This window comes from Chaetodon auriga, chromosome 18 (assembly GCF_051107435.1).
Source record: "Chaetodon auriga isolate fChaAug3 chromosome 18, fChaAug3.hap1, whole genome shotgun sequence".
NCBI classification, from domain to species: domain Eukaryota; kingdom Metazoa; phylum Chordata; class Actinopteri; order Chaetodontiformes; family Chaetodontidae; genus Chaetodon; species Chaetodon auriga.
In genome coordinates, this window is record NC_135091.1 from 22,739,286 (window position 1) to 22,883,464 (window position 144,179).

The 144,179-nt window shown below is 41.4% G+C and overlaps 4 protein-coding genes across 7 annotated transcripts; 2 read left to right on the forward strand and 2 right to left on the reverse strand.

Annotated features, from left to right (window-relative positions):
• Positions 1-3,916: 3,916 nt before the first annotated feature.
• On the reverse strand, positions 3,917-36,548 carry cgrrf1 (cell growth regulator with ring finger domain 1). 2 transcript variants are annotated; one of them, XM_076756824.1, is made up of 6 exons: positions 36,133-36,548; positions 23,427-23,563; positions 22,472-22,649; positions 20,755-20,902; positions 20,304-20,411; positions 3,917-8,109 (listed from the first exon to the last, which is right to left on the reverse strand). In XM_076756824.1, exons 1-6 carry the CDS (start codon positions 36,234-36,236, stop codon positions 7,798-7,800), a joined length of 987 nt encoding a protein of 328 aa, XP_076612939.1. In that variant the 5' UTR covers positions 36,237-36,548; the 3' UTR covers positions 3,917-7,797. The 2 variants fall into 2 exon arrangements, with proteins under 2 accessions (XP_076612939.1, XP_076612940.1); XM_076756825.1 differs by having other exon boundaries at positions 3,933-8,109; positions 36,471-36,516.
• A 244-nt stretch (positions 36,549-36,792) lies between these two features.
• Positions 36,793-76,722, forward strand: ddhd1b (DDHD domain containing 1b). 2 transcript variants are annotated; one of them, XM_076756697.1, is made up of 14 exons: positions 36,793-37,855; positions 41,080-41,256; positions 46,859-46,987; positions 49,853-50,000; positions 50,096-50,205; positions 50,685-50,791; positions 51,127-51,383; positions 52,318-52,393; positions 52,990-53,139; positions 53,433-53,497; positions 53,773-53,951; positions 70,379-70,636; positions 73,371-73,583; positions 76,147-76,722. In XM_076756697.1, the coding sequence occupies exons 1-13, from the start codon at positions 37,117-37,119 to the stop codon at positions 73,553-73,555; spliced, it is 2,580 nt and encodes an 859-aa protein (XP_076612812.1). In that variant the 5' UTR covers positions 36,793-37,116; the 3' UTR covers positions 73,556-73,583; positions 76,147-76,722. The 2 variants fall into 2 exon arrangements, with proteins under 2 accessions (XP_076612812.1, XP_076612811.1); XM_076756696.1 differs by lacking the exons at positions 73,371-73,583; positions 76,147-76,722 and having other exon boundaries at positions 70,379-70,978.
• A 12,652-nt stretch (positions 76,723-89,374) lies between these two features.
• On the forward strand, positions 89,375-117,126 carry stxbp6l (syntaxin binding protein 6 (amisyn), like). Of its 2 annotated transcripts, XM_076756704.1 has the most exons (9): positions 89,375-89,515; positions 89,607-89,654; positions 90,461-90,619; positions 104,123-104,253; positions 104,545-104,872; positions 104,966-105,061; positions 106,380-106,469; positions 115,555-115,712; positions 115,874-117,126. In XM_076756704.1, exons 1-9 carry the CDS (start codon positions 89,455-89,457, stop codon positions 115,895-115,897), a joined length of 1,095 nt encoding a protein of 364 aa, XP_076612819.1. In that variant the 5' UTR covers positions 89,375-89,454; the 3' UTR covers positions 115,898-117,126. The 2 variants fall into 2 exon arrangements, with proteins under 2 accessions (XP_076612819.1, XP_076612820.1); XM_076756705.1 differs by lacking the exon at positions 106,380-106,469.
• On the reverse strand, positions 92,748-93,459 carry LOC143336623 (E3 SUMO-protein ligase KIAA1586-like). The gene is made up of 2 exons (XM_076756888.1): positions 93,310-93,459; positions 92,748-93,053 (listed from the first exon to the last, which is right to left on the reverse strand). Exons 1-2 carry the CDS (start codon positions 93,457-93,459, stop codon positions 92,748-92,750), a joined length of 456 nt encoding a protein of 151 aa, XP_076613003.1.
• Positions 117,127-144,179: the final 27,053 nt, after the last annotated feature.

Consider the following 144,179-nt stretch of genomic DNA (forward strand, 5'->3'; position numbering starts at 1 on the left):
AGTTGCGAGGTGGGGCCTCCATGGATCAGACTTGTTTATCCAGCACATCCCGTAAATGCTCGATAGGATTGAGATCTGGGGAATTTGGAGGCCATGTCAAAGCTTCAAACCTCGTTGTTGTGCTCCTCAAACAATTCAGAACATTGGCCAAAGCATCACACTGCCTCTGCCGGCTTGCCTTTTTCCCATAATGCATCCTGGTCATATGTTCCCCAGGTAAGCGACGCACACACACCCAACCATCCACAAGACGTTAAGGAGATGTGATTCATCAGACCAAGCCACCTTCTTCCTTTGCTCCGTGGTCCAGTTTTGATGCTCACATGCCCATTGTTGGTGTTTTTGGCGGTGAGCAGGGGTCAGCATGGGCACCCTGACTGGTCTGCAGCTATGCAGCCCCATACACAACAAACTGCGATGTGTTGCAGCAGTCAGAGACAGGCAGACACCAAGACTTGAGTGCAACAATTTTATTGGACGTTGGACTACTTAAGATCAACCTCAGAGCCTTGTTGCTAGTTTACTAGTCAACTGTTACAATACATCTGATTAACAGACCAGAAAAAGAAAACTTCTTCTTCTACAACTTTTTGTCCTTGGCGCTTGCCACACACTCACAAGCACCACCTTGTAATGAAGACTGCAGGGCGCCTTACCAAACTCCTGGGGCCTGTTTCACAAAGGAGGTTCAACAAACTCCGAGTCTAATCCTGAACCCTGAGTTGATCTAGCCTGAGATAGGAAACTCCGAGTTTTCGGTTTCAGAACAGGTGATTTGAGTTAGTTCAATCAACTCAGAGTAGGTTAACTCAGAGTTAAGCGCGTGCACCACGACTATAAAAAGCCAACATCAATGGAGCCCCGATTCGACGAGTCACCATGGCGACGGGGAAGAGGAGGGCTGCGTTTTTTTTTACCCCACTGGAACTCGAACTCTTAATGCGCTCATACGGCGAATTTGAGCATGTATTTAGAAAAAAGTGTAACACCGCTGCAGCTGCAAAAGAGAGGGAGGCGGCGTGGGGGAACATTGCTGCTCGGGTCAATGCGTAAGTTTAAACGTAGTCCTTTGCAATCACAATAATATTACAGGGGAAAACTGATTGAATGGTAGCTCATTAATTTATTTCATGTAGGTGCAATCCCGCGGGGGAGAAGTGCACTTGGCAGCAGCTCAAGATGAAACATAAAAACATCGTTCGAACAGGTAAGACACGGCATAATTTAATGGGGGTACCTCATTTTGATCATGTGTTATATTGTAAAGTAAATATTAAGTGGCTGTTTGACTGTGCAGTTGTTTTATCACCAACATAATGCTGCGCAAAGAAACGCAGCGCAACACACAATATCTGCTGGGATGTGAGAGCATGACTCCGGCTGGCAATGTTGCAGATGTAAAGACGGATTAGGTTGTGTATGTAGATGATGGACTGTGACGTCAATTCCCTGCGCAGTAATGCTGCACCTTCATCCACGGGATCGTTGTCAAAAAGACATGTTAGAGAAAAAAGTGCCTACTGACTGATTTTTTTTTTAAATAACAGACGGCAGAACTGTGTTATCCCAAAACTCGCCTGCAGACGAATGAATGAGGAAATCAAATACCGTGTGCGGAGAGGGCGGAGACAGAGAGAAACTCGAGGTTCATTGAGAAAAACCTGGTCCCGACCAGGTTAGGTTCATAGAGTCTGTTACTATGGTAACTGACCGAGAGCTTAAGTTACCTCTCTCTGTGAAACAGGCTAGAGTTACCCCTCTTTCTCTGGTTTGAGTTACCTCCCTTTGTGAAACGGAAAACTCAGAGTTTCCTTCATTTCAGGCTTAACAAACTCGGAGTTTTCACTAAACCTGCTTTGTGAAACGGGCCCCTGTTGACTAATTCTTGTAGTCCTGTAAAAAACATCTTGAAACAAAAAAGACAATTTCACCCTTAACAAATAAATGTTCTGAAACAAGTTACATTATCCTAAAAATAAGATTTGTTGAAAACAGTAAAAAAACAAAACAAAACACAACAACAACAACAACAACAACAACAACAACAACAACAACAACAACAACAGTGCAGTAAAAAATACTCTACAACCCAAATAACAAACATGAACAGTCCTTCAAACCATCAGTCAATCTGTCACTGATGCACTGTGTACTCTGACACCTTTCTATCAGAACCAGCATTGAGTTTTTTGGCAATATGAGCAACAGCAGCTCCCCTGTTGGATCAGACCACACGGGCCAGCCTTCGCTCCCCACATCCATGACTCTGTCACCGGTTCACCATGGATCCTTCCTTGGACCACTTTTGATAGATACTGACCACTGCAGACTGGGAACACCCCACAGGGGTGCAGTTTTGGAAATGCTCTGACCCAGTCATCTAGCCATCACAATTTGGCAATTGTCAAACTCGCTCAAATCCTTACACTCGCCCATTTTCCTGCTTCTCACACATCAACTTTGAGGACAAAATGTTCACTTGTTGCGTGCTCGAGTCGCAGCTCAGGTTGAAAATTACAGACCAGTTTCACCCCCCACTTTCCTTTCCAAGACTTTTGAGCACACAGTCTTTAATCAAGTCTCTGAATTCCTTTCTGACCCCGTCCTAGTCAATCCAGTTTAAAACACAGACATTCTACAGAAACTGCGTTCTTATCTGTAGTGGAAACACTACGATCAGCTAGAGATACTGGTCACTCCTCTGTTTTACTATTGCTCAATCGGCTGCCTTTGACGAGGTTATCCACCAAATCCTCCTCTACACACTGGCTGAGCTCAGCTTCTCAGGATCTGTTCTCCTTTGCAGTATTTTGGAGATGAGAAGTGTCTATATTCCACTGCTTGTCCACAGGGGTACCTCAAGGGTCTGTGCTTGGACCCCTTCTCTTTTCAATATACACCAGCGCACTTGGTGCAGTCATCCCCTCACATGGTTCTCATACCATTCATATGCTGACGATACCCAGCTCCTCCTTTCATTCCCCACAGACATCACTGATATCTCGGCATGGATGAAGGAACGCCACCTTCAGCTTAACCTCTCGAAGACTGAGCTCCTTGTCATCCTGGCCAGTCCCTCTATACAACAACAGATCACTATCCAGGTTCCACATAGGCTGAAGCCCAGTCAAAGTAGACTCCTCATCAAACGTTCTGTCCTCCTCTGGCTACAGTCATTGGTGCAGGCCTGCTTGGTGCTCTCACAGCCTTGGAGGGAGAGCCTGCTCAATCAGAGGTCTCTGGGGAATACTGAGTGTAGGAAAGGAATTCCCTTTCTCGCTGGTAGCCATTTTTGGATTGGATGATGTAGGACGAAGGTGGTAAAGGAGATGTCTCACTCACACTCTGTGGCATCTCTTCATCAGAACCCCAGACATTCAGGTCTGAAGGAGCAGACAGCATCCAGTTGCTTGGTTCATAGTAAGCATAAACTCCCCCTGCAAGGCTGCACAGCCCAAGGAAGAAAACCTACACTAGATGGAACAGGCCTGTCACCAAAGCTCAAGCTTGGAGTGTTGCTGTAAGAGACAGGTCCATCACCAAAGCTCAAGCTTGGAGTGTTGCTGTATGGGACAGGTCCCTCACCAAAGCTCAAGCTTGGAGCACTGTTGTAAGGGACCAGTGTCATGATTGATGACCAACTAACTTTTAAAGAGCATGTGGCCTCTGTGGCTTGGTCATGCCAATTTGCCCTGTACAACATCAGGGAGATCAGACCCAGTCCCAAGTTCCCTGTCAGCAGTTGAAATGACACTGCCCTAGTGGACCAGTCCATAGCAGTTAGCTGATGCTACCACAGACTTGTGGTCGATTTTCCAACAAAGCAGTTTGAAGGCTCCAATCCAAATCATGTTATGTACCAAATTTATGTGCACTCATTGAAAATTCCAATTCATCATAGAGGTTTCATACCTTAAGGTCACATTCCGAAAGTAAACAACTTTTATTTGTAATTCTCTGCATTTTGGCATCTTGTATAATAATTGCTTATGATACAGCCCAGATTCTTTTAAATGCATGAAAACACATTACACATTTACATTTACTTACCACCAACAATGAAAGATTATGATAAACGATGCATTGTTACATCAATACATAACTAACATACAATGGTAACTTCTGAAACTGAATGAATTATTATAGCATACAATGGGTCCTTACTACAGATGTTTGAAAATATGTTGTTTATATTTTGGCCCAGGTTCATAGAGAATTCAGATGTTCTGAAGACACAGTTATGCAGTGTATATAGGCTATATGATGGACTGGGAACCTGTCCATGGTGTTTCCCTGCTTTTTCTTTGCTGAGACTGAAACCGAATGCATTACTCACTAGCCTTAGAGGCCACAGTGTCCACAGTAAAAATGCTTTGACAGAACAAACATGCTGGTAACTATGTGTACCGCCTTACTGGTAGGAGAGCTAAAAATGTATGTTTGGGTGGTGCTACTAGAAGAAAGACCACGGGTTCATTCATATCAAATGGGTTTGGGTTTTTCCTTTAGAGAGCAGGAAAGTGCTCAACAAATTTTCCATTACATTTTGATAATTTTGAAGGTTCATGATTAGTTTCCATACCACATTTCCTTCAGTCAGGCCAGTGACTCGATGCAGTATCCAATACAAGTTGGACTAGGATCACAATTCAAAATAAACACAACATAAATACAACAGACATATTTCTGTAAGCCTTTAAAACTCCACATGGATCATCATTTCCTGATCACCTGTGTGATGGCCTTTGCAGTGAGTGGCACCCTTTACTGAATACAAGTGATTACCCATGTGCTGATGAGTCAGTATCTTTTTTTCTTGAGAGCTCACAGCTGCTGATGTTTTCTCACTCATAAAAACATGAACACATGCATGTCAAATTAACTTTCTGTCTTTTTCAATCTTCCTCAGAGTTCATAGTTATTAGTTACCATTTACAAAGAGTCAGATTAAAAATTAGGAACTGACTGGCCTGTCAATAGTGTGCTGGTCCTGTTAAAGAGGTCAAACCTTCATATTCTAAAACAAATACATCACAAAATGGAGTAATCAAAACTAATAATCTTTATGTTGTAGTATCTGTCTGTTTTGATGTAAACATAAATACAACTTCATTTCTTCCTCTATGGTCTTGAGCTAATTGCCTGTGTCATGTAGCAAATTTCACAAAGGATTAAAGTAAGAAAATCATGCAGGTTTCTCTCTTTTGCCACGACAAGCTGATAACTCTGTGTTTGGTTTAGTGCCTGGATTCAATGATGGCAGCCTCTGTGTATCATCGAGCTCATAATATACACTATATGGCCAAAAGTCAGTGGAATCCTTACCAGTTATTGAATTCAGGTGTTTCTATTCTCATTTCAAACAAGTGCATAAAATCCAGCCAATAGCCATGAAATCTCAGATAAACATTTAGAATTTAGAATGGGTTGTAAAGAGTTCAGTGATTTTTCATTTGGAAGAGATTAAGCGTATACCTGCTCTATAAGGTATAAAAGACTGGAAAAATTGTGAAATGCTAAAAGAAAACACCTGGTTGGATATCTCACAATTAATTTGGTTAACTGACAGCAGGTTAGTCACATGATTGGGTATAAAAAGAGCATCCCAGAGAGGCTGAGTCTTTCTGAAGTAAAGATGGGGAGGGGTTCACCACTCTGTGACAGACTGTGCTGGAAAATAATTACACAGTGTCCCAGCTTTTTTGAAACAGTGTTGTACAACCATATTGCATTAAATAGTTCATGTGTTTCTGTGAAATTAACCAGTGTCTGTGTTTGTGGCTACTCTGTAGCAGAGCTGTAACCATAGATGCAATGGTTACAGCTCTTATGTCTCTGCTGATGCTTTAAAACTAATTTGTGAACTGTGATGAGTTTCAAAGGAACAATGATCTGTAAGGAATGCTTTCTCCACTTAATTAAAAGCATTCAACATTTTCTGGTCCATTATGTCTGAATAAAATTTGTTATGATAAATGCCAGCTGTCAGGTTGTACATGCATGCTGCTCACTCTTTTATTGAGATCATTTTCAGGGACTTTTCCAGGACATTTTCAGTGATGATCAAGCTGGTATGGCAGACAGGGATAACACTACAAACTAATATGTTCCTCTGTGTGGAAGCCTGATTTAGCTGCTGCTGCTGCTCTCTTCTGTGCTCTATGCTTGGTAAGAGATATGTAAATAAAATGTATCATTATAATTATTAATGTCTAACCTGAATCCCTTTTTTCTTACGAATAATATTAACCATTGCTGCAAGAACATCAATAACACACACAGCAGCCTACTATGGGGCTCAGGAGGTAGAGCAGTTTTCCATTTATCAGAAGGTCCGTGGTTCGATCCTCGGCCTCAGCAGTCTCCGTGTTGAAGTATCCTTGTGCAACATACTGAAGCCCAAATTGCCCCTGTTGCTGTGCCATTGGTGTGTAAATGGTTAATGCTCATAACAACCAAGTTACCATTGTATGAATGAATAGGTGACTTCAGACTTGTGTTGTAAAAGTGCTTTGAGTGGTAGTCGGACTAGAAAAGCCTACGGAACTTTACAGAGATTCAGTTGTTTGACCACACTACACACTGGCCCCTTTAGTATTAATATCAAGTGGAGTCTTTATCCAACTCTGTCAGCAATGCCTGACAATGCCATGGGAAACCACTGCTCCTAGCCAGAGCTTAATCACAAACCTTAAACCTCTGCAAGCAAAACAAGCTAGCAAGCTCAGCACTTTCAGCAACTGTATCAAATATGCTATCCAATTTAACACTATTCAACCATTTAAAATAAGTTGGAAAGAAAGCAACGTTAATCTATAAACCTGCCAGAGTTACCAGCCAGCAGTGACAAATATTTACATCTGAAGGATAAAAGGATAACATTATTTCGACCACTTGTAACGTCATCCATCTTGCATGTGCTACCATGTGACATAACTGAGAAAATATTATTCTAAATACTCTCATCCATTAACTATCATTGAAACATTCATATGTTCCTGAACATAACGTATCTATTTTAGGTAGCTCTGAGAGATAACTTTGTAGTTCATTCTCAGCTACAGGAAATAGGATAATGTTGGAATAATTTTCCAGGACATTTTACTTTTTCTCCTATTTTTCATGTGTTTTCCATGACTGAAAAATTGTTTCCAGTTTTTCCAGGACATGTGGATACCCTGACATGGTCAATGCTGAAAACTGCGTAGCGCTCATACATCATCATATATATGTACATTATTTACCATGGGAATGAGAGCAGTTACATTCATGCTGTAAACAAACATTTTATGCTTATATTATTTTTAGATGACATTACTCATGAAAGGCCAGCAGCAAACAGTTAATGTTGAAATAATATTAATTTTAAGGCAGAAATATGGGTTAAAGTGATGCACAACACCCAGGCAGTAATCCCTGGATGTTGTGCTTCAATTGTCGCTCTGTTCTGTCACTATGCAGACTAACAAACACTTTGTATGTGTGGTAATGTTCAATATTGTTCCAAAATGAAATCACAAAGGAAATGAATGCATACTGTACACTATTAATATGTAGGTATATAGTGTATAATGTATACAGTTAGTCTGTAGAATGTATCTGGGTAACAGCATATGACTCATGTCAAAGCAAAGATTCGAAGAAGCGAAGATTGCCAGTGACCATGTGTGGACAGTCTAACAGACCAGTGAATCACATTAAATGATATCTCTGCTGTTATTACTCCCTATACCTCATTCATTAAGCAGTCTTGCTCCATATCATTTCTTAAATTACATTCACTGGTTCATTATGGGGTCATTGCTCTGTCGTTGGTCCCTGTGTAAGGGTGAAGGACTCCAGGACGAAGGCCCTGCAGATGGGGCAGTGCTGAAAGTGTGACACACAGCTGTCACACACACAGGTGTGTCTGCAGGGCAGCAACACCCTATTCACTGCTGCATTCTGACAGATCACACAATCTCTGCCCCTACCCTCTGACCAGTCCTCCTCCTCCAGCAATGGACTCTGCTCCACTCTGCTGGTCTCGTCGCTGGTTTCCAGTTGGGCACTCTGCTCTGAGTCAGGAGGCCCACACGCCCCCACACTGTCAGCTGACATGAAGAGAGGCTGCAGGAGACAGTTGGCATGTTGTTCTCACAGTAGATACTTTGAACTTGCAATATGCTTACAATGGCTCCATTCCATTTTGGCCCCCTAGTTTGTCAGAATTGGCAATAAAAGGATCCTAAATGGAATGTGAACATCATCACTAATTTTACACATCAAGATCAGTTCACGGTTCACAAGAATTACCACTCAAACATTACCATAGTACAGTCACAGTAGAAAACCTGTAAACTAACATCTAAACTGGAGGTTTGGAGTTTGAAACATGTGGCTGTTTATCAGACAGAGTCTAAAAAAAGAATCTCAGTTGTATGATTGGAAATGTAGTATCGAGGGTTGGGCAGTATGTAGACACTGTGTGAACAACGTGTTCACTGGTAGAGATTTGGCGATACCGTTTCCACAGTGGGAGCTATCCCTTAAGCCATATTTACACACTGTCAATCATAGCGTATGCACTGCTACCCTGATACACAGCGAGTGAGTGGGTGTGATGATGAGATGTATTTGCTTTGTACTCTTTTCTACTTGCCTGTATATTTCTTTCCACTCTTTTGTTGATATTGTGGAAATGTTCAAATACATGTAGCATTGATATAAATGCAAAAAAAGTCAGTTTTAGCCCCTCTACCCCTTGACTAAAGTCAGAATGTGTCTGACACATTCAAATGTGCTACATGTGTGAAAGATTAACTCTGGAAAATGGCTGGACCTAATTCTGCGGACAGTGTCTGGAGTATATACGAAAAACAGCTTTGTGTCTTGGCAATAGCAATCCAGCTCCCCCCCTCATGAGAGGGTGGGAAGCAGACTGCTGCCCAAACCATGTGACCTGGGAGTGACAATTGGTGGCGATAATGAAAGAATGTTAGTTTAACTGTTTTGAGTATTTTAATCAAATCAAATAAAAAATTGTTGGAACACCCCCTACAATGATTTCAGTTATGTCAAAATGTCCACCATAAGAGGCCTATTGAGTTGTTCCTTCTTACCAAACTTCCCTTTGAAACAATAACAGCAGTCTGTTGGGCAATTTGTCCACGTAGATGTTCAGTTAACTTTTTAGGGTTTTTTTTTGTTTGTTTGTTTTAAGTTTATCTTAATTCAATGCTGACATGTCCATAAGTACATAAAATGATTATTGGCTGCTATAATTGTTCCTCCTGTCCATAATAGCTGTTTTTATACTTGTAGTTTGGTTCATTTGGTCCGGCCTTTTACTTCTGATCTGTTCATGAGGGCTTTTTAAAAACAAACCAAGAGCTCTAAACATAAAGTTTACAGACTGACACTGGGCAGTTTTGGTGATGGTCATCCTGCATCAACAGCACTACATGAACCTTACAAAGGGAAATCACATTCCAGTAAGTGAAAGCAAGTCATGCAGCACTTTAATGCTTCTTATATGTAAATTGCAAATGAACTGATTATGTACACTACCAGAAAAAAGTTTGGACACACCTTCTCATTCAATGGTATTTATTTATTTATTTTTCTTCATTGTACATAAATATTGAATACATCCAAGCTATGAAGGAAAACATATGGAATTATGTAGTAAACAAAAAAGTGTTAAACAAACCAGAATATGTGTTATTTTTTAGATTCTTCAAAGTAGCCACAATTTGCTTTGATGACAGCTCTGCACACTCTTGGCATTCTCTCAATCAGCTTCATGATGTAGTCACCTGGAATGGTTTTCCAACAGTCTTGAAGGAGTTCCCAGAGGTGTTGGCTGCTTTGCCTTCACTCTGTGGTCCAACTCATCCCAAACCATCTCAATTTGGTTTAGGTCAGGTGATTGTAGAGGTCAAGTCATCTGACGCAGCACTCCATCACTCGTTTTCTTGGTCAAATAGCCCTTACATAGCCTGGAAGTGTGTTTGGGGTCATTGTCCTGTTGAAAAGCAAATGATGGTCCCACTAAGTGCAAACCAGATAGGATGGCATGTCATTATGAAGTGGGTGTGAGACATTGTCCAAGATAGTCTGTAGCTTAGTCAGCATCCTCCTCTCTGACACCACCGTCAGAGAGTCACACTCCATACCCACAACGTCACTGGCCTTGCGGATCAGTTTGTTGAGTCTGTTGGCATCCGCCATCCTCAGCCTGCTGCCCCAGCACGCAACAGCATAGAGAAAAGCACTAGCAACCACAGACTCATAGAAAATCCTGAGCATAATCCAGCAGATGTTGAAGGACCTCAGTCGCCTCAGAAAATAGAGATGACTCTGGCCCTTCCTGTAGAGAGTGTCAGTGTTCTTTGCCGAGTCCAGTTTATTGTCAATATGTACCCCCAGGTACTTGTAGTCCTCCACAATGCCCACACTGACCCACTGGATGGAAACAGGGGTCACCGGTGCCTTGTACCAGTTCCTTAGTCTTTGCCACATTTAGTTGCAGATGGTTCTGCTCACACCACGTGACAAAGTTGTCCACAGCAACCCTGTACTCATCCTCATCACCCTTACTGATACATCCAGCCATCACAGAGTCATCAGAAAACTTCTGAAGATGACAGGTCTCTGTGCAATAGTTGAAGTCTGTGGTGTAGATGGTGAAGAGGAAGGGAGAGAGGACAGTCCTCTGTGGGGCCCCAGTGTTGCTGACCACTCTGTCTGACACACAGTGTTGCAGGCGCATGTACTGTGGTCTGCCAGTCAGGTAGTCCACAATCCAGGACACTAGGGGGGCGCCGACCTGCATTGCTGTCAGCTTGTCACCCACTAGAGCTGGACAAATGGTGTTAAATGCACAGGAGAAGTCAAAGAACATAACCCTCACAGTGCTCGCCGGCTTGTCTAGGTGGGCGTAGACACGGTTGAGCAGCGGATGATAGCGTCCTCAACTCCAAGTCGGGGCTGATAGGCGAACTGGAGGGGGTCCAAGAGTGGCTTGACCATGGGCCGGAGCTTCTCCAGAACGAGTCTCTCCAGGGTCTTCATTATGTGTGAGGTCAGTGCCACAGGTCTGTAGCCCATTGAAGCCACGGACCGTGGCGTCTTTGGCACAGGAACGAGGCAGGACGTCTTCCACAGCATGGGGACCCTCTGGAGACTTAGGCTCATGTTGAAGATATGGATCCACATGGTCCAGGACAGGCAGCAGAGGAGTCGGAGGAGGGATGAGCTAGGCCTGAAGTGTCAAATCTATTAAAAAAAAGATTCAGTTCATTGGCCCTGTCAGTGCTGCCTTCAACTCCTCTGTTGTTGCTCGTTCTGAAACCAGTGATGGTCCTCATACCACTCCAGACCTCTCTCAAGTTGTTCTGCTGGAGTTTCCACTCCAGCTTCCTCCTGTATTTCTTCTTAAGCCTGGTTTACGCTTCTGCGTCGCGTCGACCCCGTACCTACGCCGTTGACGCAGATCCCTACGCGGACCCTACGCCGTAGCCTGACGCGCACCTCCAAAAAAATCCTGACGTGAACGTCGAGGACTGTGATTGGTCCGTTCAGAACGTAATTTTCGGTTCAGTCGCAGCCCTATGGTCGCAGCACAACAACACCGCCATTTTCAAAGTTTCTGTGGTGAGAGCTACAAGAAAAAATGGACCAAGCCGAAGAAAGAATTATCGAGGAGGTACGCAAGTACGACCACCTCTACAACTCCTCTTCGCGGCAGCAAGAGCCCCCCGAAACCATACAAAGACACAGCCACACCCCCCTAGCGGCTTGGCGGTGAATTGCGGAGCAACGCGTTCCCTCGACGCAGAACTATGAATGCTCAGTGACGGCATCGGGTGTACGCTGTAGGTACGGCGTCGCCGCGACGCAGTAGCATAAACCAAGCTTTAGCCTCCTTGATTTTCACCTTCAGTTCCCTCTGTATTGTTCTCACCTCCTCCCTGTTACCAACTCTGAGAGCCCTCTTCTTTTCATTGAGAATGACTTTGATGTCCTTTGTCACCCATGGCTTGTTATTTGGATAACAATGGATAGTCCTGGCTGGGACAGTGGAGTCCACACAGAAAGTGATATAGTCTGTGATGCACTCTGTGAGCCCATCAATGTCCTCCCCATGCGACTCACAGAGTGCCTGCCAGTCTGTCACCTCAAAACAGCCCTGCAGTGTCTCATAGGTCTCTGACCATCTCCTCACTGTCCTTGTGTGTCCTTGTATCTGAGTTCTCTGAGTTATCAGGTTTAGTCCTTAAAACAGATTAAGTAATTAATGGAGGTGACTTTAATGTACATGTCGACATTGATAATGACAGCCCTAATACTGCATTTCTCTCAGTAGACTCAGTTGGCTTCCGTCAGAATGTACATGAACCTACTCACTGTTTTAACCACACCCTCAACCTTGTTCTGACATATGGCATTGAAATTGAAGACTTAATATTCTCCTAACAGAATCCTCTTTTAACAGACCATCATTTAATAACTTTTTGAATTCATATTACAAGACTACCCACCACTAGGCAAAATTCCTATAATTCCTATACCAGACTCCTGTCTGATAGTGCTGTAGCTAAATTTAAGGATATGAGCCCATCAGCTTTTAATTCAATGCCATTTCTCAAAACAACAGAGGACTCCTATGCTAACCTTAGTCCCTCCTGGTCAACCTGGTTGATAGTACTACAGGTTCATTGCATATGACACTTGACTCTGTTGCCCCCCTAAAAAAAATAAGATAATAAAAAAAAGATAATACAACAGAGGAGGTTAGCCCCATGGTATATCACTCAAACCCACAAATTAAAGCAAACTTCATGAAAAATATAAAGGAAATGGCCTTCTACCAATTTGGAAGAATTTCGGTTCGCCTGGCAAGACAGTCTTAAAATATACAGGAAAGCCCTCTGCAGTGCTAGGGTAGCCTATTACTCTGCACTAATAGAGGAAAATAAAAACAATCCCAGGTTTCTCTTCAGCACCGTAGCCAAGCTGACAGAGAGCCATAATTTAGTTGAACCATGTATTCCTCAAACACTGTAATGTTTTGTCCTCAAACACAGAAACCGTAGAAACTTGTCGCAGTTTAAGACTGTTTTTCACCAGACCAGACCCCCATCCCAACTAAGCTGCTTAGAGAAGTTTTACCTTTAATTAGCTCTTCCTTATTAGATATGATCAATCTGTCTTTATCAACAGGCTACGTACCACAGTCCTTTAAAGTAGCTGTAATAAACCTCTACTTAAAAAGGCTTCTCTTGATCCAGGGGTTTTAGCCAACTATAGACCAATATCCAACCTCCCGTTTCTCTCAAAAATTCTTGAGAAAGCAGTTGCTTATCAGCTGTGCGACTTTCTACACAACAATAATTGTTTTGAGGATTTCCAATCCACATTTCGAGTGCATCATAGCACAGAGACAGCACTGGTTAAAGTACAAATGACCTTCTAATTGCATCAGACAAAGGACTTGTCTCTGTACTAGTCTTATTAGATCTTAGTGCTGCAATCAACACCATTGACCATGGTATCCTATTGCAGCGACTGGAACACTTCATTGGCATTAAGGGAACTGTGTTAAGCTGGTTTAAATCCTACTTTTCAAATTGCTTTGCGTTTGTACTAGGGATGTATATCTCCACCACTGAGGCCGATTCGATATGCATCTTGATACGCAGCCACCGATAGGATACATTAACGATACACTGAAGCCTCTGTCGATGCGATGCGATTCGCTCCTGTTCACGATACAATGTGATTCAAAAATGATTTGATAAAGAATATGACTTGCTTACAAAGAGATTCGGTTCGATATTATGTGATCCAGTTCGATAGTTGTGGTACAAGAGTGTGTCCATATCAGATTTTTTATAGCACAACTGTACTTTACTCTCTGTATCAGTTTGAGAGATGCATGTAATATTTGGTTTGTTTTGACTGAGCAAACCAATAAATCCTATTTTTAAAAAAGACATAATTCAGAATATATAGACAGAGCATTAAATTTTATTTACAATAAGCAATCCTTACTCTGAATTATGTTCTCTGTCTCTACAATTTTACAAAATGTATAAAACTTCACAGTTTAACAGTTTCAGAAAGCACAGTATTAACAACGTGCATAGTGCAAATAATATGACCTGATTGCGTGCGTTTTTTCCAGTTTACCTTCTCCCTTGAAAAACCCGAAATATTGCCACACGTTTGATTTATGTGTCTTTTTCGGTGCACTGAATATCTCCTCGCTGCTAACGTCATTCTCGTTTCCCTCTATGTTGTGAACAAGGCTTGCGTCAGTGAAGGAGGAGCGATGGTGCATTCAGGTTGCCTCGGAAAACACGACAGGGCAGGGAATAGTACTAGAACACGAAATAATCGATTTAACCATGGAATTTACTGATGCAGACAGGCTAGAGGAGATGCACCATAAATTCACCCGTAAATTATATCCGATGTACCTTGAATCTACTGGTGCAGTCGCATCGCAAACGTTTGTATCGGATCACCGATATGAATCGGTGAATCTCGTCATCCCTAGTTTGTACACATTAATGATGACTCCTCTGTGCTCGCTGAAGTCAGCTACGGAGTTCCACAGGGTTCTGCCTGGACCAATTCTATTCACCTTATAAATGCTTCCTTTAAGGAACATTATCAGGAAGCGCTCAATAAATTTTCATTGCTATGGAGATGATACCCAGCTACATTTCTCAATGAAGCCAGAAGAAACCAATCAGTTAACTACACTACAAGCATGTCTTCAGGACATAAAGACCTGGATGACCTGCAATTTTCTGATGCCAAACTCAGACAAAACTGAAGTTATAGTACTAGGCCCTAAACACCTTAGAAACTCACTTTCTGATGACATAGCAGTTATGAAAGGCATTGCACTGGCCTCCAGCACCACTGTAAAGAACCTGGGTGTTATCTTTGATCAGGACATGTCCTTTTACTCCCATGTAAAACAAATTTCAAGGACTGCCTTTTTTGACCTATGTAACATTGCAAAAATCAGGCACACCCTGTCTAAAACCAATGCAGAAAAACTAGTAGCTCCAGAATGCTGTAGCACGTGTTCTGACAAAAACAAGGAAGAGGGATCATATTTCTCCGATATTAGCCACTGTGCATTGGCTCCCTGTGAACTTTAGAATAGAATTTAAAATCCTCAAATGGTCAGGCACCATCTTATATTAAAGAGCTCATAGTACCCTATTACCCAACTAGAACACTGCGTTCCCAGAATGCAGGCTTACTTATGGTTCCTGAAGTCTCCAAAAGCAGAACAGGAGCCAGAGCATTTAGCTATCAAGCTCCTCTCCTGTGGAACCATCTTCCAGTCTTTGTCCGGGAGGCAGACACTGTCTCTACATTTAAGAGTAGGCCTAAAACTTTCCTTTTTGATAAATCTCGTAGTTAGGGCCCGCTCAGGCTTGCCTTAGACCAGCCCCTAGTTATTGTAGCAGAACTGGTCTGTAGCTGACCCTCTTCTCCCCTCTTTGCATTTCTCAGGAGAAGTGGAGTGATAAAACAATCAGACTTTTAAGAGTTATTGACCATCTGGAAGGTTCACAGGAAGGTGTGAACTCAGGCAGGGACAGGATGTCTGGTTTAGAGACATCTTCTCACACTCTTTCAGGGCAACAAGAGTCACTGATAACACTTTTACTTCTAATTTACATCTGTTCAGGACGTTCTCATGGAGGTGCTAACTCTTTCTTGATAGCCCATGGTAGTTAAGGACAATAAAACTGCCTGGATGGACGAATGCCATGTCTCAAAGGAATCTTCAAACCTGATAACACTGATGGGTTGTAAATTAGACATTCCTGAAGCAAACTGTTCTGTATGTCTGTGTGTCTTTTTGCTTAACCTACCAAATTAACCAAATCTCTATGTTTGATTTAACCGTAGATGTTATTACATTGCTAAGCTCGTGATCTGTACAATAACAATGTTTTCCTGGTGTTTCTAACTTACAGGATGACGAAACTGTGAATTTAACTATTTCAAAGATTTTCTCTGAGTTTCTACCATGGAACCATATCGCCATCTAGAGGTTCGTAGCGGTTAGGTTGAATGTGCTAAGCGGGAGACATTTATTAATAAGTAACCATAATAGCAATAATCATTTCGGCAAATATAGTCTGCCCTTCTTTATTCCTTCATCATATTAAAGTCGTTATACCCTTAATCATCATGTTTATTAGGATTAGTATTAGAAAATGTTACCATGTTTATTGTTTAATGTTGTCATTATTAATAAGAATTGTCTATCGCATGTAGTGAACACGCATGTTGTTGTTGAAGTGCCATTGAAAATTGATCATTTAAAATATATTCGATTGACCAGAGTGAGAGGCAGATGACCCCCTGTAATAAAACATGAATTTATTCTCGCTCTGTGAAATGAAATCACGTTGCGCGTCTGCGAACCATCCCACATGAGTGACGACCTATTGGTTAGACACACCCTGGAGCAATGATAAAGTTAGTAGCGCGCAACGGACTTTGGTTTTTAGTTCAGTTTTACTTTCATCTAGTTCTGTTTTAGTTTTAGTTCTGCCTTAGTTTGTGTTAAGTCCTTTGTCTTTAGTTTTCAAGTATTTTTCCGCTCTGTCGTTTTCTCAGTCTTTTTGTTGCTGCTCACAACTACACAGAGTGGCCTGATTTAATTCTGCAGAAATGTACTTTTCTAATCTTCTTCGTGAAACTTTCATTTTTGCTCGCCACGCCAAGCCGCATAATTCCTATATTTGTTGTTAAAGTCTAGTCACGTAATAATAATTTTGAAGACATTTTCGACCGGCCATCGAAGAGTCTCTCAATCTTATTATTAGTAATCAAAAGCCTTGCCAAACGGCCAACAACTAACTGACCGCACCGAAGACCTGTAGCCTGCTGCTGACCCGCTGGTCCGGGTTAAAGAACCATCGGAAGCCGTTCCTCGTCTGTAACCGACACCGAAGACCCTCAGCTCCCGAGACATCCCTGTCCAACACCAGCTCTCAACGGTGGTTCGCTTGATTCGTCCGGCAGACCGCTGTGCAGATCAGAGTGATGGACGACGACGCGGAGCCTCTTCGTGTCAGTTCGGGGCAGACCTCTACAGGAACGACGCTGACAAAGTAGGCATACTTAAGCGGTTTTGAATAAGAGTTGGTCTGTGAGGTTGAGATATTGTCAATTTGTTTAAATTCTCTATATCGTTCATTCAACAAATTAACTTCATATTCGCGTCCCCCTTTCCCCTTTAAAAACTATCGCCAAACTCATTTTACCATTCTCTTGCCATAAGTTCCTCTGTGCAGTGTTTGTGTTAATCTACATCATCCATATAATCTACCGCATTATCCATGATTCATATTCATTTCATTATTGTGTTTAATAAATAATCCTTTGCATACAAGTAGTTGTCAGACGGTGTCCTTTTGAGCTGGATATAAGCAATCCCTATACTGAGAGTTTACGCCTTAGATTATCAGACTGATCTACTGTTGGTTCATTCGTTCACTACATCAGCATTACAAGACACGATATACAAAATCCTTCTTAGCTGAGGAAGGTTGGTGCCCGGCTCTTATTAACGAATGCAACATTAATTTAGAGGTAATTCCCCTACATTATGCTGCTATAGCATTAGACTGTTGGGGGATCTCCAAAGATACATTCCTCTGTTCTTCTCTCCCTCTCCATCTGCACACTTTCATGTCCTACCACAGCATGTTACTAACTTAGCTTCTTCCCTAGAGTCTCTGTACTCTGTCGTCTCGCAGGTTCCACTGTCACTGTTACTGTGATTGCATTTCTGTCTGTCTCTCTGTTTGTCTCTCGCTCTCTCTCTCTCACCCAACCAGTCAAGGCAGATGGCCGCCCACCCAGAGCCTGGTTCTGCCTGAGGTTTCTGCCTGTTAAAAGGAAGTTTTTCGTCACCACTGTCGCCACCTGCTTGCTCATGAGGGAAGTGTCGGGTCTCTGTAGGGTCGCTGTCTTTGTACCTATATATGCTCTATATGGAAAGTGTCCTGAGACAACTTCTGTTGTGATTTGGCGCTATACAAATAAAACTGAATTGAACAGTTGGTGTTGAAAGGTGTCTGCTACTTGAACTCTGTGAAGCATTTATGTGGGCTCTAACCTGAGGTACTGTTAATTTGCGGTTTCTGAAGCTGGTAACTCTGATGAACTTATCCTCTGCAGCAGAGGTAACTCTTGGTCTTCCTTTCCTGTAGCGGTCTTAATGAGAGCCAGTTTCATCATAGCGTTTGATGGTCTTTGCGACTGCACTTCAAGTTCTTGAAATTTTCCCGATTGACTGACCTTCATGTCATAAAGTAATGATGGCTGGTTTCTTTTTACTTAGTTGAGTGGTTCTTGCCATAATATGGATTAGAACAGCAGCCAAATAGGGCTATTCACTGTATACACCTTTCTACCAACCCTAATTCTGCACAACACAACTGATGGTCTCGAACACATTAAGAAGACAACAAATTCCTGAAATTAATTCTTGACAAGGCATACCTGTTAACTGAAAACCATTCCTGGTGACTACTACTGGTGACTACCTCAAGAAGCTGATTGAGAGAATGCCAACAGTGTGCAAAGCTGTCATCAAAGCAAATGGTGGCTACTTTGAAATTTAAAATCTAAAAACATAAAACAGATTCTGGTTTGTTTAACACTTTTTTGGTTAGAGAACCTGCTCATAACCCTTTAGTCAAAAAATAATGTTAAGGGTGAAGACTGCATTCTATTCTGTTGGGTGGCTGTTGTGGCTGGTTGTCTGCCAACCAGGAGGTTGGTGGTTCGATCCCTGGCCTCAGCAGTCCACATGTCGAAGTATTCTTGGGTAAGACACAGAACCCCAAAACTGCACCCGATGCTGCGCCATCGGTGTGTGAATTCATATGTACGTCGCTTTGGATAAAAGCATCTGCCAAATAACTAAATGTTCTCTCTCTTCTTCGAAATTTCTTTTATCGTTGAAGCCTTAGTTAATGACTGTTGTGAGACTCAACTCTGTTATAAAAAGTATCTGTACCACTTTCTGATGAACTGCACCAGGACTCCTTTGAAGCAGACCGAGACTCTCCTTTTAAGTTGGTCTCTGTCCAGCTGTTTGGTCCAGGCAAGAACACTCAAAAAGAGATGGGTAATGTAAAAACTCTTTATGTAAAAATGCATTACAAAGTTTAAGAAAAATAATGAGACAGCAATTTCTCTTCCAATGTTGCAGTCTTTCTGGTACTAAATTTCCTCTTTGTGTTTTCTTTAGGAGCTGCACTGTGGGGATAGTAAAACAAAGAGGGAATGTTCTAAAAATGATGTAACTTTGGAATATACCAACTTGATAAAACTGACTCAGACTGCTAAAGCCTCATCTTTACTTCACCTGAACTTCAGAAATATTTTTTTTTACCCAGAATGAAGACTGTGGATATTGTCCCGAATAACTCAAATTGAAATAGATTTCAGAGGGGATCTCTTGGCAGCTAATATGAAAAGGAGGAACAGTTAGGTACCCTGCAGACCTTCCAATGTACATATGGGCATGTGATTACTGTATTAAGACAAATGAACAAATGGAAATCTATAATTGAATTAAAGTATAAAAAGTAGTAGTAAGTAGTATAAACAGTACAATAAGTAAAACAGATGGTGGTAAAATTCACCCTACTGCACATTGGGGTGAATTCAACCACTGTCTATTGTAGTTATTGTTTTGTGTATCATATCTTGCTTTTTGTTACTGATGCTTATTGATGTTTTGCTATTGCACCTTTGCTGCTGTAACACTGCAAATTTGCCCGTTGTAGTATTAATAAAAGGTTTTCTTATCTCAATGCTGTGCATAACTCTTTAAAGCCACCACCCATGACCAGTGAGTTGCCCCACTCTGTGCTGGTTCTCCAAACACTGTGTACACATAGTGTAGTTACCTGGCTAAATAAGATAACAGATAAGACTTTATTGATCCCACACCGGGGAAATTAAGTCATTACAGCCAGCAAGTATTACAAATAGCAAAAACAGTGGCACAAAATGGTCAAGATAAAAAACCTGTGCGGGATACAGAATAGAAAAACAACTATGTATATGCACATTATGTACAGACTATAAAAATACTAAATGCCATAAAAATGCTACCGCCCATAAAAAGTACTATTATCAATAAACAAATACAACACCCCCTTCCGGCTAACCACTGAATTTAAACAAAATATGGAGAACCTGACTGTGAGTATCACAGAAAAGCAAGAACAAACTCCTTGAACAAAAATATGACCGACCTTTAACTCATACAAGTTCCCTTGTGAGGTGAGAAGGTACTGAAAGAGAACCCGTGCAGAAAGGCTGTATTTGTCATCAGGAACATGAATAACGGTCACACTGGCCACCTGTAAGATGAGAAACAGCATAAACTCTAAATATGTATTTTTAACCACTTCTCATGAAGTTACTCCTTGCTATGACAAGGCTTTTAGGAGATTTTCTTTTCTTTTAAGAGAGCTCTGCCTGGTCAGGATAGTTCATGTTGTGGACCTGAAAAGCCCACTGACAGTTTATGTGATGAAGGAAAAGTCTTAACTTGTTCCTTTCCTTTGTGCTAAGCTTGGCTAAATGTCCTGGAAATGTCTGTGTAGTGAAAAAACTGCGAAACTGACGTGAGTCTGGTCATATAATTCAAAAACAAACACCAAACAACCAACCACAAAATGTCTGAATGTGAGATGGGCTCACAATGTTGTAGGCGTCTCTGGCTTTTGGCTCTGCGAGTGTCAGCACTGCCACAAGAGGGTAGCGTTCCCTTGGCAAAGGCCCAAAATCTGTAATCCCCTGGTCAGCAGGAACCTGTGTATGATATTCCTCTCCATCTTCACTGCTGATACTGAGAGGGTGGGGTCAAAGAAGATAAAATCAGCAACTTTTGGAACAATGTATATCAGCCAAACTCCAGCCAAATAAATATCTCAGTCATGATTATGTCATGTATGTATTATATCACCATTACAAAATTACAGCGTTGACTGCTTTGATTGATTACTGCTAGAGCTTTGAAGATATACATTTCAAAAAGGTTACATTCAGGCATCAGGTAATGTTAAATTTAGGTATCGCATGTACTACACACCTTGTCAAAAGGGGCTGAGATACCTATTCCCATAACAAACATACAAACTGTGAGTAAAAGGACTCTCATCACCCAGTCCTAGTATGGTAATGTAATACACCTGAGCTTTTATCATAGTATTAGTAGTAACAATGATTGAATTTAAGATGCTGTTATTGTAACCAAGCAATGTAATGAAATCATAAGAATAGGAGTCATTGAGAATTGAAATAGAATCAAGTACAAGGTTTTGTAAGCTGCAGCTATGTTAATGAAAAGTTAGCGTTATGATCTTGGGTGTGGAATCAAGTGAGTCATGTCATTTTCCTCTACGCAACACCCAAATGAGAAAGTCACAGAGACTGTAACTAGTGGCCTGTACCAAACCATGCCAAAGGCCAAAAGAGAACAGGGTTCTTCTTCCTTTCATCTCTTCAACCTCAAGCCAACTCAAGAGAAGGAGCATGTGAGGAGCCTGACATCGCAGGACGACTTATAAAAATTTACAGTCATCTCAAGAGGACAGAGCACAGGAGGAATAATCATTTTCCAACTGTCTGTGGATTATAAAATGGAGTTTAAGATCTTCTTCACTCACTCTGCTACAATAAGGATGACAACAGCTTTGGGCAGAGTCGTGGGTTTCTTCTAGTTACCACACTTATGCAGGAAGAGACCAGCTGTACTAGCCAGATAACCAATCTCTCTCCCTTTCTCAATTCGATGATTAATGTTTTAGCTACAGCTTTTTATTAAAGTTAGATGTTCAAATTGTTGATTTTTATACTAAACTGATCTTCAATTATTATTCACCAAGAGATTTAAATCGGATTATGCTATTTGCTTGCCCTTGCTTGTTATATATACATACAATTGCAAATAAAGAATTAAAGTTGAAATTAAAAGATAAATGTTGGACAATCCTTTGATTTTATCATTCTCTAATGGTAGTAAAATGTAGCTGGTTGTGTGACCAACATCTTAAAGGTTCTTCAAGATTACTCTAGCCTAAAGAAATTAACAGACCATGACTCATGACTCATGACTCGGGATCTTAACGACCTGTGATATAAATAACAATAATTAATAACAATGGATCACATTCATTAAGTGCTTTTCTGTGTACTCAAAATTTTTTACAAGATAAAATGAAAACTAGAAGACATATCTAGATTTGATAGCTAGATTACAATAATAATATCTAAGATTAATTATACTGAAAAGAACAGTGTGTTGGAAGCTACCTGTTTGGTTGGGAAGGTGAGTTAGAACAGGTGATACTAACCTGTAAATTATTACAATCAAATAATCTCGTTTCTTGCAAGTTTCAGTACTGTAAAAGGATACCGGAAACTCTGACAGTGGTGGTAGCAGAGGTGCAGGGCCTCCTTGAAATGTTGGAGGGTGCTGAGCCTCGAGCCGTGCTGGTGTGCCTGCAGCCCTCCCCACAGGGCACTGACCTCACATCCCCAGAAACAGCTCAGGACACAGGGCTCCAAACAGTAAGGCCTTACAGCCACACCCTCTGTAAAGGAATGTTTGCTTGTGTTATCATGGCCTGGGACACAAAAGATAGGGTACTACATAAAGGTAATGTTGGAGATATAAGCTGGGACATTTGGAGGGAAGATTCATAACCCTGCATATTTATAGTTGTTACAATTACAATTAGTCATTTGGCAGACGCTTTTATCCAAAGTGACGTTAATATGAATTCACACACTGATGGCACAGCATTGGGGGCAGTTTGTGGGGTTCAGTATCTTGCCCAAGGACACTTCGGCATGTGGACTGCTGAGGCCAGGGATCGAACCACCCACCTCCTGATAGGTGGACAACCGCTCTATCTCATGAACCACAGCCGCCCACAGTTGTACAAGGGGTTCACTGGTATTTATATAATCACATGAATACTCTCAACTCCATGACAGACACAGAACAGAAATCATATCTGTATTCTGTACCCAGAAATTATTTACTAAGCAGTACTTACTGTAGCTGTGCATTTTAATTATTCAGGTGCAGATATCCACACATGGGAACTGTTCAGCATAACCAAAGTCATTTACCTATAGTATTTCTCGATCAATTTATCTATTATTATTTATTTGTGTATCAATTTATTGATCCCGGTGTGGGATCAATAAAGTGTGTATGATAAGTAAAGCATTATCTTATCTTCATAAACTGGAACTGGAGGGGTTCACTGTCATTCTCCAGTAAAACCTTTATTGTATTTGGAGGATGACAGATTTTCATCATTCCCTGGTAGGATTATATTACTGATGATGACCGGTCTCACCAGTGACAGATGCTGGCCCAGAGCCCATCTCCAGGGCGAAAGGATTGGTCACCTGAACCATTTGCTTCTCAGGGGTTGGCAGGATGGACTCTGTCTCATCAGAGCTGCGAAGTATCACTGGGACATCAAAGCCAAACCTGCAGGACAGGTGGCAGAGTGAACAAAGTGTGAAAGAGCACAAAGTAATTATGTTCTGCATTTTTAACAGAGAAATAAAAAGATGAGAGGTGCAAGCACAAGAAAAGTCTGTTGAAATCTATGTTTTGTACATTAGACCAATTGACAACACTGACCTGCTTTGGCTTTCCTAAAATCAAAGGGCTACTCTGTTGACTCTGCATCCAATACTTCAGAGCAAGATATCTTAACAACTATTGGTTACATTGTTATAAAATTTGTGAAAGTTTTTTGTGTCCTCCTGACTTTTCATCTATCACCTTGACTTGTGCGCATGAAAGTTTGTGAAGCGTACTTATGAACCCTTTCCATTTTGAACACTCAATGAGGTTTCACAATCACCATGTTCCAGCCAATGTCAACTTTGAATGTGTTATGTCATAATCCAACCAGCACCTGTTTTCACCCTCTACACGTCAGATTTCAGACACAATGCCCACAGCTGCCACATCTAGAAGTTCTCCTCAGTGTTTCCTGTACATTCATTTACAACCCCTGGCAAAAATTATGGAATCACCAGTCTCGGAGGATGTTCATTCAGTTGTTTAATTTTGTAGAAAAAAAGCAGATCACAGACATTACTCAAAACTTAAGTCATTTCAAATGGCAACTTTCTGGCTTTAAGAAACACTAAAAGAAATCAAGAAAAAAAATTGTGGTAATCAGTAACAGTTACTTTTTTAGACCAAGCAGAGGGAAAAAAGTATGGAATCACCCTGTAAATTTTCATTCCCAAAACTAACACCTGCATCAGATTAGATCTGCTCATTAGTCTGCAGTTAAAAAGGAGTGATCACACCTTGGAGAGCTGTTGCAACAAGTGGACTGACATGAATCATGGCTCCAACCCGAGAGATGTCAATTGAAACAAAGGAGAGGATTATCAAACTTCTTAAAGAGGGTAAATCATCATGCAATGTTGCAAAAGATGTTGGTTGTTCAGTCAGCTGTGTCTAAAATCTGGACCAAGTACAAAAACCATGGGAAGGTTGTTAAAGGCAAGCATACTGGTAGACCAAGGAAGACATCAAAGTGTCAAGACAGAAAACTTAAAGCAATATATCTTGAAAACAGAAAATGCACAGCAAAACAAATGAGGAACAAATGGGAGGAAACTGGAGTCAACGTCTGTGACCGAACTGTAAGAAACCGCCTGAAGGAAATGAGATTTACATACAGAAAAGCTAAATGAAAGCCATCATTAACACCTAAACAGAAAAAAACAAGGTTACAGTGGGCTAAGGAAAAGCAATCGTGGACTGTGGATGACTGGATGAAAGTCATATTCAGTGATGAATCGCAAATCTGCATTGGGCAAGGTGATGATGCCGGAACTTTTGTTTGGTGCCGTTCCAAAGAGATTTATGAAGACGACTGCCTGAAGAAAACATGCAAATTTCCACAGTCATTGATGATTTGGGGCTGCATGTCAGGTAAAGGCACTGGGGAGATGGCTGTCATTACATCTTCAGTAAATGCACAAGTTTACATTGACATTTTGGACACTTCTCTTATCCCATCAATTGAAAGGATGTTTGGGGATGATGAGATCATTTTTCAAGATGATAATGCATCTTGCCATAGAGTGAAAACTGTGAAAACATTCCTTGAAGAAAGACACACAAGGTCAATGTCATGGCCTGCAAATAGTCCGGATCTCAATCCAATTGAAAATCTGTGGTGGAAGTTGAAGAAAATGGTCCATGACAAGGCTCCAACCTGCAAAGCTGATCTGGCAACAGCAATCAAAGAAAGTTGGAGCCAGATTGATGAAGAGTACTGTTTGTCACTCATTAAGTCCATGCCTCAGAGAATGCAAGCTGTTATAAAAGCCAGAGGTGGTGCAACAAAGTACTAGTGGTGTGTTGAAGTGTTCTTTTGTTTGTTTGTTTTTCATGATTCCATACTTTTTTCCTCAGAATTGAGTGATTCCATACTTTTTTCCCCTCTGCTTGGTCTAAACAAGTGACTGTTACTGATTACCACAATTTTTTTTCTTGATTTCTTTTAGTGTTTCTTAAAGCCAGAAAGTTGCCATTTGAAATGACTTTAGTTTTGTGTCATGTCTGTGATCTTCTTTTTTTCTACAAAATTAAACAACTGAATGAACATCCTCTGAGACTGGTGATTCCATAATTTTTGCCAGGGGTTGTATGAGTGGCGGGCCGCCATTCCTAAATCCTAAATCCTAGCCACCCTCCTTCAAATTTCTTTTTTTTTGTCGCAAATACACCACCGCCGCAGGTCTCCAGCTTCACAGAGTCCGACGTTCATTACTCGCGAGAGTGCGGCCTTAAAAGTGACATCACGTCAAGCACCCACGCACCTATGGCAAGCCAAGTCTGCCAGACATACATCACATTCAGTCACGTTTCATCTTCATTGCGTCGAAAAAAACGGCGTTTTTTCAGATTTTGCGGCGTTTATTCACCGTAATGCACAAAAAACGCCGCTTTTTACGCCGTAATGAAGTCCTCCAAGAACGCGCGTAAAAAACGCCGTTTTGCGCATCAAAACGAGCGTAAAATACGGCGTTTTCCTAGCATGATAATAATCTCCACCCTTCTTTTCTCTCAGCCACTGAACTTGAAGTGTCTGCGCCCAATCGCTGATCAAGACAAGCGGACCAAATCAGTTCAGCACAGATCTCCTTTGTGGCAAAGTTTGTCCTAACTTACCTTGTAGTTTCTCGTAGGTTAATATTTTGGGTGATTGGCAGGAACATATCCCATAAATTAACTTTGTCGTTATTTTAAGTTCCTCTTCCATGCATCGTTGATTCATTTTTCTTGGTCAATGCTTCTATGTCATTGTTGATTTTCACTGGTTTACTCCCTGGACAATGGAGTGAAGAAGTGGTACAGTGGTTAGAGCTCTGGACTTTGAAACAGAGACCTTTTAGCTTGCAAGTGCGAATCCCGTGAGTGGCATTGTTTACTTGAACCCGTTGCGTTTTTTCACTCTGACATACACCACGTTGCTATATTGTGATGTATTTGTTTGGATATAAACTCACTGACTTTGCAGCCCTGTGTTAGTAAACAAGATGGCAGAAACCTGTGTGTACTTGTACTTCCTCTCATTTCTGTCATTGTTTAAACTCCTCTTCCATGCACTGTTAGGATATATAGACATATATTTTGGCTACAGATACATATACATACATATGTGTGTGAGTGTGTGTGTGTATTTTTTTTTTTTTTTCTCTGGTAAACCTTCTGGTAGAATCAGGAGGGGAGGAAACACAGCTAAGATCACTATAACGCTTCACCCATCTGCAATTAAGATATGAAATTACTGGACTGCAGGTGGCGCCACGCAACTAACTATGCATTTTCACCTCTCCCCGAGTGTTTCTGTTCATAGCCAATCCACATCACCCATCCCCCAAAAAGTTGTTGACAGCTTTTGACAGCGATCAACGTGATGCTATCTCTGGGAGCTAAACATAAAGTTGTTCAGGTGAGTCAAACATCAGACATTAGAATTCGCATTACTACTGTCGGATTTACAGTACTTCATCAAGATAGCCCGCAATATTGTTATGTCCAGCTGTAGGGATGGCAGCGGCATAACGGTCAGATCGCAGTCTGCGAAGATGTAATGGGGCTACAGGTGGTAGAAGTTATTCAGCAGCTAAAGGGTTGCAGGATTGAGTCCAGCCCAACAAAGTCAAACTGTGTTTTAGTAAGACACTACCTTGATATCAATGTGTTGACAAATCTCTACATAAAATGTAATGTGGCCCATTCTTATATTTGTGATCATCTTCACTGGATCTGCTGCCTCATGCCAAATCACAGCTGTGCTGACACAACAGTACCCCTTCTGGTGTTACACTCTTGTGATAGTTATTGAGTATTATTTTTTAAAGATCATATTTGCACATAAATTGGATTATATTGTACATTTGCTGGGGCGGCACGGTGACGCAGCAGTTAGTGCGCGTGCCTCACAGCAAGAAGGTTGCTGGTTCGAACCCTGGGTCGGGCAGGGCCTTTCTGTGTGAAGTTTGCATGTTCTTCCCGTGCATGCGTGGGTTCTCTCCGGGCACTCCGGCTTCCTCCCACAGACCAAAAACATGCTCGTTAGGTTAATTGGTCTCGAAATTGTCCGTAGGTGTGAGTGTGAGTGTGTGAGTTGTCTGTCTGTGTGTCTGTGTATGTTGCCCTGCGATCGGCTGGCGACCGGTTCAGGGTGTACCCCGCCTCTCGCCCATTGCTAGCTGGGATAGGCTCCAGCCCCCCGCAACCCCGAAATGGGATGCACGGGTAAAGAAGATGAATGAATGAATGTACATTTGCTCAAAATTACAGGAGGTAACATGGAAGAAAGGGGAGAAAAAAATCCAATTTTACCACTTCTAGGAATGTAGTGTTAAAATGGACAAAAAAAAAAAAAACATTTCTAAGCTGACAACCTGGCTAGAACACATGTTAAGGGGTTAAATATCAATACTGGATAGGTTGAATGCTTGTAACAAAAAGTGTCCGACAAAGTTTTGGCCCCCTGACTAAAAGCAACTGGTTAAAATAGCATAGCGATGAAATTTACATCTTCTTCTATCTATCTATCTATCTATCTATCTATCTATCTATCTAATAACAGATCTAACAGGATCGATCCAGTACTGGTTAGTTGCGTGGCACCACCTGCAGTCCAATAATTTCATATCTGAATTGCAGATGGGTGAAGCGTTATAGTGATCTTAGCTGTGTTTCCTCCCCTCCTGATTCTACCAGAAGGCTTACCAGAGCAAAAACACACACACACACACACACACACACACACACACACACACACACACACACACACCCACATGTATGTATATGTATCTGTAGCCAAAATATATGTCAAGATATCCTAACGTGGAAGGGGAGTTTAAACAATGACAGAAATGAGAGGAAGTACAAGTACACACAGGTTTCTGCCATCTTGTTTACTAACACAGGGCTGCAAAGTCAGTGAGTTTATATCCAAACAAATACATCACAATATAGCAACGTGGTGTATGTCAGAGTGAAAAAACGCAAAGGGTTCAAGTAAACAATGCCACTCACGGGATTCGCACTTGCAAGCTAAAAGGTCTCTGTTTCAAAGTCCAGAGCTCTAACCACTGTACCACTTCTTCACTCCATTGCCCAGGGAGTAAACCAGTGAAAATCAACAATGACATAGAAGCATTGACCAAGAAAAATGAATAAACGATGCATGGAAGAGGAACTTAAAATAACGACAAAGTTAATTTATGGGATATGTTCCTGCCAATCACCCAAAATATTAAAATACAAGAAACTACAAGGTAAGTTAGGACAAACTTTGCCACAAAGGAGATCTGTGCTGGACTGATTTGGTCTGCTTGTCTTGATCAGCGATTGGGCGCAGACACTTCAAGTTCAGTGGCTGAGAGAAAAGAAGGGTGGAGATTATTATTATTATTATTATTTATTTATTTTTTTATTGAAATGTTTTCATTACAAAAGCAGTTATTATAATGTACATTCGTACAAACAATTGAACATCAGCCAGTGGGTAGGCTATTAGATAAATACAGAAAATAAAGAGCACAAGTGGTATGTTTTCATAGCTTTCGTATTGTTAGAGTCACAAATACTTTCCATGTACTGTTCTGTTTCCTTTTGGAATGCAATAAAACAGGGGATTGAGTGACTAAATTTGGCTTTATGTATGTGATATTTACCCAATATTATTATTGAGTTTATGACATACAGTTCTCTTTGTTTTTTACTTTTAACATCATGAACCCCAAAAAGTATATTGTTCCATTCTAAAAGGAAGTCTGAGTCAATCTTCAGTGTCATGTAATGCAGTACGTCTTTCCAGAAGGTGGCAGTATAATGACAGTTCCAGAACAGGTGCAACATAGTTTCAGGCTCAGATCCACACAAAGACCAGTTTACACATACATCCCTCCCAAATCTCAGCAAATAGTGTTTGGCAGGATAGTATTTATGGATTAATTTGTAAGACACTTCTCTAATTTTGTTTGTAATCAAATATTTGTATGGAAGATTCCATATATGGACCCAGTTCAGTCCATTAACAATATTAGACCAGTACTGAACAACATATGTGGTAGTGGTAATATCAGTTTGAAACAATGATCTGATGAGACAATTTTTTTTCTTAGTTTTGATCGAGAAACACATACTTGCCCCACTGATGTTAATGTGGGGTCTAAAGAGGACAAACTGGTTTTCCAGTACCTCTTAAGAGCGTTAGGATACCAGAAGGAATGGCATCCATTACAATTGCAAAGTCTTTGGGGGTAACAGGAATACCATATGTTTGAAGGAATTCTGTGTAATTTAGCAGATTTTCATTATCATTGAGTCACTGGGTAACTAAAACTATGTTATTATTAAACCAGGTATTAAAAAATAAAGATTTGTTTTTATATTTGATATGTTGATTATTCCAAATAAAGCATCTGTGAGGCAAGAAGTTGTGTTTATAGATTAAGGACCATGCCAACAGCATTTGCTTGTGAAAGTTTGATAGAGTTATGAGAAGTTTTTCTATTTTATAATTACATAATAGCACATATTCAAGGCCTCCAATGGTAGAAAAAATATATTTGGGTATAAAGTTCCAAGTGGATGTAGGATTATGTAAAAACTGCTTTATCCAGTTAACTTGAAAGGTATTGTTGAGGGTAGTAAAGTCAAGAAAGTTTAGACCACCAGAGTCATAGGTGTTCATAACAACAGATTTTTTCACATAATGCGTCTTGTCCTTCCGTATAAAATTAAATAATAGCTTATCAATGGCACTGCAGATCTGTTTTTCGACAGCCAGGGGAGTAGCGGCGTAAGTAAGACGAGACAACCCCTCTGCCTTTGTTAATAAAACTCTGCCTTTCAAAGATAGATCTCTTTGAAGCCATTGGTTTAGTTTTTTCCTTGTCTTGTCTACAATCATATTAAAATTTTCAGAACATCTGTGTCTGATTTTTAACAATGGTAATTCCAAGGTAAGTGAGTTTGTTTTTAATAGGAATATTGTAGATCGTGGAGTCATCGCAGTCTTTAAGAGGAAACAGCTCACATTTCTTCAGGTTTAAACAAAGTCCAGAAGCTGCAGAGAATAAATCTATTATATGGACAGCAATGGGAACCTGTGTGGTATTTTTTAAAAAAAGTGTGGTATCGTCAGCCAGCTGACTTATTTTAATTTCTCTATCTGCAATAAAGATACCTTTTAATGAGCTATTTTTAATATGAGTGGCAAAAGTCCCACTCTGAGTCTGATGGAGCTGTTACCTTTTGAGTACATAGTTTTGACAGCTTTACAAAAGAAGTCACCAAATCCAAATGTTCAATTGTTTGAAACATAAAATTATGTTCAACGGTGTCGAATGCCTTATAGAAGTCCAAAAAGAAGATAAAACTGTCATCAGAACACAGAGAGGAGTAATCGATTAAGTCCCAAACAAGACGAATATTATTGGAGATATGTCTTTTTCTCATAAATCCTGATTGGGTCTCATCAATAATTGGGTCTAAAACATTCTTAAGCCGTTTAGCAAGTATAGAAGCAAATACCTTGTAATCAGTGTTCAGTAGCGAAATGGGTCCCCAATTATCAATAAGTAGGTGGTCTTTTTTAGGTTTTGGGATTAATGTAATCAGTCCTTGTGTTAGTGTAGGGGGTAAGGTTCCTTGTTCCACACTTTCTAAAATTACCTTAAGTAAAAAGGGAGTTATATCTTCAATAAATGTTGGATTACCAGTTAGATCACCATTAATGTTGAGTTGTTGGATTAAATCAGTGTTTCTCAATTCCGGTCCTCGGGCCCCCCTGGCCTGCATGTTTTAGATATTTCCTGCTCCAATTCAAATGAGTGGCTCGTTATCAAGCCACTGCAGAGCTTGATGACGAGCCGATCATTTGAATCAGCTGTGGTGGAGGAGGGAAACATCTAAAACATGCAGGGCAGGGGGGCCCGTGGACCGGAATTGAGAAACACTGGATTAAATTAAGCTTCACGTGATGTCTTTCGAGGTTAAAAAAAATAGGCTGAATTCTGCTCTCCTGCTTCAATGCATTTCTTTCTTGATCTTACAAAGGCACCTTTAGCCTTTTGTAAATATATTTCATTTAGTTTAGTTTGTACTGAGATCAAGTCAGAACGCTCCCTTTCTGACATATCAGTAGAGTTTTTCTGAGATAATGAAATTATTTTAGAGATTACTGTCTCTTCTTCTAGTCTTTGGTTTTTGGAGAAGGTACTTCCATAGTTTCTTAAATACTGGGCAGCTTTAAATTTCAAAAGTTCCCAGTTGCTACCATATACACCTTCAGCACTTGCTTTATTCCAAAATTCTGCTATTATCCTCTTTATGCCTGATTTAACTGCCTCATGTTTTAAAAGAGAGCTGTTTAGCTTCCAGTAAGCATTTCTATATATCTTTGTGGAAGCAGAGTGTAAAAGGATAAATATGGAGACTGTATTATGATCAGTTAGTGGTGTTGTAATAATATTAGCTAATGTTTTATCGATGTTCAGATTATTGGAAACTAACCAAAAATCAAGTCGCGATTTCCTGGTGGCATTTCTGTTACTCCATGTAAAGGCATTAGTGTTATGATGTTGGTGTCTCCATACATCAATTAAATAAAATTTTTGCATAAAAACTTCCAGGTTTTTATTAACTGCAGCAGAGTTGCATGGAGGCCAACAGTCCAGATTGTGATCAAGTATCATGTTAAAATCACCCCCTAATACAAAACCTGAGATAGGAAAGTTATTAGAAGCATTTTCAATATGGTTTTCTGAAGTTTCCAGCATTATATTATTATCATTATGCAAGTTATAGCGGTAAATATTAACAATTGCTATTATGATGTTTTCAATGTCTATCATTGGAGGATAAAATGGCCTGACGGATCACGAATGGTTACTAACACGGACCCTGAAAAGTTATGTTTTAGAGTGGTAACACCGGCAGAATGTTCAGATCCATGAGCCTGCCACAACTCATTACCCCATTGGGATCTCCAAAATTTTCCATCATCAGGAACTGAATGTGACTCTTGGATAAAACAGAAATCAGTTTTGTGCTTCTTAGCAAACAAAAATAGCGCCTTGCGCTTAATATTATTTCGTAACCCCCTGGCATTGAAAGTAACAATGGATAAAGACATAATAATAACAATGAATAGAACAAAATATGTGTAAAGATAGAATAAACTCAGAAAATATTATCCTCCTTAACAGGAGCTGATCCATCTTAGGCTCTATAAGCAGTGAAACATAACATGTAAACATAAAGAGGCACCTAGTTTTTCAGATTTTTCCTCACATCACATCAATCAATATTCCTTTATTTGTCTCGCGAGGGGAAATTCCATCACATTAACTATGAGGCATCATATATAAATATTGCCTGTGCTCATTCCTTTAGTGCAACGTGGAGCAATTTAGAACAGTTAACTTGCACAATAATGAACCATGAGCATCAGGTCTCAGCCTTTCTCAGTATAAGCCTTATTGACAGTTATGTGATTATCACCTTCTGGTAGTTGGAATCAGTTCAGTTCCTTCTGCAAAAGCTCTCCCTCCAATGTAGTACACCGTTTTTCCTTGTTCGCGTGCTTTGGCCACCAAAGGCCACAGCTGCCTCCGTCTCTCCCTGGTGGCCAGTGACAGATCCTCAGCGAAACGCAGTTTCTTGGTCTGCAGATATGCTGACTTCTTTGCCGCTTTCCAGACTTTGTCGCGGTAGAAATGGGTGGCAAACTGCATGAGGATTCCTCGTGGCTTGGCGACATCTTTCCTTGGTTGACCGAGTCGATGCACTGTATCAATCGCGTCTGGAAGTTTTGTTTTGTACTCCAGCAGGATCGCTTGGCAGATGTGTATCACCTCGGTACGGACGTCTTGCTCCTTATTTTCAGGCACTCCATACAGGCGCAGGTTCCAGCGTCGTGAGTAGTTCTCCAGATCGGTGACTCATTGGTCCATAACAGACACTTTTTTCTCCGTCTCACTAGCTCGAGCATCAACTTGTGTCACCTTTCCTTTTATCTCCTGAATCTCAGCGCAGGCGAAGTCAACTGTTTTTTCAGACCCTCGATTTTCAGTGTATTATCAGAAATGAGTTTCTCCATGTTTTTTTCTAGGCTGTCAAGTGTGGTGTTTAAGACATCGGATATTTTTTTCACTAAGTCCCTGTCATCCATATTCAAAGAGCGGTGTGTCTTCAATTTCTTGGTAGCACGGGGTTTGGACGGCGTAGAAGATGGTGTGATGGGAAGAGGAGGGAATTCGGAATCCACAAAGGAGATCACAGGTGCATCTGCCATGCAGTAGTTCTGTTAACTGCGCTTCCATGTGTTGTTGTGCGCAAGCTTACTGATGCACTTAGCAAATATTTTTCTCTCGACGTATATCGTTGTTTATGGTAAGAGTTCTCCTCAAAATAAGGTTGTTAGCCAGTTCAACACGGTGTACTCACCACTGCTCTAAGTTACCTCGAGTAGTGTGCAGTATAAGATATATGTTTCACTAAATTTTTCGTTAGTTGGTGCTCAGCTCCTAAACTTGCAAGTGCTCACTCAGCCATCTTGGACCGAGGTGGGTGGAGATTATTATCAGACTAGGAAAACGCAGTTTTTTACGCGCGTTGTGATGCGCAAAACGCCGTTTTTTACACGCGTTCTTGGAGGACTTCATTACGGCATAAAAAGCGGTGTTCTTTTTGCGCATTACGGCGTAAAAACCGCCGTAAAATCTGAAAAAAAAAAAAACAGCGTTTTTTTACGCCGTAATGAAGTTGAAACGTGACTGAATGTGGCGTATTTCTGGCAGGAACGGCTTGCCATAGTTTGTATGGCAAATGAAGATTTCTGCAGGAAGGTACCACAGACCACACCAGTGAACATCCAGGGCTTGAACATTGAGATTGTGGGGGATTACAAATACCTGGGTGTTCACCTCAACAACAAACTGAACTGCACTAACAACATAGATGTCCTGTACAGGAAGGGCCAAAATTGTCTCCATAACATTGTTAAAAACACTGTTTTATGACTCTGTGGTGGCATCTGCAGTTTTCTATGCAGTGGTCTGCTGGGACTGTGGAAGCTCTGAGAGGAAAAGGAAAAGACTAAAAATACTGGTCAGGAAAGCTGGCTCTGTCCTGGACTGGCCTCTGGACACCATTGAGGAGGTGGGTGAGAGGAGGATGTTAGCCAAGATGACATCAATCATGGACAACCCATCCTACCTCCTGCATGATACAGTGGGGACCCTAAGCAGCATCTTCAGCAGCAGAATGCTGCATCCACTCCATAAGAAGAACACTATCGCAGGTCCTTCATTCTAAGTGTAGTCAGACTGTTCAACTCTAGTTTTGTCTGATGCAACACTGTGATTATGTACTTACTGCCCTGCACTATTTTGCAATGTGCGATTCTATGTTTTCATCATCATGCCATTACAGTTCATGCAATATCTAGTGCAATATTACATTTTTTCTTCAATATTACATTTCCATCTTCTTGTATCAAGTCTATGCATATATATGTGCAATGTATAATGTGCAATAGTAAATAACACTCTACTTGAAAGAACAAGTCTAAAACCATGTGCAATTCTCCATTCCCTGTACACTTGTTTACATTTTTTCCATTAGCAATAATTTTTACATACTGTACCTTTCTATGTCTTTTTATACTCTTGATACTACTGCTGCTGCCTGTAACACCCAAATTTCCCCAATGGGGATTAATAAAGTGTTATCTTATCTTATCTTATCTTATCTTAATCTAACTAGAACATGGCCTCTTCTCTAGTGCCACCTACAGGACATGTGGGATGTAATATGAAAGCTGGAGGCTTTAAGACAACAGATAAATATATGTAGTGGCAAGAACTCTATACAAGCAACTTCAAAATGTCTGAATGTGAGATGGAGTTACGATATTGCAGGCATCTCTTGCTTTTGGCTCTGCCAGCGTCAGCTCTATGGTGGTGTGCAGTACATGCATTTGTACATGTACATAACCACCCACTTCATGTATACAAACTCATCTAGTGCATAACCTATTCAGTATTTATTCTTTTGCAGTAGTTGTATTTGTTTAATATTTAGGCAGACTTGACTTATATTGTACATAAACATTTTATGTTACAACTTATATATATTTAAATATATACATATATATCTACATTACTGTAAAATATTGATGTTTTTGTTAACTTATCAACCGTTTTATCCATTGTGTGTCTGATAACAACTGGTCAAAGTACGTTTGTGAACAGCGATTAGAAAAAATCTGCTCCGGCTATGTTATTGTATAATGTGATATGCTATTGTAGTTACTTTTGTAGTGATTATGTTGTCGACGTGCAAAGTCATCAAGATAAAATGTAAAAGACAAGCAACCTAAATCGACCAAATACAAGGGACACGTGTAGAGCTAACATTTATATGTGAATCTAATTTATCAGTGCTGTTGGCAGGACAGTGGCTAAGCCAACATGGCTAAAAATATCACTTACCAGCCGAGGACCATGGCGGCGGTAACAACGAAACACAAAGAAACCACACTGATGTAAAACAGCGGGGAGTACTCATACAAGGTCACAAGGAAAACCGCTACCATTTCATATACTTTTAAATTATAGAAAAAACGTAGTTATTAAAAAATCCTCTGGCGAACACTTTCCATGACTCCCATGACAGGACCTTCTCAGCTAGAACTACGGCGGCCTACAAGGTATAGAAAGTATACACCATGTATCAGACTTATTTCAAATAGTACTTATTTAACCACAAATTAGGTTAGTTGTCCATTCAAAGGTATATGTTATTATTAAATATGAATTCCCTAACTTACTACCACATTTAAGTCTCCGTGTAAACTCTCTTCTTCACGAGTCAGGCAGACCAGAAAAACCTAAGATATTTTCATGGTGAATTTGCCTTCAAATTAAAAGCGCATGTATAGAAATAAGATCGGAAGAGCTGCAAGCTATGTTCTGAAACTCACACAGTCAACAACAATAAAAACTACTCTTTTTCTTATTTGTATACTTTGAAATGTATTATTGATATTTAAAATCAGTTTATTCCTTCTCGCTGATATTGAGTTTATTTTGAATAATTGAGCAGGAAGTTAAAATTGACGTCATTTACTTGACATTATGGAGTAACTGAGATTACCATCCTAGGTAGAACCGTTCATTGAATATTCCTGCCAATCACGCCAAAAAGAGGAATGTGAACGGGAATGTGTGCAGTCAGGAAAACAGGAGGCATACGTGTCTTTTTAACAGTTCGGGCAAACGTTTTTGAATCTGTAGCTATAATGTTAATAAATATTTTCGGGGTCAGAACAGCTCGACATACAGATGTTACCAGCTGGAGAGAAAGAAACCGTTAATCTGCTAACATCATATAGTCTGGCGGTATCGTAGTGTTTTGTTTTGTTGTTTTTTTTAGAATTCTTCCATGTATTGAGTCTAATAGCCTGCGGCCAAACAATGAGCAATCTAAAGGATAAACCGTCTATCCGCCAGCAGAGCTCGGAGAATAACTCTGTCAGCAGTAGTGAATGGGATATGGCAAATGATGTGTTTGTTTCTGGCTACGACAACAGTCCGATGGGAGATAGTGGTGCTGATGGGGACAGGGACCCAACGCAGCCCGGGTTCGATAGACATCTGCCGCTGTTAAGGGGGGACTCGTTATCCCAGGAAGGCATGATGCTCGGCCTTGTTGGTGAAGAATATTCGGGCTCGTCGTATCTGTCCATCGACTATACCGAAAGTGACGGGAATGTCACAACCAAGAAGCGCATACGGTCCAACAGCTCCAGGCACCGCGGTGAGATCGTAACGGAACTGGGACCAGAGGAGGTCAGGTGGTTCTACAAAGAGGACAAACGAACGTGGAAGCCATTCGTTGGACACGACTCTCTAAAAATTGAGATCGTCTATCGGAGATTCTGTGAGCAGAACCCTGACAAGATCGATCCCGTTGAGGCCGAGGGGAAGGAAGCAACCACGTCCGGCGAAATCCAGCGGGATAGCGCAGCGTTGGTCGGTGGAAGTGTCCGGGCTGAGCCGGCAGTGCAGATGGGCGGAGGGCAGCGGCACTCTGTGTCAGAGGAGATGAAAGACCCGGACGACATCAGCATCAGCGTGGAGGCAGTGTGTGTTAGAGGGGGACTGTATGAAGTGGATATCAAGGAGAAGGAATGCTACCCTGTTTACTGGAACCGTGAGCATGTCAATGGTTTATGTCCATAACGATAAAGCTGTTACAACATACTGCTACCATATATTATAAGTACTACTGGCACCTGCCCACTACTTCTACGTACATTACTGCCGCACCATCACCACTTTGTACTACCAGCATAATTAATACCACAAGTAGAAACTGCTGAACCGGATAGCCCTAATACAGTTGCCACAATAACATCAAGCATGTCTACCACTACTTGGTAAAATTAGACCAGTAAAGTAGTAAGTTCATTAGTTAAATGAATAAATATTTTACTTATTTCACACTATTATGATAGGCCATCAGCACGACCACGTTCTGCGTACTTGTCATTGGTTTAATCATTATTGTTATTATATACAGCTAATGTCAACTAAAAACTATTATCAATTTATAGTTTAATAGAAAATGACATTTAAAGTTTGCCAGAGCTTGAGGTAACGTCTTCAGATGTCTTATTTTCAGATTTCAGTTTACAATAATATGAAACAGAGGAAAGCAGAAAATTCCCACATTTGTGAAACTGTAGTAGTACTGCAAAGTAGGGTTGGGCGTCTTTTGGATTTTAACGATTCCGATTCCGATTCCGATTCTCAATTTCGATTCCTGTTCTAAACGATTCTCAATTCCGATTCTTTGAGGTACAGGTCAAGACGTCACAGCTTATTTCACAGGAGAATTTTTTCATTTGAAAAAGCCTTTAGACAGGCCATTTTTATTTATTCACATTGCCAGTTAACTTGATACATTGATATATTCAATTACAAGGGAGGGTCCCTAACTGTAACTGTAAAACTGAAACTTGCTGAAATAACACTACAAGTTGGCAGCAGTCTAAAAAACAAAGAGCTGCAGCCCAGGTGGATGTTTAGATATGAAACAAAATAAAACAAACTCAAACACTGGAGCAGTCACGTGACAAATGAAATCAAAAACAGTTCTTGTGAGGAAGATTATCATGTCTGCTTTTTCAAGTAGTAAGCGTGACCATTCCACACAGACTGTGTTTCCTGCAGTGGAGAACACAAGTTCACTAGGCATTGAGGAGGCCTGGACACATAAATATGAGAAGGCTAGACATGACAGTAAAGGATAAGTTTGTTTCTGGGTCCACAACCAGGCAGTAGGGTCAGACGATGTGATGGTTGGTGGCGTTTCCCAGAACGTCTGGATCTCCTTTTTAGCACGCTCTTCCATGGACATCAACCTCTCCTGTGAGGTCCTCTTCATGGCATCCTCCTCAGCAAAAAGCTCCTCCAGTGGAGACTTATTGGATTGTTTGGAAGGAGGAGGCTGCTAAACAAACACAGAACAGTTATCAGTAAAAAAAAACATATTAAAAATATATTTCATGACTGAGAAGCACATACCAAATATAATTTCAGTAATCTACTTACATTCTCCTCTTCCTCCTCGCTGTCAGTCTCCACACCTTCCTGGTTTCCCTCGCCCTGCATCACACCAACCTCTTCTGCATGATCATGGAGTGCCGCTGACTACAGAGGACATAATATGGAGAGGGACAGGTAGATATAGAAAGATGGATAGAATATAAGAATAAAATTAAACAGCAGTGAACTGTCCTAACCACCAGTACAGAGAGTTGTCACAGTCTATAATAGAATATGTGCTAATAAAGGCATGCACTTAAGTAATTAACAGTAGAGGTGTTGAAGTAAGGTGATTAAAAAAGTATAAACAGTACAGTGTTAATGATTACTGTGTGGATGACGTAAAATGCAAATTAAATATAAAATGTTAAGGACTGTGGGAGACAGTATATATATTTGTGTATGAATGACATTTCACCTGCTCAGAGTTTGCCAGCAACTTCCCCTTGGTCCGTTCCCAGACTGCAGTGTTGTTGTCCATCTTATTCTTGAAGCAGGGATCTATAAATAAAGTTAAACCTGAACTATTACTGTAACGTTAGGTCAGGGGTAGATAACAAGTAGCTACCAGCTAAGTTGGTTAGCTTAACGTTATTCTTATTTGCTTACCTAAATGTGGGCGATTCGACATCTGAAAGGGGATGCAGCCTTTTCACCACATAAGCTGTTACTTTTCTGTGGCACTCTTCTCACTCTTCTGCTCCGCTGACAGCTTTCCCCTTGCTGCCACAGTGGTGTCACGTCGTTTCTTTGCTGGTTGAAGAAACGACTCTGCTGGCTGGTTGATGTAGCAGCAGCAGCAGGCTCAGACTGGCTAACGTTAGCATCACTCTGCGAGCGTTCAACAACTATCAACAGATTTGACACAGTTTTAGCAATTGGTAGTCTATAACTTAAGCTAGTCTGTTGAGAATAAGACAACCAGAATTTTCATGTACCTGATTCCGTTTGCAACGAGGAGTTGCTGGCTGATGGTTGACTGTCCGAAGTGGAGGAGGCGACGGGAGCAGGAGGGCGACGCAACGAGTTAAACACAGTACACTCGTTAATTATTATACCATGCAGGCGAAGGTGTTTTATCATGTTTGTTGTGCATCCTCCTTTGGCAGAAATAAGTTTTTCACAGGTGTTGCACTGTGCCAATCCGTCCTTTTTCAAATTAAAATGAAGCCAGGCTTTCAAGTGGTGTTTTTTGCGGTCCATGTTCAGACGAGTGATGTTCTTCTTACTAGGAGCACGCCGGGCGGAGTAATAAATAAACTAGTGTGGGCATTTAGGAACCGAAAAAAAGAATTGAAATTCAAACATCTTCTTAATGGTGCCAGAACCGGACGTTAGGACTCAGTGCCCAGCCCTCATTTAACACCTGTTTTCCTTGAAGGAGCTACAGTAAATGTGATGGGCAACTGGTCTCTGTGGCTGTTTCCACCAACGGCATTATATTGTTGTTATATTCAGCCAAACGGCCTTGTCAAATAGTGTCAATACCTGCTACTACTGTTACTGCAACAACTGTTATACAATTTGTTCACTAATTCACTTAACAGTGACAGCAAGGACAGTGGAACAATTTAAGCAGAGTACACTTCCACGGTGCAAATCCTCTCAGTGTTTTTTCATACCCTTCTTCGTGATGTTATGCTATGAGTTTTTATTGCCAAACTAACATAAGTCTATTCACTGTTTTTCCACTTTATGTGTTATGAGTTGGGCCCCACTTTCTATCTTTGTGTGTTTCCTGTCCTGTTTAAGACAGGGAATTAAATGAAACAAATACAGGCAACACAATCTTTGAAATAGTAATAAATATCTTGTGGTGTCTTTCAGAGCAAGACCGTATTCCGGTGATGAGGGGTCAGTGGTTCATTGATGGAACGTGGCTTCCCCTGGAGGAGGACGAGAGTGACCTCATCGAGACTGAGCACCTCACCCATTTCTGGGGACAACAGATGAGGGACACCTATGAAATGGAGATGGTGACCACCACAGTGGACATCAAGGATGGTAAGGAATGTAAGACAGAGCATGAAAGAAAGACCTAGAAAGATATACTAGTTCTAGGCATCCTGACCAAACGTCACATACAGATGCTTGGTCAAGACCCCTTTTTGTCACTTTTTAAGACACTGGGTTCCTTTAGCATCTTTTTTGATAGTGCTGGGTAGTCCAATAGACTATAGACAGCCCGTTCTTATTCCCATCTCATCAAATGACATAGTAAAAGTAGTGAGAAAAGTCTGCCTTTGGAGGAAGGAAGGTGAAGCGGTTGGATGGGTCAACTTTAACCCAGGCCACCACGGTTTGTGTCCCGTGTGAAACCTAAAGTGAAGGTTGATGTCTTTGTAAGTAAGTTAAACCACATAAATTACTAACATACTAATTTTAAGCCAAACAATGATAGATTTGGTGCCTAAACCTAACCAAAGTGCATTTATTATTGCTAACTTGACAAATGATGCTGTACCTGTACCCAATGCCATAAAAACTGACACCATGGAGCTCTGTGTCCATATGTGACAATTTAGGAGTGAGAATGTGTTGGAAGAGGCCACAAAACTGTCATGATCTGTCATGTCTCTGTTTTCTTTTGTTTCCTGTTTTATTTTGATAGTCTTGTTTTTCCCTGTGTTGTCTCTAAGTTTACTTCCTCCCTTTGTTCTCCTTCCCGCCGTTGTGATTGTCTGCCCCACCCTAATGTGCTTCACCTGTGCTACCTCCCTCCTAGTTTATTTAGTCTGTGTCTTCCCTTCCTCCTGTGCCAGATCTTCTTTGCCTTCGTGTGAGAGTTCCAGCGTCCTTAGTATTTGTATTTCTAGCGTGAGTTTCGAACCTCTCTTTGTTCTTTGACCACCCATCTGCCTGCCGTTTTGGATACCTCTGCCTGTTTGGTTTGCCTGCCCGTGTACCGACCTTTGCCTGGATTAAAACCTTTTGAGCTGTATCAGTCTGTCGTCTGCTTTTGTGAGTCCATACTTTTGTGAATCTGATAGCAAGATCTGACCACATTATGGAGTACGCAGACCCAGATACTCTCTGCTGAGCGCTCCAATCGCAGGAAAAAAGAGTGCAACACCAGGAGGAAAAGATAAGTGTTCTCGGACATGAATTGGGAGCATTGTCTGAACAGCAGGGGAGCCTGTTGTCAGCCTTCGGTTCCCAGATGAACTTTTTGGTGGAGCAGGTTCAGCGGCTCCAGAAGCTGCCGCCACCCAGTGACGCCGTTCCTGATCCGTCTCGGCAGTCCGTTCCTGACGCATCTCCTCCCGTGTCCCCTTCCTCGCCGCCTCACATCCAGTTGTCCAGACTGGAGCGCTTCTCTGGTGATTCTGGAGACTGCAGAGCCTTCCTAACGCAATGTGAGTTACATTTTGAGTTTCAAGCTATGTCTTTTTCCACTGACCGGTCCAAGATAGCCTACATCATTTCCCACCTGACCGGTAGGGCTCTGGACTGGGCCACTACTGTGTGGAACAGGAGGGCAGAGACCTGTAATTCACTCTGAGGGTTCACTAAGACTTTCTCCCAGATTTTTCAGAGCACATCACCAAGCCGGGAGGCGGCCAGGCTGCTTGTTGCTCTCCATCAAGGGAAGGGAGACGGGTCACGGTTATGCCATTGAGTTCCGCACCCTGGCACCTGAGAGTGGGTGGAATGAGTCCGCCCTGTCCGATGCCTTTCTAAATGTTTTATCTGAGACAATTAAGGACCACTTAGCCCCTCTTGACCTGCCCACTGAACTCAATTCCCTCATCACCCTAGCTTCTGAGATCGATAAAATCGGGCGCATCCAGTAGTCAGAGCAAACTGGTGAGCATGACCACATTGATCACTGAATCTACTCGTCAGCTTCCTACAGTTTCGCTCATGTCTTCCTTCCTTTTGCCTTAGACACCCAGTCCTCATTGATTCCAGAGCTGACGCCAATTTTATGCAGTACGACCTGAGAGCCAAAGAGCTAAGTCTGTCATTTTTGCCCCTGCCTCAACCCATCAGCGCCAGTGCCCTTGATGGGCATCTGCTTTGTATGGTAACTCACCACACCTCTCCAGTAGCCCTCATCTTCAGTAACTCTCACACAGAAGAGCTCTGTTTCCATCTTTACCAAGCCCCTCTGCATCCTCTGATTTTGGGCCACCCTTGGCTCATTCACGACAACCCACACATCGACTGGTCTACAGGAGAAGTCAAGACCTGGGGTGTGGATTGTGAGCATTACTGTTTTCCTAAACTAAACTCTGTGTCTACTTCCGCTCCCCCCAGCAATCTGACTCACTCTGGTAAGGTGGCCCAAAGTGAGGGCTCTGAAACAGACTTTCCAGACCTCTCCAATGTGCCCCCCTGCTACATGGACTTAGAGGAGCTTTTCAACAAGTCCAAGGCCACCTCCCTGTCTCCTCATCGCCCCTGTGATTGCGCGATTGAGCTGTTGCCCCTGCACTTACGTAATGCTTACCATTTAGTTAGGATAAGGGAGGGGGATGACCGGAAAACGGCGTTTAACACCCCTAGTGGACACTATGAATATCTCGTAATGCCATTTGACCTAACCAATGCCCCAGCCGTGTTCCAGGCCCGAGTGAATGATGTACTCTGTGATATGTTAAACCACTATGTCTTTGTGCACTTAGATGACATCCTCATTTTCTCCCCGGATGAAACCACACATGTACAGCATGTTTGGCAGGTTCTCCAGAGACTCCTAGACCACCAGTTGTTTGTCAAAGCTGAAAAATGTGAGTTTCATGCCTCTACAGTCTCCTTCCTGGGCTTCATCATCTCCGAGGGGGAGGTGAGGATGGACCCGGAGAAGGTTAGTGCTGTTACCACCTGGCCTACCCCTTCCAACAGGAAAGAGGTCCAACGTTTTCTCGGGTTTGTTAACTTTTACAGGAAATTCATCAGAAATTTCAGCACCATTGCCACCCCCTTGGATGCTCTAACCTCCTCCAAAGCTCAGTTCTTTTGGAACCCACAGGTGGAGAAAGCCTTCCAGAGACTTAAGCAAAGCTTCACCACGGCACTTGTTCTCACCCTGCCCGACCCCTCTCTTCAGTTTGTGGTTGAAGTGGACGCCTCGGATCAGGGTATTGTAGCCATCTTGTCGCAGAGGTCAGTAATTGACAATAAGTTACATCCCTCTGCTTTTCTGTCCAGGAAATTGTCCCCCGTGGAGAGGAATTATGATCTCAGTAACCAAGAACTGCCAGCCATCAAGGTGGCCGTGGAGGAATGGAGGCACTGGCTGGAGGGGGCAGAGCAACCCTTTCTTGTGTGGACTGGTTATAAGAACTTGGAATACCTGAGAACAGCCAAGAGATTGAACACAAGACAGGCAAGGTGGAAATTGTTTTTCGATCGGTTCAACTTCAATCTGTCCTAGCGTCCTGGTTCTAAGAATGTAAAACCCGATACTCTGTCAAGACTATTCTCCCCAGATTAGGAGCCCAAGGCTAACGTCCCCATTCTGCCTCCTTCATGCTTCATTGGGGCAGTTACCTGGGAGATCGAACGCAGAGTTTTGGATGCTAATCGAGGCCGTTCCACCCCTGAAGGGGTTCCCCCTAATCGTCTGTTTGTTTCCGCAGAGCTGCGTTCTCAGGTTATTCATTGGGCCCACTCGTCGCTCCTGTCCTGCCATCCTGGCGTCAGCCGGATCATCTTTATGATTCAGCAAAGGTTTTGGTGGCCGGCCATGACGAGGGAGGTAACTGAATATGTGGCTGCATGTCCTGTTTGTGCCAGGAACAAGTACTCCTGAAGACCTCCCTCAGGGCTCCTGTATCCACTGCCCATGCCTCACCACCCCTGGTCTGACATCTCTCTGGATTTTGTCACAGGATTACCACTTTCCGAAGGTAATACCACGATACTCACTGTAGTGGATCATTTTCCAAAATGGTCCATTTCATTCCGCTGCCCAAACTCCCCTCTGCCAAAGAGACGGCGGAGGTGGTTTTGCACCATGTTTTCCGGCTCCATGGTTTCCCTACGGATGTCCTGTCAGACCGGGGGCTGCAGTTCGTGGCTCAGTTTTGGAAATCATTCTGCAATCTCCTTGGTGCCTCTGTCAGCCTCTCCTCCGGCCATCACCCATAGACCAATGGACAGACGGAGAGACTCAACCAGGAGCTGGAGACCGGACTACGGTGTCTCACCTCTCAAAACCCCACCACATGGACTAAGAATCTTATTTGGATTGAATATGTGCATAACACCTTACCTTGTTCCTCCTCTGGCATGTCTCCCTTCCAGTGTGCTTACTGCTATCAGCCTCCTCTGTTCCCCGCCTTGGAACGTGAAGTCAGAGTCCCCTCTACGCTTGCCTTAGTCAGCAGATGTCGGCGGGAGTGGACCCGAGCCCGACAAGCCCTCTTAAAGAGTTCCGGGGCTGCAAGAGGGCTGCTGATCGGCACAGGATTCCTGCCCCATTGTATCAGGCAGGCCAAGCCTGCTGATCGGCACAGGGTTCCTGCCCCATTGTATCAGGCAGGCCAGAGGGTGGGATCTTCTGCCCTCTGGTCCACCTGGGATCTTCCACTCCGAGTGGAATACCGTAAGATGGCTCCTCGCTTCATTGGTCCTTTCCCTGTGTCCAAAGTTATTAACCCTGTGGCTGTAACGTTAAAACTGCCAAGGTCCATGAGAGTGCACACCATATTCCACGTCAGCCGCGTCAAGCCCGCCAGAGAAAGTCTCTTGGTCCCTCCTTCCAGACCCCCTCCGCCCCCCGGGTCATTGATGGGGGCTTATGCGGTCAAACGACTGCTGTCTGTGCATTGTCTGGGCCGTGGCCGCCAATATTTGGTCGACTGGGAGGGCTACGGCCCCGAAGAACGGTGTTGGGTGTCCTCTAGTAACATTCTGGACTAGACACTCATTCATCCTGAAGAACCTGGGCCGTCTGGTGCCGGCCGTTGGGGGGGGGGATACTGTCATGATCTGTCATGTCTCTGTTTTCTTTTGTTTCCTGTTTTATTTTGATAGTCTCGTTTTCCCCTGTGTTGTCTCTATGTTTACTTCCTCCCTTTGTTTACTTCCTCCCTTTGTTCTCCTTCCCGCCGATGTAATTATCTGCCCCGCCCTAATGTGCTTCACCTGTGCCACCTCCCTCCTAGTTTATTTAGTCTGTGTCTTCCCTTCCTCCTGTGTCAGATCTTCTTTGTCTTTGTGTGAGAGTTCCAGTGTCCTTAGTATTTGTATTTCTAGTGTGAGTTTTGAACCACTCATCTGCCTGCCATTTTGGATACCTTTGCATGTTTGGTTTGCCTGCCCGTGTACCGACCTTTGCCTGGATTAAACCTTTTGAGCTGTATCAGTCTGTCGTCTGCTTTTGTGAGTCCATACTTCTGTGAGTCTGATACAGAACCAGTCAGGTGATGTTATTTTCCCTGATTCCAGCTGAACCAGTAGGTATCTCATGTGAGAGAGAAGGAGGCACTGACTGTGTGTATAGTCTGTATCATGACTTTTGTAAATGTATTTCAAAGGCATGGAGTTTCACACACACATAGGCGCACATTCTCCACACCCTCATGGGGAATCATAAGTTAATTATGCTTTATGAAGTTTGTCAGTAGCTGTTAATCACTGTGTGACTGTCTCGCAGCTATTCACAGTCTGAAGCTGAGCAGGAGTCATGTGGACTGGCACAGTGTGGATGAGGTTTACCTGTACAGTGATGCCACCACCTCCAAGATTGCACGCACTGTCACTCAGAAACTCGGCTTCTCTAAAGGTAATGGAAAATGTCACATGGCATGCACAAGAGAAGACATCTGATGGAATGTCCTCATCATTTCCATGAGCAACTCTATTAAAAAGTTGACTTGGTGAAAAAAATATTACATGTCTCTCACAACAGGAAGAAAACAAAAGCTCAAGGGTCACCAAGGGACTAAAACTATGTTGCAGACAGGGAAGTATGGTGTGGTCAGAGTTAGGGGGAGGAGAGCAACTTAAAAGAATTAGATTAATTGGTACAGATAAGATACACTACTCACAAAAAGTTAGGGATATTTGGCTTTCAGGTGAAATTTATGGAAAATGTAAAATTTCATGCTACAGTGATACTATATCATGAAAGTAGGGCATTTAAGTAGAAGCATGCAATGGTATTTCCTCACCTCAAACAATTTATTGAAACAAAAGCCAACAACAGTGGTGGGTATACCACAACAAAAAATGTCAATGTCTCAATAACTTGTCATGTGCCCTTGAGCATCAATTACAGCTTGACAACGAAGTCTCGTGCTGTTCACAAGTAGATTTATTGTCTGCTGAGGCATGGCATCCCACACTTCTTGAAGGGCGACCCTCAGGTCATTGAGGTTCTGGGGTACAGAGTTACGAGCCTCTACACAGCGACTCAGCTGATCCCATAGGTTTACTATGGGATTTAGTGTGGGGAAAGTGCAGGCCATTCCATTTGAGGTACCCGAGTCTGCAGCAGCCGTTTCCTAATGATGCAACCTTGATGAGCTGGAGCATTGTCGTCCGTGAAAATGAAATTAGGCCTGTGTTGTTCATGCAGGGGCACAATGACTGGATTAATGATGTTATTCAGGTAGTATGGGCTTGTCACTGTGCCATTCACAAAGCGTAGGGCAGTTCTGTATAGACACACCTGCCCACACTGTAACACCACCGCCACCACCAAATGCTTGTCTGATGACAACAGTGGCTGATACATAGCACTTGACATAGCACTCTCCAACATTGTTGATGGCCATCATTTCTGCTCAACGTGAATCGACTTTCATCAGAAAACAGCACTTAGGCCCACTGGTCCTTTGTCCAGTGTAAATGCTCCATGGCCCATGCACGCCTATGCCTGGTGGTGTGGTCAGGTACACTTGCAGGTCGTCTAGCATGCAGACCACGCTAATGTAAACAGTTTCGAATGGTCTGACGTGACACTTGGGTGCCTTTCACCTCCCTTAAATGTGCCTGGAGTTGAGTGGCATTCATCATCCAGTTCCACAGGGCATTGTTCACAATGAAGCAGTCATCAGTGTGGGATGTGGCCCAAGGACGTCCATTTCTATGCCTTTCTGTGACTCTTCCAGTCTCTCTGTATCTCTGTTGCAACCTGCTGATGACACTCTGCAACACTCTAAGCTCAGTGGCCACTTCCCTCTGAGAACATCTTGTTTGAAGCCTTGCAATGGTGAGGTACTCTTGATCAATTGTTAGGTGCCATCTTGGTCCCACGATGCCAAAATGTGAACAGCATGATGAAGAGGACTGTTTAAATCAAACACCTGTTGTGAATTTTGCTGTTCAGCTCCTTGCTCAAGAACAACAAGTTGCGCACAACAAATTGTGCAAAAGTACTGAAACAATGAACAGTTGGACAAGTTTGGAGAAGGTCAAATTAAGTTCACCTGTAAAGGTTAAAGTGCATTTTAGGTTCATCCTGAAATTTCATCTGAAAGCCAAATATCCCTAACTTTCGGCGAATAGTGTATTGAAATGTGTAACAAACGTCTTACTTTGCAGGAATGTACGAGAAAGTATTTTACATCTTTCACTTATGCATTTCTTTGGATAGCGATTTATTGCTGATTTTGTTTTACATTGTACAGCCATTTTACCACTGCATGTTTAGTGGTTGTTAAAACTACTTCTGGCCACAGATGTTATGTCTTTCTAAGCTGAAATGCTGAATTAAAGGCTCAGTTCATCCAAATTACAAAAAAAAGTTATTGGTGGCCCTTACAGCAGGAAAAAATTACATTCAGAAAACTCAAAAAAAGTCTCTTTCCAGAGACAGCATCCCTGGATAATTCACAGACCTCACTTTAAACGGTCTTCACTCCAACTACTTTCTACTGAAGTAACTTCTATGAAAAGTGTTGACATCATGTTCTGTGGATTATTCAGAGTAACCTGGTGTTCAGGTCGGTACTGCATCAAAACACGCATTATTATTATAATTGCGAAATTTCGTTTGGTGTTCACTTGCTGTCTACTGAATGACAATAAAAGCTGTCTAAGTCTCTAATAATTTTGCTGCATACGTGCTGATCTTTGAGATGGATTGTTGTAGTGACTATCAGCTGTTAAATGTGCTGCTGTAGAGAGGTCTGTCCAACACATTACATCGCAAGCAGAAAAAGAACTCTCTACTCGCTCTCTCTCTGACACAAACAAAACTGATAACAAGTAACACACTTGCCTGTGATGTACAGGGGTATCGGAAAAAAGCTAAAGTTTGCTTTGTTGATGGGTGTAGGAGCTATGAATGAATTTAGAAAGGAATATGTTTTTAATATTAATAAGGTTTGTATATTTTGGTATCGTTATTTGTAAGTGTTAATGATACCGTAATTTCTTTGCAGTGATTATTGAGAGGGCTGGGTCACATGGGTATGGGCAGTGGCACTAGTAGTTGATAAAAGCACTTGTTCACCTGTTATCCAGGCCCGACTTCAGCCTCTCCATGTCTTTTTAGTTTGTCTCATGGAGTCACTACACCAGGAAAAATGGTTCTATCACTTATATAGTCATTAGCTGTCAGGGTCAGAAAACTGACTTAACACAGGCACGATGTAGTGAAACACATCAACTGAGGTAGTAATGTTCCCTCTCATGTCCTCAGCCTCCAGCAGTGGGACACGTCTCCATCGGGGATATGTGGAAGAGGCAGCACCTGAGGACACCCCACCTGAAACCACACACATCGTCTTCGTGGTGCATGGCATTGGCCAGAAGATGGACCAGGGCCGTATCATTAGGAACACCAGCATGTGAGATATCGGGAGGTGTCAAGAGGGAGTACAGAGAATTGAAAAGGAATCAGAATAATTCTGGAAGTAATTGTTTTGTCTTGGCTGCTGTCCAGGATGAGAGATGCTGCCAGAAAGATGGAGGAGAAACACTTCTCTGATCGCACCACAGAGCATGTAGAGTTTCTTCCTGTGGAGTGGAGGTCAAAACTGGCCCTAGATGGAGGTATGTTGTACCTCAGCTCACAACCATTGTAAAAAAAAAAAAAAAAGCTGCATGGGGCGGGGGCTGGGATGAGCAAAAACGTCATTTTCACCTAAGTGGTACTAGAGAAAAGTTAATTTCATCATCAAATTTTATGGTTGGAGCCAAGACAAGTGGGTGATAATTTGTCTCATGCATATACCAAACTGGTACTGAAGATGATGTCTCGGCATCCTCTAAATCATTAGGACAGATCCTATGTGTCTATGAAATATCAATAGTTATCAAGTTATAGACTAAAGTGCTGGACAGATGGGCAGACCTATTCATCATCAACATCTACTTATGGTCATTGTAAAACATGAAAATATGTGTTTAAATATGTATGTATTGCAGATCAGAATCACTGTTTTTTTCACAAGAATATGAAACTGTATAAAGAAATAAGTAATTTTCTGTTTGATAGCTGTTTTGGATGCTTTTGTTTGTTTGTCCTGCAGACACGGTGGACTCCATCACCCCAGACAAAGTGCGAGGTCTCAGAGACATGCTTAACAGCAGTGCCATGGACATCATGTACTACACGAGCCCTCTGTACAGAGACGAGGTGAGACTAAGACATCCAACCTGAAGTTAAGCCTTGGTCTATCTCCTTATAGCTGTGTCACTGAATTTTGACACCCTTCTGGCAGTTTTGGAGTGTTAGTCCCATGAGTTCAAATCAACTCCCCTCTGGCAAAACTAAATCCTGACTGTGTTGCACTGAATTATGATCTACTACCTGACTGTGACATAACAGATGATTAATTAAGACAATAAAGTATCAACCATAACCAAAACTATTTGAGTCTTACTGACACAATTGAAAATAGTAACGGAGGCAAATAACGTCACAAGTTTGCATATGTCTGTTGTTGTTGTTGTGTGTCTGTGTGTACGTAGATCACCAGGGGTTTGACTCTGGAGCTGAATCGTCTATACTCACTCTTCTGCTCACGGAATCCAGACTTTGAGAAAAATGGGAAGGTGTCCATAGTGTCGCACTCGCTGGGCTGTGTTATCACTTTCGACATCATGACAGGTTGGGACCCTGTTCGGTTTCATCATCAAGAAGCACCAGACCCGGAGGAGACAAAGGTCCGCTGGCCGAGTGATGAGGAGCGCCACTTGCAGGAGCAGCTGAGACTCACACGCCTCAGGTCCTGAACTATTTTTTGCTCTGGAGCAGGGTCTCTGTCGATTAAGTGCATGTTCTGTACCTGTTCTATATGGAAATCCACTTCTGTTGTGATTTTATATATAAAATTGAATTGAATTGATACTCATTCCAACTCCACCTACTGATTCCTATTAATAATGTATTCTGTTAGGCTTGGCCCAAATTTATAAACAACTGGACTCAATATACAGACCAGGAGACAAGAGTAGGAAAAAGAAAAAACAAATTTATTAAGGCTGAGGCTGGGCAAAGGCTGAATGTAGCTGGTAGGCACTGTGAACAAACAAAGTGCAGGTGAGGCAAAAGAAAAAAGCCACTGACAAAATACTGAGATCGCATCTAGGCAAAGACAGGAAGTACTCACTGGGCAGGGTTCTGGAAAACTCATGGGAGAGATCAGGATAATCCGGCGCCCACTCTAGCTCAGCGTCTTCCATAAATACTGAGCCCTAATCAGGCTCATGCGCTCCAGGTGTGCTGCCGGACAGGCAGTGCCAGCTGGGTGCAGAGAAACACCCAGCTGAGACAGACAGGGGTACGTACGTATGTACGTACGTACAGACAGACAGACAGACAGACAGACAGACAGACAGACAGACAGAGACACATAACACTAGGGGAAAAGGGAAACAGAGAACACTAGGAGCAGACAATTCTAGCGGATCCTCACAGTATTCAGCCTCTCCTGCATCAGACTTGCACTACCTACTGCATGTCAAATACAGAAAGTAGTACATTGCAAGGAGTGGCAACTCCCACAATAAAGTAACATTTTGATTGGATTTGAGTTTCCAGTTGCATTTGCCATGACATAAGATTTTATTAAAATATATCCCTTTCACTGTCAGCCTGCCCAACAAGCATGTAGTTCGCATTGGAGTAATTTTAATGCATGTATAATGTCAATCATCCAGGTTGAGGGATTTGGAGGACCAGTTCCAGGGTCTGCAGACCTCATCTTGTGTCACAGTGCCAGCCTTGAAATTCAAGGTAAAGTTGAAAATTGTTGGACTGTACTGTGTGTTTCATCAGTTTTCCACATTCACTGCCAACATTTTCTATTTAGAAATTGTTCTACCCATGATTAAAGCTACAAATATTAAGTATTATATATATATATAAGTTTTCAGAGACCTGAGTATTATGTATATTAAGGTGTGTACTGAATTATGAATTATTAATATTTTTTAAGAATTCAGTAGATTTGTAGACTTGGAAAACTGTGAAAGAGTCACTGGTTGTTTCTAGCTTCCAGACAGCCATTGGTTTCACTTGATTCACTGATTCCTGCTTGCATTTATTGGCATTTGAATGAAGAGTCATGTGGACTAGTTAGTATGAAGTCATGTAAATTGCACATGAACATTTTTGATTGAAAACAATCACAGATTATTTTAGATTGCTATTTAAATAAGGTTTGGTCAGTGTGCATGTACATTTTCATAAACATGTGTACACATTGGCCCAGTATAGCCGTAGTTTTCTGTAACTAGCCAATGAACAGCTTTATAGGACCAGTTCATCTTTTCACTGTGGACTGTCTCTTACTTTCTCATGTTGTATTTACCCTGTTCTTTGTTTTGTAGGTAGAAAATTTCTTCTGCATGGGCTCCCCTCTGGCTGTTTTCTTGGCATTGCGAGGGATCCGGCCCGGAAACAATGGTGTGCAGGACCACATCCTCCCCACATCTATCTGCAAACGCCTCTTCAACATATTCCATCCCACAGACCCTGTGGTGAGCTCCAATACCTACAATTGAATGTGTTACCATCCTGCTTATATCACAATCATCACCTACTTTTATGAACATCCATTTGTCAGATTTATAGCAATGATTTATAACTTGTAGAAAAACAGAAACAAAACCTTTCAATGGGTACTATGTAAGTCTCTAGTGCTGTCATATGACAAAAAAATAATGAAAACTAAATGACAAGCTGGCAATTATATTAAAATGAAACAATTTCTAAGAAGTAATGTTGCAAGACACTCCCATCGGTTCAAACATTTGTTTGTTGTTTGTTTCAGGCGTACAGATTGGAACCTCTTATCTTAAAGCACTACAGTAACATTACACCTGTACAAATCCACTGGTAAGTCATGTGCTCTAAATGACAGATAATATGCCAGTTATTAATGAATTTTCCTTTAAATTTATCAGCAGTAGGCACTGTGATAGAGTTAACAATAAGCAACAGCAATGGTATACTAAGCTTTAAACAGTGATAATTATATGTTACAGTCTGTCAATTTATAACCCAACTCTGACTGAAGCTACAGTATTCCTAGTTTAATGAAATTATAGCTGAAGACAGAATGAGGCCTACATGTTTCAGTGACCTGAGGCTGATGTTAATGTGATGTTCAGGTATAACACCACCAGCCCAACACCGTATGATCAAATCCGGCCCACATTGCTCAACCTACCTAAGGAAATAACATCTGTCTCAGACTCAGAGAGCATCCCCAGCCCCTGCACCTCCCCACCCCAGGCCCGACGGCATTATGGAGAGTCCATCACCAGCCTGGGCAAGGCCAGCATTATGGGTGAGCACACAGGGATGATTATGGCTAGATGCATGGCTAATAAGTGGCTAGTTTGTTCTCATGGTTAAGAGCCACCAATGGAAGAAAACAGGAAAAGGCATACAATGGTTGTGAAACCTGACTAAAAATCAGATCATTTAGTCTCAACTGCCACATGCTCATTGTGCACCTGATCTGAGCTGAGAGATAGAGTAGACGCTTCCTCTGCTGATAGGCAAGATCTTTTTGAAACACATGTTTTATGTTAAGTCTCTTTCACACTGGACAAAAACCCACCAACACCGACTCACATCTGGCTTTCGTCTTGATTGGGAAAGGGTACAATTGGAATTCATTCCTGGGTCGAATGACTCTGCAGTAGTTATGGCCTCCATGCGTCTTTCTATTGTTCCCCGTTTTCCAGTTTCTTTGTGACAACAAACATGACACACCAGAAGCAAACACAGAAAGGCAAACTCAGCCACTGACAATAGGAAAGGAAAGTTCACTTATCTACTTTTACCAGGTTTATCTGCATTTAAAAATGCTGTTGCCCCAGCAGCAAAGGGTGACAGCTGGCAGGTATATTTGAATCTAGAACCTTCACCAAAATTTGTAATTTGAACACCACTGATCCAGCCACACATGCGGCTATGTAATGCACCAGCTGCAATACGGTTCAAGTCTTTCAGCCCCTAATGTAAGAGAAGAAACTAAAACAAGCCTTTGTCTCCTCACCTGCTCACCTGTGCCATCAGTACTTTTCCACACCCTGCCCGCTCACCTGATCACACACATGAGGCTCTTAGCAATCAATGCAGTATTTCAACTGCTCTGCCACACTCACTTTTTGCCAGACATTGTTTCCATGCAAGACTCTCCAGCAATGTCATATCGACTGATCTCTCATTGCTGCACCTGCCTGTTTCCGACCATGCCTGTTCTCCTGTTCCCCGGTAAATATCTTAGCCTTTTGTCCCTGACCACGAGTCTTACCCAGCATTTCTTGGATCTTTGTTTGGTGTTGGCTTCACTAAACAATTCAAGAGACTCTTAATCCGCCTCAAAGAACTGAACCATGTGAGTTCCACTTGGTGCTTTGCAGCTGCTAATATTCTGAGAGACTCTTGCCAAGTTGAACTTTAAACTGTGTGACTATATCTGTTATATTTTTATCTGTCTGAGTCTGAGATTAAAATTTGATATAAGGAATCTCCGTATTGTAGTGGTTCAGCAACACTCCCCACGTCACAGTACAGTCTGGTCAGTCATGGACACAGCAGATTACACTTTATTGTGGGATTACTTTGGGAGGTCTCCATTCTGGGGGACACAGCTGTCCATCAAGACAGTTCCTACAGGAAGGAAGTGGGGCTGCAGACCATGTCATGCCATGCGACTGCCCAGCTCCTCGTACGCACCCCTGCCCAGTGCCATGGAGGCTCCACTGTCCACTGTCCGACCCTCCAAAGGGACTCCTAGTCCCCAGTCCGCCGGCGGTCCAATCGACACGTGCTCCTGGTCTCTGGTCAGCGGCTCGGGCGACACCTGCTCTGGGTCCAAGGTTGGCGGTCCGCCCACCACCTGCTCCTGGTTCCCCTGTTAAAAGCCTCGAGCCAGCTCCAGCTTCTGAGTTGGGTAGCCACAGCTCTGCTAGCCTCCAACCATGTCCCATACCTGATTTGGCCTCTACAAGAAAGCAGCAGGGCTCCAGACGACGATGTCGTCCCACACCGCTGCCCAGCTCCTCATCCTCATTGCTGCCCAGCATCCCTGAGGTCCAGCTGCCCAGCATCCCAGTCTGCACCTCTCCAGTTCCTGTGCTGCAGCCATCCCTTGAGTCAGTGCTGCAGCCATCTCCTGAACCAGAGCTGCAGTCGTTGCCTGAGCCAGTGCCGCAGTCGTTCCCTGAGCCAGAGCTGCAGTCATTTCCTGAGCCAGAGCTACAGTCATCTTCTGAGCTTTAGCTGCAGTCATCTTCTGGCCTCCAGAGGTATTTCATCTTCACCACCAGCCTCCAGAGGGATTTCACCTTGGCCGCCAGCCTCAAGAAGGGATTCACCTTTGTCAAAAGCCTCCCGAGGGGTTCCGCCTTCAGCACTGGCCTCCAGAGGGGTCTCGCCTGTGTTCCCAGTCTCTAGAGGGGTCTTGCCTTCGTCTCTGGCCTTCAGAGGGATTTTGTCTGTGCCGCTGGCCTTCAGAGAGGCTTCACCTTCACTGCTGGCCTCCAGAGGGTTTTCACCTTTGCCGTTGACCTCCAGAGGGGCTCAACCTTCACCGCCGGTCTCTGGTTAGATCTCTTGGGCCATTCCCTCTATCAGTTCAGCCCTCTGGCTATCTGCCTGATGTTACCTGCTCCGCTTCCGTCCAGCCCTTCATTCTTCAGTTCCTTGACCACTGTCCTACACTCACTCGGTGTATATATATATATATGTATGTATGTATGTATGTATGTATGTATGTATGTATGTATATACACATGTATGTATGTATGTATGTATGTATGTATGTATATATATATATATATATATATATATATATACGTATGTGTATATATGTATGTATGTACATATATACATATGTATGTATGTATGTATGTAGGTATGTATGTATGTACGTATATACATACATACATACCTACATACATACATACATACATATGTATATAGACATATATACACATACGTATATATATACATATATACATATGTATATATACACACACATATATATATACGTATGTATATACGTGTGTGTGTATATATATGTGTGTGTGTGTGTACACCAGCGGCTAAAAAAAAGGTTGGCCTGAAGGAAAGCACAGAGACTCCACCAGATCCACAGGGGCAGGGTTCTACCACAGCAGACCAGACCCAGGGTGCAGGCTGTGCAAAGATGCACGTAGAAGCAGGGTCTAAGGTGCAAGCTGGGAGAGCATACACTGAGAGGCATAATCATGTGGTTGGGATAGTGTACAGAAACATTTGTTCCAAGTATGGATTAGAAGTTCACAAGTCCCAATGGGACATACCAGTGCCAATGGTTGAGAAAAACAGCTAAGATCTTGTTGGACTTTAAAAGTCCCATATTATGAAAAACTCACTTTTTCTGGGATTTCGGGTGTTATTTGGGGTTTCTGGTGTTGCCACATGCATACAAAGTGTGAAAGACTGTCCATGCTTTTTTTGAGTGAGATACGGATTTCTGAAAGCACCTTGCCTACAGCTTCCAAATGAGCCGATCGAATTCGACGTCTACTCCTACATAACAAGTGTGCATATTTGCATGTCGCTGTCGGCTGGCAGCCCACTGCTCCTAGTCTGCTGCGGACGAAGGAGGGACGATGGATGGGTCAAAGCTGAGAAATAATTTCACAAATGGATTAATAAAGTTTGTTTCTTCTTCTTCTTTCTTCTTCATGGATCTGCCATTTCATTATCTAAAGCACCGTGTTAGGAATCATGATGTCGAGGCGCCACACGCAGTGTGTGGCTGTAAAGATGAGCACACATTGCTCCATCAGCTCCCAGCCGCAGAAGGAGGACTGAATGGATTGAATTCATTTTTCAAGGCAACGTCCCAGCAACAGTTGGCAAAAACCTGTTGGTGTGTCTGTGTTGCACACTCGGACATGAAGAGGCTCCAGCGTGCATGAGTTTTAACAAGTTTCTTTAATGTGTCTACTCTCTTCAAGTACAGGTGCAAAAACACAGACACATTCACCTAGCTACTGACACCCTTCCTGCTCCGTCCACTTGTTGACGTATGCATGCCTGTACATTGTACCACCAAAAGGACCCCCTTTAGCTGTCGTCCATGCCTGTCTGAACTTCTCTATATTTATTGTATTAACCATCACAGTAGAAAATTAAAGCTGTAGCTTCATGTTTACACTTGCTGCAATGTGCTGAAGTGATTTCTGCATAAGAACATATATGTCAACATTAAAATACACAAAATAACAATTATATGAAAAAATAATATTAAATGAAAAGGGGGGGGGGGCATTATTCTGCATAACATTACTGCTGGTCCCACATCTGCTAACCACTTGAGACTGACTGTTTCTCCAACCTCGGAGATTAGCCGGGAAACTTTTTCTAAAGGAGAGGTCACTTCCAACTTTGTGTGGAATACCTGCAGACGAGGGACATGTAAGTATACAAATAATTAGCGGTGTGTTTCTTTTGTAGATTTGCACAAACTCTGCGTATTGTAGTGTGTGTTTTGCCATTGAGAACAATATAAGGCTAACCTTTAGCTTCGAGACTATGACGTCAGCCATCAAAGGTTAGCTAACTGCTACCGTAGCTTTTGGTACCTCACACCAAAAGTTACAGTGAATCAAAACATTTTTGCAGTTTTACACGAACTAACCAAGTAGTGGTTTGCCATACAGCACAAGCTAATGCTAACCGCTATCTTCTAGTTAGCAATCAGCATGGTCTCCATATGCAAACCCAGCGACCCAGTTGGACAAGTGATACATACACAGACATTCTGCTGAGTCTAAGCTTCGGGAATTTGTGAAAATAATGCATTTGGAAATATTTTCTAAATGGGAGTGTGTTAGCATAGCCCAGGGCAAAACGAATGTATGGTCGAGACTGCTACATCACAGCACAATTTACACTCCAAGCCAACCATTCTGTGCGATGAGTTTCTTCTCTTGGAGTTTATTTATGAGTGATCCTTTTTTACGCTGTATGAAGCTGTTGGCATAGCTATACATGTAAAATAAAGTTGATGTCACTTCTCTCTTTTCATATAGGCCAGTGCATCATTACAGTTACCTGCTGTTGATCAAATGTAACAGTGAGCTGTTGCAGCCTTTAGTGCTTGAATTTATTCTGTAACAGCGCTGTCATGTTTTACTCCCAAGTATGCTGTGTTATCATATTAATATACTTTTGTTACAGCTGTCCAGGCTACTGTGTCCTGCAAGGAATGCTGATAGGGGACAAGCCACCACATCATCAAGGGATCTTCTTTTTAAACTGAGCTTTTCCAAAGTCCAGGAAAGGAGAGTGCAGAGCCGGACCAGTGAAGACTGAGACCATATTCGTAAGTGGTAACTTCTTAGTGGTTTGGAGCCTTCATATCTTCCCTGGGCGTCAGGAAACTCCCAACGTATCCGAAGTACTACACATGATGGGATGACTACATGAATCTTCTGCCCAAGGAAGCCCCAGCACCAGCTCACAAAACTCCTGTTAGCTAAATGCCTGTAACAACTGAGAAAATTGAACATTATGTTAGTCAACAGGTTCTAAATTGTCAACATCTGTATTCACATTTTTCTAATTTGGATTCTGTGAATCCTTCACTTGTACTGTATTTCCATATACAAATATTCATGACTGCGGTCAATAAATTTTTATTGTATATCTGTAAAATGTTTCACGTGAATAAATGTGTAATATACAGTATTTGCTTAGGAAAACAGTGAAGTTAGGTCGGGTATTATAGATAAAACTCACTGCTCTATCCCCCGTAGCTGTTGTCAGCCCTGTAAATGCAGTGGCATGTTATCTGCAATCATACACTGCGATTGTAAGTGAAGGTAAAGATAACGTGGCCTGTGGCACCTCCTGGCAGCATATATTCTCGGGCTCTGTCTGCATTGTTGCACACTTTCCATATGTGCACTGATACAAACAAATAAAAAATGGACAATTCATGCATGTATAACACTAAGGAAATAAGAAACCTTGCATACCAGTATTTGCAACCAATAATAGCAGCCACGTTTTAGATTTAAATGTGCATACTCTAGCAATCTACTTTTTCTTAGCCTGAGGTGAATGGCCAGTAGTGCTGGTCAGCAGTGTCCTCTGTGTGCGCTCTGGATGACACTAACAGCGCAGTTAGACCGGTCAATGTCTCAGCAACCCAGTGGTCGAATTTGATGATCAACACCTCTATCGACCAGTCAGAGCCAAGAGAATCGAGGGGCAGCACCCAAGTTCACCATAGAAACACCAATGACGATCCAGAAGGAAGTACCCCCAGAGACAGTATATCGCAAGAGCACTCACCCAGTCTAGAAACCCCCTCTTCTTTATGTAAACAACCAGGACCTTGGGACTCTGCTTTCATATGATATCAGGCTCATGTGCTTTGCATGACATGGTGAAATCAGCAGATGCACTAAAGTGGACATACGCTATTTTCGTGTTTTTGTTACATGTGCATACAATTTCTTGGGGTCAGAATTGCCTGCTGGATTCTCTGAGTCTCAGGTTCTGAAGGACCCCTCCCTTTAGGATCCGATTCAGGTTCAAACATGTATGGTTGAACTACTGAAGCACTCAGTCTGTTCATTGCCGCAATGTCCGCTACTTTCACAGGGGTTGTGCTACGTTAGAGTCTATGCTCTCCCCACGGTAACGCTTTATGGGTGGGACAGCAGCATCTCATTTGCATTTAAAGCTACAGACACCAGAAATAGCACATTCTGAAAGGGACTGAAACAGAGGGAAATAGAGGGAGGTGAGAATCTTCTCCTAAAAGCTATTTCCAGGAAACAGCTTCAAAAACATGTTTTATGAAACTCATAGACCAATATAACTTACTGAGAAGGCTTCATAATATGGGACCTTTAAGCTCCAGACAGACAAGCAGCTGCTGGCAAACCAACCAGACATTGTTGTGATTGACAAGGAGCAGAAGAAGGCAGTTGTGATAGATATGGAAATCCCAGCTGACAGTAAAAACAGAAAGAAGGCGCATGAGAAGGTCCAGAGGTGTGCAGTCCTAGGAATACTGTGCAAAACCCTCAAACTCCCAGGCCCACAGGACCTCCTCAACAGCAGACTTGTCTATAGCTGCAACGACGGTTGTTGAATATGTTGGTGTGAGACAAAGAGGATGGCTCAAAGGTCATCCTCCGAAGAGAATGTAATTCACAAGTGTTCGAGGAACAGATCACAGGCCATTTTCAGAGTGGTAATTTTGACATTTCATCACAGGGTAAACAAAGGTGTAATTACTAACTTTATTTATGGTCCCATTCCATTTAGATGTGCTAAGATCCAATACCGGGTAAGCCCTGGTATTGCCCATGCCGAGATGAGATAAATTTTATTGATCCCACACAGGGGAAATTCACTTTTTACTGCAAATGAAAATAAAATGTATATATACCATTGACACATTTCAGTTACTGTTGTGAATCAAATTCAGCTGTCCGAGAAAAATGCTCAAAAAGAGGCTGCAGGAGTCGAAGTCCGAGAAGCAACTTTATTGTCGACAATAAAGGGGAAAACACTCAGAGACACACAAGGTGTAACTCCAATGAAGTTCTCCAACTTACAAGAGTCAGTGCTTGTCTTTTATACAGTTTGCTCAAGGTCACCCCCGCCCTTGGGGCATCTTCTCTTTTTTTATGATTCTTCTCTTTTTACACCATTACGTTATCTTTTGGCCACTAGCCTGGGCTTGTAGGTACTTTTATTTTCTTCTTATTCCCTTGAAATAATACCATTAGCTTCTGATTCTCACGGGCTCTGTTTTTTAAAAAGTAAGTATAATCACAATAATCACCAGAAATCAGCATAACAAATCATAGTGTGATTGATGACATTATTATCCTTTCATGATTAATGACAGATACGTAATATAGACTGAATACAGTAAGGTTATATAAGGACACACAGGGTTATGCAAGGTTACAGACAATAAAGGCCAAAACCGGTTAAGATCAGCTAACACTGGCTGCAGGGATACCTGCAGAATCATGGAAAGTACCAAAGATTCATGATGCAGACATCTGCTCATATGATCTCTTGATATTTGCTGCGCAGTGTCAGTCTTGCATAGCATCATCATCTCAACCTTACACATGCCCGCTTACAATTCTTGCTGCTAAAACTACCATTGATTACAGTGTCTGACTCAATTCTTCACATATCTGTTGGAAAAAATTATACTACATTACACAGATAGGACCACGGTTAGATAATTGCACAGAATAAACATATAGCACCTCAAACACTCTTAACTTCTGCTGAAGACGCTGAGACTAACTTTAGGCTGGAATGATGGAGTGTTTGGTTTTCTAAGGTATCTGCCACTAAGATTTAGCTGTTTTGGGTGAAACTTATAGTACCCTACTAACAAACAAATGAACCATTAAACTGGGGATCTACTCACTTCAACTATGCTGTATTTTAAATAACTGACCCCAGACCACTCATTTGAATGAATAAGAGGATCTGTTTACTGACTGCTTTTTGGAATGTACAAATATTCTTTACCCTTTTAATGGAATGGTAACAAAAACAATAACAAGTTAGACTCCTTTAAAATAACAAATATTAACTTTCGAAATAATATAAAACAAAATGACCTCATTGTTACCTTGTTACCAAAATTAGGCAATCAATTAAATACCTGAAAAAATATGTGAAACTGAATTGTCTTGTGCCAAAATATAGCAGACTCAGAGCAAATATTTAAAGAAGAATTTCACCACTGGAAAATTGGTATTTTCATTAAACTAGGCTGTCTGTGCAGTAGAAAGATGCACATATTTTTGAAACTGGTGTAACATCACCAGAGGAAACAGAGAATAAAGGCTGTGTTATTCCCTTTTGCTGAAAAGGTAGAAAGCCTCAAACAAACAGAATGAACTGCAGCACACTGGACCAATAAACTCTCCTGCTGGTGAGTGATGTACAGTGAGCTGGCTGGTGCTTGGTTTGGGCTCGTCTGGCTTCAAGCAGGCACAGAATGTTGGCCTTGTCACAAGCTTTTTTATGAATATCGCAGCTTAACAGTATCCTGAGAAATGTTTCTGAAAACATTTGAAGCAAGAAATGGGCAATGCAGTTACAGAATCTTGATTCATATTTAATTTGAACACTGCCTAGTTTTGACAGTTTGATCTGAGTTTGTGAGCCACCCTTCTCTTGTTTCAAGAGAGGGAGAAGCATTTTGCATCATCCAGCAGACTTTTGCCAGTGAGCTCTGGGTGCAAGGAAAAGTTTAACATTGTTCATATGTATATACTGCCCACATTATAATGATACAAAGCTGCCTGCTGACTCTAATTCTTGCGCATGTAGTTACACACAGAATTCGCTCTTCTTTAATGCAAGCAATAGGAGCTTGAAGGGTGCACTTTTCCAGCACCCAAATGGTGTTTTTCTGAATGGAGCTGGTTTACACACCACCACTCAACGGGTGGCAGCAGAGAGTAGCTGGCTCACGGTGTATCTGTCGTACAATTCAATTCAATTCAATTCAATTCAATTCAATTCAATTCAAGTCAATTCAATTCAATTCAATTCAATTCAATTCAATTCAATATGCCTTTATTCATCCCGGGAGGGGAAATTCCAAATTACAGCAGCATCAATAAAGTGGATAGAGATAGTGTAACAAGTGCAAAATTAAACACAACAAGTATATACAAAAGAGTGGGAAATATAAAAAGAAACGGCGTCCTAAAAAATAAAATTGTAAATAGTATTTACAGACTGTATGTATAGGTTGTTTTGCACAGATTATTGCACTGATGATTGCATTGATTACTTGGAGCAGTTTTTGTTGTAGAGTCTGACAGCTGCAGGGAGGAATGACCTGCGATACCGCTCCTTCATACACTTTGGATGTAGCATCCTGTCACTGATGTAGCTCCTCAGTGCAGTGAGTGTGTGTTGGAGGGGGTGGGAGTCGTTGACTGTCATGGAGGTCAGCTTGGCTGTCATCCACCTCTCCCCCACCTAAAATGCGCCAGAATGAGCTGTTGAGCATAGAGTTGGAGGAGCCTTGTGCAACAGATGGAGAGTATAAAGTTAGCTATAATGGAGACAGAAAATATAATTAGGGCCACAGGGCAAGCCTCGAGCACTATTGTTATCCTGCATGTTTTTTCTTCTTATTATTAGGGCCACGGGGCAAGCCTCGAGCACTATTGTTATCCTGCGTGTTTTTTCTTATTAGGGCCACGGGGCAAGCCTCGAGCACTATTGTTATCCTACGTGTTTTTTCTTCTTCTTATTATTATTATTAGGGCCACGGGGCAAGCCACGAGCACAATTGTTATCCTACGTGTTTTTTCTTCTTATTATTATTATTATCAGGGCCACGGGGCAAGCCACGAGCACTACTGCCTACAGCAAAGCTGAGCCCTGTTTTCAACTCGCGAGCCCTGTTTTCAACTCGCGACTGTGTCCACAATATTTGCTGTAGAAACACAAAAATTACACTGAAGCGTTCAGAAAGTCCTTACAGTGATGATGGTCTGTGTTTTTTTCTGATAGGAGCTACCGTTCTCTCAGGATAAGCCCAAATGTGAGAGCAGTGCAGAGGCAGAAAATGGTGCTTTTTCTCCGCTTTTCTGTCTGCCCCTGTCTGTCTGCCCCTATCGTCAATGGCAACCAGCTCAAGTTGCCGTGACAACCCCTGAGCCTCAGTACTCAGAGTGGCAGAGACTGTAAAAAAACTCCAGATTTTCTGTATTTCCATGCTCCTCCCAGCCACAATTTACCCTCTAGATGCATATTTTTTTCCACAGTTGTAGACAAACTTGTCCTCTCTCTCACAATGTGCTCGAAAAATCTGTGAGACAAATAGAATTTGAATTAGCAGCCTCTAAGCACGGCCACATCTGCCTCTGCTCCCCATTGACTCCAATACAAAGATTTTCTGAGAGAAGCAGAAAGGAGCCCTGTTTTCAACTCACGACTGTGTCCACAATATTTGCTGTAGAAACACAAAATTACACCGAATCATTCAGGAAGTCCTCAAGGCGCTCATGGTGTGTGTTTTTTTCTGATAGGAGCTACTGTTTGGTCAGGAGAAGCCTGAACGTGAGACCAGCGCAGAGGCAGAAAATGGCTCTTTTTCTCTCTCTGAGAGCAGGCGTGTGTGTGCCTGCGCAGCTGTGTCTCATAGAGCATGATTGGGAGGGCCTCTCAAGTTGGCATGGCAACCTCTGAGGCTCAGTACCTCTGTGAGCACTCCTCTCTCGCGCTCCCACACACACAAACAGACATATGGGCATATAATGTAATGTATATGTACACAGTCGGGCAGTAGACCCCGTGGCCCTTTCAAAATTTCCCCAGGGGAAATTGTCTCGTTACAATTACACTGATTTGGCAGACGCTTTTATCCAAAGCAACATACATATGAATTCACATACCGATAGCAGGCATCAGAGGCAGTTTTGGGATTCAGTATCTTGTCCAAGGACACTTCAGCATGTGGACTGCCGAGACTGGGGATCCAACCACTGACCTCCTGATTGACCGCTCTACCTCCTGAGCTACAGCCGCACCCAATTGAAATTGAATTATTTCACCAAAAATAATTCCATTCAATGGAAGATTATTCCAAAACAAGCTGAAATAGCTTTTACCTCATCAATAACAACAATAATAAACCATTTGCACTGCACAACAAATGCAGCTTTAAGTGCAAAGAAATCACATGCACCAGGTGCTTCACATAAAAAAAGATATAGAATGAACATAAAAACAGGGATAGAAAATTGATGTAAAATAAGATGAATAAAATCCACTTGATAATAATTTGTACATAGAATGTATAAAATCAAGTAAAATGCAACAATTTAAAAGAAGTACAGCACTGCATAAGTGTGAGTCAGGTGTGTATCCATAAAGTCACAGCTAAAGGCTAAAGTGAAAAGATGAATTTTTACCTCTCTTTTAAAAATATTCAGCAAGCTGTCTTCCATCATCAGTACGGGTAGTGTGTTCCACAGCTTTGGAATGTATTTGACAAAGGCTGCATCCCCATTTTTTTCCCCCCTCCAATAAACCAGCAGCAGCCAATAACAGTTTTCTTGAAGGCAAACAGTTAACAAGGTAATTTATAACATAGCTTGGTCCTAGTCTATTAAAGGCTTTGTGTACAAGGAGGAGGACCTTAAAATCAATTCTAAATGTTACAGGAACTAGTACAGAGCAGCTGAAACTGGACCAATGTGCTCTCTTCTCTTGGTTCTGCTTAATAGCTGAGTTTTGAATGAGCTCTCAGTCTCTCTCTCTCTCTCTCTCTTTTTTTTTTTTTTTTTTTTTTTTTTTTTTTACATTACAGAAAATAAGTCAGCATGAAATAAAGGCATGAATCAGTTTTTCAACATCTTTTGATTTATAAATGGTCATACTTTAGTTGTGTTTCTAAGGTGGAAAAATAAAATTTCCGTCACCTTATTGATGTAGGACCTGAAGTTAGATCTGAATCTAGTCTAACACCAAGACTTGTAACCTCAAATTTAATCCAGAGAGGTAATTTCCCAAGACAGCATTTCTCTTTGTGTTTGAGAGCCAAATAGTAGGATTTCAGTTTTGTTCACATTTCACTTCAAGAAATTGCTCATCCATTTATTTATTGCCCAAAGACAGTTACTAATTAAGTGTATAGCTACAGCATTATTTCGTTCAGCAGAGATGTACAGTTGTGTGCCATCTACATAACTGTGGAAACATGCATTGTGTTCTTTGATGATGTCATCATGTGACATCATGTATAATGAGAACAGTAATGGACAGAGGCAGCTCCCTTGTCCAACACCAAAAGAGATGTCGTGTTTCTCAGACACATGATCTCCAAGACTGACGTAAAACTTTCTCCCTTTGATGCAAATAGTCAGAAACACCAACCAACTGTTCAAAATGATTCATGGAAATGTCATTGTCAATTGTGGCAGCACGGTAGCGCAGCAGGTAGTGCGCGTGCCTCACAGCAAGAAGGTTGCCAGTTTGCATGTTCTTCCTGTGCATGCGTGGGTTCTCTCCGGACACTCCGGCTTCCTCCCACAGACCAAAAACATGCTCATTAGGTTAATTGGTGACTCTAAAAATTGTCCTACAAAAATTGTCCTTCATGAGCTGAACTCAAAGATCTAAAACATTTTCTATATACACAAAAAAATAATTTCTCTCAAATATTGTTTGTAAATCTGTCTAAATCTGTGTTAGTGAGCACTTCTCCTTTGCCGAAATAATCCATCCCACTTCACAGGTGTGGCATATCAAGATGCTGATTAGACAGCATGATTATTGCACAGGTGTGCCTGAATCAAATCAATATTTGGTGTTACTACCCTTTGCCTTCAAACCAGCATCAATTCTTATAGGTGCACTTGCACAAAGTAGCAAAGCCATAACTTTTATGTAAACTGTCCAGATCATGTCCTCCATTGAGGTAAAGGGTTTCTGGTATAATATATGTGGTATATAAGTGTTAGCTCGCAATGAAGCTCTGTGGTCATCCTGATGCATCTTCCAATGGATACCCAGTCTTTCCAAATGCTGCTGGCTGCTGTGTTGTCTTCAGGCTGTTGCTTGATTTAGGCATGAAACTTGCCAAGCAGTAACTTTGGTCCTTTGGTGACCTTTGGTCACACAGAAAAAACATGGCAGATTAAGTGTTACTTTCAAGACAAATACAAAGAAATATTACACTACACATACAACTATGAAAGGCTGCAATAGCTCATTGTAGCTCAAAGTGGTCATGACATATCAGGTTACAAACCTGCACTTCTGATGTGATCCTGAAGAGTCCAATAGTGTGTCTCTGTAGTGGGTTGGTCTGGCAGACAGCATCACTTATTGCAGATAATTGTAGTGATGTGCTGGTCTTTATGCAGAAAACAGTTAGAGATTACACCAACTTCATCTCAAATGTGTAGTTATGGCAACAGCTTCACACAGTGCAATAATGCTAACCATTCATTTATCAGTGCCATGGCTGGAACTGCTTCTCATTGACAAGGCATCAGGTGGTTAGCTGTCAGGGATGATGATGCTACTTACAGCCGATTTTCCAGGTTGTGTCAGTCAGTTTTGAGCAGAATTGAATCTTTGCAAAACCCAGTTTTGAAAATAACTGCTGACAGTAGTAGGATGTCCCAAACAGACATGCAAACCTGGGCGATGATTGTGACGTAATGTGATTGTGCCTAGTTTTGGGGTTGCTGTTGCTTTGCAGCTCATTGAGTTTATGCTGTAATTAATCAAGCACATCAGCTGGTTCCACTGAACAAATTGCCATTGCAAATATTTTCACTTCCTTTTGTTTAGATTTGCATATCATGAAACCTTCTCACCAAATGCATGGATGTGTTTTGTACACTCACCAGCATATTCAGATGTCACAGCAGGCTTTTGTTCTTGCAGGGTAGGAAAATGCACAGTGTGACCCCTTGCCACAGTGTTGCCCCTTTAATTTGGCTTCAAATGATTTCACTTTTGAAAACAGAGAGCTGAGAAGCTGGCTGGAGCCTGAGGTTCAGCTTTGAGAGGTAATGTTCACTATGAAGGCCAAATAACACAGCCACTCACTATCACTGAGTTCCATAACAGGTTTTCCCTTCATCTCCATGAATTCCTGAAAACAAACCTAAACTCTGCTCATAACACTGCCTCTTTCAAAATGCAGTCTTGTGAAAGTTGGTTATTAGGCACCCAAACTCCACTGAAGAGTATTAACATTGTCTTTGCAACTCAGCCAGTTTAGCACATTTCAAGCTGTAATGATGGTCAAGATTAACCTTTTTCATCACTGCGAACATGTCCCCACAAACTAACTTTGACACACTGGCTTCAACAATAGTATAATTGTTTGTCCATTTCTCTCAGAAGATAAGACTTTATTAATCTCCCATAGGGGAAATCTGGGTGTTACAGGCAGCAGCAGCAGCAGCAGTAGCAGCAGCAGCAGCAGCAGCAGTATGCAAAGACATAGAAAGGAATTAAATACAAAATAGAAAAGATTAAAAATCAAAACTCTATATACACAGTATACTGTCTTTTAGTATTGCACATTGGATAAAAAAGTGTAGCAGTACATGAAATATTATTGCGAATGGAAAAAATGTAAAAATTGTACAGGGAATGAAGAATTGCTCATGGGTTTAGACTTGCACATGGTTCAAGTACAGTGTTTTTCACTATTGCACATTGGTTAAAAAACATGCAGCAGTATATAGAAGAAAACTAAGTATATACATAGACTTGACACAAGAAGATAGGAATGTAATATTGAAGAAAAAATGTAATATTGCACTAGATATTGCATGAGATGTAATGGCATGATGATGAAAACATAAAATCACACTGTGCAAAACAGTGCAGAGCAGTAAGTACATAATCACAGTGCTGCATCAGACAAAACTAGAGTTGAACAGTCTGATGGCTGTTGGAATGAAAGACCTGAATGAAGGGTAGCATTCCTTCTGTATAGAGTGGATGCAGCAGTCTGCTGCTGAAGGTGCTTAGGGCCACCATGTCATGCAGGGGGTGGAATGGCAAGGGTATGATATGGCCTTCATAGTGTACATTACCAAGTACCTCTCAGAGCTGAACCTTAAGCTCCAGTCAGCTTCTCAGCTCTCTGCTTTCAAATGTGAAATCATTTAATCATTTAATTAAAGCTGTGGCAAGTGCAATTGGAAAGGGCTAACACTGTGCATTTTCCTGCTCTACAAGAACTGAAATGTCCTTTGACATCTGAATATGCTGATGTGTGAAAACTCCTTCAAGCATTTGGTGAGAGGTTTCAGAACATGAAAAGTAAACAAAAGGAATTTAATATATTTGCTGCACCATTTAATGATATACTGGCTTATCTGCCTGACAATCTACAACATGAAATCATTGAGCTACAAAGCAGCAACTTGCTACTGCTCTTTTTAAAACTGACTGTTGCTAAGACTCAGTTCTGCTCAAGACTAACCAACCACCTGCAAGTAGCATCATCATCACTATCATCTGACATCAGAAGAGAAGCAGTTTGAATCAGTGCAGAGGTTAGTGTGATATATGTGTTAAAGACTCAAACATGACCAGGGGTGCTGTCAAGGAGGGGCCAAGTCAAGCCCACCGTGATACAATTGCTGCCCGCCACCAAGTGAGTCCCCTCCTTCCCCCATCAACCCCACTGCATTGGCACAATAAGCTTCTCAGGTGATGACCAATAGCCAAAAATAAACTTTATCCACTCAGCTCTTGTCCCCTGAAGCTGTGGGGCAATCTAACATTTTCTGCTGGGCTGTGCAACCAACAGCAGAGCAGTTCTTGTGCGTAGCTCAAGATAATGCTAATGGGTCACTTGCAAGAAAAACATGGTGCATCTTTGCAAAGGTAGCTATGAAATCGTGGGTGGAGATGAGAATGCAGTATAATTCTAATTAGCCTGCACTTAATGTAGGAAGGGGAGTCAAATCTGAAAGGCTTGTTGAATTCCATGTTTTCTGACTAAAGCAGCCCACAAAGAACAACACCTGGGTTGTCTTACTTCAAAGTTGAAGTATGATGATAACTGCACACCTGAGATAGGTCAAAAAAATAATTTAACATCAATACTGCTCTTCCATAGTAATGTTCACATTATATGTGCACATTTTATTTGTGTAACAATAACTGTGAAATGAATTAATTATTTAATGCATAAATCTTACTGCTCCTCAGGTGCTGCAAGTCTTGGAAAGGGAATCGGAGGAATCCTGTTTTCCCGCTTTTCCCGGTCCAGTGGCCAGGTTGGTGGAGTGGAGGAGGAGCCAACAGATTCTGAGGGTGGAGCCTCTGAGGTTGAAAACATGGCATCGGGAGAGGAAGGAGTAACAGTGGCAGAGAGTGAAGAGAAGGACAAACAAATAGAGGAGGAGAGGAGGGAGGTAGAGCCTGCCATGTCCCAGTTCACCTCAGCTGTCATGGACAGCACCTCGTGTAAGTACTGTGCTTTTGGTCAGGAACTCTGTCAAATTTACCCAACATCAGTCAAAATCAGTCATACCATAAAGTCTTGTTTCCTGTCGTCAGTTCTGATTTCTTCATTCCTATTTCTCTCAAAATCTCTCTGGTCCAGAGAGAAATTGAAATGTGGACTTGTCAGGCCACAGCACACTTCTTCATTTTGTGTCAGTCCATCTTAAATGAGCTCAGGCCCATTTTCCAAACGGGTATTTTTTGAACATTCCACAACTTTCCCAGTCTTTTATTGCCCCTGTCCCAGCTTGTTTGAAACATGTTGCAAATTAAGAACAATCATATATTCACAAAAAACAGTTGATGAAGTTTGACTTTGTACTGTTTTCAATTTAAAATATGATAAAAAACGAATAATCACATTCTGTTTTATTTATGTTTTATACAGCATCCCAACTTTTTTGGATTTGGGCTTGTACATTGCGTCTTTGTATGGTCACAAGTGCAATAGTCCACACATGACCACACCCAGCTGTAATATTGGCTGTGATTACGGATTCAACAGACTTGAACCTTTCACAGAGGACACAGTGTTTTTCTCCCTTCAAAAAATCTTTAATGGGAGTTACTCATTAGTGGGAACCTGTTCCAAAGTATGTGAATCTGTGTTCGTCTGGGGCCTCTTTCATCATTTTCAGAAATATACAAAAATACATATATACTGTGAAGTGTGTTTACGCTTTAAAGCATAAGTTAACAAAAGTGGAGATCTTATTTTTCTAACCTCCAGTTGTTGTAGTTCTGACCTTGCTCTAGTGATGAAGAAGTGTATTCAGGGTGTGGTTGGTACACCATGACATCACTGTTGAGTGTGGCTCAAGGTGGTCACTGTGGTCAGGGACCAGTGGCTAAAAACAGATGTCCAGACTTTTGTGGACTTAAAGCATACATTCCAGGAAAATCTGCAAGTGTTGCTGACTGTCTAGGATAAGATAAAACTTTCTGGGGAAATTACATTGTTTCAGCCGGCAAAGTGTAAAAACAGAGAGGCAAACTATACATGTGTCCATTGCGGACAAGATTATAAAAATACTGTTGCAAGTATTGAGTTGCACATGATATGGATAATAAATACAGTGTTTTGCACAGTAGAAAGAAAAAAAATTGTAACACAGTAAAAAGTGTAACATATTGCATAGGATATACAGATATCAGTACATGTTAGCTTAAATAACAGTGAGGCAAAAACTGTAGGTTTGTAATGTTGTATTGGGAAGACAACATCAATGCTACATTAAACGATGCTGGAGTTAAACAGTCTGACAGTCATTGGAATGAAGGACCTGTGGAAGCGTTCCTTCTTCCACAATGGATGCAGCAGTCTGTTACTGAAAGATCTGCTTATTTAAACCCCGCACCGTCTCATGCAGGGGTGGGATGGATTGTCCATGATTGATGCCAGTTTGGCTAACATCCTCCCCTCACCCACGTCCTGATGGTGTCGAGAAGGCAATCCAGGAGAGAGCCAGCTCTCCTGACCAGTTTGTTTAGTCTTTTTCTGTCCTTCTCAGAGCTTCCACAGCCACAGCAAACCACTGTGGAGAAAATTGCAGATGCCACCACAGAGTCATAGCAATTTTCCTACGTTGTCCTTCATACTCCGAAGGACCTCAGTTTTCTTAGTAGATGGAGACGACTTTGGCCCTTCTTTTACAGGACATCTGTGTTATTTGTCCAGTCCAGTTTGTTGTTGAGGTGAACACCCAGGTATTTGTACTGGTTCACAATGTCAATGTCCAATCACTGGATGTTAACTGGTGTAATCTGTGGCACATTCCTGAGGAAGCCTATTACCATCTCCTTTGTCTTGCTTGTGTTTATGTGCAGGTGGTTCAGTCCACACCAGTTGACAAAGTTGGTTATGACTTCCCTGTATTCCAGTTCGTTTCCCTGTGATATATATCCAATGATGGCTGTATCATCAGAGAACTTCTGGAGATGACAGCTGTCAGTGTTGTGTCTGAAGTCCGATGTGTAGAGGGTGAAGAGGAAAGGGGAGAGCACTGTACCCTGCGGAGCCCCCATGCTGCAGACTACCACATCAGACACAGTCACGAAGCCTCACATACTGTGATCTGTTGGTCAGGTAGTTGAGCTACAGTCGTCTAGTTGTCTAGAGGCACAGACCAAGAGATCAGGTCTGCGAAGGGCCTCATGTGGACTTATACGGACCTTCTTAATGTAGATTTCACCGGACTTTTCTCAGAATATTACTGATAATTCACAGTGGTAATTATATGGCGATTTGAAAGAAAATCATAATAATAATAAAATGAAACATCTACAAGAAGTCTTTTTGAAGTGTTTTTCAGTTATTTTTGAGACATAGTAAGGTTTGATATTGTACTCATACAGAATATGCTGGCTGAATGATTTGGCTTTGTATGTTACAATTTTCAGTGTTAGATAGATAAACATCTGCTCAGCTAAAAAATCATTTTGCCAGTCTTTGATGTGAGGGTTTGATGTGAACATTAGCAGTGTTAATGCTCCTGTAAAGGATGTAAGGCATATCATTTGTTAGTAGAACCTGCACATACCTTGCATACTGTGTGTTCAGTAAAGTACACAGACTTAACATCTTCATGGTGACCACTCCAGACAACATGACTGAAGTCAGTCAGGGCTCAGACCTTTTGAAGAAAATATCTTCTTTCTGCAGGTGGAAACTGATCTGTCATTTTCTCTGTTTCAGTGGAACTGGAGAGGCGCATTGACTATGAGCTGCGGGAGGGCTTGGTGGAGAACCGCTATTGGTCAGCAGTGACCTCACACACAGGTTACTGGTGCTCTTATGATGTGGCTCTGTTCCTCCTCACCTTTATGTACAGACCGCAAGAGCTGCCTGAACCTGCAGAAGACAACCCAGACATCTCATAAACTGACACATGGAGGCATCACGGCTGGGGTCACTTCACTCTCATTTTTTGAAATACAAATTGAGAGCCCAACCTCTGGAACAACATAGAATAGACCTAATTTTTCATTTTCTAATTTCTTAATTCTAATAAAACAATTCTATGCTTCAGAAATGTTTTGTGTGAAATATAAAATATATTATTTGATATATTATTAAATCTGCATTTTTACAAATGTCAAATAATGGAAGACAAATTCTTATACTAAATTGTTTCCATTTTGTTTGACCAAATAATTATTGATACAACTTAATAGTTCCTTTTAGTTGAACTGATAAGAAGAATAGTTAGTTTTAACTTAAATCATAAGATTCGATTATGGCTCACAATGTACAGCAAAAGTCTTTCCACTTTACTGTGTCATTTTTTTGTAATGATGGTGTACCAGTATAGAACCCTAATTTCAAAGAAGCTGGGAATGCTGTGTATTTCGTGAATAAAAACAGAATGCAATCATTTGCAAATGAACTGTGTTTACCGACAACGGCTTTAAGAAACATTCTTGAGTCCATGTAGTAATATCATTTATACAGTCATGTGTTGTACAGTCATGTACATATTAATAACAGATAGTATATGTACATAATACATCACTATGAATCTAATAATAATGAAAGTATTGGAAGTATGATTAATAGTAACAGCAGTTACAGTGGATGTCAAGCATGGCCAAGGTGGGAGACATAGACACAATCCACAAACCAGGTTCAACCACTATCCATGGGAACCTGTGAGACATAAAAGCACAAAGACTCTGTTAGTAATATACCTTAGTAGGACATGAATGCATGCAGATGGAGAAGGAGAGAAGAATAGAAATACAAAAATCAATGTTCATGGGATAAAGTTTTAAATATATTGTCTTTGTACCATTTTCAATTGAGTCTATGTCAAAAAACATAAAACAAATTATAACATTTGTTTTATTTATGCTTTACACAGTGTCCCAACTTTTTTGGAATCTGGGTTGTAATATATACCTACACATATATGTAGGTACAAGGGAACCAGATGTGAAGTTAGGAAATAAGGTGCTGACAATATATAGCATTTTCTAAATATGCTGTAACCTATTTCAAAATTACCATATACATCTCAGCAACACTGGAGGGGTACAGATGATAACAATATGAGAATTAGCTAACTACTTAGTTTGAGAAAAAAAAAAAAAAAAAAAAACAGGGTACATTTGTGTTTTTACTTTGGAACAAATAGAAGTCCAGGGAAAAGAGTACCCAAAGCCTATATATTACTGTATATGTTGTAATGTAGGCCAATTTCCAGTATGGAGTACAACATTGTACTAACAGGGGACTCAATGTCAATAGGGCAACTACATGCCCTGTCAGAGAATGCTCTGATATACGTGAACCATAAGGGAACCCATTCTGCCAACAGCCAGGTGATTTGCGATACAACGTGTAAGGTTAGCCGCGTATTCGCAAATTATCTTGGATCAAACCATGACTCTTTTATACTGGCCAAATCTGTCATTCTGCAGTCTTCCAGGGGGATCCCCTGGTGGAGGGGTGGCTGTTAGAAGACAATCACTGAAGACACTAAAGACATGGCTTAGGACTTAGGCGTTATATGCTGAACTGTGTGTGCCAACGCTAATGAACCCAAATATGCCAGCAGCAGCGCCGGCACTGAGGAATCAGCCGGCAGAAGAGCTGCATTATCTGTAGTCTGGTAAGCAAATGGACTAGCTTGGTGCAGTAAATACTGCATTTAATTTAGACAGTTTCATTCACTAGGTGTGGGAAAAAAAACAAAAACAGAATAAAGACTAGACTTTAGAAAAACAGAAAACTTTAACAATATTGAGTAGTTATAAATCTAACTGACATAAAAATATACAGGTTATGTCTATGTCAGTTTGGTCAAATTTGGCAACACAACAAGCATGATTGGACATTGGTTCATTTGTTTATTGAGTGTCTCCATGGGGGCGGCACGGTGGGGCAGCAGGTAGTGCACAGGTGCCTCACAGGTCGCTGGTTCCATCCCCGGGTCGGGCAGGGCCTTTCCGTGTGAAGTTTGCATGTTCTTCCCGTGCATGCGTGGGTTCTCTCCGGGCACTCCAGCTTCCTCCCACAGACCAAAAACATGCTCATTAGGTTAATTGGTGACTCTAAAAATTGTCCTTATGTATGAGTGCGAGCGTAAATGGTTGTCTGTCTCTATATGTTGCCCTGCAATTGACTGGCGACTGGTTCAGGGTGTACCCCGCCTCTCACCCGTTGACAGCTGGGATAGGCTCCAGCCCCCCTGCAACCCCCGAAAGGGATAGTTGGTATAGAAAATGGATGGACGGATGGTGTCTCCATGACTGTGAGTCACTAACCTGAAACATTTTTAAACAAAGACTAGACTGAAATTGAAAATTTTTAAATAAAAACTAAACTGATATGAGCCAACCTGCTCTGAAAACTGGAAACAAAGCAGAAAACAGAATTTAGAAAAAAAAAAAAAAAAACTATAATAGTTCTGTTTTGCACCATATTGGTGAACACAATTTTAAACTAGAGGTCTTCAACCCCGGATTTGCAGGCGGAGAGCACCACGACGGGGCTGGCCACAGAAGGCTCCAGGGGCAGCAGGGGGTTGTCTGCACATGATGGGTCAGATGGTTGGAAGAGGAAGAGTTGCAGAAATGAAGTGCTCAACTGCTTCAGCACGCCATCCAAGGAGACGGAGTAACATCTCAGTCCAGTTCAGATGGGCATTGACATTGCAAACACTCCTGATTGCACCCAATTCCCTCTCCACCATGTGAAATCCAGTCTGCCGGATATCCATGAATGGGTGGTCCTCCGGCCACATGATGGGTCGACTAATTTCTCCTCTCAACCTTGGCAATGTTTCTTGCACTTTGTCTTTGCCCTCTACAACTATCCCCTGCTCTTGTAGAGGTGATGGCTTCTGTTTGTTCTGTGGGAGAAAGACACTGTAATGGAATTGATCAATCAGAAATTTTGTTGTTTCACTGAATAAAAGTTGTTTGATTGACAGCACAAAAGGTCTGCTGTTCTGGAATCTCACTATATGAATGACATTCTATACAACAGTTCACAATGATTTATTGTTATCATTACCTTGATTGCCCACCTCTGGTCCCCCAAATTCCTCAATGCTTTTCCACAGGGGTAGAGGACCTGATGTCTGCAGTTTAAGTTAGATCCTCAGCAGCCTTAGTAGGTGGTCCTTGTTTCATTTCTGCATGATGTTTTCAGTGAGCCTTTGTTTTCCACCTGCGGGCCAGACACTTCCCACCAGACCATTTTACACGGCACACCACTTGATATCAATTTGTAGTGAAATCTGGCCCGCTGTGTTCAAGGCCTGTGCTGCTGTCGGGACTGGGAAAAAAAATATCCCCATATTGTAGCTGACCCTTGAATGCAGCATAATCACCAAGTGAAACCAAACGGGAAAAAAAACAAACATTTGGCATGCTGCTAACGTTGTTTAATCAAGATGTCTCTTTCAAAGGCCAAAAGAAAGTGTTTCAGGAAAAGTGGGAGAATGATTATTTCTTTGTTGAGGTTAGAGGGAATGCCACCTGTCTCAACTGCAAAGAGAAATCTGCCATGCTTAAGAAAGATAACCTCAAACTGCATTATTCAGGCCGATGCAGCACTTGAAGCAAGTTATGCCGTGAGTGAGATGATTGCCAAAGTGGGAAAGCTGTTCACTGAAGGTCAGTTTCTGAAAGACTGCATGCTGCAAGTTGCAAATATTGTCTGTCCAGAAAAAAGGAACATCACTTTGCCAGTCAACACAGTGGCAGAACGGATCACTGAGCTATCAAGAGACATTTAGCAAGCATTAGGCAAGAAAAGCCAAAAATAACTGTAAAATAGTTCACGTTGAGAAGTATAGTTGTTCGAATAGTTGAACTTTTTTTTTTTTTTTTTTTTCAGCAGCCCTCAGGTAATTTGAGTTTGAAACCCCTGCTATAGCATCTCTGAATAGCTCCATGGAAGACAGTATCAGCTTCCACCCAATTCATCAGTAAACATGGATGGTGAATGCTTGTTTGTGATCTGTGTGAAGCTTCAAAGATGGTCATGCTCATATTACAATTATTATCTGGTTGTGAAACATACTTCAAGTATAAATTCTCTTTGCAGTCCTCTCAAACTCCACATTGTTTTACAATACCGTCACAAAATTCTTGTATTGTAAATTTGGAAGAATTATGCAGGACCTGCACTTGCAGGGCAAGCTAAAATGACTGTTATGATTGAATGAATTGAAAATGAATTACCCAATATAGACACAAGCACATACAAATCACTCACCTGTTTTACACATGACATCTAAATTCCTCCCAGTTTACACACACTAACGTTGATGTGACTTTTGTCTCAGAGTGGACACGTACTGTGCCATGTACAAGTGCACAGGGAGGTGCTTATACTCAAAGTTTGTCCTCTGTTTCCTCCAGCTGTTTCCTGTACAAAGCACTCTGCTGTGTTCAGCTCAGTGACGTCCCACTGAGGGTTCACTTCAATTCAATGACAGTTGTCTCAGGACACTTTCCATATAGAGCTGGTACAGACCAAACTCTTTTATCTATAGAGAACCAACATTTCCCTCATGAGCAAGAACTTGGCAACAGTGGTGAGGGAAAACTTCCTTTTAACAGGCAGAAACCTCAGGCAGAACCAGGCTGTGGGTGGGCAACCATCTGCCTCGACCAGTTGGGTTAGAGAGAGAGAGAGGGAGAGAGAGAGCAAGAGACGGACAGAGAAGGACAGACAGAAAAGCAATCACGGTAACTGTGACAATTCTGATAAGACCCTTAACTATATGTAGTACATATAGCATAGTATATACAAATATACATTTATGTGGGTGATATATGTATGTATTGGGAACAGATATGTGTGTATATATGTAATACAGCAATATGGATGTAATAATAATGGAAGTATGACTAATAGTAGTGGCAGTTGCAGTGGATGTCAAGCAGGGCCATGATGGGAGAAGTAGCTATAATCCATAATCCAGGTTCAGACACTGTCCATGGGAACCTGAGAGAAGATAAAGCACAAAGACTCTGGGGAAGAAGCTTAAGTTGGTAACATGCCTTGGGTAGGACATGAAAGCTTGCAGGTGGTGAGGGAGAGAAGAATGGAGGAGCTCGGTGTATTTTTGAAGGTCCCCCGACAGTCTAATCCTATAGCAGCATAACTAGGGGCTGGTCTAAGACAAGCCTGAGCCAGCCCTAACTATGAGATTTATCAAAAAGGAAAGTTTTAAGCCTACTCTTCAGTGTAGAGACAGTTTCTGCCTCCCAGACAAAGACTGGAAGATGGTTCCACAGGAGAGGAGCTTGATAGCTAAAGGCTCTGGCTCCCATTCTGTGTTTGGAGACTTTAGGAACCATAAGTAAGCCTACATTCTGGGAACGCAGTGTTCTAATCAGGTGATAAGGTAGTATGAGCTCTTTAAGATAAGATGGTGCCTGGCCATTTATGGCTTTGTATGTACGAAGGATTTTTTAAATTCTATTCTAAAGATAGATAGATAGATATGATCTCTCTTCCTTGTTTTTGTCAGAAGACATACTGCAATGTTCTGGATCAACTGGAGAGTATTCAGCAATGGGTTGTACTATCAGACCATAAAGCTAAAAAAAATTGTAAATTTGCTTAATCTCATGCCTCAGATGAGAACACAGGTCATATCATAGACAAAGCTAAAGTAAATTATTTTCCAACTCAATTTGCTACACAGCCATTAAATCTTAATACTTGAATATTTTACAGATAATCAGAAACAGTCAAGCAGCTTATCATGTGGCCAGTGGCAAACAGTTGCCTAACTGTAAGGCTATATCTTCACAGGAGGCATAGCGTGAGCAGCATGCTAGCAGTGCAGCAACAGCCTCAGTCCTCTGTTCAGGCACAGGATTGAGTGTAGGTTATTACAAGGATCAAAACAGTGGTATATTTTAAATAATTCAGTCAATGATGAAGTCAATGATGTGCACATAAACTCAGAGTTTTTTTTTGTGGTTATTTTGCAACAGTCTGACACTTGCAGAAAAAGACTAATGCTACAACACATAATTCGCATTGTAGACTACAAGACTATTACAACATTGATACTGTACAAGAAGTCACTTTTAAGTCTACTGTCATATCCCATGGGTCATATCGTGTTTACATTGACTGAACTGCTGACTACTTATTTTGTTGCTGCTCCAGCTCTTATTCATTGCAAGATGATAGTATGATGCTGACTGTAATCTCAGGCCAACAGGCACAAACTGCTACTATGTTAAAATATCGTACTGCGTGTTACTGCACTTTGTACTGATGTAATTTAACAAATTATCACTGTCAGACCAGAGTTCAAATGTCAAAATAGAACAGTTTAGTCAAGCAGCTAGGTTCTAGCATTTTGTAGTGTTTGTTTAACACTGAGAAGTGTGAATATGTATGACCAAGATATATCCATGAAGAAAAGGTTACTTTTGAGAATATATTTTTTTGCATTAATTTATTTATCATTTAGAACTTTTAAAACAAGGCATGATATGGATATGTGCCATGTACATAGATTATGGGCTTTGATTTATTTTGGTTTAACTGAGACTGAGACCATGACAAGGAACCTGTTGATTCTTCAAAATGTAGTTGTTAATTAAGTGATAAATTGAGAAACAGTCAAACCTGCTATGAATGAAGGTTAGAATTTTATATTTTTACCTTTATGTTTCTGTGATACTCACAAAATAAGTGTTTTGTTGAGATATTAGTATTATTGTTTCATTTCCTCTGAGAGTCACTTTTTGGTTTATTGCTATGGTATTATTTTATTTTATTCTGTCTAATTCAGAAGAAGAAATTACAGAGAAACACAATGACATGCTGTTGTGTGTAATGGACACTGGGTGGCAGCACTTAACGGCAGCGTTACTGGGACTCTTTGCAATGCATCGTGGAAGCGGGCTCATAATCCTGATGAATGGAGAATGAGCAACAGTTGTCCTGCTTCGCTGATTTCTGTCTTATATTTCCAGGTTGGTTACTCACTTTTTATGTGACTCCAGATGTTTGTAAGCTAATATGAATCCTCGGTGATGGGTGGTCCATAAGCTAAAAGCTTGTTAAGTGTGTAAATAAAGTAAAGTGTCACGGTACGTGATGATTGTAATGGAGGAAATGCGCCCGATGCTGTAGTCAAACAGTTACTTTGGTTTGTTACTTTCAGCTCCTGGGCATTTGTGGGTTATTGCTGTATGTGTGGAAATCAGTGTATGTGGTACATTATCCAAATTGGACATTTGTGGGCTATTGCTCTATGTGTGAAAATCACTTGTGTGTGTGTAGTGCATTGCTTGAAATGTTTAAGCTAATGCTAATGTGCAGGTTAAGATCAGCTACGGCTGTAGCCTTGGTGTAAGTTGTAAACAATAATAAGTTCACGGGTTAAAGCGGCAAACTATGAGTCAGCCATTTTCATTATTTCAATTTGTGTTCACATAGTGTAAACATGAAATAGTTAACTGTAAGGGAGATTATTCTGTTATATTAAGTGAGCACTTAATGTACTTATTGTACTTGATGTACAGTTACATAAAGAAAATACTCTTCTGATGAAAGGAGAAAGATGATGTGTGTGGGAGAGAAAAGTGCATACATGATGGATAGACAGATGACATGATTAAAGGGGGAAATGTTTATCTTTGGTTTGATACAAATTTTAATAAGTTTATTTCTTGAAAAAAATTGACATTTAATGTGAATGTTATCCAAATGTGGTTAATACCAGTGCTATAATGCAGACAAAATAACAGAAATAATTCATGATTGCAGTGAAAATGTTAAAATGAAGGTGAAAATAAAGATAATCCAGATGAATGGAGAATGAGCAACAGTTGTCCTGCTTCGCTGATTTCTGTCTTATATTTCCAGCACTCAGCATCAGAGGATTATCTATATATCTGTCAGCGGAGACCTAGCCGAGACCCGCTACATTTACAGTACTTTATGGGACAGTTAAACATCCAGTTTTCAGACTGAAGAACCTAGTTGCGAAGAATAAGGTTGCACAGTAAGGTTAAATTCAGTCATTGCATGGTTTTTAACTACAAAACCACACTTTGATTTATCTTCATGTGCAACAATTTTGTGATAGCGTTTCTGTTGTGGGGGATATGTATTGCCAATTGGGTTTCAATTGTAAATGGTTCATTATTTTTGACTTGACATTAAAAGTACTTACTTTGAATATGTAAAAAAAACAGAGTAAAATATCAGGTGACAACCAGGGTTGCGCTGGAAGACAACCTGAAAGCTGAGCAGGAGGGTGAGACTGGTATTGATGGCAGGACCTCTCTGAGGACTGGACTTTGGTGGCTGGAGTGCAGGACCACAGACCAGTCGTTGGAGTGTGGGACCAAAGACCAACAGCAGAAAATTAGAACTGGAGGTTGACAACAGGGCTGCAGAGTTGGAGGACACCAACAGAGCTGCAGGGCTATAGGCTGGCAATAGGAAGACAGAGTCAGGGGAATCAGTGGAGCCAGAGAAACAGGTAGGTGATGAGAAACAGTCGCAGAAGACTATTGCAGCACAGCAGCTGAGGATCACTGAAACACAGGAACCAGTGACTGCTGCAGCTCTAGAGCACGTGTTTGGCTGGGCTGCCAACTGGGAGCCAGGAGCAGGTGTTGGCCTCGCTGCCGACTGGGGACCTGGTGCAAGTGTTGACCACTGACTTCAAACCAGGAGCAGGTGTCTGCTTGGCCAACCAACTCAGGAACAGGTTAGAGGCTAGCTGACCAGGGCCTGGTTGAGTCCAGAGCTGGAGCGGGCAGGTAGCTAGCCAACTCTGGAGCTGGGGCTGGCAGGAGGCAAGCAGGACAGTGGCTTCCCAACTCAGGATCTGGAGCTGGTAGGTGGCTAGACGACTAGTGAGACTCTGGTTGGCTGTTAGTAGTCTGGGAGATCAGAAGCTAGTGGGCTGGATGATAGAACGCCAACGGGAGGATAGAAAACTGAATGCTAGCTGGATGAAAGCCAGCAGACTGAAAGCTTGCAGAGTCAGAAATCCAGCATTGCCAGCATGGCCTTTCTAAGATTATGAATCTCAGATGAAAGTTCAGCCATGCTTGTAGCTCCCAAAAACCAGGATTTAGTGTTTGCTACTATAAGGTGGTTGTGGCCCTCAGCTTATTGTTAATGTCCATGTTTGGCTGAGCTGTGGCAAGGCCGGGTTTAGTTTACTTTTCTTTACACTTTTAGAAGAAGAAGAAGAAGAAGAAGAAGAAGAAGAAGAAGAAGAAGAATCAGGGGGAGACATTCCCCTTTATTGTCACACAACATGCACATGCAGGACACTGCACACGAAGGTAAAATTTGTCTTCCGAATTTCTCCCATCCTGGTCGTCCTTCCTCCACGGCAGACCAGGAGCGGTGGGCTGCCATCCAAGCGGTGCCCGGAGACCCAATTCCTTTTTATCACCATTGGTCAGGTGGTGATCTTCTTGCATGTTTTTAGTGGGGGTATATTTTACGGAGGATACCCCAGGTGAACACGGGGAGAACATGCAAACTCCACACACACCCAACTCAAACTGGCTAAAAGCCCACAGTTACTTTGTAATAATATGTAAAAACCAACCCAAGGGGAGGGTGGTTATGGGTGTGAAATTGATGAATATATAAGGGTGAGATAAATTTATTGTATTTTAGCAGGTCTTTTTGATAATTTATCGGGGGTGAGAGCAGCTCTGACTGTGAACAAGGAGGACACAATAGACAGACTGGGATAAAATCATTTATTGTTACCTCAGCTAATTAATTAAAATACACAGTTAAAAGGCTAAAAGATCAAATCCTAAGACTGAGGGCTAAAAGGGTAAAAGTCCAACTCTCAACTAAGTTAAAAGGCTGAAAACCTTAAAACTGAGAACTAAAAGGCTAAAAGTCCAACTCTTAAAACTAAATTAAAAAAGCTAAAAGACCAAATCTTAAGACTGAGGGCTAAAAGGTCAAAAGCCACTCAGCTGTCCATGAGGAGGGCAAATATGGTGGTGTATGGCCTGTTCCTGTATACCTCAACAGTGACACTACTGTTTCTCCTCCTCTGCTGCGCTGCCTCTCTTCCTCCAACTTCACATGTCACACAGAGTGCTACTACTTGCCCATAAGGATACTCACACTGGAGGCAGAGCTCCTCACTCTGCCACTGCGTGTGTGTCACATCGTAGTACTCTGTCAATGGTAAAAAATGACTTGAGGGTTCAAAAAGATTACAAAAATGTATTTACATAAAATATAAACATACTGCGACAAAAATACTCACATACAAAATATCACCAAACCCTCCACCATCTGGGTGGCCACACTGCCACCAGTGCTGCAGTACTCAGACAAAAACACAAAAAACATAAGTTAAATTCACAAAATTGGTGCCATGTGCTGCTACAATGATTTGTATTATAAATTTCATGAGGGAAGAAATGAAGTACAGCCATGGAGGGCTGACAAAGTTTGTAAAAATGAAACTAAGGCCTAAATAATACCAACAGAAACAAAGCGGAAACAACTGATGCTATAATCAACAACAAAACTAAATTAACAAAACAAAATAAACTAAACTCAACAAAACTGCACTAAACAAAACAAAACAAAATAGTAGGACAGGGTAGCTGTAAAGCGGGATCTAGAGCAAGTAAAACAGAGTAAAACACACAGCAGCTATGCGTCAGAGAGGGGGAAACAGCACCACACAACCTGTCGCAACCCAGGATGAAAGGAAGAACAGCACTATCAACCTGTCTTATATATTCAGGGGCTAAGGCCTGCCTAGCGCTATAGTAGTGCTGGAGGAGCATTTCATAACTAGCTACACATGGAACTGTTGAAACAAAAGGCAAAAATAATCCATGGCAGACCCCACCACCTATGGACACAGATGGGTAGCTGATGTCCTGACAAAAAGCCTTCAAGACTGGAAAATCATGTGGCCTGGCAAGGTTCTACTGAAATAAAGTGCCAAACAAAACATATGCAGTAAAAAACATTTCCATAAATCCACAGTAGAAGACAAAGCAAAATTGAATTCTAGAGTTTTTCAGGCACAACAGAATGAAATTGATGGCCAAACTGCAAAAAAGAAGACTGCATCAATGTGCTTGGACTTATATCTGGGACTTTCACAATTGCTAATGCACCCCCAAAAAAGTTTGTCAAAGCGTCTCAGTCCCTTCTGCCTCTGGACCGTGCCCTGTGGGACATGTACAGCAGACTGTCTTCCATCAACTGCTACGAATTCCCTGGCCCAGTCATGATTTCCCCACAATTAGAGATGGAAACGTCCTGCATGAGCAGCATTCCTCTCTGTGACATCATCAACAGTTTGTTTGATGAAGGGGTTGTCCCTAGACAATGGAAAGAAGTACATACTCATACCCAACCAAAATGCTCCTCCAAACATTAATAAACTGAGAATAATCTCATTAACACCCCAGTTCTTGAAAGTATGTGAACAGTTCACTGCTGGATCCTGAATGACATCACACCAGGTACTGAGAATTTTAGACAAACATTGCATCTCTCTAAAAGAAGCTCCAGATTACATGAGATTTGATTAGCACATCCAGCATGTAACATGTTTCTCGTAAATTAGAAATTAAAACAGATTTCTTTCACCATATCTGGTATGCACATCCACCCCAGATTCAGCATGCCAAATGTGATGAAACTTGGCCAAACAGTGGCAATTTTTCAAATATTTAATTAGAGTTTCTCTTGAGTTTCAAATGCTTGTTTGAACTCATGTGATCATGCAGGATGTATTTATATTTAAAGTCTTCAGAAAATGAATTTGAAATATAGCAATTCATTTGTGGTCTCATACTACCCTCTGATGGACTGTCTGCATTTTGACACTTCTGTCTCTCTTTCAAAGTCACTGATGCACTTTTAATACTTCAATGCTCACTGAGCTCCATTTTACTTTTGTAACATAACACATGGTTACATTACACCTGAGATACATATAATATTTCTTCATTTGCTTTAGTCTTATATAAGGTCTTATTCAAACTGTATTCCTGAGGTCTGAGTTTATATTGGGTTTAATCCTTAAAACAGATAAAGTAATTATTGTAGGTGATTTAAATGTTCATGTCGACGTTGATAATGAGAGTCTTAGTACTGCGTTTATCTCATTATTACACTCAGTTGTCTTCAGTCAGAAAGTACATGAACCTACTCACTGTTTTAACCATACTCTCGACCTTGTTCCGATCTTTTGGCGTTGAAATTGAACACTTAATAGTCTCTTCACAGAATCCTCTTTAATCAGACCATCATTTAACCTGACAAGCCGCCATTAGGCGGAGATTCCTATACCAGATTCTTATCTGATTGTGCTGTAGCTAAATTTGTTTGTTATGTTTGAGGTAGGAGTTGGAACTCAATAGCAGTCACGAAGACAGGGAGTAAGGGTAAATGGGAATTTACTGAATGTGCAAGAGGAACTTGTAGCTGGGAAGTCCTTGGAACAGCAGGTGAGGCATGAAGTTCTGAAGTGGTGAGCAGTTCCTAGATATGCTGGAGCGCACAGCGCTAAGGTAGTGTGAGTACTTGTGTGGAAGGCACATGGTGATGGAGGCACAGGTGAAGCAAAGTAGTGTTGGTTTAGGGTCAGAGGCTTGAGGTCAGGTGGAGGCAAGAGGCTAGTGGTGTGGTGGCTGAGATGCTGGAGCTGGAGATTGGAGCTAGTGAACTCGTTGACCCCTAAAAAAAAAAAAAAAAAAAAAAAAAAAACAAAGGAGAAAGACAGAGGAGATGAGACACTGGAAAATCAAAACAGTCCCAGGTTTCTGTTCAGCACTGTAGCCAGGGTGACAGTCATTATTCCGTTGAACCATGTACTGTCGATGTTCACCAACAAATTTCAACATTTCTTCATCAAAGAACCTGTGTTTTAGGCCCCATCCCGGCTAAGCTACTTAAAGAAGTTTTACCCTTAATTGGCTCCTCTTTATTGGATATGATCAACCTGTCTTTATCAACAGGATACGTACAACAGTTCTTTAAAGTAGCTGTAACAAAACTTCTTAAAAGGCGTACTCTAGATCCAGGGGCTTTAGCCAACTATCTAACCTCCATTATCTCCCTAAAATTCTTGAGAAAGCAGTTGCTAATAAGTTGTGTGACTTTCAACAAAATAATAGTTTTTTTGAGGATTTCCAGTCAGGATATAGAGTACAGCATAGCACTGAGCAGAGACAGTACTGGTTAAAGCATCAAGGGAATTGCACTAAACTGATTTAAATGCTGCACTTCAGATCAATCTCACGTGTACACGTTAATGATGACTCCTCTGTGCATGCTAAAGCCAGTCACAGAGTTCAGCAGGGGTCTGTGCTTAGACCAATTTGATTCACCCTATATAAACAGTACTTCCTTTAGGGAACATTATCAGGACACACTCCATACATTTTATTTCTATGCAGCTGTATTAATCAACGGAGCCAGAAGAAACCAATCTGTTAACTAGACTACAAGCATGTCTTCAGGACATTAAGACTGGATGACCTGCAATTTTCTGTTGCGAAACTTGGACAAAACTGAAGTTATAGTACTAGGCCCTAAACACCTTAGAAAGTCACTTTCTGATGATATAGCAGTTATGAATGGCATTGCGCTGGCTTCCAGCACCACTGTAAAGAATCTGGGAGTTATCTTTGCTCAGGATATGTCCTTTCACTCCCATGTAAAACAAATTTCAAGGACTGTCTTTTTTCACCTATGTGACATTGCAAAAATCAATCAGCCACATCCTCTCACCAGAAGATGCAGAAAAACTAGTCCATGCATTTGTCACTTCCAGATGGGATTATTGCAGTTCCTTACTATTGGGCTGCCTAAATTTGTAAAGCACGTATTCTGACTTCTGACATTCACATGCACACTTGCACACTGGTGACACAGCATTAGAAGCAAATTAAGGTTCAGTATCTTGTTGATACTTCAACATGTAGACTATGGGGTCAAACCACTGATCTTCAGATAAGTGAACAACTACGACCATGACAGCCATCACATCTGTCCATTAGTTTGATTGATCTCCAAGACCAGCTGTGACTTACCTTCAAAGACAGGTTGACACCAAGGGGGGGGGGGGGGGGGGCATTGTGTGTGTGTTTATATCTAAGTCTAATGTGTTGGGACACTGTCAAACACATAAATAAAACAGAATGTAATAATTTGCTAATCCTTTTGGGAAAAGACAATACATTTAATATTTTATCTCATCAACTTCATTTCTGTAAATATATGCTTGCTCTGAATTTGACGGCAGCAACAACAAACAAGTTGGAACAAGGCCCTGGGAAGGTTGTGAAATGCTCAAAAAACACCTGTTTGGAACATTGCACAGGTAAACAGATTCAGTGGTTACAGGTGATAGTATAATGATTGGGTATGAAAAGGGAATCCTTGAAAAACTCAGCTGTTCACAAGCAAAGATGTGGCCAGATTCACCAGTTTGTGAAACACGACTGTATAAAGGACATTCCTACATGGGCTTAGGACCACTTTGTAAAACCATTGTAGATAAACAGAATTCATTTGCAGAAGATTGCCTTCTGGTTTCATTTGAATTTTACACAGCATTCCAAATTTTTGGGAAACAGGAATATAGACAAAGAAGAGAAGCACACACTCATGACTGATTCAGTTTTTTGTTTTGATTTTTTTGGTTTTACATTCTATAGATTAATCTAAAATTCAATACATTGTACCTTCTTCAGAGGGTTCAAGTTATGAAAATAGCTACATATGACCAGCAAATGTCCAGCTGTTTAAGCCAACCATGTGGAAGTTTTTAGGACTGGCTGGTTAATCACTGAAAAAAACATTTATGGAGTTACAGTACATGCAAAAAATCTCAACCAATGATAAAACAACATAAAGCAAGTAGTTTCAGACCCACAGTAATCATCTCAGTGGGGTCTTGTGCAGCTTACAGACAGTGTTGTAGTTAATTTAGGTTTGCTGAACCTTTGTAAGAGACATTACTCATGCCTACCTGTTTACAACCATTAAACTTAATGTGTTACTGCATGTCCAGTTTCTCTTGCTGTGACTCAGTTGTATTTGTGTATTGTGGGACACTGTAGAGCTTTAATTTCTGAAAGAAGGCACAACACATCCTTTGTTGTGCTATTGTGTTGGAAACACATCTCAACCTGCAAAGACAGAAAAGACACTAAGCAATGTTTTGATCTCATACACCACGGTCTTTACCGGAGCCTTTCTTACACAAGTGTTTTGTTAACCTCCAATTCTTGTAATTACTGTGGTCATTTTAATACTAATTAATGTTTGACTGATTTAGAGCACAGTGATATTCTGTATTTGTTTTTACGTAAATGTCCCATAGGTGGCACATCTTTGAAAATTGATGTGCATTTACCATTTTAGAAGATTTTATGATGTAGTGATACACTGTAGCAGATCAAATGCTGCTTCACAGTTCTTTCAGTGGTTCATTTTATGTTTTGTGAATAGTGTGAGTAGTGACAGCACAACAAACCCTTGGCTTGACTGTGATGAAAATCATAGGATATTTGTGCAAATCTAATACACATTTACAGATCTGAATTCATGTTTGCAGATTCCTGGAATGTATACAAATACAAATTGAGAATCAGTTTCAGATACAGTCTCCATAGAAGATCACCACACATCAATTTTCTCAGCTGGTACCAACCCTGCCACTGCAGTTAAAAAGCCAGTCTGCTCTGGCTCTGTCTATGAGACAGATGGAGACTGTTCTCTGACTTGCACCCTTTTACCACGTGCATGCCAACCTCTTGAAATGGGATGGACTGTGGATTATTTGCGCCTTCAGAGCAAGGCACGCTGTTTGGTGTACTTGGGTAATTCATGATGGAATCCTAGGAAAATTTAATGAATTTAACAGACTGCCAATTTTACATTTGGGCTAACAAGACAGTCTTCCTTTGGTAGACGCCACTACAAGGTCAGGCTTTTGGGTGGAGAAAACTACGACACCAGGTAGGCTTAATTGTAGGTAAAGACTTTTTGATTTACATATGTAGAATCATTTCATAAACGCACAGTTGGAAATGAAAAGATTAATCTATCATTAGCTACTTTTTAGTGTCTCTACTAAGTAGGCTACTAAAATGCATGTTTAACAGTGGGTGTATCATCTGGTTACCTTTTAAAAATGTAACTGATTTCCATCAGTATCACTGTTTCCAAGAGCTGAGGTGACATTTTCAGAGGTCTTGTTTTCTCTGACCAGAGCAAAATGCAAAGACACTTTACTGTGATAGAACACAGAGAAAACCAGCAAATCCTCACAATGGAGAGACAGCATCCAGATAATGATTGGTGTTTGTGCTGGACAAGTGACTTAAACAATAAATTATTAGAATTGCTGTTGATTCATTTTCTGTCAGCTGACAAATCACTTCGGCAAACAATTTCATATCAGATGATGTCATGAGCATTTTTACATGTGTTTTTATTCATCTTATATTACTTATGTAAGTGCTGATGTCTTACACACATGAAGATACGAACACCAAAATATTTTTTGAATAGTTGTGAGTCAATGAATAGTCACTATAGCACACAAAAAAGTAAACACACAAAGTGCTGTATGAAACCATTATACTGTGAAGTATTCAAAGTTATTGTTAACTTGTGTTTAAGGACCACATGCAGACTTGTTGGCAGAAATCCATTCGTCTGTTTTTTCTAACTTCAAGCTCTATTAGTTGTTTTGCCCATATACACTGCAATCTCTAAACAAGCCTAACAAGCACAGTTATGTCTGTCTATCACCTGTGCAGTTCACAGGACTACAATGAACATTCAGTCTACCATCAACAAAGAAGTCTTCCTCCCTCGTGATGAGCGGATGCTGGTGGCAGTGGAGGTGCGGAGGAGGAAAAGGAAGAGGATGTCTTTCCTGCCTCCTGAAGCCTACACCACATTCATCTGTGTTTCAGGTAAAATTTTGTAAAACAGAATTCACCACAGACTGCTCACCTCTCCTCCCAATGCATTCTACAGTATGTGTACTAATTCTAACCTTGTTTGTAGTGTCTTTAAACAGAAAGAGAAAACAAAATTAACTTGTAATTAAACCTTCTGACAAGCATTTTTCCAAATTTTCTTTTCAAACTTCAAATTGGCCAGAGTGACTTAATGTTGCAGTTTGATTTATATCTGTTAGTGCATGCCTTCATTTACAACAGTAAAATATGTTCACTTATTATTAATCACTTTCTTGAAAAGGGAATTTGTAGAGTTCAAGGTTTATTTTTTTTTCAAGGTTCATGGTTAATTTATTTGTCATTATACAACACAGAATTGTACAACAAAATGTAAGTTGCAACTCATTTATGCTGTACACAAAACATTTTTATGGTGGAGTGCAGAGGATGAGCTTAGGAAACAAGCTGCCCAGTAGCCTGGTGGTACAACAGTGGATACTTCTGTATCGCTTGCCAGATGGCAGCTGGGTGAACAAGCTGTTGCTAGGGAGGTGGCTGTGGCTCAGGAGGTAGAGCGATCATCTGCCAACCAGGAGGTTGGATGGTTCGTGGTCCACATGCCGAAGTATCCTTGGGCAAGATACTGAACTGCAACAAACTGCCCCTGATGCTGTGCCATCGGTGTGTGAATTCATATGTACGTCGTTTTGGTTAAAAGCGTCTGCCAAATGACTAATTGTAATTATAATTGTAATTGCTAGGATTAGTATTGTCTTTGAGTATCCTTTGAGCTCTGCACAGACACCTCGCTTCTCTGTTAAAGCTGAAGTTAAGAGCTTGGCATGCAAATTTTGCTTTTTTAAGTTTCCTTGAGAATTCCAATAATTTCTGAGCATTCTTAACCAGGGTAGAGATGTGAGATGACCAGTGTTGTGTGGTGCCTGAAGAAGTGGGTATACTGTTAATTTATGCCCCCTTTTTAAAAAAGAAAAAAAGAAAGCGGATAAACGGCCTGTGATAAACAGCCTCCTTTTGCATATTTACTTCACCCAAAAATGTGCCAGGAGTATTTGCACATTGTCACTTAACTTCTGCTGCTTGACTTCAAGGAGTAACGATTGTTACGAAATTAAAATTAGCCACAGAAGGGGTGCAGATTTTTGCGATCAATACTGGCACATAGACTGTAGGGCAAGACAACTACATAACTATGCATTTTGAGTGAACTATTCCTTATTCCTTAGTCCATCCACACATGCCAATTGGACAGCTATTCCCTCACCTTGTTTAGGTCTCTTGGAGTAGCTGATCTGCAACAGATAGTGTAGACCAGAGTGTGCCACCATTATAAAGTTAACCTGGTATTGTTGGTGGTGTGGCTGGTTTGTTGCAGCAAACATATTTTTTAAACCAGTTTCAGTAAGCAAATACTTCAGAGATTAAGTACTGCTATAACAATAGCAGAGAGTTAAGACAGGACAGATTATTTCTCATACTGTGGCAATGCATCCATGTCCATGTTTCACCTTCAATAAAAAACAAATCAAAAATTAGACAAACTCAAAAATGTACAGTGCTATAAAGGCACATTCCGATAAATTCGGTTTCAGCAGCTGAATGCTATTTACAAAGATCAGCCATATTCAGTACCTCTTAAGGTATATATAGCCTAAATATTGTAAATATCAAATATCATCATCATTCAAAGAATCCAACAATATATTCAAAACAATACATCACAAAATAACTAATTTTTGTTAGCCCACACTCAACCCAATGCTGGTTTTCTAAATAAGTGCTCATATTTTTGGCTCAAGGGACTTAATATTAGGTAGGTACTTCGGTACGTAGTGCAATACTTCTATAAACATCAAATTACAAGATTTATTGTCAGTGCAGGATCTAGAATCAAACTTGGAAGTAGGGGGGGCTGTTGATGTTAATCATCATTAAGTTTGAGACCAGTAGGACAGCCTTCTTGTCTGTGCTTATATTGTTCATAAGGCTAAAGTTCCTCTCACACTCTGCTGTGCTGACAGGTAACATTTTCATACAGTTAAGGAGCGGATTTAGGTCCTTGAGCTCTTTCAGTAGTGCTTGCATTCCATTCAGTGCTTAGTCTTTGTACAAGTTAAATCGCTCACACAGTTGCATCTAAGACTCTACCAATGTGAAGAAGTTGTGAGCTTTCTTCAGCTGCTGCATCTTTCAGTTCACGTTTATTTTTGTTTGACATCCTATACAGAGAATATAGCTTCTGCAGAAAGTGATTGACAGAATTTACCTCATAAACTGCATCTGACACAGCTAGTTCAAGTCTATGGGTCATACAGTGCCATACAAAAAGTTCTGGGAATCTCAAGGTCAACCTGGTTGCTACTCCTGACTTTTTTCCTAACATGATGCTGGCTCCATCAGATATAAATGTTACCAAGTTTTCATTCGTCTGTAAAGCCAGCATTGGTTAAACGAGTAAACCCTCTACTATGCTATCTGCTCTCTGATTTTCCAGTTCAACAAGCTCAAGAAATATGAATTCAGAGCTTTCCTCTTGAGTTGATGCTTTAACTGAAACTGTCATGACAGTGTTACGACTTAAAGAAGAGGCCTCGTCAATTAAGGCAGCTAACTTGATGATGCTGTTATGCTACTGATGATTTTGCTCTGCATCTCATTGTAGCATGTCTGGTTGTTTGTGTTGCACTGTAACGTGAATGAGGTATTGAGCGCATCTTTATACCATTCAATTCCTGCAGCTCAATGAGGCTCTCATGGTCAGAAAAGGGTCTGCACTTCTTGGCCAAATGGTAGGCTTCAGTCTCCTTCATATAGGACTCAGTCATGGCCTCCATCGCATTTTCAATGACCGCCAGAGCATGATTTTTTTTTTCTGACAGACTTGTCTCTCTACTTACCTAGCTAGACACTTGAATTTCAAAGCTCATCCATTCTCTCTCTCTCTCTCTCTCTCTCTCTCTCTCTCTCTCTCTCGAGATACACCTTATCCTTGGGGATCCCAATAGAGTTCACACTACTATAGACCAGACACCATATGAAGCATAAACAATGTAACTACTTTATTCACATCTATGTAGTGTCCATTTCTCCCATATACATACAAGCACACAAACACACTATATATATTTCTCCGTGTCCACTGTTTTAGAAGCTGCCAAAACTAACATCTACCTAAGCCTACCCAATTTTCTGTTTTTGTATCCTAACCAAGGGTTCTTGGATGTAAAATCTCCTCTCTGTTTGGCTGTCCGCAGGTCTGCAAAGTCATTACGGGTGTCTACAAAAAACAACATGAGTGATTGAACTATAGGTTGTAACAATGGAAGGAATTACCGTAATCTGAACATGATTGAACTTAGTCAATTCACAGAAGAATTCCAAAAAGACTCACTAACCAAGATAGCTGCCAAAATACTGCAAAAATAATAGAAGCATTCAAGTAATTGTGAGACGCATATTCTATTTCTAGTTTGTGGTGCCCTGCTGCAAAGTTGGTCCCCTCAATGTGTGACTGACTGTTTCTGCCATGACATACAGTAACGTTAACAGGCAAATGGTAAAGTTGAACCCTGACATGTTATTAACATAATTTACAAGGTCCTGCTGCTATTACAAAGTGCTAACTGTGGTTGACATCGTCTTTTAAATTGTAACGGTAGTTGAAAAGGCAGCATCTCTGTCGGCATCCTCTCTGACTGGGCTGAGAGAAGGAGCGGCAGCAACAGACTCATGAGCAGGAGCATAAACTGAGCTATTGTTAGCTGAGCTGCTGGCTAGCACCGATGTAATGTTTGTATTTCCATTGTTAAGTGAGGTGTTGGCTAATGGCACCGACGTAGCATCGCAAGGTCGTTTTTTCTGGAAGCAGATAGTTGTCTGAGTCGCTTCATATTTCTTTCATTTTCTTTCTTCTTCTCTCATTAATTTGATTACTGACTTTATTATTCAACAGGGCAAACAGGCAGACCACAGGCAACATTTATTTTCCTAGGATGGCATTGGCAACATATGACCTGCACTACTCTGCCTCTGATTGGCTTACCCTGATACCCTTACTGTCTCTGCTTTGCCTCCTTGATTGCAGCTTTCAGTCTCGCTCTGGCGTGTTGTATGCTTACATGACCAAAAGGCAGACATTTTGGCTTTCATCCAGGCTTCTTGGTTGGGGATTCATGTGGTTCGCCTGGGTGACAGTATCCCTGAACATGTGCTAATGAAATGAAATAAGCCTGTTTCAGCATTACCCGGAACGTCTTTCCACGGGTTTAACCTCACTGGGGGTATTATCTGTGTTAGGGACAGCCCAAAGCTGCCCCAGAAAGAACCACTCTGTTGTGGTGCTGTGAGGACTAAAGAACAATAATAATAAGCTTTATTTGTGTACCACGTTTCAAACAAGAATTGCTTCTCAAAATCACATGGACCACGTGCTTCACACAGAAAAAAAAGTTGGTCGAGTGAACATAAAAAACAGGCATAGAAAATTAATGTAATATAAGATCGAAAATAAAGGCAATTTGATGTTATAATGTGATAAAACTAAGGATGAAAATGACGCATGAAAGGTCTCCAAATTGTCTTATTTCTTTACTACATTGGCAGTCAACTATTTGAGACTTAATAGGCGAGCATCTACAAAGAATTTGACGCTGTGTGCACACTCTACCAATTGATGCCTTTGACCAAAAAGCATATTCACAATTCAAATTCACAATGGACACAGATTCACCACTGACCTGTTTCAGGTTTCATTCACTAGAATGTCTTTCTACGGGTTTAACCTCACAGGGAATTATCTGTGTGGAAAGAAAAAAGAAACACACGCACCACAGTCTTTTATGAAGTTAATGGATAACATAAGATAGAAATTTAAACCCACTAAATAGTGATAGCTTAAAATAAAAAATAATGAAAAGTGTGTTCCAACAAGAATATCACATTCACCAAGTGCTTTGCATAGAAAAAACATAGAATGAACATAAAAATAAGGACATAAAGACAGAAAATTTATGTAAAATGAGATGGAGAACAAAACCCACTTCATAATAATTGTAAAAAAAAAGGTAGAGTAAGGATGAAAATAACAACAATGCATAACTTAAGATGGAAAATAAGACAATTGAATAGCAGTAATAATATTAAATTAAAAATAGAGTACATAGAAAATTCAAGCTAAAATACAATAAATTAGAAGAAGTACAGCAGTGCACATGTGTGAGGCAAAGCATAAAAGTTCCAGACCTGTAAGAGGAAAGTCATAGTTTGTTAAAGGCTAAAATGACAACATAAGTTTTTAGCTTTCTTTTAAAAATATTCTGCAAGCTGGCTTCCCTGATATACTGTATATTATGTGTTGTGTTCCAGAGCTTCAGGGTGTAATTGACAAAGGCTGCTTCCCCGATTTCCTTTTGGCTGTTGCTGGGAACCTACAATAAACCAACAGATGATCGCAGCATTCTTGAAGGAAAACAATGGACATGGGATTAAGAAATGTGGCTTGATCCTAGCCCATTAAGCACTATATATAAAAGGAGGAGGACCTTAAAATCAATTCTACATGTTCTGAGAAGCCAGTGCAAAGCAGTTAAAACTGGACTAATGTGCTCTCTCCTCTTGGTTCTTTTGGGAGGCCAGTAAATAATGCCTTACAGTAATCGAGTAGGCTTGAAAATAATGGTATGAATCAGTTTTTCTGAGTCTTTTTGATTTACAAATGAGTTGTACTTTAGCTATGTTTCTGAGGTGGAAAAATGAAGATTATTAAACAGCATCTCAGTTTTTGTTTAGAGGTGACTAGTAGGATTTCAATTTTGTCCTCATTTAACTTCTAGACATTATTGCTCATCTATTTATTTATTGCCAAAACGCAGTTGGTAATGGAGTCAATAGCTGCAGCATCATTTGGTTCAGCACAGATGTATAGTTGTGTATCATCTACATAACTTTGGAAACATAAATTCTGCACTCTAATGATGTCAACAAGTGACAGCATGTATAGTGAGAACAGTAATGGACCAAGGCAGCTCCCTTGTGCAACACAAAGTCAGGAAGACCAGCCAACTGTTCAAGATGATTGAAGTTATCATATCACAAGCTGCACTTAGGTGTAACAGGATCAAAATTGAGACCTTCTTTTCATTAGAACTTCAGTAGAATTTCTCTGAGATATTAGTTTCTAAAGAAAGGAGTTAATTTGCACTGAAGCTATCTATTGAATGGAAGATTGAACATTGGCCTATAGTTGGTGGGTATGTTACTATCTAGGTTGGATTTCATTCATAAGGGTTTCACAACAGTTGTTTCAAACGCATCTGGTAAGATGCCTTTTTGCAGAGATGTATTTATGATCTTCAGGACATGACTTGAAACATCCATTTTGAAAATGCTGTAGGTACAGGGTCAACACATGAGGTGGACAAGTTAGATTCAGTAACAGTCTTGCAGAGCTCAGTTAATGCAATACAGGTGAATTTTCCCGTGGTTGCATACATTAGAGTTTGACGTCATCTGTGTTTACATCAGCACCAATGCTGGCTCTAAGTGAGACAATTTTGTTAATGAAGAACAATGCAAGTTCTTCACAGTTTGATGCAGAAAACTGTGGGTGGGTGGGTGGGTGGGTGGGGGCAGTGTTGAGTGAGCATGGTGTCTGTCTCATTTTTGATGGACACTTGAGTGATGATGTCTGTGGTTATTTTTGTTTAACAGGGTATCTTTTAAAAACACATCTGGTTTCCCTCACTTGACCTTTTAGGTCACAGGAGAGATGGGATTTTATTTATTTATTTATTTATTTATTTATTTATTTTGGTTATTAACTCCAGTCCTCATTATGTATAGCAAATGTGAATTCATTTTCATAATTTTAACTCTCTAAATGCCAGTTGATTCACATAGTACTATATTGTAGTATTACACAAGACATGAAGTATTTTCTATTTGATAAATGCCAAGTGGATTTTGTTTTTTGTGGATTGTCAGTCGGGATATGTCAATGATTAGCTACAACACTGATTTTGATAAATTCTTATTTTTTGTGCTGTTACAAAAAATACACAATTTTCCTCCTAGGACCTTTTAGGTTCCAGTATTATATTATTATTATTAGTAGTAGTAGTAGTAGTAGTAGTAGTATTTTGTCATTGACTCCTGTCCTCATCATGTATAGCAAATGTGAATTCATTTTCAGAATTTGAACCCCTCAGTCTGAGTACTGTAACAGCACTGTCGCCCTCGCCCAGCCATTGCTGGCGGCTCCTCCCCTTGCTCTCCCCAGGCTGCATTCAGCAGAGCCTGGCGTTGGATTTCAGGAGACCACTGTGCTGCTGCTGCATTAGGCCACCTAAGGGTGAAAAAAGAACACATATTTTTCTTCATCATACTCATACTCAATATATCATTCATTCTTTCTAAGGATGCAAGAAATGGGCAACCCAATGGGACATTTCGTCTTTTTCTGCCCCAGGGATGATGGATAGTTTCTACCGGGCTCTGAGGCCTCTAATGCCGGCATAGCACTCCAGCCTTCCCCTTGGAAGCTCCAGTACAGTAATAATAATGTAAATAATATATGAATAATTCTAAATAATAATAAAAGCCTACCTTTTCAAGATTATCGACACGGCCTTTGTTTCTGTTGTAGTCCATGATTACGGAGCGACCGCAACTTCTCCCTGACAAACAGGGTGTTTTATATCTGCTGAGCCGTAATGCTTACTCCGCTCGCAACAGCCAAAAAGCCACCAGCTAGGCCTCCTTCAGCCGTCTTGATCAAGACAGCGTGTTGTCAAAGCGAATCATTGCGCCTATTTTTTCTGATTTTGTGTGGCTGGGAACAAATAAGTGGCCAGGAATAAAGCTCAAAGCTCCCATGGCGCAGAGGTTGTGGTGTGGCCTGGTCGACGAGCTGCGCACTGCAGCCCTAGTGACGATTACCATGGCTTGCTCCAGGTTGAAATGCGGCTGGAAACGTTGTTCCATGTTTGCAGACAAGTAGAAATGTGCAGTTCTGGCCCTGGCTAAAGTTTATAGCTTTATTACCAGGTGCAGCTGCATAAACAAATGCCTGCTACGCTGCGAGCACTCTTCAACTGTCTGCCACGCCCCATCTGCACACTAACGTGACACCTCCCCCTTATCCTCATCGGCCAAACAGTCGGCTGTTTTGCAAACCAAACCACCCCTGAGGCCTGTGCTCGCTTTGAACAGAGACTCCCGAATTTTCAGGTTCAGCCAGTGCTGCTTTTCGTTGCTGGTAGCCGTTACACTACAGACCACATCTCTCTTGCACACACACACACACACACACACACACACACACACACACACACACACAAATTTCTCAATACTCACACCAGACTCTGACATCCATAGCACACACCCAAAATTGTTTAAGTTGAAATAATTAATTCCACTGTCCTGCTGTCACTGTTATAACCCATTAGTTCAAATGCGGCTTTTATCCCTCACAATTGCCTCCATGCAAAACATGGGTAGATGGTGCCGTCTGGTGGATTTCTTTTGTTGCAATTTTGAGCCTCTGAATGGCAGGGATGCAGAGGAATTAACAGAATTTCACATTTTTGCATTGCAATGGCAGTAGAATGAAAATAAGTGGCTTTAATGATAGTTAATGGGACCTAAAAGGTCCAAAAGAGGATGAAAATGGCACTATTGTCTACACAGTGTAAAATTTTGTCAACACAGTTTTCAAGCTAGAATTCCAAAATTCATTAAAAATGCAAAACCTTTGCCAAATTTCACCATCTCAGCACAAGATCCAAGCAAAAAAATAAAACTGTAAAACCCTAAAAGGTACCAAAAGTATACAAGGGTTGCCCATAAAGTTGGAATAATTTTGTTTTCAGACATTCCTATTTAAATGCATCAGTAATCACTCAATTTACTTTGTGTCCCAATTTGGTGCTATAAAAGACAAGATATTTTTTGTGTTGTCTGTTTCCTGCCCAAAGCCTGTATGCAATAGGTCCATGTTGTTAGAATTGTCTGAAATAATTTTCAACCAAGTTTGACACAAAACTTTCCTTGCCTATACCTTCTCCGATGCTACTGGCAATACGCCAAAGAGTGGTTGCATTCCGACAGGATGGACACAAACAAGCTGATATTGCTGATTTGCTTGGAATATCCCAGGATGTGGTCTGTAAAATCCTCAAAGTTCATCGAAAGGAGGGTCATTTGTGGTCACAATAATCTCCAGGATCACCGCGACTGACTACCAGATGAGATGATCGGCAACTGCTTAATCTGTGCTGTAGAAACTGGAAAATGCCAGTGAGCCCTCTTCATCATTTGTGGAGAAGACACCATGGAATCAACGTTTCCTGCCAAACTGTAAATCAAGGGTTGCTTCAGCATGATTACCGAGCAAGAGGAATGACCAAGTGTCCATACCTAACTGTTCAACACAGAGTTGCTCGACTGCGCTGGGCTAGGGAACACAAAAGATTACAGCTTGGGCACTGGCGACATGTTATCTTTATGGACGAGAGCCGCTATATCCTTAACTATACAGATGGAAGACAATGGGTTCAGCAATTATGTGGTGAAAACCTTTGCGATGACTGCATCCAAGAAACCACTTAAGCTGGTGCCGACTCAGCGATGGGATGGACCGGGATTCATTACGGAGGAAAGACACCATTGGTGGTGCTGGATGGAAACGTCAACACCGTCGTGTACAGGGACATCCTGGAGAACTGTTGCTTCCCACATGCAAGACGGGTCTATGCTAACAACTTTTGTCCACAAGATGACAACACTAGACCACATAGGGCAGCTGCAGTCAGAGAATATCTTGACACAGAGGGGGTGCAGCATATGCCATGGCTCGCTTGCTCCCCTGATATGAACCCTTTTGAGCATGCCTGGGATGCCTTACCCCGTGTTCCCACCAAACGCGATGTCGCAAGATCGCGCAACAAGATTACATACAAAGTCAATGCAAAATGGCGGGCGACGCGCTGGACGCGATCGCGCGGCGCGATGGACGCGTTGGCCGCGAAAATCGCTCCCATCGCGTCGCCCCATTGCCTCATTACGACGGAGGATTAGGGCCACATTAAGGGAAAAAAAAATTAATTATTTACGAGATTAAACTCATTAATAAACGAGAAAAAAATCATTATTAACGAGAAAAAAAGTCATTATTAACGAGATTAAATTCATTATTAACGAGAAAAAAGTCATTATTTACGAGATTAAAGTCATTATTAACGAGAAAAAAAGTCATTATTAACGAGATTAAACTCATTATTAACGAGAAAAAAGTCATTATTAACGAGATTAAACTCATTATTAACGAGAATAAAGTAATTATTTATGAGAATAAAGTCATAATATTCAAACCTGCTACTTTTGGAGACACTTGCCAAAATGAGGGCTACAAAGGATTTGTTGAGTTCTATTTTAGGATAGGTTTCATAAACAAGGAGTCATATTTTACATTCCGACTCATAAATTTACGGGAGAAGTCGATGGGAGAAAACGCCAGAGACGGGTGAGGACGGTTGATGTACTACACAGGGCTCTCATGTCTCACGCATTGAGCGTGACAGTCGGTCTTTTGTCACGCACTCCCACCGCACATTGTATTTCTCACGCTGTGAAAAAATACTGGTAAATTTCTCTGGTGCACCGTTGCTATGGAACTGGGGGGAATCAAGCACGTCTGCTTTGGAGTCAGCCTGTCACTTACATGTCAATCAAAAAAGTAAAGGGGCGGGCTAAGATAACGCAACAACGAATAAAAAAGAGCATTATTATCACGTGATTCTGCTACAGCGGAAACTGATCAATACTTGCCCATTGATCAGAGCATGGAAAGGAGTAAGTCGTATCTTGTTTTAATAAATTCACACCTTGTTTGACACAATAATAGTAACAATAATAATGACAACTTGACTGCTGTCAAGAATGTCAGAGAATGTTGACCAGATAATTAGCTGTCGGGGGGTGTCACTCTTGCCTGCATTCAATATTATGACTTTATTCTCATAAATAATTACTTTTTTCTCGTTAATAATGAGTTTAATCTCGTAAATAATGACTTTTTTCTCGTTAATAATGAGTTTAATCTCGTTAATAATGACATTTTTCTCGTTAATAATGAGTTCAATCTCGTTAATAATGACTTTTTTCTCGTTAATAATGAGTTTAATCTCGTTAATAATGACTTTTTTTCTCGTAAATAATTAATTTTTTTCCCCTTAATGTGGCCCTAATCCTCCGTCGTACCTCATCGCTTCATCGCTCGAGTTGAAATAATTGAACTTTTGCGGTGAATTCGCGTGAAGACGCGCCGCGACAGCCTATCAGCGTTGAGATCGTCATCGACGTGCTGACGTACGGACGATGGTGGTTATCTCAGCCATGGTCGACGAGAGAATGAAATGGCGGAAGAAATGCTGTTGTTTGGACGGGCTCGTTGCGCGACGCGATGCTGCGACAGGGCGTTTTTTTGCATATTGGACCAGCATCAAAACTGGAGCGTGTAGCGCGACGCAATTTCATTTGACGCGCGATTAAATCACTTTCATCGCGTTCGGTGGGAACACGGCGTTAGGCCGAGCCATCAGTGAGAGGGACAATATTCCTCAAACTCTGCAGGAGTTAGCCCAGGCTCTGAGTGAGGAGTGGGATGCCCTGCCCACTGACAACATCAACAAGCTTGTGGACATTATGCCACAAGACTTATTGCACTGATCCTTGTCAGGGGTGTCCATACTCAATATTAGAGACTGTGTAGAACTTTTGTAAGCATGAAATCTTGAATATGTTGTAGCAGAGCATGCCCTGTAACTGACCTTCTTCCCCCTGCATTCCTTCAGGAGAGCAGGAGATGACAAACATTTCAACTACAAAGGGTTAAACTGATTTTCATGGAAATTCTCCTCCTTGACAATAATTTCGTGGAAAGAGGTAAAAAATATTTTATTCCAACTTTATGAGCAACAGTGGAGTTCGTGAATTTCATTGAGTTTCAGTGTGAGAGCTTTCACTAACTCCTTGATTGTTAATTGCTGTGGAGGTTGGTTCCCGGGAGAATAGTGATGAATAGAGGGATGACAGTGACACCCTCTGAATGCCTTAGGTGTTGTGAACAGAGGGTTGGGTGAGACTTTCTGCCTGTGTAGGCTGATCTTGGCACGTATCTGTGCATTCTTGTGTTGGGACAGCATGCCAAGAGCATATCATTGGTTGGGGTGTGAAAAGAGTGGAATACACTCTGGGTAAGGTGAGGCACTGGGACAGTTTAGAAAGAGGCGGGGAACAGGCAAACCACAGTCAGATGGTTGGGGAATTGGAAGCGGGACACAGGCAGAGTGAAGTTAGCCACAAATGGGCATTTATTGATACTTCTCTTTTCAAGTTCGGTGTACAGGAAATTAGTTTGCAGGTGTGTGTGTGTGCTGTAACTACAAAGGAACCAAAACATCCATTAGAAAGAACACACATAATTCCCCAATCCACAATACTGGCGGTACTGCTGCACTCGCGGCTACTTCAAAACGCATGCAGATGTCGGAGATACAGCCCATCATCAAAGACGTGAGGAAAGGGAAACCACACTCACGTTTCAAAGACTCACACAGGACTATTTCCGCATTTGGGGCAGGGAATGTGAAAACAGCGCGATGGCGTGGGCTGGTTAACCAGGAAGTGAGCGAGGATTTTCTACAGGGTGAGCAGTCTGCAACCAGTGATGATTGAATGTACCCCATCAGGACTTAAAGTGGTTTGTGCAGTTCCAAAAGACGTTCTTGCATGCTTGGTTATAGAGTCTGCAATCAGAATGGTATTTTGCTTATGAAGAGTCAGTGGTTTGTACTTGTTTTGCAATGAGAGTTTTGCAATGAGAGTTCAGGTGATGGAGTGAGCGTTGGTGCCCTCTGTTTTAATTTATTGGTAGATTTGCCATAGCAGCGGACGATGTCAACCCAAGTCCTAATTGAAGTTGATGCTCTTGGTCTGTTTAGTCACCAGTCCTTCACTGTTGTATATGGCATGCGGGACCTGGAGAGGCTACACAGAAAGTTGCTGGGTTAAAATCAGACCGTTTCCGCTCTTTTGTCCACTTGCGGCTCCTGGCACCACACTGTGGCAAGGACATTTGTTTTTTCTTATGTTATCGAGGTAAAATCTGTTTTTGATCTTCTATCTATCATAAATTTCCCTCTTATAATTACAGCTTCTTGTTCTTGAGTCTACAGGGACATAATCTCTTGCTGCATTCACTTGCACTTGGCCATTTGAAGTTTGCCCTTGTAAAATTATGACCAGGCACAGCTTTTCAGGTACTTATTTTAAATTAGATTTTCCCAAAGAGGGATGGCAGCTGGGGTGGCAAAGCATTTTTAACTAATGGCAGCTGCCACCACATGCCACCTTGTTTGATCTGCCCCTGGATATGAGTTTTTTAACTTGTAATAAAAATAGAAAAACTTTTCATTTTCTGTATATGATCTGTTTACCTAGTGACAAACACAAGGCCACATCAGCTCCTCATTACAAAGGTGAAAAAGTTTGGTGACTCATCCTCCTTCACCAGGAGGTCCCATTGGACAGTGGAGCACCTCAGACAGGTCAATGGCATCAACCCCAACAAGGTCAGTCACATTCAGACATTCTGTCCTTACCCCTAGTGGTCTATCAACATATCTTTAACAATACGTGATATATAGGGACCCCAGCTACTGCTCAGCAAAATCTTGGCTGTCCTGGTTCCACAATGGTGGAACAAGCTTCCCACTAACATCAGGTTGATGTACTTGCATGAATCTTGCAATTTTGGGGTTGCATTCACATTGTTGAGTGCACTTATAGTAAGTCACTTTGGATAAAAGCATCAGCTAAGCAAATGTTTCCTGGATTCATTCTACTGTACTCTGCTTTTCCAGGACAGCCCAGAGTTTGACTTGGTATTTGACAATGCTGTGGACCAGTGGATAGCTAGCTCATCAGCAGAGAAGTGTATCTTCATCCAGATCCTGTATCATGCCTGCCAGACCTACTGGGAGGGAAAAGCAGGGAATTTGGGAAAGGCAGGGAAGCTAGGCAAGGAAGGCCGCCAGAGGAGAGGAAGTCAGTGTGCTCCTCATGAGGTCCGAGCTGGTCCTGGTGACTCCCCACCAAGTTCTGTATCCAGAACCCTGCAGGCCCGACGAAAGAGCTATGTTCCTCCCAGACATCCAGAGTTCATCAACTGCCAGTCCAAACTCACAGGCGGTATTATCACATAATTACTGGGGTTTATGATACAAAACATGCTGTTCATATGTAAATGAACCCAGTTGTAATGTGCTGTCCTTTTTGTTTTAGATGCTTGCACCATGAATCTGGTCATCTACCGCTGCAAAGCCTTCTTGAATCGTTTGAAGAATATGATGGTTGCAAACCAGAGATCACTCGGCCGAGGTAAGGTTGTGATTAAAGGGACACCGAAGTCATGTAAATTTATTAGTCATGGTTAGTACTGCTCAGCCTGTGAAAACATTTGTATAATGTCCTCTGTGGCTCTGGAGGAGCTTTGAAAAGTCTGAGAAAATGACCTTAATGGTGTCACCAGGATTCCTTTCAATTGTGCTTGGGGATAACATATTTATATCAGAAATGCTGTGTGATGAACTGGAGGTGTGGAGAAATTATGGTATGTGAAGAAAGATGTGAGTGTTTAGTGGTTTAGTGAAAAGATGCTGTTACATTATGGGAAATAAAGGATCCATTATTTTTGGAGACTAGCCAATACTAGGGATTAAAAGTAGGGATAATTTGGGCTCTGCTACTTGACCATTCTGTTAAAAATATATTTCTCCTAAGTCCCTCAATTTGAATGATGTGACACACTAAATTACTTGAGTAATCCATTAACTCAATGGTGGAAACTACTAATTAAGAAATGCGGTAATTGAAGTCAAGCTAATATGAAAAATGTCTATTTAATCATTTTAGATGACAACCAGTCATGTTGTGCACCTATTTAAGAATAGCAGTGTCTCAATTCAGGGATTGCATCCTTCAAAGGCTGCATTTGAAGACCAAGTGCGTTATGACAAAGCTATCCTTTTTCAAAGACTCATTCAAATGAAGAGAATTGCACCCTCCTTTTCTGAATTTGGGGATCCAATGACTGGATCCTTCACAACCCAACCTATCCCAACATTCATTGTACACTGATGGCGACTGGATGTTTTTTCCCAAAAGACAAATATGATGGACTCCTAAAAGAAAGAGCAGCAGCGGCCAAAGATTACACTTTAAAATGTAAGTACTGGGTTTTAACTCACTCAAATATCAAAGATACGAATCTTAAAAAAGCAGGGGGAGTGAAACAAAAAAAATTCATTAAAACAATAGGCTACATTATGCTAGTGATGTTAAGTGATGTTGTTTGCTAGCTAGCTCACATTAGTTATTTAGAGCCACTGCACTTGATGCAGTTCAGCTGCCCACATCTGACCTAAATTACGGCCTTTGAAAGTAAAGCCTTTAAAGCCTCGACTTTTAAATTGAAAAAGTTCAGAGGTTGACTTATACATTACCAAAAATGAGGCAATTTTGTAGATAATTTATATTTCATATCATTTACATAAATGAATATCACTTCCTAAGTCTGGTACAAACATTGGAATTAATTACACAGCCCCCCTGAATTTAGTTGTCTTGCTGCTTAAACTGCTTTTGTTTGGTGGTGTGAAGCAAAACTTACTATGACATTTTGTTTTGTTTTAAGCAGAAAGGAGCATACAGCTCAGTTTATCAACTTGCAGGGGGAGAATGATCACCTCTTCACCGGGACCAAAATCTCAGCCAATGAAGCTTGGAGGTAAGGTAGTGATAGCCCATTCACATTATCTCCATTTGACCATCATGTAAATTAGCTCTCATCTCCATCGATGAACTGGGGTGGTGGAGGGGGGGTCAGCAGGAGGGCAGAGGTCACTGGTGTGACCGGCTTTAACTGGGAGATGTGAAAGGTAGGATGCACCCTCATGGATGCTGGAAGCTTAAGAGTCACTACTCAAGGGTTAACAATCTTGTCAATGACAAAAGGCCGAATATACCTAGGCAAAAGCTTGCGAGAATGTTCTTAGTAGAAAGCGTGGAAGATATGGCCAGTCTCAGACTGACAGGGGATACAAACAATCAGACAAATAACACTAAGGGAAAGGGGAATGGACAAAAACACTAGGAAAAGACAAAAGGCATATCCTATCACCTTTAAAAAAAAAAAAAAAAAAAAAAAAAAAAAAGATTGCTGGGGGATATCATTCCTGTGTCACATTTTCCAGTCTTACTAAATTTGCATCCACAGTTTAACATTATTAATAAGTCTTTTCTTGTGTTTTTACTCTGTGATTAGGACAATTCTGGAGAAAAATGACTTTTTGGTCAAGGTGGCTCCCTCACAGCCCCCCCCCCCAAATGGTACAATAATAATAATAATAAAATGAATAATTATTAATAATAATTTTAAATCAAGTTTATATATGCTTTAATCATACATGTTAAGAAACAGACTTCTGCAAAATTTGTTTTGCTGCTGCTGTTGTTAACTGCCATGAATGATCTCCTCCGCCTTACGACTGCTGCAACAACACACCAAAGCCAGGAGGAGGAGGAGGTGGGAAGCCATCCAGAAAGAGAAAGACAGAAAACGAGAAAGAAGATGACCTTGTTGAGATTATAAGAGAAGACATAACATTGCAGAGAGAGGCAGAGAAGAGATGACCACAAGAGAGCAGGGGAGCAGGGTGAAGATTGAACAGACTTTTCTCGAGAAATAAGTTGAAAAATAAATTGTTAAATTGTTATCTATTTATTGTTAAATTATTCAATTATTTGAGCATTTTTAAACACATTGTTTATTTTATTTAAAGTACTCTTTATTTATTTATGTGTGTTTGTTCAGCTGACAGGGAATTTCTGGACCTGGATGGACTGCCGCAATAAAGGGCAGACACCTGTGTAGACAGCTGGTCATGCTAACGTGCACCACTCACAGTCTCAAAACCATTCTTCCCCTCATGGTAAAAAAAATAATAATAATAAAAAAAAATTACAAAATAATTGATCCTGTTTGATTTATTATTCTTCAGCATTTAAAAAAATCCTGTTGAGTGATCCCTTATGTAGGCACAGAGGTGTGGATGACCTCCAGCACCACAGGAAGGTGTGTTTTTGTGAGCCCTGCAAACCCAGAAGTTACTGCCTCCAGGTCTTCAGTGAGCTTTGGGAGATGAGCTTGTGGAAAATGGCCCCAGCCTGCTTAGTGAGTCTGTCTATGATGTGGTGGACAGTGGAACAAGGCATTTCAAAAACTGGAGACCACCCTGTATGGTGCCCATTTGTCAGGCAGAGGAGAAACAACACTGTCTCAACTGTGGCACCCCATCTGTGCTAAGTCAAAAATTAGGCCATATGTCCTGCTAGTTATAAAACCTGTCCACCACAGGAATGCTCATGTTCATTTTTAATGTAATATAAACAATACCTAGATATTAATTGTTGACAGCTTTATAGATAAGGCTTAAAGCCTATCAATTTAATAGACCTTTTTAACTGATTTATGACATAGCCATTTTTTAATACCATACTGTTGGGTAGTTTAATCTACAGCAATGATAGATCATCATATATTTGTAGTGTCACTGTCCTGTCAATGGTCAACTTCATGAGCTCAGAAAAACAGTTCTCTGAGATGTAGTGGAGCAGAAGTATAAATTTGCGGAAAATGGAAATACTCATACAAGGACCACAAATTTGTACTGCAATACACTACGTGAATAAATGTACTTACTTACATTACACCAATGATTACTTTAAATATGAATTTATGTTGTCAAATTGAAATGAAATTAGCCCAATAAAATAGGTTAACTAACAGCTGTTAACTGGCTAATGTTAATATTATTATTGGCTAAAAGTGCACAGCTTAACCACTTTTATTTTATCTGGCCATGGTCCTCTCTCAGTCTGAGATACATCACAAGCTAGCGCCAATGTAGAAGCTTCTCCTTTTTTTTTCCAATAAATTGCAAAACAAAACAAAAAAAATATATAAAATGAAAAGTTTCGGCTCCATTTCTGCTAGTATTTCTACTACTGAGATTATCATTTGCAGTTGTCAAGGTTGGGCAACAGGAGTGGCACTTTGTGACACAAGGCCAGACTCTCTCATTTAACAATGTTCGGTTAAGCCTTAGTGATCTATGGAGGCCTCCATGATCCTTCAAATGATGCGGTCCCTGAATAGAGACACAGCTAATACATCTAAAAAAAAAAAAAAAAAAAGCAAAAAACTTGTTCTATCAAAATACAATCATTTTTTCCCCTGTGAAACCAAATATGATGTGCTTATATCAGCTTGAAACAACCAGTTGTAACCAACAATATCATGACATCCACCCGTCAGTCTTCAGAGCTAAGATTCATTAGTTAGCAACATCTTTGGGTTTTCCCCACCTTATACCTCATTCCATTTCCTCAAAATATTGTGGTTACAGGCCCACTGCCTAGAATTTATCTGTATCTGTTGGTGTACACTAAAGGCAGCAGAAACGAGGCCTCCACTTCTTGCAGTTTGAGGGGTATGTCTGCCTGCTCCAGTAATGGGGGTAATGAAGGTTTCAAAGGAGGCAAGTTACCCTCTATGATTGAAAGGAGGCTTGTACCCAAATCTAAATTACTGTACTTCTCCATATTTGTTATAACATGGCCACATCAATGTTCAAAACATATTACTCCAAATGTTATGTTCTGCCAGACTATCCTTTTTCACTTGGCAAAATATTACAATAGATAGTAGATACTCTTGAAATGCCATGTCATGTGGACTTAAAGACTATGGCAAACACAATAGCTCTTTACTAGAATGTATCCTCTTAAGTATTCAATTCAATTCAATTCAGTATTCCTTTATTTAGTCCCGCAAGGGGAAATTCCAGAGACGTAAATACGTAGAGAGTGTTTAGTTGTGTAAAGAATGAACACTACTGGTCTGTGCTTTTCATCTGTCATCAACATTCTGTTTGATCACAGTCACAGTGCCATAAACTCCTGCCATGTCTTGGTCGGGTGACTGGCAGGACTGCATGGATGACCCTGACCAATCACAGAACATCGTATTTCACAATCACACACAAGTTCAGATGTAATCAGGGAGGCAGGTGAAGCAACTGTCAGTCATGGTGACAGAAGTATTGTGTGTGATGCTGATGGTCCTATGGACTGAAAAAAAAAAAGACAAGAAAGAACAGCTGTGGACGCGATATAACCTTTAAAGCAAATGCAATAGGCGATGCCAGTCATTATTTATACATGTACTTGATGACATCTGGTTAACAATTATGATAGGTACAATGAGTTTCACATATAGTCATTTTATATCCATAGTTATCTATTTTATAAGAAGCAGGCTTGGCTGTGTGGGCTGCATCAAACAGGCTACTTTAGTGTTAGTTCTGGTATTAGTAGCGAGCTAACCATGTTGCTACTGGAGTAATGATAAGCATATTCTTGTAATTAGGATAATGTTATGAGAGCACAGCCAGCTACTCGTCGGGCAGATAAAGTGCTTCTGCTATTTCTAGCAAGCATTTGTCTTTTTTGGCTTGGTCATGGTACTCCCTTGAGGAAACATCAAATAGGCAGGGGGACTCCTGCCACAGCTCATTGAACTTTCCTCTCTCCTTCTCTTTCCTTATCCCAACTGACAGCAGTAACCTCAGTATTCGTCTTCCTCCTCTTCGCTGTGTTCGTCCTAACTGTGCTCTAGAGAGAGCACCTGATTGGTCAATGCTCAGGAACATGTTGTGCACGGCAGGTAATTTAGCATGTCAGACTACACTGGATATGGTATGGAGGCCCAATTGTTGTTCAAGATCGGCCAAAATGCTTGTTAGCCATGACAATATCGTCTCAAAATCAGGCTCGATTCGTGAAGTCTGATTCCGGCATTACTGTAATGTGATCATATGGGGTGTAACAGTACACAGTCACACTTCAGTTCATACCCAGGTTTAGAAGTCATACTAAAAATCACAAAAACACCAACAACATTCTTATCATTTATTTTGAAGAGACAGCAATGCTGTTTCATTTATGTATTTAACTGCATTAAACCGTAAAATTAATGTTTCCATTCACATCCCATACAATGGTAGAGTAATAAAAATACACCATCTTTGTCTTGTCTCTTGCTGTTGCTGTTGTAGCTGACTGAGAACTTGAACCACTCCTGAACAACCAATTTGAAGGATGCAGAAGGTTTGTCCAGCATTGGTGTTTCATTTGTGCTAGTGTGACTGACTTGCACGCCAATCAACTTGTGCTAACCTCTACAAAAGTTAAAAGTTTATGGACAGACCTTTCAGTCATGAACGTTGATTTCATATTAGGTGCAACACTCTATGTACCTCAACCATCTGGATGTGTCGGGTGTATTATTTTACTTTCTTTTGAAATGGTCACTGTACCAGAGTAGTCAGAATGCCAATTCCCTACAGCTGGGAGACTTTGTAATACATAGATAAAACCTTATACATATACTCAATTGAAACAGTGCAATATATTTCATGTTCTACCTCAGCAACTTCACTGATTTTTGTGAATTACACTTTTTCCAAACTTTATGCCAGCAACACGTTTCCAACATCAGAATCAGAATCAGAATCAGAAAAAGCTTTATTGCCAAGTATGATTTCACACATTCGAGGAATTTGCTTTGGTGAAGTTGGTGCTTGACACATCTACTAAAAATAAGCTATTAAAAAGTAAAATATATAGCAATATAAATATATATATACACAAGTCTGTTTTTTCAGGAGCAAAGTGTGTTTTTTCAGAAACACAGTCTGTTTTTTTTTTTTTCAGAAAGAAATCCAAGCTGAGCGTTAATGCAATGCATAGAGTTATGGCAATGTCAATGTGACAAGTAGAGGCAGAGGTGGAGTGTGAAGAATGTCGGGGGGGGGGGGGGGGGGGGGTTCTGGGCCTTATTGATAAGGTTGACAGCATACGGGAAAAAACTGTTCTTGTGGCATGAGGTTTTGATCCTGATGGACTGCAGCTTCCTGCCAGAGGGGAGTGACTCGAAGAGTTTGTGTCTGGGGTGAGAGGGATCAGCCAACATCTTTCCTGCACGCCTCAGGGTCCTGGAGATGTACAGGTCCCGAAGAGACGGGAGATTGCAGTCGATCACTTTCTCTACAGACCGAATGACACGCTGCAGTTTGCCCTTGTCCTTGGCGGTGGCAGCAGCGTACCAAATGGTGATGGAGGAGGTGAGGATGGACTCAATAATGGCTGTGTAGACGTGCACCATCATTGTCTTTGGCAAATTGAATTTCCTCCACAGCCTCACTTGTCCACTTCCTTGATGTCCTCACTACAGGTTTGCAGAGCTTTAGTTTCTGTCTGTACGCAGGAATCAGGTGGACCATGACGTGGTCAGAGTGGCCCAGTGCAGCATGGGAGATGGTGTGATAAGCATCCCTGACTGTGGTGTAACAGTGATCCAGAATATTCTCCTCTCTGGTCAGGCATTTGATAAACTGTCTGTATTTAGGGAGTTCGTGAGTGAGGTTACCTTTGTTAAAGTCACCAAGGACAATAACTAAAGACTCCAGGTTGGTCTGCTCCACACACAGTATCTGGTTGGCGAGCATACGCTGTGCGTCCTGCACGTTGGCCTGCGGCAGGATGTAAACGCCAACCAGAATGAATGAAGCAAACTCACGGGGTGAATAAAACTTAACTTACAGTTAATGATAAAAGATTCCAGGTCAGGAGAACAGTGCTACTGGATCACAGTCATGTCATTGCACCAACCACTGTTGATGTATAATCAGATTCCTCTACCTTTAGTTTTGCCGGAAAGTTCCATGTCTCTGTCCGTGCGGTAGAGTTGGAAGACTGCCAGCTGCAGCGTAGAGTCCGGTATTAATCCACACAGCCACGTCTTACGTAAACATGTTAGGATAGGGGCAACAAAAGCTGTGGAATGCTTCATACACACTTGTTTGGAACATTCCACAGGTAAACGGGTTCATTGGTAACAGGTGATAGTATCATGATTGGGTATTAAGGGGCATCCTCGAGAGGCTCAGTCAATCACAAGCAAGGATGGAGCGAGGTTCACCACTTTGTGAAACCCATGACTGTATAAAGGATATTGCTACATTTGCTCAGAAACACTCATTGAAACTGTTGTTGGTAAACACTGTTTGCAAATGATTGTATTCTGTTTATATCTACACAGTGTTCCATTTTCTGGAAGCAGAGTTGTACCAGAGGTGGATTTCACAGTTTCACATGTCAGTATCAATAACAAATCTCTCCATATGTATCTTTTGTGAATGAAAGTGAAACTGTAGCCATTCGTAGTCACTAGGAGATGAAGGATCGCTCTGTTTGTTCCCAGTCATTAGGTTGGGGGTGACTGTGAAAAGCAGGCAAATGTGTCCAGATGGTGACATTATGTCCACAAGTGTGATGAAAGTATAGGTTTATGTCACATTCAAGTCTATTTTTACAGTTACAATTAATCATTTGGCAGACACTTTTATCCAAAGCGATGTACATATGAATTCACATACTGGTGGCATCAGGGGCAGTTTTGGGGTCAGTGTTGGGGGGACTACCGAGGCCATGGATTGAACCACCGACCTCCTGATTGTTGGATGACTGCTCTACCTCCTGAGCCACAGCCACCCGATTTTAGAGGAGAAGGACTGTTCAAAATATTTCTAACATTGTTCCTTGGAGGAAGAATTGCAAAAACTCTTATCTCAGCATCAGACTATCCAGTATCAGTCTGACAACAATCTGACCACACAGACTGTAGCATTACCAAGGGAAAAAAAGCAGTGTGTGAGATAGTTGCTTTTTTGTAATACACGCACAGTGATCTTGGTGGCTGTGCCTCGGAATGTAGAGCAAGTCATCCAGTCATCACAGGGCTGGCACTTGGCATCCCCAGCTCCTCCTGTCTACATGTTGGAGTGTCCCTGGTCAAGATCGATGGTAGTGAAAGCAGCACATTGGCAGACCAGCAGTTTCAGTCCTGTGTCAGTGTCTCCACAAGATCAGTGCTGAAGCACAGCACTGGGTAGGCCAACTCATTATGGCAACACTCAGCGTCCAACCCACAATCACTGTAGTTCAACTACAAAGAATGCACAAAAATAGATTTCAAGCATAAAAATACAGTTTTGGTTATGTTTAAGTGTGTTAAGTGTGAGTGAACTGTGAGCCATTATGTGGCCAGTATAGAGAGATGTATTGATTAAATTTGAAAAAATCTGTTCTGAAAAACATGGCTATGTACCTTCTCTGACCGACGGGAAAAGCTTTATTCTATCAGGCAGTTCAGAATTCATAGCTACACCCCTAAATGGATATTTAGCAGAAGAGAGGAGGTATCAGTGCCTCGAATCCATTAAAAACATCTGCAAAGAAGAAGCTCAGAGTAGTCAGTGGTCAAACATTACCAACAATTTTCTTCACTAAACGGGTAGACTGATTCTGGGATTGACAATAACAAACTTCCAGTCACAGGTTTGTACCCTACCTTCACTGTATACCACCATGACTCCTCATCTCATGTCATCATGGGCTTGTGTCTCCCTGAGTAATTTTCCCTGCTGTCTTTTTTGTCTATTGTCCTCACGGTGCACCTCTCTGCTGTAAGAGAAAAGCGCCTCTGTGATGTGACGGTCAGATGAAAGGAGGCTTTGTTTATTTTCAGAGATGTCAGTACAATAGCTGGTCTTTAGGAAGCTTGGGGCTCTGAGACTGACAGGGAGCATGTTACACCATTGAACCCACTGACAGGGGCAGTGGTGGTAGACGTGCCAGGCTGCAGCAAGGCACCAAATTATAGTTCAACAGCATCTCCTGCTTAACCGCAGTCAACCTGTGACATTTGGTGCTATTGACAATGATAGTACAGTATGATGCTCTTGTGAATTATGTATGGAAAATGTCTGGAGAGTTCAGGATTCAGGGTTCTGTTCACAGGCACTTCAGAGGGGTAATACTTTCTGACACAGGAAGTGACAATCAAAATGTAATTATATTATATTTGATACAACTAGATACAAAACAGAGTTGGTAAACAGTCAACTCAAGAATCAGTTGATGGGAGTTTGTGAAGTTCCCCAACAGCAATCTGCTGAAATGAATTCAAGCATTTTCTTCTGTTTCTTTGCATTTTCTATGCCAATTGAATTGCCAATGAATTAGCAAGACAAACAGGTTTTGAGGAACACTTATTCATGGTTTGGTCCAAGAGAGCAGAATTTGTGTTCCTGCAGGATTTCAGATGTTGCCTAACTGTTATTGCCTTACAGTTCACTGTTTACATGTTTAGATTTATTTATCACTTGCAACTTGCATATGTTTTTTTCTGGTATATAGTTTATAGCTCTGGCTCTCTATCTCTCTTTAAGAATTGCTGTTATTCTTTGTTTATATACTTAGTTATATTGTATTATATCATAGTATTATATCATATTATCATAATCTATATCATATAATATGTATTATATATTATAATACAAATTATATAACTATATACTTAGTTATATATTTAACAATTGCTATTATTCTATGTTTATATACTTAGTTATTTTTTTTTTAAAGAAAATTCATTTCTCGTAGTTTTATTCTCATCCTTATTCTTCTGTATTGTATATATTTTATGTTTACATGTATGTTTAACCTGCTGCTGACTTTTCCTCAGCACCACTTCAGGACAAAGTTTCCTTTGATATGAGGAGTAAAAGTTTTGCATGGGGAGGGCTTATGTTCTATACACTATTTTGATGATTTCTTACTTCCAATACACTGACTGCTCACTTGAATAAATTTCTTTTTACATGCTTTCTCTTTTTTGTGTCTATGAACAGGTCAGCCTGTACAGCGTGTCACAGGGAGCAGTATGGGTAATGTCGTTCAGAGGGTGAATATGTCTCTGGGGGAACGTGGAGACAAATTGACTCGTGTTGAGAACAAGACTGTGGAGCTGATGCACAAAGCCCAGCAGTTTGCAGACACTGCTCACAAGGTGTCGTAAACATACATCTATCTCTACCAAATACACATTTTCTCTAAGCAAAATAATTGTTCTCTTTATTACATACATGTATATTATCAGAGTTCAGATTTGCACGTGTTTGCATGTTTTTTATTACAACAAACATATTTGATATTGTATTTCCCATGCAGCTGGCCCTGAAGTATTCAAAGTAGAGTATGCTGAAGGATGAATGGAGTTCTTCAAGATGTTAAAGAGGAATTCTGTAACATGAACACTAACACTGTCTGATGTGGTCTGGGCCCAGCAGCTGCAGCTAACGCCTCATAAAAGCATGTTTGTAAGAAGGCAGCTGAAGAAGAGTGACTCTCATAGGCTTTGGACTGTCGCTAAACTGCTCCTTTTCTAACCGAGTGCAAAAGAGATAACTAAATACACTATTCTTGTGATTTTACACATCTGTCTTATGGTTTGAGGATCATCTGCACTGTGTTCAGTTTGAATATTTTGCCTGATGAATCCCTTGCTGTTTATGAGAAAAAGACAGTTGTTAAGATAAGTGTTAAGATAATGTGATACGAGTTGAGATAAAGTTACTTAACATTGTTTTTCTGTGCATGGTTAGTTTTTAACACTCCAAATTGATATTTAATTCATTTCGTAATTAAATTGTTTTTACCAAGCACTTATTACATTGTCTGAAAAGATACCTGTCAAACCTAAGATCTACATGGCAGGTAGCACTGCTCAGGGTTGAATGGTGATTTATTTATTTATTTATTTGGTAATGTATCTTCACAAAGTTTGGACTTAATTGGATTGGCTGTACTAAATGTTTGATTTTACATTGCGCTGCACTTTGTTATTACCACTTGTTGTCATCATTCTGTATTCCTGAAATGTGTGTGTGCGCATGCAGTTTACTGCACAGTGCCCTGTCATGTTGTCAAATCTGTGTTCTATGTTGATATCAGTATGTCCTGAACACTCACCAAAATATCACTTTATGTTTTGTCTGCTGTACTGTGTCTTCTGGTCTGTGTATGTCTTTGTGGTTTTTAAGTTTGCATCAGATGTCTTGTCTTTGAGAGTTTGTGAAGGTGGATCAGGTAGGTTAGTGTATTTTAAATTGAGAGAACTTCTGTAGTGAGCAATGCGAGTGACACTGGTCTGTGTAGAAAAGTCAGGATGACTTAGAAGGTCCAAATGTTGACCTTAGTTGAAACCCTAAATGTTTACATTACTTGTCTAGTAATTTGGTGTAAAACTGATTGAGACACTGAGTTAAGTATTTGTTTCTATAAATTTAACTCAATTTGGACCTGGAGTAATTTGTTTATGCTTTCTTTATTGCTTTTGGCAACAGTTTAATGTATGTGATGTAAATGTCTCTGCTTAGTGGTACTACTTCTGTCTTGAACAAATTAAATAAGCCTGGACTTGTGTGTTGAACTGTGCCTTCATTTACACTCAACCACTCATTTGCTGTTCAGCTTTTGACCACAAGATGGCACTCAGAGAAAAAACAAGACACACTCAGCCTCCTCAACAAATATAGCTGACACAAACAAAGCGGAAATCTAATTGATGAGATTTTAAAGAGATTTCTTTTAATCAATAAATATTAGGTTTTGCCATGTAAGTCAGACTAAATAGGAAATAATGTAACCAACTTTTTCAGCTTTTAAAAATCTATTCATATACATGTGGACCTCACTGTGGAAAAGTTTAACATTTTATTACTAATGAAATTAATATTTTCAGAATTAAAGATAAATTGCAGATTTATTCAATGTAGATAACACAGGATTTTAAAATAAAACGTCCATTCCAGTGGACATGACTCCAGTGGAGTGACAGAAAACAGTGACATACAACAGTAATATTTAATGGTTTATGATGTTAGCAAGAAGTCACTTTAGATGTCACTTTAGTTAATATTTAAGTAAAACAAGTAAATTTCAAAATATTTCCCATAATGTGCTTTTAGAATATACAGCAAGAGTCTACAAGCAGGAGTCTAACCGGATTGAAACTTACCGTGCTGAATCTACCACAGCGGGCCTGATCACTGGGCCCTCCGAGGTAAGTTTCTCCTCTGTTTCCTCCCCTGTGCTGGACTTTCGGCCACCCATTCACCGCTGTGGGCTCCTGTTGAAGCCTGGGCATGTTAATCATCTCCCTGAGTTGTACAGCTCACACCGTGGCTGCTGTGCCGTCCGGCTTTTCCACCATCTACTGTCCTCCGTTTTGCTGGCTCTGGTTTCCCCTCTTTTTCAGCTCACTGGCACTTCCACAATCATGAAGACCTCCATTCCTGTCGTCATAAAAGCCCTGGTCGTTTAATTTACCACAACTTCTTGCCCCCAAACTCCAATCCCTCCATTTGGACCTGCTGCTTCCGCAACTTCCCATGATGGCATCACAACAAATAGCACATGAAACAGCCCAGCCCCAATCTCCGCTCACTTCATCACGTCATCAACAACCCGACAGCAGACAAACTTGAAACTTGCCCTCCTGAACACCCACTCCCTCAACAATAAAAGCCTCATTCTAAACAAACTCATCATTGACAATAACCTAGATTTCCTCTGTCTCACTGAAACCTGGCATAAACCAATGGACTATATTACACTCAACAAGACCTACTCTGCTCCCTGGTTCACCTCTGAACTTCACCATATGAAATCCCATAAACGACACCTGGAAAGACTCACAAGAGAACACACCTCACAGTTCACCTTCAAGCCTACACCGACTTCTTCCAAGAGTAATCTGAAATCTGTCTGGTCCACTTACTACTCTCACCTGATTAACTCTGGCTCCAATAACCCCAAGGCTCTCTTCTCCACCATCAACAAACTCCTCTCCCTCCCGATAAGATCTCCAACTCATTCACAACTGACCATTGCAACTGCTTTCTCTCCTTTTTCCCAAAACAAAACTGATTCCATCCACAGCAGCTTATCCACCTCACCCTCCCCTCCTTCCTCCCCCTCTCCTACCCCCATTCCTCACAACATTTCCCCTCTGGTTCATTTCTCCCCTGTCTCCCTCCTGGAACTGTCAAAATACATCTCCGGAACAAATAACTAGTGATGGGTCGTACCGTGCTGATGCTTCGGAGCGTGTGTCGAGAAATCCGGGAAGTTTTTTGTTAAGCGCGAATCGATGCTTGAGTCGTTTAGGGCGAGTGGCGTCACTGGTGACGTTCAAAGCCTTGCTGGTTCAGGAATTGGTTCGACTATCAGCGTGATTTATGAACATAACATACTGCAATGAATCTGCTCACACTTCGTGGGTTAGTGTTGGTGATTTGTTTGTTTGTAGGTGACATAGAGGTGCATTTTTCTGGAGCCTGTGAGAAAGTTTTCACCGTGTGGGAACATCTTGATCTGATCTCCCCCAATAAAATAACTACACTTTCAGTAACATTATTACATGAGTTTTTTGTTTGTTATGCAATGTACTATATTTTTCGCTGTCTCTTCTTTTCATCCAAGATGAAGTGTTTGTTCTTTGCTAAAATATTGGGGTACAACAACAACACCTCATCCATGCTGAGGGATTTTTGTGCTTTGCATGAAAATAATGAGGGGAATGTGCTTGGACCCAGTCCATATTTTGTTTCTGAATATGAATGAATAAAGTCCTGTTCCACAATGTTGTTCTTTTTTTTCTTTTTTTCTCTGACACTTATCACCTACACGCCTCTCAATAGTCCTCACCTCAGTGTAGTCAGCCTTCATGACCTTAACAATTATCCTGTTCAATTTGCTCAACCTGTGTCTGTGTTCTGTTGAGGCTGAAAAGCACTGCTGTGGCTGTGGAGGAGGACTTAGGGCACATGTGCATTACTATTGTGAGCTGATGAAAGTGGGACAGGAAGGAGAATGTGTGTGGTTTCTGTGTTATCTACGATAGTTCATGCAACAATGGGTTTTGGCAGCATTTACCTTCATTCAGAAAGCATGTTTTGAGCTAAAAGCCACATTTCATGCTGTTAACCATATGCATGCATTAGGGCCTTGTGGTTGTTGCCCAGCTAACACATAATGTGTTAGCTGGGCAACAGCCACTGGCAACAGCCACTGTTGAGTCTGCGCGAGTTTGATTTGTTTGCGGAAGTTGTAAGGACGAACGGAGGAACATCGCTGGCTGAGAAAACATCTTTCCGTGGATTATTATCGTGTTTTGGACCAAAAATCTTTCCTGCAGTGGATCTGCTGGACCTTGGTCGATGTTACCAGCCCGTTTTTGCCGGCGTGTTATCGTTCTGCGGATTACCGAGAGACGTCACCGGCTACAGGTATGATGGCGGTGTGTGAGTCCTGCCTTCCCACCCTCTCCAAACTACGGGAGAGCATTTCCGGTCTGCGGGCCGATCTCAAGGAGAGGGACAAGATCCTCCTGGACTTCTCGACTGTCGCCACGGCCCAGGCGAAACACATCACCTACCTGAGGGCATCCGGCGCTGGTGACCGGTCCATGGCGGCCACGAACAACACCACCCTGCCGTGGACCGGCTCGATTACCACCGGAACTGCGGCGCCAGCACTGGCCGAGTCCTGCTGGCACCGACAGGGAGCCAAGCCCAAGACATCGGCACCTTCCACTTCCTGCCTTCGCCCCGCGGAGTCGCACTGCTTCACCGGGGAGGGTCCAGTAAGCTCAACTCCACTTAGGCCAAGGCAACCCTGGTCGGTGGTGCACCGGGGCGCTGGAGCCCGGCCATCTCCTCCTCCACCACCTCCGGAGCTGCCACTGGACAACAGGTTCGACATCCTGAGCCTGCAGGATTTCCCTCCCGTCGGTGCCCGATCCAGCTCGCCGCCAGGACCTGTCCACCCAGCTGTCCGCGGCTCCCACCAGTCCAGGAAATGGGATCCGCCAGTCCAGCATGGTCCCTCCCCCCCAGCTCGGCCAGGAGCAACCACGTCGCGACACCGGCAGGCTCCATCTTGCCCCCGCCACACCTCCAGGGAACCAGTAATGCAGCGCACCCCCCCCTCGGTGCTGGTGGTGGGGACCTCCATGGTCAGGCACGTGGCAGTGCTCGGCGGCCGGACCTTCTGCCACCCTGGAGCCCGCGTCACGGAGGTTGCATCCGCTGCTCTTCAGCTGTGTGCGCAGCACAGCCCGGCCTCCACACTGGTCCTGGAGGCCGGCATCAACGACGTAAGAAACCAGCAGTCTGAGGTCCTGAAGGAGGACTTCGCGTCTCTGATCGACCGCCTGTTGGACACGGGGAAGCGCCTAATTATCTCCGGCCCGCTTCCCCCACCACGCTACGGTGACGTCATCACCAGCCGGCTTCGCCAGCTGCACCTGTGGCTGAAGGGATACTGCCTGAGTAAAAGTATCCCGTATGTGGACAATTTTATAGCGTTTTTAAACAGACCTTGCCTTTTTAAAAGGGACAGTCTCCACCCCAACCAGGAGGGTTCACGGCTTTTATCAGTCAACATCGATCTCACCGTCCGGTCCTGCACTTCAGCCACCTCCTGACTAAATGGTACGACTCACGCACACGGGCCCTCGCCCACCACATGTTTCACCCACACCACACACACCTTTACACCAGTAACCACCTCTCAACCACCAAAAACCCAGTACATTCACTCCATTAGAACCATCACTTCTCACAGACAGTTAAAACCCAGGAATGTTTTTAGATCCAGCACTGTTTTTAATATTCCTTTAAAACACCATGATAAGCGCACGTCCAGCACAGATATTAAATTAGCTGTGCTGAATGTGCGCTCTCTTTTAAACAAATCTTTTATCATAAATGATTTGATTTTAGACAAAAAGCTAGATGGCATTCTCCTTACAGAGACATGGCTTGGCACCGATGCACCTGTTGTTCTCACTGAGGCTTCCCCACCAAATTTTAACTTTTTATTCTCTACTAGGGGGGGCAAAAAAGGAGGCGGAACGGCATCCATCATAACAACTACAATGTGTGCAAATGCAGTCTCTTTTAACAGTTTTACATCATTTGAGCACCATGCCTTTGTTTTTAGCAGCCCTCCTATTCTCTGCATAACGGTCTACAGACCACCCAAGTATTCATCCTGTTTTATCAGTGAATTCTCCGAATTCTTATCAATCATTCACACCACCTACAACAGGATTCTAATAGCTGGTGATTTTAATCTACACATAGACAACAGCTCGGACCCAGTATCCAGAGAATTTTTAAACCTCTTAAACTGTCTGGATTTTAAACAGCATGTTACGCAGCCGACCCATGACAGGGGACACACCCTGGACCTTGTCATAACTTATGGCCTGTCCGTGGGTGTGTCCTCTGTTGTGGATCTGGCTGTGTCTGACCACTATTGTGTGTTTTTTAACATCACCAGTTTTAATCAGCGGGAGGCTCCAGTGAGAACAGTGAGGAAACGCTACCTAACTCCTGAAGTGGCTGCAAATTTTATCCAGATTTTACAGAGCACTCCTGCAGAGTTTTTACCAGCACCCTGTGATTTTATTGTTGACAGTTTTAACAGCAATTTGAAGTCAACACTGGACTCAGTGGCTCCCCTTTTAACAAAAACAATTAAGAAAAAACCTATACCTCCGTGGAGAAACGAGGAAATTAAGCAACTGAAAAGAAACTGCAGGAGTGCTGAAAGGAAATGGAGAAAATCAAAACTGACAGTCCACTATGAAGTTTTACGTCAACACCTCAAAACTTACAATAGCACTATTAAACAGGCAAGAATCTCTCACTTCGCAAAACTAATCTCCGACCACAAAAATAATCCCAAATTTCTCTTCTCCACCATTGATCTTTTAACAAACACTAATTGTAACAGATCTTATACGACAATAACAAATACCCTGTGCGAAGACTTTGCAGACCACTTCAGGTACAAAATTGATAACATCAGATCCAGTCTTTTATCTCAACAGGTTTTAACTACCAACACGTCTGGATCACAGGTTCTACCTGAGGAAACACTGGAGAGTTTTGCCCTGGTTGATGCAAGGACACTTGGTCGAGTTTTCTCCAGGTAAACCCTACAACCTGCCTCTTAGATCCAATTCCCACACCGTTTTTTAAAACACTCTATGGATTCTTTGAGGAACAGCTGTTATACATGGTGAATTGCTCTCTTCAGACGGGTGTCTTCCCCACCTCCTTTAAAACAGCGGTGGTGAGGCCCCTTCTGAAGAAGAGCAATTCAGACCCCAACATTTTAAATAACTACCGACCTGTATCCAACTTACCTTTTTTAAGTAAAATTTTAGAAAAACTTGTTTTTAACCAAGTAAATGACTTTTTAAACAAAAATAACATTTTAGAAAGGCATCAGTCTGGTTTTAGGATGAACCACAGTACCGAGACAGCCCTCTTAAAGATTTTAAACGATATCAGGTCCAACTTGGATAACCACAAGCTCACAGTCTTGGTACTACTGGATCTAACCGCTGCCTTCGATACAGTAGACCATCGCATTTTATTAGACAGGCTGAGGCACCTGGTCGGCCTCTCAGGTACTGCTTTTAACTGGTTCGTCTCATACCTCACTGACCGACACTTCTTTGTAAGTTGGGATACATGTTCCTCAAGAACCCATGAGATCAAGTGTGGGGTTCCCCAGGGGTCAATTTTAGGTCCAACTCTTTTTAATCTGTACATGCTACCCCTAGGGGACGTCATCAGGAGGCACGGCATCAGCTTCCATAGTTATGCTGATGATACGCAACTGTACATTACATACTGTACGTTCCCAAATTGTTCTTAGAATGGTGGTCTTTGATCAATATAACTTTCCCAAAACGTTCTAATAACCACTCCAAGTAATGTTTTTTTGAGGTAATTTTAACAAAGAAAACCCATTAAAGTGTAAAACAGGCGTCAAATTTAATATGAACAGTATTCAGAGTTTAAATGCTATACCATCGGGGTGGGGAAGTTCAGCTGCACCTTGTCAGTCAAATGTATGAAGCCAAAAAAAAAAAATAAAAGCCTGTTCATAATCATTACATACAATCATTACAAAATCATCGTTATAATATTAATGACAATGTGAAAACAATGTGAAAAGAGTCACTCTTACTTATAATTTAGCTTCATCAACTGAATCTACAGCCCACTTTAGCTTTAAGGAGCTGCCTAACAAGATTCTGCTCAATGTTTAGCGGTCTGGCTCATAAGTTCACCATTTAGGTTCACCATTCTCATGGTGTTGTTTTTGGCCACAGCAGCTGTTTTCAGAGAGAAAAAAAACAGTCTACACCATATGTGTCACACTCATGGATGGAATTATTTTTGGCCCATGTGATAATATCTAATTATTATTAGAGCTTATAACGTAAGAAGACACTATGAAACAAAACACCATGACAGGTAAATTACTCCAGGAATGCTGCATGAAGAGCCATAAGAAATGAATGCAACTGATTTTTTCTTGTATTTAATGTTTAATGTTGTTGTTTATAGATAAAAATGGTCTTATATGCTGTGTTAGTTGCAGGTTCAAATATCTGGCTTAGACTAGTGTGCATCAGAGAGCAGCAAACTCAGGTTTAATATATGTTTACTTTTTGCACTCTTTTCTTGCTACCACTGGGCATGTTTGGTTTTTCTTTGAAGGAAATTATTTTTTGGCTGTTGTTGGCCTGTGGGAAAATGTTTTCATTTGAAATTACGATGGAAAGCTGCAGATAAGGCCATAAGAAGTGAATGCATCTGATTTTTCATTTATTTAATGATTAATGTTGTTTTATAAGCAATAACTTATAGGCGATAGTGTTAGTTCCAGGTTCAATATGTGCAATAAGGTCATTTCAATCAGTTTTCATAAACATTGAACCAGTTCGGCCCTCGACATCGAACATTTTTTTTTTTAGTTTTGGCCCACTGTGTATTTGAGTTTCACACCCCTAGTCGACATCTATCTGCTCATCACCAAAAGGAAATGAAACAGAGACTACCTGGTGAACATAGTGGCACATCTATATTTCCCTCAGGATTCAACATTTATCAAGCGGACACAACACATTAATGTTCCTCTGTAACGACTTCATCATATCAACCTAAAAGGTGACCCTCTCCAGCAGCAAATGCAGCTCATTGTCCAACGTGAGCCTCTAAACAACTCCTGGGCTGATGTGGTGGAGGGAAAGCATGGATCTCCTTTCCTCTGGTTGATCCAAGATGTCAGTAGCGTTGATAGCCTGTCCACCTTGCGCACCATCTTGCCAACCCACCTTGCGCAACCTCTACTAACTCTGCCAGCTCCCATTTGGCATCCCTGGAGGTCAAGCGCTCTTGCCTTTCTGGTTAAGTGACTAAAACAACCCCTGACTTCAATAGCACTGCTCTTGTCTCTGACTTCCTGGATGCCTTGACTGCAAAGGACCCACCTGTGGTCATCACCGGGAATGGTGTTTCAAAGATTGCTGTCCCCAGCCTTGATGAGGGTCCTCCAAAAGTTGGAGTTTCTCTTAGTTGGGGATTCCATCATGAGATTTATGGAAATTCTAAATGGAATTACATACTGCTGGCCTGGTGCCAAAATTCTAGATATGGTCTTCTTAGGGACATCCAAACCACTGTCCATATTGTTCTTGTGGGCACAAATATTATTCGATGTAAACAGACATACCCAATGTAAATTTGATGCTGCTTTTGAACCATTTGGAGAACATCTTCATTTCCAAGAAAGTTGGGGTGCTGTGTAAAACAGAAACAGAATGTAATGATTTACAAAACACTGAAACCCCATATTTAATTGACAAAAGCATAAAGACAACATATTAAATGTTAAAACTGAGACATTTCATTATTTTTTTTGAAAATTATGTCTTCATTTAGAATTTGATACCAGCAACACATTTCAATAATGTTGGGACAGTGGCAGACTGGAAATGCTGTGAAATGCTAAAAGAAAACACTTGATGGAACATCTCACAATGGCAACAAATTAGTAATATAGCAGGGTATAAAAAGATAATCCCGGAGAGGCTGAGTCTTTCTGAAGTAATGATGGGGAGGGGGTCACCACTCTGGTGGTGTCTGACTGGCAAGTGCAACACTTTAAGAGTAATGTTTCTCAATGTAAAATTGCATAGAATTTGGGGATTTCACTGTGTACAGTACATGTCATTAATAGATTCAGAGAATCTGAGAAAATCTCTGTAATCAAAAGACAAGGCTGAAAACCAAAATTGGGTGGCCATGATCTTTGGGACCTCAGATGGCAGTGCTTTGAAAACAGACAGGATTCTGGAGTGGACATTGCATGGGCTCAGGAACATTTCCAAAAACCAATTGTCTGTGAATACAGTTCATCGCTTGATCCACAGAAGCAAGTTGAAATTACCATGCAAAAAAGGAAACCATATATAAACCAGATCCAGAAATGCTGCCACCTTCTCTGGTTCAGAATTCATTTAAGATGGACTGAGGTGAAGTAGAAAACTGTCCTGTGGTCTGATTAGCCAAAATGTGATTTTTTTTTAGGAAATCATGGACACCACAGTCAGTTGGAAAATGGTTATTCCTCCTGTGCTCTACCCTATTGAATTGACTGTAGATTTCCTCCTTTGTGATGCCTAACATACTCTTCTCTTGAGTTGGTTTGAGGTTGTAGAGACGTAGGCAGAAGAAACCTGTTCTCTCCTCTTTTTTTTATTTTTTATTTTTATTTATTTTTATTTCTCTTAATAAGATTAGATTAGATTCAACTTTATTGTCATCGTCAATAATGAATCAGAATCAGAAATACTTTATTGATCCCCGAGGGAAAATTGTTTTTGTTACAGGTGCTCCTTATAAGAATCAAAGATATATATATATATATATATATATATATATATATATATGGGTATATATACATATACCCGTATATATACCTGTACATATACGTGTATATACGTATATATGCATATATGTATATATACACGTATATGTGTATATATACGTGTGTGTGTGTGTGTGTGTGTGTGTGTGTGTATATATATATATATATATATACACGTGTGTGTGTGTGTGTGTGTGTGTGTGTGTGTGTGTATATACACACACACACACACGTATATATATATACATATACGTATATATATACATATATACGTGTGTGTGTGTGTGTATATATATATATATATATATATACATATATATATATATATACAAACAGTATGCAAACAGTCCATGGTTAGGGTGGGACCTGTCTCTGCTGATGCTGCGTGCCCTTCTTAGACACTGATTGTGCTGGAGGTTAATCCCTCCTCTCTACTGCACATGTCCTTTTTTGATTATTTTCCGCTTAGCTTTGGCCCCTGCCATGGTTTGGTACAGCCCACTAATCACAGCCTATGGCTTCCTCATTTAGGTGCTTATGTGAATTCCTCCTTTTTGGGTGTTGCTTCATGGAAAATTACTCACTTGATTCCACAAACAAGATCATAAATAGTTTTACATTAACATAGCTTAGCTTACAGAACCTTGTGATATCACTCTTATTCCAACAATTTCATTCCATTTTTTGGCTACAATAACACCATCTTAAATTCAACCATTGTTAGAAATTATAGTATAACAAAAGCTCATGTGTATTACATTACCATACTTGGACTGGGTGATGAAAGTCCTTTTACTCACTTTTCTTATGCATTGTAGGGGAATAGGGATCAACCTCTTTTGACAACCCCTTCTTCAGATCACTGACTACCCATGGACTAAAGACTCTCTCGTCACCCATACAGAGTGTGATTGCATCCTCCTCTAATAGTGTAGGTGTAAGTGTGTAGTGTAGGTGAAGCTAAATAAAACTGCACCTTGTTTGAATTCGGCTTATCTAGTTGCTGGCCTTCTTTGGAGTGGGAAGACTGGACGGAGCGCATCTGTTATGTCAAGGGTTCCCCTTGACCGGGGCATAACGTCAGCGACAGATGCAGTAGTGCTGGTGTACTTACAGTTGTGGCCTGCCAATCGTCAAGGACCACCATTTCATTCATACAAAGGGTGCCTGCAGGAGACTGTGATGTTGTCTCAAATAGTGTCCAGCTCTACCTCCATCACTTCATCCTCTTTTACTGAGGGGTATCAGGAGGGGGCGCGGCACTCTCGAGTGGTTCAGAGGTGACGGTCGTCTGTTTTTGTGGGATCCCAGGGGTCACCTCAACAACTTCTCCCATGGTGTCTTTCCAATACCAGCCAACCCATTCTGTTTGGGTGGTTGAGCTGGAGGTAACTGATCTTGGTGATGGGGCTGGTTATGCTACACGGATGAGCTGTAGAGATCCGTATTCCATTTTGGGATTGCCAGAACTTTACAACCATCAGGTAGTATATGTCAGCGTAGGACGTGAGTGTTGGATTCAACTCCAGTCCAGCTGCAGCTGAGTTCCAGATGACCTTAGCCTTGGACTCCACCTTTAAGCAGAGACTAATGGGTGCTATTGGTAGGTGATGCTGGTATGGGTGAAAATTCCCCTGCCTGAGTTGATGGTAAAGCATTCCTCATAACACCTCATACACCACAAGGCCGGAGTTACATCCCAAAGACACTTGACTTGCTCTGGTGTAGTTCCACAGCGAATACAGGTTGCTCCACCTTGTAAGGTGTAATTACAGACTTTTTGTTTTTTGATTGAAAACCTTTTTAGCATAAGAATTTAGATTTTGAATTTTCTTCTGGAGCGCCCCTGAGCTAGGGTGGCCAACCACTTCAGAACAACTTGAGGGGTCATTTCCTGGACTGGCAGCAGTGTTGTCCCTTGGAAGTGTAAGGGAAATTCTCCTTGTTGCTTGTTGAGAGTTGCTAATTCTCAGAAGAATTACAGACTTGGTGTGATGAATCAGGTCTCTTTAATACATGCAGCATGGAGGGAAGACTCATGCAGAGTGTTCTCTGCAGATCTCCACAATGTTTTGGCTTTTATACTGTTTGGTAACAAAAAGGACAACTGGTTGTCACATGCACCTGGTATTGGTGAGATGTGCCAGCAGAGCAAATGCCATTACAGCCTCACAGACAGTATTGGCAAGTCTAGAATCATCCAGAAAATGATTGATAAGGCTTAGCATATTCCATTTCAATTACTGTCCAGTTGATGATGATTATCCCGGCACACCCCTGGAACAGGGTCAGGATCCTCAAAATCTGATCAGGGGACAAGTCCCCAGTGTTGCAGTAGAGAAGCCAGATGATCAGCAGTGTCAGAAATTCTATCATACTCACTTTGAAGGTTTTAGGTTGAATGTTGGTTGAGACTTCTACTTGCTTCCTTGTTATAAATGAGGAAATACAATGGCCAGAGCGCTCCAGTGCCTGGTCTTTGAAACTGTGTACAGGGTGCCTTGGACGGTGACTGCAAATGCTTCCAGCCAAGTGCACTTGTGCCTTTGTTTCCTGATGCCACACAACAGGTCTGCCAATGTTCTTCCAAAGACTGATAGGTTCCATTGTTGTAAATGCGGTTAGGCCCCAACTATTCATACCCAGTGATTTATTTCCCGTCACATAGGTTCCCTCTGAAGGCATGTCCTTTGGCTATAATCATTATGGGGTCTGCAACATAGGGGATACGTTTTCCGATGATGCTTTGACTTTTAGACATTCCATGTCCCAGATTAACTTTGACACAACCAACTCTAGGTGGCATTGATCTTCTCCATATGCATCCTGTCTTCTTCCAAACAATTTGTGTGCATAGGTGTCATTCTAGTCGCTGTAGTGGGACTGCCAGTGTTGCTCCCAACCAGGGTAGTCCTTACAGTGCCTTGTAGCCAGACTTATTGTGCACATTGTGTTAGCTTGATCACAGTGCATGCTCCATGGCCTTGGCCCGACATACACCGTTAGTATATGACCATGTTCCTGGCCATATGTCTCAATGTTTGGAATATAGTATAGCTAGGAACTGATACTTTACCCAGTAATTGTGTGCCCCAGGAGTGGGATAACCTATTGTTTCACCTCTTCTTATACACCGCACCAGGTGGATTCACTGTGTCTTGTGTGCCCTTCTCTGCAGGCTTGTAAAACACATTTGACTGTCTTGTTGGTTTTCAGCCCACTGCAGTCATATCGCCAGGTTCCCCAAATGCTGAGCTCTGTCTGCCATAATGTGCAGTGAGGGAAATGTCCTTCATTTACAAACTCTGTGTTAAGGCTTTGGAACATTTGGTCAACTACACTATACTCAATCTTTTGGAAGTCTCCTTGAGGAACTGACATCAGGTCCGCAGTCTTAGGAAGCTTCTGGACATATCATCTATAATGCTGGTAGATGCCGCTGTGTTAGGTGGCTGCCTGTTGCAGTAGCTCCATCGTTTTTGTTTGTTTTTGTTCATTTAGTGTATTTTTCATTTCTTTTTTTAATTCTATCTTTGCTGGTAACAGTGTCACGATGTTTGCATTCAGTTTCCCAACTTCTTTCGTGACCCTTCTGTTATTTCTTGTGCTCTTCGTAATGAAAGAGAGGAGAGGGGGCATTGTCTACATATGCGAGCAGCTGATCGTGTTGTGTAAACCCATGCTACCGCCTGGAGAGAGGATTGTAGTCCCAGATGAGTTGAAGAGGTGACGTCAGGGCTGCAGAGTTGGAGCCAAACGGAGGGCCAATGCAAGGAGATACAGACTGTCTGTGTTGGTGATCATCAAGGGGAACGTGAGGATTTTGGCAAAGAAGACGGACAAGCTTGTCGTGCTGGTCAGGACTCAGTGGGAATACTGACAGTGTAGCCAAATCGTCTTTACCGTGTCATGGCTTCACTCACATGTCCCAGACTAGAGAGTGGAGATACCTGGCTTCAGCTGTGTGCAGGCGGAGAGAGATGTGGTTTGGAGCAGTAAAAAGAAGGGAGGGGGGATTGCACTGTTTGTGAATGAGAAGTAGTGTAATCCCGGACATAATACTAAGGAATGTTCCTGTAGCCCGGACATTGAGCTGCGAGCTCTGGGGATGTGGCCTTATAATTTGCTTTGGGAGTTTATGTCCACACCATCGTGATCACTGTCTACAGTGACAACCCCCCCCACCCCACCCACCCACTGTCAGGGCATGGCAAGGGTCCCTCAACAAATACCGTATAGTCAAGCGATAGAATCAGGTTACTGTATGAACTCCAATAGCACTGGCCTGATCCTCATGTCTGTAATAGCTCTACATACAGTGGTAGGTTCTTACAAGTGAGCAGTTCAACCACAACAGCTCTTTGCAAGGACCATCCCACAGGAATCATTACATTTACGACCACTAATAGGTGACAGGGCCCCAGAGGCACCCCTCAGTGTCTGTAGAGACTCTCTCTTTCTTCTCCTGGAGGTGGCTTGAAGGTCTCGAGAGGATCCAAGAATCTTCTCATGTTACGGTTGAGGCAAAGGAAGGCCAGGACCCTGCAGAGATGTTGAAAACCAGAGTTTATTGACAAAATGTTCAAACAAAAAATCACCTTCGGCAGGGAAGACGTATTCGAAAGAGCAAAACTAAAAATCACCACTACGGAGAAAAAGTACCAAAACAAAGATAATTAGAAAAAGCTAATAACTGTAAGAAAGTAACAAAATGAGGTAAACTCAAAATTCACCATTTACTGGGAGGGGCTATCTACAAAAATGCGGAACAAAGGGTGACTATGAAAACTCACAGTGAAACATACCAAAACAGATCTGGAGAACACAGGAGGAGCGAGACGAAAGACGAGAGATCACTCTGTAGCGAGCTGCATGCGGCATGGAACAAAGGGAATAGTCCGGCACAGGAGTTGAGCATGAGGTGGCTTGAGAAGCCGAGCTGATTAGCCGATAAGAGGCAGGTGTGGCTCATGAAGCTCGCTCCCAGAGTAGATCGGCCCCGCCTCTCTCCCGCTACAATCTGCTAAGTGAAAGTGGAGGAAAAGACACCGGATCAGAAAAGGAAAACACAATGACTCGAGACCACAGCCAGCTCACTTGCCACCCTTTTGCGAGACCAACCTGCAGTAGTCTTTTACTTCTCATCTGAAGGGGACAGTTGTTAGAATAATGGAGGAAATCACCATCCCACTGGCAAGTGCACTCAGACAGATCCAAATTCGTCCCTCTCAGGTCCCATTGCCTGATGACGACCATTCCAGGTAGAGTTGTCACTTGGCATATTCCAAAGAAATAAGCATCCATGAACTTTAATGGTCTGTATAACATATGTAATGGTCTGTATGCCCCCCCCCCCTCCCCCTCCCCACCCACCTCAGTAACAACTCTTTCCATCCATGAAAGGGACGTCAACAGACTCTTCAGGAGACAGAACCCCCGGAAAGCAGCTGGACCGGATTCTGTCTCCCCATCTGCCTTGAAGCACTGCACTGATCAGCTGTCTCCAGTGTTCACAGACATTTTTAACACCTCATTGGAGACATGTCACATGCCAGCCTGCTTCAAGTCTTCAACCATCATCCCTGTTCTCAAGAAGCCAAGGACCACAGGACTTAATGACTTCAGACCCGTCGCCCTGACCTCTGTGGTCATGAAGTCCTATGAGCGCCTTGTGCTCTCACACCTCAGAGACATCACTGACCCTCTCCTGGACCCCCTGCAGTTTGCCTACAGAGCCAACAGGTCTGTAGACGATGCAGTCAACTTGGCCCTCCACTTCATCCTCCAGCACCTGGACTCCGCAGGAACCTACGCTAGGATCCTGTTTGTGGATTTCAGCTCTGCCTTCAACACCATCATCCCAACTCTGCTTCAGGAGAAGCTCTCCCAGATGAGCGTGCCTGACTCCACCTGCAGGTGGATTACAGACTTCCTGTCTGACAGGAAACAGTGCGTGAAGCTGGGGAAACACTTCTCCGACGCTAAGACCATCAGCACCGGATCCCCCCAGGGCTGTGTTCTTTCTCCTCTGCTCCTCTCCCTGTACACAAACAGCTGCACCTCCAGTCACCAGTCTGTCAAGCTCCTGAAGTTTGCGGACGACACCACCCTCATCGGACTCATCTCTGATGGCGACAAGTCCACCTACAGGTGGGAGGTTGACCATCTGGTGACCTGGTGCAACCAGAACAACCTGGAGCTCAACGCTCTAAAGACAGTGGAGATGGTTGTGGACTACAGGAAGAACTTAGCCTCACCTGCCCCCCTCACCTTCTGCGACTCCACCATTGACACTGTGGAGTCTTTCTGCTTCCTGGGAACTATCATCTCCCAGGAACTCAAGTGGGAGCCGAACATCGGCTCCCTCATCAGGAAAGCACAGCAGAGGATGTACTTCCTACGACAGCTGAAGAAATTCAGCCTGCCAAAGACAATGATGGTGCACTTCTACACAGCCATCATTGAGTCCATCCTCACCTCCTCCATCACTGTCTGGTACGCTGCTGCCACCACCAAGGACAAGGGCAGACTGCAGCGTGTCATTCGGTCTGCAGAGAAGGTGATTGGCTGCAATCTCCCATCTCTTCAGGACCTGTACGCCTCCAGGACCCTGAGGCGTGCAGAAAAGATTGTGGCTGATCCCTCTCACCCCGGACACAAACTCTTTGAGTCACTCCCCTCTGGCAGGAGGTTGCGGTCCATCAGGACCAAAACCTCACGCCACAAGAACAGTTTTTTCCCGTCTGCTGTCAGCCTTATCAACAAGGCCCGGAACCCCCCCGACACTCTTCACATCCCACCTCGGACTCATTTTGTCACATTGATACAAATACAACTCTATGCGTTACATTAACGCTCAACTTGGACTTCTTTCTGAAAAACAGACTGTGTTTCCGGAAAATAGCAAAAAACAAAAAACAGACGTGTATATATATTTAAATTGTGATATTTTGTGCTCTTATTTTAGTAGATGTGTCATGCACCAATTTCAGCGCAACAAATTCCTCGTATGTGTAAAAGCGTACTTGGCAATAAAGCTTTTTCTGATTCTGATTCTGATTCTGATTCTGATTCTGATCCCCCTAAACAATCCTCTTGCTCCATTGGGTTGGAGTGACTTTTCATGTCCTGGGCCTTCCCACTGGATTGACAATGGAGACAGCTTTTAGCAAACCACACATGAATTCTTCGCTTCTTTCCAATCCACTAGCTCCCTTTCTTCTGACAGAAAATCTCTTCTGGCAAAATTTCATTTCCTCAGGGCAACCGCCCCATGGACAGTGGCCAATCTGATATGGGGTGGAAAGGGTTGTGTGTTATTGGCTATTTTGGTTCTTGATTTTCCCTGGCTAGGAAATGGCTTTAAGCTGCTCAACTCCTTGGATTCCTTTTTTTCTTTCAGTACAACAGTATTACTGTCAAGGATTAGCTCTATTGTATCAGTTACATCATACTTAGTTTTCACTGTCAGCTCGATGTTTGTCGTTTAAGGTTTTTCTTATCTCCAGGGCTTTGGTGCGCCACTCTTTGAAAATTGCCATTTTTACAAGTCCAGTTCTTGACCAGACCAATAATTATGGCCACGGGGCAAAGCCTCGAGCCCTCTTGTTATCCTCCATGTTTTTTCTTTTTATTATTAGGGCCATGGGGTGAATCCTCAAGCCCTCTTGTTATACTGTGTGTTTTTTCTTTTTATTAGGGCCACGGGGCAAGCTCCGAGCACTGGCCCGTACAGCCATAGCTGCAGGGACCAATAGGACAAAGCCCTGAGCACTATTGTTATGCTGCGTGTTTTTTCTTATTATTATTATTAGGGCCACAGGGCAAGCCCCGAGCCCCACTGTTATCCTGCGTGTTTTTTTTTCTTTTTAGTGATACAGTGCTGAGCCCTGAACACTCTTGTTATTCTGCGCATCTGATCTTCTTCTTACTTTTCATCTTCCGTACAAATTTTGATTCACTACTTGTCAAAAAACGATAGCGAGCACCCAGGCACATGATACACCAAAATGTGGACTCGGTGTGCTATTATCTCCACAGTTGTAAGACGCGAAAAACGCATGAAAATTTCCCATTCAAAGTGATGGGGACGAGGCGAAAAAAGTGAAATATTCCACCTTTTTCAAAGGACTACTGCTCCGGCATACGTTCACCTAGAGATGCCATTCCAACTTTAAAACGTAGACACAAGTCTTGTGTATTGGTGTATTATTCCATGTTTTGATAGGTCATATAGTTTTTGATCAATTGCTGTTCAATGACCATGATCAATTTTGGAGAAATTTTGAGATTATAATGGGTGTGTATTGCATGGAATGTTCGTGTTAGAGTGCGTGATGTCATCGGTCAGAGTGACAGAGAGCCTAAAAAAACGAAAAGATTTTTTGTCTTTCCACACTCCTCCCAGCCACAATTTACGCTCTAGACGCATGATTTTTTTTCCCACATTTGTAGACAACTGTGTTCTGTCTCTCACAATGTGCTCAAAAAACCAGAGAGACTTACAGAATTTGAATTAGCAACCTCTAAGTGCGGCCATGTCTGTCTCTGCTCCTCAGTGACTCCAATGCAAAGATTTTCAGAGAGAAGCAGAATGGACCCCTGTTTTAAACTTACAAGTGTCTGCAAAATATTTTGTGTAGAAACACCAAAAGCACACCAAAGTGTTCAGGAAGTCCTTAAAGCGATGATGGTCTGTGTTTTTTTCTGATAGGAGCTACCGTTCTCTCAGGATAAGCCCAAATGTGAGAGCAGTGCAGAGGCAGAAAATGGCTCTTTTTCTCCGCTTTTCTGTCTGCCCCTGTCTGTCTGCCTGGGGGGGGGCCCTATCGTCAATGGCAACCAGCTCAAGTTGCCGTGACAACCTCTGAGCCTCAGTACCTCTCTGAGCACTCCTCTCCCACACACCCAAACACACATATGAAGCTTCATGTGATTACAGATACACACACACCGAGACACACACAAATGCCAACAAACATGTAACCAGGGTTAAAATCCTCAAATGTGGCCCAGTAGACCTCTATAGCATTTACAAGGATCTAATGCAGTGTTGTCTGTGGTGTTTACTAACACAAACACACATAGCTGAGATGTGTGTGTTTCTGTGTGTGTTTTTAATAGCACTGCAGTGCTATAGAGGTCAGTGTTCTGTCTTTAGTATATGTAATATGCTGACTTTGTGGCTATAACATGAAGTCCCACATATAAATACTGTGGATTCCCGAGCGAAACCAGCCTCCGAACAACAAAGTCTTTCCTGACCAAACTGGCCCGAAGTTACTACGCTGATTGTTGTTAATTGGTTAACTTTTCATATACTCTGTAGGTTTCCCAAAAATAAAGAGCTCAGAAAGAAGTGGGAAACAGCTGTCAGGTGGGAAGAGTTTTCTGCTAGTCAGTCATCTGTGCTCTGCAGTGAACACTTCAGACCAGAGGAATTTGACAGGACAGGTCAGACAGTCAGGATCAGAGACGGAGCTTTTCCTTCTGTCTTCAGTTTCCCAGCTCATCTCCACAGGGTAGGTGTATAGGCTGTAAGGATTAGATCATTCAGTGCCACACTATGCTAACAATGTTTTCGCTTTCTGAATGTGAAGGAGTCAGTGATGTATTTAGTTTTACACTGTGAGACCATTTCTATATTTCATCCTTCACTTTAGCCGTTGGTTACCAGGACATCTCAGACCTCAAAGAAGGCACAGGAGACCTTGTCACCGTGCTGTTCCCAGCTTGTCTAGGAGACCGAACCCCTACCTGTGCCCAGTTTCCAAGGCTTTTAGCTTACGCACACACACACACACACACACACGCAGTACACACACAGAGACTAGTTGTATAAATGTATAGATTGATAGATATATGTATGTATATATGTTCATCAATGCCACCCCTGTACAGATATATGTATAGATATATGTATGTACATATTTTCAGCAATCATTGAATATGAATCAAAATCAGTGAAATGTAAATGTTTGTGCTCTTTATTCAGGAAACCCTGATGTCACATCTAAAATTCAGGATCTGGTTATGATAAACAGATGTTTAATATTTCACTATTTATCATCACAATAACTTGTGTTGCATACATTGATAGCTGTAACAACTTAAAAAACATACCCTGGTTTGGGACTTTTGTACTCTAACGAAAAAAAGGTCCATAATAGTTATTTAATACCTCTACGGTGTTCTATGGTACTGCTACCATCCCTGTATAGTACTTCAAGGCTATAATTTGTTTTCTCCTGAGTGTTCCTGTGGTACAATCTTATATTGCGATAGTAAAATGTCGCAAAATACTATAAGATTATAACCATTATCACATCACATTAAAAGTTACATATGATGTTTTTGATGCCTATTTGTTTCCCAAATATAATGGGTGAATGGGTGAATACAAGGCATCATGTTAAATCAGTTTGTAGAAAGGTGCTTTATGAAGTTCGGTCCATTTCCTTGCATTAGTTTACGGAGCAGATCTGCCACATCCAATATGACAAACACGCTGACGTATCCAGCAACGGCCCAACCAGCTCAATGCGGTGTCTACGTGTATATGTCTATGGTTTGCGCACTGTATCACTCTCAAAATTTCCCGCTGGGGGGAAATTTTCTCCTTATTCTTTCTCTTCCGTGTCCAATTTCGATTCACTACTTCGTCCTACTACTACTACTACAGCTTTGAGAGGACCCAGGCGAATTATATATCATCGTGCGTCTTGATCGGGATTGGCGTGCTATTACTTCACTTATATTTTTCGCATAAAAATTTCTCATAAGGAATGAATGGGAGGAGGTCAAAAAAACTAACAAATCATACTGCTCTGGCATACTTTCTCCTAGGGACTCCATTTGAACTTTAAACTGCTGACACAAGTCTTGCGTATTGGTGTATTATTCCACGTCTTGATAGGTCATATAGTTTTGATCAATCACTGTTCAATGACCATGATCATTTTTGGAGAAATTTTGAGATTTCAATGGGTGTGTATTGCTCGGAATGTTCGTGTCAGAGTGCATGACATCATTGGTCAGAGTGGGAGAGAGCCTAAAAAAATGCCAGATTTTTTTCTCTTTCCACACTCATCCCAGCCACAATTTACACTGTATGCATGTGATTTTTTTCCAAATTTGTGGACAAATTTGTTCTGTCTCTCACAATGTGCTCAAAAAATCAGAGAGACTTACAGAATTTGAATTAGCAGCCTCTAAGTGCGGCATATGTCTGTCTCCTCATTGACTCTGATACAAAGATTTTCTGAGAGAACTCACAAGTGTCTACAAAATATTTTCTGTAGAAACACCGAAATCACACCAAATTGTTCAGGAAGTCCTTACAGCGATGATGGTTTCTGATAGGAGCTACCGTTTTGTCAGCATAAGCCCAAATGTGAGAGCAGTGCAGAGGCAGAAAATCGCTCTTTTTCTCCACGTTACTGTCTGCCTAAGCCTGGGGGGGGGGGCTATCGTCAATGGCAACCAGCTCAAGTTGCCATGGCAACCTCTGAGCCTCAGTACCTCTCTGAGCACTCCTCCCCCACACTCCCGCACATTTGAGGTCGAAAGGGTATAGGTTGCTGTTTAAGTAAATACTTGAAAAAGGAACGTTTGTTGTAGGTGTGCTCCTTGTATATAATATCATAATGTTACTAGTATTGTTTGAAATCCCTGAAGAATCTTATCATAATGTACAGACTCCGGCAGTAGCCCCCGTTGCCCTTTCAAAATTTCCCCAGAGGAAATTTTCTAGTTGCCAAGTACAATTTTACACATACAAGGAATTTGTTTTGGTTATGTTGGTGCATGACAACTCTTCTAAAAATAAACTATTAAAAAGTAAAAAAATATAACAATATAAATATATATACACAGTAGGGCTGTATGATTAATTTCAACACATACTTCTATGCGATCTCATTTTTAAATGATAGGGGCAGGTATCATTAAGATTTTAATAGTACTACTTAGGGTTGGGCAATAAACTGAAAATATATTGAAGCTGAAACTTAGAACCTCTCATCGACTTGCTCTTCCTCATCTAGGTTAACTGTGTAGTATCTGCTCTCCTGCAGGAAACTCTTACCTCCTGGGCTTGAGGAATCTTTCCACCCATATATAATGTAAACCTTTAACATAAATGTTGAGAGGCCATGACCGTATTAGGCCCTCTCTTATTTTGCAGTATATGCTCTGCCATAACCATATTAGGTCTTCTTCAACCCTTCTGTGTTAGTTGTATGAACACAACTCCCCTATATAATTCATGTCTGAGATGCTGTATGTGTGTGTTGATTCTATTGGCTGAAACCACCCAGACATAGCATGCTGTCTGAGATGCTGTACTTGCTTTAATAAACCTTTGTATATATGAACAAGACAGTATCGGCGGAGAACTTCTTCATCATCTTCACTTCATCGCTGCATCATTTATACACAACAACTGGTTAATACTTTCCTCAATATGTATGTGTTCTACCTCTGCTCCAACCAACTGATTCACTCAAAGTGGAGCTGGTGGCATTGATGACATGAGCACAAACAGAGCTAGCAAATAAGCCTCAATCGGATAGCTAAAAGCTTATAGCTAAAAAGAATTCTATGTTTGTCATTTGGACACATTTTGACTTCAGTGAAGATGACAAAGCTCAAAGTGTATACACTACGGAAAAACAATTTCAGTGACCAAAAAAAAAAAAAAAAAAAAAGTGATATTGATTTGAAGTCATATCGCCTAGCCCTAGTCCTACACTGTAAGAAATGATTCTGTGGTCATGTACATTTTAATTAATGTATTGGGTAAAATATATTCAATATAATTGTGTCTTTGATTTTGTGGCAGTTATTTAATTAAATTTCAAATTAAAATGTTTAGAATAAAATCCACTTATTATAGTTAAATAAAAAGTAGGCATTCTGTTTATTTAATTCCAAATATGGAGTTATTGAGTGAATTCACATTAATGTAATCAGGCAAATTTTAATTGAAAAGCACTTCCTGTCAAAGTGCGCTTTTTTTGAATGCAGCAGGCTATCATCTAGCCACAAGACATTTGAAGAGAGTGCAGCCAATGAATGCTCATCTTCTTCCATATTGCTCATCTTTTAGCTGGTTGACTAAGGTAAGAAAACTTGTTTTGTTAACAATGAGCTAGTTGTTGTGCTATAATATGAACAGGGAATTACACATTTTGGAAGAATTCATGTGGACTGAAGAACAAACTTTTAGTTTGAAACGGGTTAGCATTTCCGCTATCATGTTTCCTATGTCCCTTTCGTATTGTTGACATATCCTCCTTCCTATGCTCTTATGAAATTGCATAAATAAGTACAGTGGTTTTAATGTTAAGGTTAGACACCTTTCCAAAAGCGAAATATTAGGGGTTATCGTTGCTCGTATAATGAGCATCTTATTTTTCAAACGGCACTTGCCTCACTTGCGTTTACTTGCCTTACTTCCTTTGTGTGGACTGGTGCTCGTCTTCCCGCCGGGCAGGTAACGTAACCTTTCTGTAGTTTCTCTGTTTTGTTGCAACTTGCAAATGTGAAGGTCACTTATCTAAAACACACGTGAAGTCAGTGTATTAACAGTGTAATGTTTTAGAGCTGCAAGTTTATTTCTTTTCATGCATAAATCTATTTAAGTGTGTTAATCTCCTGTTAGCAGCGGTTAGCAGTTAGCAAGTGTGGAGGAGGGTTAGCATGGCGGCTGCCTGGAAACGTTTTAGGCAAGAAATGGGAAATGCAGTAAAAGAATATTGCTTCATATCTGATTGGCACTGTTTAGTTTAATTGTTGGGAGTTTCGTGAGCCGACTGCTGAACTCCATTGGAAAAAACGGCCATTTAACATGTTGATGACTGGTGATGGATGGCTTATTAACTAGTCATTTAAGTTACATTTTTACTGAAATAAGTACAAGTTGATCTACAAAATAGGTGCTGAACAAAACAGTGGCTCCAACCATTACTTTATTTTAAAAATATCACGTTGCTCGTCCTGAAGGCTTATTTTAAATATAGTGTATTTTTTACAGGGAAGCTCTGTATGGGGTGGCACGGTGGCGCAGCAGGTAATGCGCGTGCCTCACAGCAAGGAAGTCGCTGGTTCGATCCCCAGGTTGGGCAGGGCCTTTCTGTGTGAAGTTTGCATGCTGTGTGAGTGGGAATGGTTGTCTGTCTGTGTGTCTGCGATCGGCTCCAGCCCCCCCGCAACCCCGAAAGGGATACGCGGGTATAGAAGATGGATGAATGAATGAAAGTTCTGTATGAATTAATCTGAGAGGCTGTAGTAGCATGCTTTCAGCGGAGACTGATGTTTTTCTTAACGATTTTGAAACATAATTTTACATACTTTTTGTAAATTGGCTGGGTGGTTAATAACACATTTTATGTGGTGCTATAACTCAGCTTTACAGTAATACGGACATAATAAACACCTGTAAAATCAGCCTATGAACCCTGTTGCAGCTGCAATTTCATTTTATATTGGTGTTGTCTCAAATTATATCTTGTCTGAAAATATATTGATATTCCATAAAAAGTCAATATACCACTATACAGCCTCGACATTTCATTGACATGGTTTTCATCTGCATATAAGCAGAAAGGCATATCTCATATCTAAAACTTTCTTATGGACAAGTTGTGACCTGCACATTCACCACGCTATGAAATAATAATGTAACGTTACGAGACAGAGTTGTTTTCAAGCCAAATGCATCATTTCATAGTGTGGTGAATGTGCAGGTCACAACTTGTCCATAAGAAAGTTTTGAAGATGTTGTATGGTGTATTTGATTAGTTTTGAAGGACAGACTGTCCCGCACCACTCACCTCCATTCTGGCCGCTGAGCGGTGAGTCATCTCTGCCCCATCGCTGTCAAAACTATAGGCACCAATAAATTAAAGATAATGTACTTAGTCATATCACCGTAGAGATTACGGCGAATTTGCCAAAATCTTGAACTATCCCTCTAAAATGACATCAACTCGTTTTCCCTCATTAAAAATTCCAGGATCTATAAATATGCAAATATTTTTCATTAATTCATTTTCCACATGGGGATGATTTTCACCTGTAGAACTGTGAAACTAAAACTTTGTCTTTCCTTAGGTGCTGCCAAATGAGGTGGCAGTGTAAAGTCTGTGGATTCAGAGCAAGCAACAAGGGGTGATCTTCTGCAGCATTACAGACTACAGCACAGGACGTTTGAGAAATTCAGCACCTTGTCTCAATTATGATTGCCCTTGCTCCTTTAAAACATTAAGTGCCGTCCGTACACATTTGTCAAGATATCATGCAGAGGATGAAGCTATGGGGACAGGAGTAATCCTCTCTTTCACGTGTGTTATTTGCTCGGCTAAATATATCACTGAAAAAGAATATTTCCAACACCTCGGCAGTCACCTAAGGAGTCATGAAACCGTAGAGTGTGTTTTTGTTGGATGTATATTTAAGACAAATATATATGGAACATTTTTTGTGCACAAAAGCAGAAAGCACAACCCTCATTCACTTGAAGACTTAAAGCCAGATGTCATTGGTGAACATCTAACTTTACCAAATGAAACTGATCTTTTAGTCCAAGGTGATGGTGATCATGATGATACCAGTATAAATCCTCCAGTGGATATATCAAATGAAATTCACCAGAGAATTGGCTCACTTCTCTTGACGTTGGAAAGTGTGCACAACGTTTCTGGTAAATGTATTGATGATTTGGTGGAGGAGCTTCATTTTATATACACCACTTCTCCTCCAGTAATTCGTCAGCTTGTTGATGCAACTTTGAAGAAGTGTAATTGTGCTGTGGAGGAGGACATTGTTAACGAATTGGTAGAGGAACTATGCAAGTCACACCCTACAAGCAAGGCACTGAGAGTAGATGGGCCCTTTGGTTCTGTGTATAAGAGAAGACAGTATTTCAAAACACAGTTTGAATTTGTCCAGCCAGTAGAATACATCCTTGATTTGCAGGAAAATCTCAGCTTTCAGTATGTGCCCCTTTTGCAGACCTTGGAGCATATATTGACCAATAAGGATATTGCACATGAAGTTTTAAAAAAACAACCAAGCTCATCCACTCAGTATGAATCACTTCAAGACAGGAAATATTTCAAACAAAATCAATTTTTTTGCTGTAGAAGAACCAAGGATAGCGTTAATTCTCTATGTTGATGATTTTGACATGTGCAACCTATTAGGAAAGTCACATAAGAAACACAAGATCACTGCAGTTTACTGCGGTGGTTAATGTACCACCTGGACTGCGCTCTACTCTTTCTGCAATAAACTTGGCCATTCTCTGCAAAGCCGTTAATGTTAAAAGGTTTGGCTATGATATTGTTTTAGAGCCTCTCTTGAAAGATGTGTCGGTATTGGAACAAGAAGGAGTTCTTGTTGCCTGTGCTGGAAAGAACATAAAAGGGACAGTATATTGTGTGGCAGCAGACAATCTTGGTGCACACAGTCTTGGTGGACATGTTGAAAACTTTACTGGTCCCTACATTTGCAAGTTCTGCAATACTCTGAATACTCTCAAAAGGAGGTACGCTGTGGAGAATTTCCAACTCGAACAGAGGAAGCCCATATCTTGCATCTCAAAGCTGTAGAAGACGACCCCACCTTGCCTCATTGCTATGGAGTCAAGAGAGCTTGCCCACTGACTAAGAAGCTGAGTCACTTCAATTTTGTTAGAGGTTACCCTCCTGACATACGCCACAATCATTTTAAAGGTATTGTCCCTTCAGAATTGGCACACTGTCTGAATACTTTTATTAAGAACAAATACTTCACATTAATGGAACTTAATGACTTAATCAACCATTTTCTGTTTAAGTTACAGACAATCTTGACCGCCCTCAGTCCATCCCAGCAAATTTTGTTCATCGTAGTACTATAGGAGGAAATGCTCATGAGAACTGGGCACTCATAAGGTCACTGCCACTAATCATTGGCCCAAGGATACCCTTTGATGATCCAGCATGGCAAATTCTTATGACCCTTAAGGACATTGTAGAACTCTCTGTGGCCCTTCTCCTCTCCCTTGAAAGTGTTGCTTATCTTGACCTAAAAATATCTGACCATTGTCATAGGTTGCAAGAAGTTTTCCCTCAGCTAAGATTGACACCCAAACACCATTTTTTGGAGCACTATCCTGCGCTCATAGAAGCCTTTGGTCCTCTAGTTGGATTGTGGACTATGCGCTTTGAGGCCAAATATAAGTTCTTCAAGTATGTTGTGAGGTTCTCAAGCAATTTTAAGAATGTCTTGCTGTCACTTTCAACAAAACATCAGCTGATGATGGCTTACAATTGGCAAAGAAATATGGCTAAGCCTGCCCTGGTAATCAGTAAAAGTGTCATCTTTGCCTTTGGAAGTACTGTATTTTGACATCCAGGAGTCTGTAAGAAACTGTTTCCTCAGCTAACAAGTGTACAGTTGTCAAACACTGTGACATACTGTGGAACAAAATTCAGTTGGGATGATCTTGCCATATGGTTCTACAGGAGGGCTCCCAGACTTTGTAGAGATCATATAGATGTTGATCCTGGAAAGCAGTCTTTACTTCATTGTTAAGAAACTAAATGCTTGGTACCAGGAGCACCTCTGATCTTTTCTGTTGGAAACTTGTAAGGAAGTGATTATTGTTCATCACCCCAGCCTTCAAGAT

What these genes read in the sequence shown, in the direction of transcription:
- stxbp6l (XM_076756704.1), top strand. Translation starts at nt 89,455, where the DNA reads ATGGGATGGACTGTGGATTATTTGCGCCTTCAGAGCAAGGCACGCTGT. An exon ending in GGAGAAAACTACGACACCAG is followed by an intron (nt 89,655 to 90,460) that starts GTAGGCTTAATT and finishes TCACCTGTGCAG; the next exon opens with TTCACAGGACTACAATGAAC. An exon ending in ATGGCATCAACCCCAACAAG is followed by an intron (nt 104,254 to 104,544) that starts GTCAGTCACATT and finishes CTGCTTTTCCAG; the next exon opens with GACAGCCCAGAGTTTGACTT.
- ddhd1b (XM_076756696.1), top strand. Translation starts at nt 37,117, where the DNA reads ATGAGCAATCTAAAGGATAAACCGTCTATCCGCCAGCAGAGCTCGGAG. An exon ending in GAAACTCGGCTTCTCTAAAG is followed by an intron (nt 46,988 to 49,852) that starts GTAATGGAAAAT and finishes TCATGTCCTCAG; the next exon opens with CCTCCAGCAGTGGGACACGT. An exon ending in GGGCAAGGCCAGCATTATGG is followed by an intron (nt 53,952 to 70,378) that starts GTGAGCACACAG and finishes ACTGCTCCTCAG; the next exon opens with GTGCTGCAAGTCTTGGAAAG.
- LOC143336623 (XM_076756888.1), bottom strand. Translation starts at nt 93,459, where the DNA reads ATGGAGGCCATGACTGAGTCCTATATGAAGGAGACTGAAGCCTACCAT. An exon ending in TACCTCATTCACGTTACAGT is followed by an intron (nt 93,054 to 93,309) that starts GCAACACAAACA and finishes CTGGCTTTACAG; the next exon opens with ACGAATGAAAACTTGGTAAC.
- cgrrf1 (XM_076756824.1), bottom strand. Translation starts at nt 36,236, where the DNA reads ATGGTAGCGGTTTTCCTTGTGACCTTGTATGAGTACTCCCCGCTGTTT. An exon ending in CACCACTGTCAGAGTTTCCG is followed by an intron (nt 20,903 to 22,471) that starts GTATCCTTTTAC and finishes CCACCCTCTCAG; the next exon opens with TATCAGCAGTGAAGATGGAG. An exon ending in CCAGAGACGCCTACAACATT is followed by an intron (nt 20,412 to 20,754) that starts GTGAGCCCATCT and finishes CTCATCTTACAG; the next exon opens with GTGGCCAGTGTGACCGTTAT.